At 35.3% G+C, this 132,455-nt stretch overlaps 1 protein-coding gene across 3 annotated transcripts; it reads right to left on the reverse strand.

Annotated features, from left to right (window-relative positions):
- Positions 1 to 38,471: 38,471 nt before the first annotated feature.
- On the reverse strand, positions 38,472 to 114,472 carry Nmnat (nicotinamide mononucleotide adenylyltransferase). Of its 3 annotated transcripts, none has more exons than XR_014127850.1 (9): positions 114,256 to 114,470; positions 112,855 to 112,940; positions 93,257 to 93,342; positions 91,659 to 91,793; positions 90,582 to 90,764; positions 82,548 to 82,649; positions 79,979 to 80,133; positions 63,460 to 63,627; positions 38,472 to 48,117 (listed from the first exon to the last, which is right to left on the reverse strand). XR_014127850.1 is itself a non-coding variant. In XM_081734689.1 (9 exons), exons 2-9 carry the CDS (start codon positions 112,925 to 112,927, stop codon positions 48,091 to 48,093), a joined length of 1,050 nt encoding a protein of 349 aa, XP_081590815.1. In that variant the 5' UTR covers positions 112,928 to 112,940; positions 114,256 to 114,472; the 3' UTR covers positions 38,472 to 48,090. The 3 variants fall into 3 exon arrangements, 2 of the variants coding, with proteins under 2 accessions (XP_081590815.1, XP_081590816.1); XM_081734689.1 differs by lacking the exon at positions 63,460 to 63,627 and adding an exon at positions 75,749 to 76,037 and having other exon boundaries at positions 114,256 to 114,472; XM_081734690.1 differs by lacking the exon at positions 63,460 to 63,627 and having other exon boundaries at positions 114,256 to 114,469.
- Between the last annotated feature and the right edge of the window lie 17,983 nt (positions 114,473 to 132,455).

Consider the following 132,455-nt stretch of genomic DNA (forward strand, 5'->3'; position numbering starts at 1 on the left):
TATCCAAGAATTTTAAAGGGACGCTTTAGCTCAAAAGCCCCTCCCCGTAAATCCGCCTCTAACCACGGGGTATTAATAGCATTAGTAATCAATGCCACGAAATCCACAGGAGAGGTAATTACAGTCTTTCTTATCATTTAGCATCATGGTGTCGTATTTCTTCCACGCTGCACTTACTTGATGTTGTACAGCGCCACAATTACCTCTAGTGGCGAAAATTGGAACTAATTTTATTTTCTACACTAATCGCTTCTGCATGTTCCCAAATGTACTTCTACCAGGTTTCGTTTCACTCTGTCAAGTGGTTACGTCTCTAGGGTTCTCTGAACAGCGATACTTATTTTATTATAACCTTAATTCTCATTGTCAGATGTATGGGAAAATATACCTTCTAGATATTTCATAGTTAAATGATTCATATTTTCAATAATATTATATGGATCAATTTTATAATATTTTCGCCGTGCAGCTTTGTTCTGCACAGTGATAAATTCAATTAGGTGCAAAGGAGTTTTATATATATATATATATATATATATATATATATATATATATATATATATATATATATATATATATATATATATATATATATATATAAAAATCAAATACAACGTGCGATTTGTTTACCTTGATGTTTTCTTAATACTTTCACGTTTGCAGTCAGGATAAATTGTAGGTATACAAAATAATCCTTTTTATTCAAAGAAATAAGCTTAGGTAAATTAGATCGGCTAGTTGATTTATTAATTTCTTTTTTTTTTTTCTCTCTCCTCAAAATTGCTTTATTGCCATTTGGAGGTAGTTTGTATCTCCAAATCCAGTGTTGCCCTTCCCCTATCAAGTTCTTCTATGGAATCCCACCAAATTTACAATTCTCTTCCCCTCTTGAAAGAAAAATTGTAGTATTTTTAGAGGAAACCGTAGTTGTGATCATATCACACGTTTCCAGGCATCAGCGGTCCATGTTGCATGTTCGCGACATCATTGGCGTAGGGCTATGACCACACGTGTTATAGTCCCTTATCAGAGGTTTTGCCCGTACCTCCCTGTATCTCGTAGCGGACTGTGTTTGTCAACACACAATGTGGGAGGTGCTGCTTCAGTTTCTCCTTCACTTGACCATTCTGAGTTACCGTGCGCTTTAGTGTTCGGCGGGACCTGTCACTGAAAGTTTTCTTCCGACCACTCTTCCTCTTCGCCCCAAGTGAGTTGTGCAGGCCGTCATCAGCTTCGACACTGTCCCTCGCGACACACCTGACACACTTGCCATTTTCGTCATTCTTACAGTACATAACCAAACATCAACAATTTGCCCTTTTAGGGAATGAAACAGGTTGAACATTTTACATCGCCACTGTCTGCTCAGTTCATTGCATACTTCTGTGCTACTGCTCTTCAGGTAGTACGGAGTTTCTTCTAATACACCACCACCTACAACCCGGCGCTGCGCCGCCACCTGATCATTGCCAACTCAGAGATCTGACGTGTTTCCAAGTCTATATGTTTGCATTAATAGAAATAGTACGTATTATTGTCATTTATGCTCTTTTAGAACGAGTGACTAAAAGTAACACAAGGTCCTGAGGTCCTGCCTACCTTATTATTTTCAGCATTTTTTTTCATCGCCTTATTTGTATGAATCTAAATTACTGCAGGTGTCGCACGCTATGTTGAGCCAAAATGGGACAAAAGAGAGGAGTTTATTCTAAAATCAGCTGCATCAGATTTTTGAAACAGAAAAGAGTGTTTTTGTACTGTCACTTTGAGAAAAGAAAAGGGGGGAAAACTTTCAGTGGAATCGCGAGAAACTACGCGATGTTTGTACTTGCAGTGTTTGATTCTGTAGTAATAAGAGTAGCAGTGATACGTGTACGCCACGTGGAGAAGTTTGGTTTGTTTGTTTTTATATTAATATTGAAACCGGAAATGGTAGTAGATTTCTTCCACTTCCGGTTTTAATAGAGAGTAAAGGATGGAGATCCAATGTGTTCTTGGTTCGCTTCTCTAATCAATTACAGGAAACCTCTTCTCGAAACTTGTTTCTGCTTGGTCGACGTAAAAACCGGACGTGGTTGATTTCTACCACCTTCGATGGATTATCACCTACATCAATGAAGTTGATTCCTATGTTTTGGCCCTCTACGTCCTGGGTAACTTTGTCTCTGATCAACAAGCAGTTCTTGAAAAATGAAATGAAATCTTTAAGTTTTACGTCACATGGTTATGCCGGTTAGGCTAAAGGAGACGGTGATGATGACAAATGAATGAAATGCTGGAATGAACAAAATGAGAGGAAACGGGAGAACCCCGAGGAAACCCACGCACACGGCGTTTGTCCACCACAAAGTTCACTTGGCGCAAGCTGGAATCGAACCAAGGATCCCAAACACCAGAGATGAAACCGCAGCCCCAAGTAATTCTTGTGATTTTTTGTTTCCTAGATAGACGGACACACATTTTTTTTGTCTGCTGAATGCACGGATAAAGAGGGTAAATGTGTAGTGGAAATGGAAAAGGCTGAAAGTGCCAAAAAATAAAAAATCGATTTTTTTTGCATGGAATGTGTTGTAAACGACATCGCCAATAACCTAGACAAGGTCCAAAGTGCCAGAAAAATTCCTACTAGTTTCTAGAGCACTCGCAAGGAGCAGCACCTTAAAGGATAAAGTACAGTTTTAGGAAGTTTTTATTGAATACTGGAAATTTTACTTTGTGGCACTTTCAGCCTTTTCCATTTCCATTACACAAATGTACCTATAAGAGAATTTTTGTAAACCTAGCTCCATAAAAGTGCTGGAGGGGCAATCCAAATGAAATCGACCGATGATGGTTGCTGACAAAATTTAATTTTTTATTGATTTTTTAAAACCTAAGTTTGTACCACATTCAGGAAGTTGAAAGCGGGCATTCATTTAGTTTTTAGCCGCGCAGGTTTTGTCGTAGCGGCCATTTTGTATAGGAGCCAGTAGTAGGGACCGACGTACATGCAACTGAGTCAGCAAAAATTTTTGTGACGTCATAGGTCAAAGGTCAATGACCTTGGCCCAGGGTCAATGACCTAGGGGTACCTAGGACCACTCCCTCTAAATTTTGACAGGGGTACCATGGCCCACCCCCTAAATTTTGGCAGGGGTACATAGGACCACCCCCCTTAAATTTTGAATATTGGCAAATCTAAAAATTCGGTATGGTAGCCTAGGACCATAGTATGTACCTCCATCAGTATTGGGTGTCTATGTCGTTCCCTTTTATGGGTAAAAAATTGCCAAAAATTCAAATTTCGGGGGTTTTTGACCTAATTTATCCCCTTTGATGAGGTATCATTACCTTATATAGTTATATGGACGTATACAGGGGTTCATTACCTTTCATAAGACATGGGTATATTAATGCACCCCTTGAAAAATTTGGGAGGGGTACCTTGGCCCACCCCTTAAATTTTGGAAATTGACCAATTTAAACATTGGGTATTATAGTACAGGACCCTAATATGTATTATGATAAATTTGGGCGGTCCACCTTGTTTCCTTCTAGGGGTACAAAATTGCCAAAAATATAAACGTAAGCAATACGTTGTACCACGTGTTTGGTTTTCGACCTAATTTATCTCCTTGGATGAGGTCCTATTACCTTATATAGTTATATGGTCATGTATAGTGGTCCATTATCTATCATAAGACATGGGTACATTGGTGCACCCCCGGGAGGGGTACCTTGGCCCACCCCTTAAATTTTGGAAATTACCCATTTAATATATTTGGAATTATAGTATAGGACCCTAATAGAGATTACTATAAATTTGGTTGGTCCACCTCGTTCCCTTCTAGGGGTACAAAATTGCCAAAATATAAACGTAAGCAATACGTTATACCACGTGTTTGGTTTTTGGTTGATTTTATTCTCTTTGATGAGGTGTTATTACCTTATATGTTCACATGAGCGTATACAGGAGTCTATTACCTTTCATAAGACATGGGTATATTGATGCACCCCTTTAAATTTTTGGGAGGGGTACCTTGGACCAACCCTTTAATTTTGGAAATTGCTTAATTTCATCATGTGGTGTCATAGTACTGGATCCTAATATGTATCATGATAAATTTGGGTGGTCCACCTCGTTCCCTTTTAGGGGTACAAAATTGCCAAAATATAAACGTAAGCAATACGTTATACCACGTGTTTGATTTTTGACCTAATTTATCTCCTTGATGAGGTCCTATTACATCATATAGTTATATGGTCATGTATAGGGGTCCATTCCCTATCATAAGACATAGGTACATTTGTGCACCCCGGGAGGGGTACAATGGCCCACCCCTTTAATTTGGAAATTGCTCAATTAAACATTTGGTATTACAGTATAGGACCCTAATATGGATCACTATAAATTTGGGTAGTCCACCTCGTTCCCTTTTAGGGGTACAAAATTGACAAAATATAAACGTAAGCATTACGTTGTACCACGTGTTTGGTTTTGACCTAATTTATTTCTTTGGATGAGGTCCTATTACCTTATATGGTTATATGGTAATGTATAGGTGTTCATTCCCTATCATAAGACATAGGTACATTGATGCACCCCGGGAGGGGATTCGGTATCATAGTACATGACTCAACATGTATCATGATAAATTTGGGTGGTCCACATCGTTCTCTTTTAGGGGTACAAAATTGGTAAAATATAAACATAAGCAATATGTTGTACCATGTGTTTGGTTTTTGGCCCAATTTCTCCCCTTTGATGAGGTTTTATTACCTTATATGGTTATATGGTCATGTATATAGGTTCATTTCCTATCATAAGATATGGGTACGTTGATGCATCCTTTAAAAATTTGGGAGGGGTATTTTGGCTCATCCACTCGGTTTTAGAAATTGTTTAATATAAGCATTTGGTATCATAGTACAGGTCTCCAATATGTACCACTATAAATTTGGATGGTCCACATCGTTCCCTTTTCATAGGTAAAGAACTACCAAAAATCAAATTTCGGAGGTTATTGACCCCTATTTAGCACGTTATATGGTTTATTACCTTTATATGTTTATGTTCCCTTTTAAATTTGGGAATTATCAAATAACAAAATTCGGTAAACGTTTTCTAGGACCCGTTGGTATTCCTCTTATGGCCAAATATTCAAAATTTAAAGGTTATTGACCGGCTTTATTATTGAATAAGTACAGGATTTATTACTTTTTTCATAAGACACAGGTGTATTTGTGTACCAATCTTAAATTTTGGAAGGGGTACATTTCTTATTGTCATATAAATAATTGGTAATTGGATAGTATCTCATTCATTGGGTAAATCATTGTCAAATATGAGTATGACCACGTGATCGTTTATTGACCTATGATGGGATTAGGAGTCCAGGACATTGGTACATTGAAACTTTGTAGGATAATTTGATAATGCGTCATTGGTTTTGATTATTCCCGCCAAATATAAACGTAAGCAAGACGTTGTACCACGTGATTGTCCTTGATGAGGTAGTGTACAGGGATTCATTTCCTTTGTTGTGGTACTTCTTAAGTTTGAGTACACACACACTTCTAGAAAACAGTTGGTTCTACTCAGGTAAACAATTGACGGACATTATTGACCTTATTGAACATATAACGATATGATTAACTCTAAGACTTAGGTATATCAAGAGAAGTATTCTTTAAATTTGGGAATGGTGATAAACAGAATTTTAACATAAGGTGCGAAATTTGAAACAATACATTGAACTTTAGTCACAGCTCATAGTCTAAGATCATTGGTGGTGATTGATTTGAAATCTGATAGCTAACCTTATGACTCATAGACGAAAGGCAATACATGCTACAACAGTTTAAAATTTAATCATAAGGTGATGTAATTTGACACTAGTAAAGTTATTGTTAATGCAATTTGATTGGATGATCACTATCTTTCCAGCAATCTGATTGGTTGATCACTATCTTTCGTGCAATCTGATTGGTTGATGATTTTCAAATCTTTGCTGTATTCAGTTTTAAGTTTTGTTTAACATTTAAAAATCTTGGTTTCGTTCAACATTTTGCACTCACTGATAAATATGATCAAAACCGTTTATTTGTTAATCGAATAGTTAAAAACCGGATAAAGTTTGACGGTTAACCGTGAAACGTAAAATTTTTAGTTTGAAATTTTTTGTCTGAAACTTTTTGTTTGAAAATTCTTGCTTTCAAATTTTTGTTTGAAGTTTTTGTTTCAAAATTTTGTTTGACATTTTTTTGACAACTTTTGTTTCAAAATTTTTTTGCTTAAAAATTTTTCGTTTGAAATTTTTAAAAATTTTTTCGTTTCAAAATTTTGTTTGAAATTTTTTTGTTTGAAAATTTTTGTTCGAAAATTTTGTTTAAAATTTTTTGTTTGAAATTTTTCGTTTCAAAATTTTTTTGTTTGAAATTTTTTGTTTCAAATTATTGTTTCAAAGAATTTTGTTCTAAATTTTTGTTTCAAAGTTTGGTTTGACATTTTTAAAAGTTTGTGCACTCATTAGTAAAGAACCGGAACTGTTTAGAACAAAAACCTTTGACAACATTGTGGTGCAATAGTACACATCAGAACCTGGGGTTGTACTTGAAATGAAAAAAAAAACACAATTCATTGAAATGGATCATTTTATTACACTCCACATACATCCATACCAGATAGTGGTTCTGGATATTGTCGATACAATGTATTTTGAACTTCTTGCACTAGTTTATCTTTAGCGTATAATTTTAATTCCAATTGAAGTCTTTTAAGGTCTATTGCAATATCAATTGGTGGAAACTCAATGTCCATTTGATCACAAATAAACTGTTTATCAATACAGGTATGCACCCACGAACGATGTTGACAACCATCACAATATCTAGATACATGTTGTACAATATGCATAACACATTTTTCAAAATAGTACTTTTTCAGGAATATACTAGTTTTGTTGCACACTTCCACTGCATGTTTCACACACTGAAATACGCTGATGAATTTGTTCCATTCCGTTTGTGTTAGATACACCATATTGCGAGGGACATGGAATGTACTCTTTTTACGTAACAGCACCATCTTCTCTTCGAGGACTGTACGCAGCACCACTTCATGATTTGAGCCTAATGATTTGACTATGGTCACATTTAGCTCATCATGAAAATAATCGTTCATTTGGTCGATTCGTGAACATAATATTTGCCATTCTTCACAGGTCAGTTGTACACCAAATTGTTCTGCTTTGCCCAATCGAATCACAGGTTCAAATGTTCTAGCACTGATACCAATCATCACATGTTTTGTTTGAAATATATTTATTGGATAATAGCTTGCGAAGATGAACTCTTTATCGTTAGAAGTACACATCTTTCCTCCTGAAAAGCACTTGCTCAAATGATTTCGTGGGATGACACTGTATTTGCTGGTTTATAGTTATTGCTGACGTCATTGGTAAGGAATGTGCTGACGTTTGAATTCATGATTTCATCACAGTTGCTGACGTCATGCCGACCAACCAAATTCATACAACTACTGCTGACGTCATTGGAAAGAAATGTGCTGACGTTTGAATTCATGATTTCATCACAATTGCTGACGAATCTGGCTGTGTACTAAATTCAAGTTGATGACTTCGACCCAAGAATCCTTTGTAACATAAAGATACAGATCCAGAATTTAAGAAACGCAGCAGTTATTCTTGTTTTGATGTTTCCATGGGTAAATATCTTGCTGGTAAAATTATATTCTTATCATTTTCAAGCTTCACTACGATTCTTAATCCAAACTTTGTAGGGATCATTTGGCTAGCTAAGATTCTATAAGGTACATTCTGTTGTAAATCAGTAATCTTGGTAAATGATTTCATCACATCACGCGTGTTTAGAAACTGCAGACAAGTAGCCATGATGATGTTATCATGAATACTAACTCGAACGATACTTATATATGATGCAAAACTGATGACGTTGCATTATCATGTTCTGACGTGTACTATTGCACCACAATGTTGTCAAAGGTTTTTGCTCTAAACAGTTCTGGTTCTTTACTAATGGGTGCACAAACTTTTAAAAATGTCAAACCAAACTTTGAAACAAAAATTTAGAACAAAATTCTTTGAAACAAAATTTTGAAACGAAAAAAAATTCAAACAAAAAATTTCAAACGAAAAAAATTCAAACAAAATTTTGAAACGAAAAAAATTTCAAACAAAAAAAATTTCGAAACAAAAAATTTCAAACAAAAAAAAATTCAAACAAAAATTTTAAACAAAATTTTGAAACGAAAAAATTTTTAAAAATTTCAAACGAAAAATGTTTAAACAAAAAAAATTTGAAACAAAAGTTGTCAAAAAAATTTCAAACAAAATTCTGAAACAAAAATTAAAAAAAAATTGAAAGCAAGAATTTTCAATCAAAAAGTTTCAAAAAATTTTACGTTTCACGGTTAACCGTCAAACTTTATCCGGTTTTTAACTATTCGATTAACAAATAAACGGTTTTGATCATATTTATCAGTGAGTGCAAAATGTTGAACGAAACCAAGATTTTTAAATGTTAAACAAAACTTAAAACTGAATGCAGCAAAGATTTGAAAATCATCAACCAATCAGATTGCACGAAAGATAGTGATCAACCAATCAGATTGCAGGAAAGATAGTGATCATCCAATCAAATTGCATTAACAATAACTTTGCTAGTGTTGTAGTATGTATTGCCTTTCGTCTATGAGTCATAAGGTTAGCTATCAGATTTCAAATCAATCACCACCAATGATCTTAGACTATGAGCTGTGACTAAAGTTCAATGTATTGTTTCAAATTTCGCACCTTATGTTAAAATTCTGTTTATCACCATTCCCAAATTTAAAGAATACTTCTCTTGATATACCTAAGTCTTAGAATTAATCATATCATTATATGTTCAATAAGGTCAATAATGTCCGTCAATTGTTTACCTGAGTAGAACCAACTGTTTAATGTACTCAAACTTAAGAAGTATCACAACAAGGGAAATTAATCCCTGTACACTACCTCATCAAGGACAATCACGTGGTACAATGTCTTGCTTACGTTTATATTTGGCGGGAATAATCAAAACCAATGACGTAATTTCATTTGACAATTCTCAAATTATCCTACAAAGTTTCAATGTACCAATGTCCTGGACTCCTAATCCCATCATAGGTCAATAAACGATCACGTGGTCATACTCATATTTGACAATGATTTACCCAATGAATGAGATACTATCCAATTACCAATTATTTATATGACAATAAGAAATGTACCCCTTCCAAAATTTAAGATTGGTACACAAATACACCTGTGTCTTATGAAAAAAGTAATAAATCCTGTACTTATTCAATAATAAAGCCGGTCAATAACCTTTAAATTTTGAATATTTGGCCATAAGAGGAATACCAACGGGTCCTAGAAAACGTTTACCGAATTTTGTTATTTGATAATTCCCAAATTTAAAAGGGAACATAAACATATAAAGGTAATAAACCATATAACGTGCTAAATAGGGGTCAATAACCTCCGAAATTTGATTTTTGGTAGTTCTTTACCTATGAAAAGGGAACGATGTGGACCATCCAAATTTATAGTGGTACATATTGGAGACCTGTACTATGATACCAAATGCTTATATTAAACAATTTCTAAAACCGAGTGGATGAGCCAAAATACCCCTCCCAAATTTTTTAAAGGATGCATCAACGTACCCATATCTTATGATAGGAAATGAACCTATATACATGACCATATAACCATATAAGGTAATAAAACCTCATCAAAGGGGAGAAATTGGGCCAAAAACCAAACACATGGTACAACATATTGCTTATGTTTATATTTTACCAATTTTGTACCCCTAAAAGAGAACGATGTGGACCACCCAAATTTATCATGATACATGTTGAGTCATGTACTATGATACCGAATCCCCTCCCGGGGTGCATCAATGTACCTATGTCTTATGATAGGGAATGAACACCTATACATTACCATATAACCATATAAGGTAATAGGACCTCATCCAAAGAAATAAATTAGGTCAAAACCAAACACGTGGTACAACGTAATGCTTACGTTTATATTTTGTCAATTTTGTACCCCTAAAAGGGAACGAGGTGGACTACCCAAATTTATAGTGATCCATATTAGGGTCCTATACTGTAATACCAAATGTTTAATTGAGCAATTTCCAAATTAAAGGGGTGGGCCATTGTACCCCTCCCGGGGTGCACAAATGTACCTATGTCTTATGATAGGGAATGGACCCCTATACATGACCATATAACTATATGATGTAATAGGACCTCATCAAGGAGATAAATTAGGTCAAAAATCAAACACGTGGTATAACGTATTGCTTACGTTTATATTTTGGCAATTTTGTACCCCTAAAAGGGAACGAGGTGGACCACCCAAATTTATCATGATACATATTAGGATCCAGTACTATGACACCACATGATGAAATTAAGCAATTTCCAAAATTAAAGGGTTGGTCCAAGGTACCCCTCCCAAAAATTTAAAGGGGTGCATCAATATACCCATGTCTTATGAAAGGTAATAGACTCCTGTATACGCTCATGTGAACATATAAGGTAATAACACCTCATCAAAGAGAATAAAATCAACCAAAAACCAAACACGTGGTATAACGTATTGCTTACGTTTATATTTTGGCAATTTTGTACCCCTAGAAGGGAACGAGGTGGACCAACCAAATTTATAGTAATCTCTATTAGGGTCCTATACTATAATTCCAAATATATTAAATGGGTAATTTCCAAAATTTAAGGGGTGGGCCAAGGTACCCCTCCCGGGGGTGCACCAATGTACCCATGTCTTATGATAGATAATGGACCACTATACATGACCATATAACTATATAAGGTAATAGGACCTCATCCAAGGAGATAAATTAGGTCGAAAACCAAACACGTGGTACAACGTATTGCTTACGTTTATATTTTTGGCAATTTTGTACCCCTAGAAGGAAACAAGGTGGACCGCCCAAATTTATCATAATACATATTAGGGTCCTGTACTATAATACCCAATGTTTAAATTGGTCAATTTCCAAAATTTAAGGGGTGGGCCAAGGTACCCCTCCCAAATTTTTCAAGGGGTGCATTAATATACCCATGTCTTATGAAAGGTAATGAACCCCTGTATACGTCCATATAACTATATAAGGTAATGATACCTCATCAAAGGGGATAAATTAGGTCAAAAACCCCCGAAATTTGAATTTTTGGCAATTTTGTACCCCTAGAAGGGAACGAGGTGGACCAACCAAATTTATAGTAATCTCTATTAGGGTCCTATACTATAATTCCAAATATATTAAATGGGTAATTTCCAAAATTTAAGGGGTGGGCCAAGGTACCCCTCCCGGGGGTGCACCAATGTACCCATGTCTTATGATAGATAATGGACCACTATACATGACCATATAACTATATAAGGTAATAGGACCTCATCCAAGGAGATAAATTAGGTCGAAAACCAAACACGTGGTACAACGTATTGCTTACGTTTATATTTTTGGCAATTTTGTACCCCTAGAAGGAAACAAGGTGGACCGCCCAAATTTATCATAATACATATTAGGGTCCTGTACTATAATACCCAATGTTTAAATTGGTCAATTTCCAAAATTTAAGGGGTGGGCCAAGGTACCCCTCCCAAATTTTTCAAGGGGTGCATTAATATACCCATGTCTTATGAAAGGTAATGAACCCCTGTATACGTCCATATAACTATATAAGGTAATGATACCTCATCAAAGGGGATAAATTAGGTCAAAAACCCCCGAAATTTGAATTTTTGGCAATTTTTTACCCATAAAAGGGAACGACATAGACACCCAATACTGATGGAGGTACATACTATGGTCCAAGGCTACCATACCGAATTTTTAGATTTGGCAATATCCAAAATTTAAGGGGGGTGGTCCTATGTACCTCTGCCAAAATTTAGGGGGTGGGCCATGGTACCCCTGTCAAAATTTAGAGGGAGTGGTCCTAGGTACCCCTAGGTCATTGACCCTGGGCCAAGGTCATTGACCTTTGACCTATGACGTCACAAAAATTTTTGCTGACTCAGTTGCATATACGTCGGTCCCTACTACTGAGCCTGAGCGTATTTTGAACTTTTCAGAGGATTTCCTTAAACGCTGTAAATTTTTAGGTTTTAAAGATAATGAGTTCAAACCAAAACCATATGAAAGATAATGGAATGGACAACATTCTGTGCTCTGTGCATATTAAGACTTACTTTAGAACCTCGAAAAAAGAAGCTCTGAACATTGAAGTTGGAAACCTAGAAATGGCCATTTTGGAATGTACATTTTGAAACGAAATAAATTACACTCGCCTTCAATTTTTTGTCTACAAAGAAGCTACTAAATAGCAGACAACGTCCCAAACAAGTTTTGAGAATTTTTAAACATTGCAAATTTTCGAAAATCGTATATTTTCATTATCAAATATCTCAGGAAGGACAGAAGTGAAAAATCTCAAATTTGCACAAAATAGATGATAGTTGTTCAGTAACAAGTCGGTAAAATTGCATCACTGAGACTTGAGTAGTTTCTGACTTATAAGTTCCTTCTTCACTGGGACTAATATCATGAAGCTGCCATAAAGAGTGGATATAAACTTTGTAGCAAAAGTCAAAATAACACGACAGTAATGTTTAATGGGTGAAGTGTGCATAATTTATGAATCATATCTTGTACAAAAAAACGAAACGCCTCCGTTATTTCTTTTCTGCCTATAGCGCTGCTGTTAAGATATCAGGGAGGTAAACAGTTCACTAATTTGTGTACAGAGTTCGGCACTGATATTGAAAGTACGACCTGTAAGAGTTGTGAACTCTGTGGGTGTGAGTTTCCGAAGAACCTTAGTGATTGGCACCCACACTTTGTCATTCGTAGATAGTTTTAAAAAGGTTCTTGGGCCATGGGGATGAAAAAAGTTAATTAAAAAATCGTTATTTTCCTGACTGATGTCTTTAATTCTTCCAATCCACCATTTCTCGTCGTAAATACAGGCTACGGTATCATTAGGTGCAAATGACAATATGCCATGTTCTTCATAACATCTGATTTGTGTTTGCGTCAGAGGTATAAATCTATGATATGATCTGGCAATGATAATTCTTTTACAAGTAGCAAATCTCGAATTTCTTGTTGTTTGACAGCACTTCTTCCGTTGAAACATAGATAAATTGTGTCTGAGACTATCAACACAAAACTTGTACATCTGTTGAGCTGTTAAAATCGCGAATTTCACATTATTGCAACAACTTATAACTCAGAAATCACTCAAGTCTCAGTGATGCAATTTTGAGTCTCAGTGATGCTCAACCATCGTCTATTTTGTGTGAATGTGAGATTTTTCACTTGTGCCCTTCCTGAGATATTTGATGGTGAAAATCTACGATTTTCGAAAATTCGCAATGTTTAAAAATTTCCAGAAAATCAAGTATATGGTTCTCAGATCTGAAACTTGTTTGGGACGTTGTTTACTATCTAGTCTCTATAGACAACGAATTGAAGGTGAGTCTTATTTATTTCGTATCAAAATGTACATTCCAAAATGGCCATTTCTAGGTTTCCAACCTCAATGTTCAGAGCTTCTTTTTTCGAAGTTCTAAAGTACATCTCAATGTGCACAGGACGCAGAGTGTTGTCCATTCCATTATCTTTCATATGGTTTTGGTTTGAACTCATTATCTTTAAAACCTAAAACGTCACAGCGTTTAAGGAAATCCTCTAAAAAGTGCAAAATACACACACGCGCCTACATAAAATGGCCGCTACAAACAAACCTGCACGGCTAAAAAATAAATGAATACCCGCTTTCAACTCCTTGAATGTGGTACAATCTTAGGTAAAAATAAATAAATAAATAAATAAATAAATAAAAATAAATTTTGTCAGTAAGTTTTGACATAGAAATTGATCTATTTCATTTGGATTGCCTCTGGATTGCTTATTTGGTCGGGGTCCTTTTATTCCAGTTTCTTTGGTTTGCTTCACTGTAAATGGAAATGGCATTTTAAGAAATCATCTCAGCTCCCACTCATTTGTCTTCCATCCTATGCACTGGCGGATCCACGTGGGGGGCGGAGGGGGCGACCCCCCCCCAAAGATCTTCTACTACCAGCATGTATCGTTCGGAAATACAAATATTGTTTTTTTCCCGGCCGATCCAATCTGTGTAACAAGCCTAGTAGAGCCTAATCAAAATGTGTGGTACTTAATGGTACTTAATACAAACATATTTGAATTGTGAATACTTCTGTCCCTAGTTCCTTGGGACAGTTACCATAAGCCGCAAACGAGAGAGAATGATTCATGCTTTGAACGAACAGCTGTAGGAAGAAGGAAAGACGGCTCACTCTGTGAACTAAAAATTATATTTTAAAATTGTTCTAGAAAAAAAAAAAAAAAAAAAGGATGTGGGGATGGAATTCAAAACCTGAAACTTCAATTACCTTTACCTTCAATAAAGAGAAATATAGAATATTCAGCGTTCCTTACTGTAAAGCTCTCTGTATCTGAGATGAGACTTTTAGGTTGGTTGATTGATTGATATGTATTTACGTCGTTCGTCAAAAGTGATGCTTTACAGAAAGAGAACTAGAGTTTAAAGTTGGGTCTAAACCACTGTAGTGCGTTCGATGTTCACTCACCGGGTATCAAACCACAGAACCTCATGCATCAAAGATACTACATCAACAAAGAACTGTGACTTTTGAGGTTCATTACGGAAACATTCATTGTGACTTTTAATGGCATTTCATCTTTTCTTGGGAAATAATACAAGCTACAAGCTGTTATTGTAATTATATATAACAGAAGTAGTCCTGATCTTCGCACAGGCCAAACCACTTAAGCTAAAAACTTGAAATTTGGACAGTAGATAGGATTCCCTACGTGGACTTAGTAAGGAGTTTGAATTTCCTAACGTTGACGAATCGACGAAAGATGTTTGATTTACTATTTTTATATAAAGTATTAAATAATAAAATTGATTGTCCAGAGCTACTCACGAAAATATATCTGAGCGTTCCAACAGGCAGAACAAGACCAGGGAATACTTGTATATTTTTCTGTGAAAGGGTACGAACAAATATTCTCAGTAAATCTCCGCTGTGGAGAATGTGTGACTCCTACAATGAATTAAGTCATAAAACTGATGTATTAGATATATTCAGTATGTCAGAATATGTATTTAGAAACAAGATTATTACCGAGTACCTGACACTCGAAGTGCATTGATTAATTGTACGGGTAAAAGTATATATGTATATGTATGTAGTATACGACACTATAATTAGGCATTAAGCCTGTTGTGTTGTTTTCTAAATAAATAAATAAATAAATAAATAAATAAATAATTTGTGATCTAGGATACCACTAAGGAAGGATTTTCAAAGAAAGGAAGGGGGAAAGAGATGGAAAGTATTTTAATAAGATGGTCATCTCTCCAAATCCCTTAAGGTTAGAGACTTGAAATTTGGATTTCGATTTCTCATTTAAAGTAATTTGGCACACGTTTCAACATTTTTTGATACTTTAGTAAAATGGGGAGAAGAGGTAGAAAGAAAAGGGGGCGAGGATTGCAATTATTATAATAAAATATCTAAGAATCTTTGAAGGTTAGAAACATGGAATTTGGTATATGGGCTTCTTACTTAAGACAATTCAATACGTATTTCAGCGTTCTTGTCTTCTTCTTCTTCTTCTTCTTCTTCTTCTTCTTCTTATTATTATTATTATTATTATTATTATTATTATTATTATTATTATTATTATTATTATTATTATTATTATTATTATTATTATTATTATTATTATTATTATTATTATAAGATGCCTATATCTCATAATCACTTACGGCTAGATATATGAAAGTTGCTAGTTTGATTATTCATTTAAAATAATGAAACATGGATTTGAGCATTTTTTGCCACTTAACGTAGAAGGACAAAAACAGAGGTGAGGGTTCACTAAAATGTTTGTGAGGTGTTTGAATTTCGTGACAGCGTTTTAGCTCAATCCAATTCTATATGAAAGACACAGAAGGGAGAACGCGAAATATTGTGCCACAGTACCACGTGGAAGCATTTGCTATATTGTGCGAAGCCGTATTCCGGACAAATTGGGGGTCTGGGAGCGGAATCCCACCTAAACAAAGGCTACTATAATATACTTTTATTGTTGTTGTAAGCATAATTATAATTATACATGTTTCTAAATGCTGCTTTTAAGAAATTACCTAATAGAGCCAATTTCCAACCCCTTGTTCGTAATCTGGTCTAATGCGTTTTTTTCTTTACATACTCAATTATGTCACTGCTAAAGCGGAGTATTCGGAGAAAATACCCTATGCGGTGCTCATGGTCCCGGGTTCGATTCCCGGTGAGGGTACATTTTAACGAAACAGGTGGTTCGAATTCCACTATAATCAGAAAGTGCACGTCTTCCTTAGCCGTCATGTCATTACCGTGGAACGTTAAAATACCCTATGTACAGAGCTCTATACTTTTGTAATAATGTCCTATATTTGTCTTCTTGCTCTCTCCTGTTTAAGTGGAAAATTCCTGGATGTACCAGAAATTGAATTCCTTACACATTCATCTTTAAATACATCAATTGAGTACAGTTGGGAGCTTTTCTTGAGAAATGAACAATTCCATGGGGATCAAAGTTTATCAGTCAGTGACTCCCCAACTCCTCGTGAATCCTGGGTTCTATACCAATCATAGATATGTTTTCTTCACCTTTGATATATCAGAAGAGTTTGGTACGATTTATGTAGCTGCAATCATAACGCGCACTTAAGAAAATGTCAGCAATGTTGACAAACTGAAATCATGGTGAAAAACGAGGTGTCCCGACAAAACGTACCAGCGACAAAACGTACCACTTGAATTTTCGCGACAAAACGTACCACTTTTGACGACCTGTCATAAATGACAACCTGTCATGGATTAATTAAAGCATTTCTGATATTTATTCTACGACAAAACGTACCACTTATATAAATTACAACCTGTCTTGGACTATTTAAAACATTTCGGATATGTAATCCGCGACAAAACGTACCACTTCAAGCTTTTTTTTTTTTTTTTTTTTTTTTTTTCCAGCGTGTTCACAGATTATTCTCCAGATCGAACAAACTTCTCTTAAAGGTTCTATACGTGACAAACGTAACATTAAACACATTTATCAGCGAGTAAGAGAACACGAGTCTTCCAAAATACATTAGACCAATGTGGGTGCTTACATATGTAACAAAAGAGAACATAATGTTAAGAAACTACTTCCTCATGAACAGGTAAAACAACGGCAGTATAAGATTGAGAAGAACAGACAGGTAATGTATCGAGTTGTCAAAGTGCAGAAACTTATTGGTAAAAGAGGGCTCATTTACAGAGGAAGTGTAGCAGCCTATAAACTGAAAGAGACAGCTATAGATCATGGAAACTTTTTGGATATTATTCCTTTCTTAAGCAAATTTGATCTTCCGCTTAAAAGTAATTCAGATAAGGTCACCGAGAAGAGTCATATACGAGGAAGTAAGCAGGATAGTGGTCGCATAACTTTTACTAAACACAGTGAATTTTGTTTTGAATGCTATCAATACACTTATCAGAGAAGATATTTCGAAAGAAGTCTCTCAAGCTTCAATATTTTCTGTCCTATTAGACACTACTCAAGATATAGTAGTTTCAGGCCAGTGCTCTGTTGTTTTATGGTATGTTGTTAAAATGGTTGTTAAACAAAGTATTGCTGTCATTGTAAAATGCATCTACCACAGGCCAGTGTCCTTGCGGTTTACTGCTGGAAATTCTGCAGGAAGTTGAACCTTGATATTAAGAAGTGTATTGGAAATTCAACCGATGGCTCAAGTAACACGCAAGGACAATATTCGGATTTTTTCAATTCACCTATGATCAGTTACACGTGTGATTCAGTTGATTTTGAGTTTAACGGCCATTTTAGCAGCGAGGCTATATGAGACGGGACATACTGATTTACGGGAAATCCGAAGCACATGAGCTCCCGCCAGGAATCGAAACCAGGTCTCCCACGACAAAGGCGCATACGCTAACCGCTTAACTACTAAGAAACTCAATTATATGTGTGGTGTTACGCTCATATACTCAATCATGTCATATGTGATCTGACAAAAAATTGCATTGATTCTGTGGCATTGTTCTGCTGAATGACTGTACGATATTTATGCGTGAGTCTTATCAGCGAATGGACATTTGGAAAATCAAATGTTAACAAAGGCGTCTTACAGTTATTGCGGAAACAAGATGGTAGAAAACACACTGTTTTTCAGAAAAAAAAGTTTGGTCATTTTTCGAACCCAGAAAGTGCTTTGTATATAGAGTTGACCATAATAATTAAGAAAATTGCTTCTACAGAAAATATCAAACCAAAAGCTAGGTGTAAAGCGAAAGGATATATAAAAGATCTTCTCAAGTTCAAAACAACTCGGACAGCACAAATGTTCCTTAAGATATTTCAAGTGACGACCTCTCTGTCAAACTATCTCCAAATAGAGGGTGCTGCTAGTGTAGTCCTATCGGATGGTGCAGACTACTCTGTTCCAAGTGAAAGAGTAGAGAGATGATTTTGAATCCGTTAAGAATGCAGCATTAAGCTTTGCGGAATGGGCCAATAACAAATTTGAAGACTTAGAACGTGACTTCTTTCTTTTTTTTTCTATTGACCTGTCGACAATTCGCCTTCAGAGATGGACAAAGATTTTCCTATGAATATGAATATGAAGCTGCTTCTATCCAATGACCAGGTACTGCATCGAAGCATTCAACACAATATTGGACATGGTAGTTTCGAGTATTTCTTCAAGATTCAAGAAGCAATGTACTTTGTGGATTATTTGGACCCTAGACACCTCAACCAAGTAACAGAACTTCCAGACGTGCCTTTCGATAAACTTACATATTTTCTGAAAAACTTCAGTAATGAAGTTTCCAAGGATAATATAAATGTATTCTCTTGGACTTTTGAAGGACGTGGATATCCTTGAAAGTCAGTCTTGATGACGAGCACAACCGAGAAAAAATGACTGTTCTGATGGTGCAAGTGATCCAGAATTAGGATAAAATACATTTGTTTACAAGGAAAGCGATTGGAAAACGTGTTTCAAAATTGTCCAATGTGCTGCTTTTTAGTTTTGCAGAATTGTAAATTTTGCAGTAATACTTATCCAGGTTTCCAGCATACAAATTTTTATTGACTATGCCCGTAACTCAGGTAACATATAAAAGAAATTTTTCAAAACTTAAATAAACTGAAATACTTTAAAAATAGATTAACGAGTACCATGTCTGAAAAACATTTGAAAACATTTATGTTGATGTCTATTGAAAAAGATTTATAAAAAAATATTTTGAATGCAAAAGTGATAGATACAGTAGTATCAAAAACTAGTACACTAAAACATCTGCTAATTTTGTAATATAGTATACGTTCTCCTTGAGCTTCATATAACATTTTGAACAATTCAGAATAATATACTGATGAAAGAATATCAGATTTTAATTGTCAATTGTTAATACTATTGACTTACTGTAGAAAGAAAACTGCAATTGATTTGTGACATTGAGATTCTGGTGTCTCTTGTGGGAGAAAACGCCCGCGCCCCTCTAATAATGTCTATCCGTCTCTGGTCCAAAGCCTGGATAAAGTGTGATGGAAATCAGCAAATATTCAAATATTGCATATGCAAGATTCTTGCTGGTCTTGGTCTGGCGAGAATCTTGCAGGTATGGTCTTGGTGTTGGGAAAATCTTGCAGGCATGGTCTTGGTCTTGCATCCCTTAGTCTTAGTTTTGGTCTTACATCGGTACTTTTCTCACCACCAATCTGTTCAACTTTAAACCTTATTTTGGCCGATATATATATACTTATCTACCGTCCTATCAAGTGGTACGTTTTGTCGCCTGACATTATTTGATGGCTGATTGGAAGACTCTTTGCAAGTAGCCCTCCAGGCAAGTGGTACGTTTTGTCGCTTGTCATTATTTAAAGTGTTTTAAGAAAACCCTTCATAAGCAGCCCTCAGGGTAAGTGGTACGTTTTGTCGGTGGTACGTTTTGTCGCTAGTACGTTTTGTCGCGTATTCGAAAAACGAAACGTAACGGAAATTCAACATCTTGCCCTCAGGAAATGTTATTCGCATAGCGCCAGAGATAAAAGATAATGCCCCTCTCAGAGAGGCTCTGAAAAAAAAAATGTCATGGATACGGATCGATGACCAGAACATACACTCGCATTCTATTGGATAATGAAATTGATAGATTTATGTCAAGCTTCATGTTTTCTTGCGATCACTTTAGTGAAACAAAGGGAAGCTATATTTATATACACAGAGGAGAAATGAGACAGGCTTCGTGGCAGATAACAGATGACAGGATAAATACCATTGTCAATATAGTACTTTCTTTTGTGTAAGTACTGTCCAATACAGCGCATCTGATAAATCGCGGTGACTAAGTGTGAAGTGAATCATGATACCGCCACGCCTCCGAAACGGAAGTGCGTATTTAATTTAAATCTAGAGAAAGAATATAATTTATTTTTTTTAAAAAAAAAAGCTTACAAATTCGGGTCATAAAATATAATCTGGGAATCAAGTTTACACCCAGCCCCCTCCAGCCCTGGATTCATATGTGTCCCATTTTTGCAAATTGAAATTCTGGACACTTTGAGGCTATGCTCATCTTCCAGGAAGCGAACCGCCCCCTCCAAATGATTCTTCTGGATCCGCTAGTGATCCTAGGTCAAACTTCCAGAAACAGGTTTTCAATTATTTTTAGATAAAAAGTCCAAACGGCAAATTTTATGTTTTTAATTTATGGAGCCAAGAATGGTTTTCGCAGTACTGGTAAAAGTTTAACAATCTAAGGATACGCCTTGAACCTCTAACTCGCTCTATATCTTTATGAGTTTCAAAAAATCAATATTTATATTAGTACTAACACACACCCTTCATCATATACAACGTTACAATTCTTACATTTACAAAATAACAGGAACACAAATTATCACAAAAGACCTGACTAAAACACCAAAGAGAATCATAAAAATTTCAACAAAACGAATAAGAAAGATTTATACATCTCTATAGATAATTACAATAACAGGTAATTAAAACGATATAACACAGTAATATATAATAATAAACTGTCAAAAAATATTTTTAATAAGATCACTCAGCCGATGACACGAATAGTAATTAAAATATAATTGAACATCTGACACAACAAATCGAATTTTAATTGAGATATTTCGGTGAACATATTCCAACAGTCATCAATAATGAACAATACTAAAATGTAATTAATTAACTAAAGTATCAAAACAAAATAACAATTCACTCTTATTAGCATTCCCACAACAAAACCAGACATTATGATAAAGTTATTTTTAAACGTTCTCTATGATTAAGCATCTACAACTAGTTTGCATAACCTAAATGTGGGTTTAATATTTCTATACTCGATTTTAACGCTATTGGACCAACATGTTTTACAATATTTCTTTTCTTCAGGATTTTTTGTATGTGTGTGCGAGTGTGTTAGAGACCCTTAAAGTTAGAGATATCGAATTTGATTTTTGGATCTTCCATTTAAAATAATTAAATACGTTTTTTTTTTTTTTTTATTTGCCTTAGGAGTTAAGAAAATGAAGTAGACAGAAAATAAGAGATGGGAAAATAAAATGTGAATATCTCGGAGTCCCTTAAGCTTATTTTTAGAGACACGAAATTTCCTGTTTTTGGACGTCTTATCTAAAAAGTTTAACCGTGTGTTTCAATGTTTTTAAATATTCCAACTTGAATGAAAGAGGCTCACAGTAGCTCTGTGGCACAGCGCTTACCTCTGGTGCGTGAGGTCCCTGGTTCAATTCCCGGCGAAGTAAGTTTGTGATGGACAACATTGTGTTCGTGGGTTTTCTCGGGATATTTCCGTTTCCTTCCTCATTTTCGCTCCACCAATTATTCCATCATCATTCACTTGCTTTAATTATCCATATCCGTTACCCTAAAGGGCATAATCATGGGACGTTAAACTGAAACATTTTAGAATAGAAAAACAGATGACATCGATTTCGGTATAACGTTGGGGGTGATATTCAGATATGTATGTTTCGTGCAATGATCCAAGTTAATATGTTCAGATCCTGGAGTGTCCAAGCAAATTTTGTAGGTCCCGGACCTCCTAGTCTCTTCCAACCAGAATCGGCCCCAAGAATATTCTATTTCCCTAATATGTTTATACAAAATATTAAAAATTTGTATAAGATTTCAAATTCAGACGAAATCTAAATAAAAGATGGAGAAGAAAGAACGCAAAAGATTGTCCAGAGTAACACGTGCGGGAAGGGTAATTTGTTAGTATTACAAGAATCAATATTTCAGTAACAACTGCATAATATAAGTAACTAGCATCAATTATCTGCTTCGCTGGGTTAAATTAAGAAAAAATAGCGATACGTTTCGCTAGTCAGTCACTTTTTATTATTACTAAAGCGCTCTTTGATATCGGTCATTTTTGATAATTTCTATATATCCCCTTTCCCTCCCCATGTGGCGCGGCACGGCATCGGAAGTGTCACTGTTCATTTCAGCGACCCCGAAAACTATGAATTTGACACTGGTATTGATCATTTCGATCATTCTTATATATAGACCGTATATCCCCCCTCTCCCACCCCAAGTTGTGGGGTTGAATTTGGATTTAAACGGCATCAGAAGTGTCACTGTTAAATCTCAGCGACCCCAAAACCTATAGATTCGACACTAATATCGGTCATTTTTGATCATTTTTAAATCTCTCTCCCCAATCCCTCCCTTAAGTTACACTGTCAAAGTGATATGACAAAGAATAATCTCAGATTCTAACTTCATCTAAGTTGAAAATTTGATCCAGATCGGTCCAGTGGTTCAAAAGTTATTAAGTTTTATTTGTTTTTATGTATCCTAATCCTTTTTTAAGGAAATAAAAATCGGTCTCGGTTAAAAAAAAAACTGTCATATTAGGATGTTTGACATTCTACATCTACAAGAAAGTTAGTTCTGCCTTCGACTTTTACGGTAAAATAACGTAATTGTATCGTTCAGACAAGGGGGATTATGTCCGCTCAAGTGGGAATTATGTCCAGGGGGGTTTTGACCTAGAATCATATATGATATGATTTATGTTGCTCAGAAAGTTTCGGAGAGAGAGAACAGTTTACTAGCATGAGTATGTTCTGTTCCCAAGTTTTTTTCAAAACTGATTTTATTGATTTTTACTATATTTTGTAAATAAATATTTCTTTATTAACCCTAGATATATTGTAATCCATTCTAGATTACAGTAGAAACGCTTTCAAAGTCTTGACTGGAAGACCAATCGGAAAACGACCATTAGGAAGACCTAGGCGCAGATGGGAGGACAATATTAAGATGGATCTCGCAGAGATTGGAATACAAAGTAAAAACTGGATGCAGTTAGCTAAGGATAGAAGTCAGTGGAGAGCTTTTGTGAACGCGGAATTGAACCTCCGGGTTCCATAGGCCATAGAGTTAGTTAGTTAGTTAGTTATATTGTAATCCAGTTCTTCTTGGCAGGGACGTATACAGGGGATGGGTCCTGGGGGTCCACCCCCTGAAATTTCGACTTTTGTGTAAATTTAGCCAATTTTAGGGGTAATTTTAGGAATTTTAATATAAAATACCCTCATATTGAGTTTGGATCCCCCGAAATAAATTTCTGCGTACGTTACTGCTTTATGGGGAAACTAGTGAACGCGAGTGGTTATCATTAAAGGATCTCCTAGTGTTTTTTTTTTTTTTCATATTTCATGTCAAGAAATTGGAACGAGAAATGTTAATGCAATGTCTTTCTGTTGTGTGTGTGTGCATGATTTAATATTACTTGTATTCTACACTCCGTAAAATACTTTACATTGATCTATGTACAGCGTGGTCCGGAAGTGGGAGTATCCTTAATTGGTGTTTTCTGACGGTTTTAGGTTTTACCTACATTCGTTTGGTAACATTTCTTGGCATGGTCTGGCAACATTGCTATCCATGTTCATTTGTTTTCTGCTGTGTTCTGCTTGGTAACAGTTATTTGCAGTGAAGTTTCCTGGCTCCTGGATTGGAAGAGGTTGTGCATCTTCACCAGCTCTCTTTGCTTGGCCTCCAAGAAGTCCCGATCTGACGACACCAGACAATGCTCTCTAGAGTTTCATAAAGCAACAAATAAGAAACACTCAATATCACACAACGCAAGAATTACGAGCAGCTGTGGAACACGTCTTCACCCTCGTGACTCCGGGGTATCTCCGCAAAACATCTGCGAGAATTTGGCACAGAATTCAGCTGTGTTACGACATGGATGGTGACCATACCGATGTTTATAACTCTTAAGACTTCAAGGTAATTATGTGCAGACATTCTACTATAAATAACACTATACATTTTAAACTAAAGGGGGTACGCCCACTTCCGAACCACCCTGTATATATGGAGCGTTCAGAGTACAAGAGAATGAAGTCCTACTGCTAAAGAGACATTATGTAGGGGAAACCGGGGTATTCGCGAACACTGTGGGGTAATGCCTAACACCCAAGTTTACACAGGAAGCTTGTTAGAAAACAGTCGATTGCGCTGCATGCTAGCGGAGAGATCTGGAAAAGTGTACCATAAATTTGGTGACAGTCAGTTAAGTGAATTGCCAGGAAGAAAACTTTTTTTTTTTTTTTTTTTTTTTGTTTCGATTTACTTATAATGTTGATTCAACAATCTGGGCAAGGTTGCATTTTATCTTATCTATATTGTTACAGATAAGGCTATATATTCTCCTATATTGGAACATTAGTTCTTTGTAAATTTACTAACCCGTATGCAGTCAACAATTAGTTTCAACTTTAACAATAAAATGGTGTCTCCAAGGAAAATGCTGGACAAAATGTGTCATTACCAGGAGTGTTCGGGATTGCCCCATGGTGTGAAATAAATTATTCTAAAGTACAAAGGTTCATGTGAAGCACTAATTCGAATTTTATCATTTTACAGTCACATTTATCACATAATTAGGAAGAAGGCAACTGGATCTAAACGGTCGTGCCTATGAAGAAAGTGTCCAGTTGGAAGCCGAAATGAATGAATGAATGAAATAAATTATAAACAATTTTTAAATAGTTTTTTTTTTTTATTCAAAAGTAAGTAATAAGTTAATTAAATTGGTTCCGGAAATAGATCGTGTCTTGGTAATAAGCGTTATTAGCTTTATTAATTAGAATAGTTAGCTTTTAGGCCATTAGTAGCCTACTTCAATATTCTACATTCGGTATCCCTATTTTAGATATCTGATCCTTCACATAGGCTGCATTTTTTCTGTTTTACAAATTTATTTAGCCTAGTGCGTCCATTAGCAGTTAGCCAACTTTGATCAGCCTATTAACAACATTTGAACATTGAACTAATAAAGAATACTGTTCTTGGGAGCAAAACATTAACGTAAATGTCTGTGATTTCTTCAATTCTAAATAATGTTTTCATTTTAATAAATATTTTACTTAATGCACAGAGTACACAGTGCGCTCTCGTTCCACATTTCGATTATCTTTTGTTTATTTGAAGATATCACATAATTACTGTAAAATTAGCGGTATTTTAATTTTGCAGAGATGATGCCTCTTAAATATATGAGAAAAGTTAACACTGTTGTTTACATTATAAGAGTTAGTTACAATATCTGGAAATGGATCTTTTAAACTGAAAGAAGCTTCAAGCAGAGATCTTAACGAAAAAATGTGTCCAAAATAACCAAAAAAAGTTGACTTGATTCCCTTACACGCTGAACGCGCTGTATCCGCCGCGAATTGGTTTTGACAGTGCAGTTTCAAGCACGCGTGCCACCATGACACGCGGACACTTCCTAATTGGCATGAGAGTGCTACTCTGAAAATTCTACACATTTAACGTAGTATCTAATGTAACGTTGATTGGCCAAGATTGCAAGACTTTTTATTTTCTCCGCTCCAACTCTTATTGTTTATATAAGCGTTTTTAATTTTTATATTAATATATTTTATATTACTAATTTTGACTTGCTCTCCCCTTTTTGTGTAGTTACGTTTCGCCATTACTCAGAATTTCTTAAATAGCTACGTGGGAAAATCGCGCTTTTTTATGTCATTATTTGATCCACTTCCCGTTACCACTGAGGTGCGGTTGAATTACTTATAAATGCTCTCGATAGATGGTGCTCTGTACAAGACGGAAATAAAGATTAATTCGAGAATTGCTTAATAGATGGCAATAGCTGCAATATCCGACAAAATTACGAAGTGAAGAGTAAATACATAGCTCTTCCTTGGATTTTCGAAAGGGTTCCATTTCTTCGAAATTCATATCAAAATAGATTAGAATTGCTTAATCACACTACAGTATTTAAAAGTTAATAAAGTTATGCAAAATGCGTCGATAATAATTGTTTTATATAAAGTATAATGTGCATGAAAGTGTACCTAGATATTCGCGACTTTGCGTGTGTTCAGTACCTTCCCCTTAAAAAAAAAATAAAAAAAAAAAAATAAAAAAAAAATAAAAAAAAAAATCAGGCGGTTCTGAGCAGCTTTATCTCAAATTTTCCCAGGGGGAGGCAAGCTTGTTCACCAACATAAAAGTCACGCTTATTACTATAGGCCCATTAGTTTACAATTTATTAAAAAGTATGTGTTTTTCAAACTCAGGAGGATGAGTGCCCTCTCCGAATGATGCCGCTGATACATAAAGTTATGTTTACTCTGTAAAATACATATTTGTCGTTGGAAATTAAACCCAGTCTATAATACGATAAATTCTTTCCATTGGCATTGCAATAAATGTTAAAATTATTTCAATGTACTCTATGTAGCTTCTATAAGAAGGTACTTTTAAATATATAATATGAGCGCTTTAGACGTTTCATCTGTACGCGTACATCGGCAACATTTCCAAGTAGAACAAAAATAGGCTCGCAACCTGGAGACTAGGCCTCCTAAATTTTCGTTGTCTCTCCAGGTCAGAATGTATCATTATGTTCCAAGGATATTATAAAATAGAGGATTAGCCCATATGTATATTCATCCTATTACCTCAATGAAGCCCCCCCCCAAATAAAAACGAGAACCGGCATGTCTGATTGGCTACTCTCGTTTCCGCCATGAATGTTGGCTCAAAATCTTGCGATCTTAGTGGTGGAGCAGAGTGCTGGTGGCGAAAATGTGACGTATGGCTTCACGATTTTGTTGTTTAGGCAGATCCTCTATTTTATAACATGCTTGTTATATGTTATACAAAAAATACAATTTAGATATTTGTAAAAGATGGTTTATTTTAAATTCGTTTACAGCTAGAAACAAATTATAAACAAAAATACACATTATTTCAGCAATTTTTTATACGGATTTTATGGTAATTCATCAGTAATGCCCTAAATAGAACGTAACGAATGAAATGACGATAAATGTATTAAGTGGAATCCAGAAACAGGCATGGATAAATAATACGAAATTTACCATTTTTCTTTTGCTTGTTTATTCATCAGTAAAAGGAGATAATGAAATGCAAGTCACCACAATCATAGATAATGCTATTGTACAACAGAAAATATGAACCTGAAGAATGTTCAGTGTTGCCATCCATAGAAATAACAGTGTTGCCAGAAAAACAATTTCCCTAATATCTAAGTCAAGACAGCGAGTAGAGGAATGAACTCAATTGCATTTGATTACGTATCATGTTGTTTTGGTTTCTTGTGAACTACTTTTTAATTAACATTATTATTTAGTTTTAACAACTGTATATTAAAACTATTTTGTTTATTACAAACTAAATACAACTATTATTTAAAAAGTAGTTCACAGGAAACTAAAACAATACGATACGTAACCAAATGCAGTTGTGTTTGTTCCTCTACTCGCTGCCTTAACTTAGATTTTAGGGAAATTGTTTTCTGGCAACACTGTAATTTCTATGGATGGCAACACTGAACATTCTTCAAGTTCATATTTTCTGTTGTAGAATAGCATTATTTATGATTGTGGTGACTTGCATTTCATTATCTCCTTTCACTGATGAACAAACAAGCAAAAGAAAAATGGTTAATTTAGTATTATTTTTAGTAAGGTAGGCTCTTAAGGGTAAGTTACTGTAATGAATATTCTCAACATATGTAATCGTAATATTAAGTATATACTTTAAACAATTTACATGATGCACAATGATTGCAAGAGGCAATGATATTATCAACATATTACTAAAAGAAAATACCACATTTATACAAATGAAAATGAAAAATCTTCATAAAAGCAAATAATTTTAATGGTATTACAGAAAGAACTTGCAAGGATTTTGTTGTGAACATAAACTACAAAATGACTAACCTTATGTACCAAATAATAGTAATAATCATGACATGTAAACTTTCAATATAAAAAACATTAATTCTTACCTCATTTGCACTTATGAATTTATTTACAATTTTGTTAATATCAATATTTTTAATCATTTCCTTATGAACATGAAAAATTGCCAAATCATCCAATCTTTTCTGGTCATTGTTGACCGCAAAAAAGTTTCAAATCGTCTAACCAGTAAGTGCTGAAAATGACCGCTCAGAGGTACAAGAAGTAGCAGATATAGTAAAATCAACCGCATAAACTTCACAAATTCTGTGAGCATTACACGCATGGGAGCAGTTTTCTCTACTTAATATTTGTAATGTCTGGTAAGTTGGATACTTCTTTCTTCATTCTGCACAGATCTAGAAACATATCCCTACGCAATTACCTTGTCTTTATCTAACGTAAGTCTGTCCCATAGAACTGCAGAATTCGATCAGCACCAGTTTTCATCGATAACAAAAGCTTCAAGTTCTGAAATAAGTTCCACAACCTTTGTTTGAAAGCTACAATTTACCGAATCCACAGCCACATCAATTATCTCAAAAAATAATTTGTCTGTACATTTCCTCGGGCGTTTGATACGTATGAGGATCATTACCTTCGTCGTAACGATTTGGCATCTTCCTTTTTCTAGGTAAAACTGGTTCATCAATATTAAATTTCTCCTCTTTCTGCATGATTTCATTACACAACCAGGGCCGGATTAACAGGGGGCTCAGGAGGGCTATAGTCCCGGGTCTCCAGATAGACAGGGACCACCTCCACTGTGATCAAAATCTCAACTGGTTATCTAAGAAGAATCATGACGATACAATCATCACAATAAAATAAAATATGACCAAGAATATGAAACATATTCCCTTAACTTTCCTACTGTACTTTCACACAAATGTATTAAGTGAAGTCAGCAGGGGCCACATTTTCTCTACCCCCGGGCTTCCAGATGAATTAATCCAGCCCTGTCCACAACAAGAAATCTATCACTTTGTGAATCTAAACTTGCAGACAAAATTTCCACCGAAGTTTTGATTTCGCGTTATGACAATGATTTCTTCTAAAAAGAAGAACAAAGTTGTTCAACCCTGCCGGAAACTGAAATTAACATTTTCAGCAAATGAGAAATCTGAATTGATGTAGGTTTGGAAAATATCCACTAGCCTTTCCACCGACTTCACTATTTTCTTCTGATAGATCTTCCAAAAATTTCAAGAGAACGTCATAATTATTTTCCAACGATTTCAGTGATTTTACCCTCACACAACACCTTGGGGAACAGAATGATCGCAAAGTCAGGCTGGGAATGTTTTTCACAACTTCATCTTCGACTTCATCGTCTTCTTGTAGCGATTGAAACACTGCTAACCTCTTCGATGAATTTATTACAAATTATGTAAATTCACGAATAATCACCAGAAAGTCTCGCACATATTAACTAATACCTTTCATCTCATCTTGCACTATCAAATTCAAATTATACACCGAAAAATGAACAAATATAGCTCTCGGCTCCAGGTGAGTAATCCTACTTTATAATCCTCTTAAATGTCCACTGACGTTATTCGCACCATCCTGACATTGAGCACGACAATATTTCAGGTCGAGAGATAAATTATATGACATCCTGGACGACTTCAAACAATGTCCTAGAATTTGTTGAAGCTACTTCATAGAAGCCCATAAACACTTCTTCAACTTGCAGATTTTTATCGACACATCTGAAATATTGGAAGAACGCTACAGATAAGCATGCTGGTATCAAATATCATGAGGAGAGTAACAATCGTAGAAACAACATGGTGAAGTGGATATGCTATGTGCCAATGAAGAGTCATAGCCCAGAGAGCTCAGTGGTTTCCAAACTGAGTGATGCTAATAAAAGATCAATAGAGGAAAATAGGTATTATATTTCCACTATTGCTGAAATTCTACTTTTGATTGCAAATCAAAATATTCCATTAAGGAGATGTAACGAGAGCGAAAACAGAAGAAACTTGCTAGAATTATTGCAGTTCACTGCTAAACGTGACAAACGGATTCAGAATAAAATGGCGGCATTACCTAAAAATGCGAAATACACTCACCATTCAATTCAAGATGAACTGTTGTCAGTAATGAGTAAAGTGGTGCTACAAACAATAGCAAAAGAGGTTTATTCCTGTATATTCTTTGTTCTTCTATAGCAGGCTGAATTTGGTGATTGTAGCCGTATGTCGTGGGGCTGCGGAAGTTCACATATTCTTTTCCTTGTTGCCACAACTATATGTTTTCATGTCATCTTTTGTTTTTGAAACTGCAGGAGGAAAATAACTTACCACGAATTGAATTGAAGTCCATTTGTAAAACCAGATGGGTGTGCCAAATTGAATCATACCAAGTAATCAAAGCCACATTTCCTGACATACTCTTGACTTTGAATCAAATCATAATGACGGAAAAGTATTCAGAAAAGACAAGTGAAGCAAAGGTATTGGTGATCGTATCGACTTATTTTTTTTAATTTTTATTTTGCCTTTATGTACTTTGTGTTCTGCAAGATCTCAGACGGAGGGGTCCAACCTTTGCAGAAGACCAATACTACGCGCGACTACGTCTATGTAGTATCGAATGGGTATTATTCTTCACCCGAAATATTGGCCACAGTTGCAGTGATACGCTCACGCAATTCAGTCACAGTTGTTGCAAATGGCGGCACACATACGCTGGTGAAACCCCAGCAGAAGAAATAGCATGGGGTGAGGTCTGGGTATTTTGGTGGCCATTTCAAGCACACTGAACGCTTTCTGCTGGCCTGTTGAAGCCATATTGTTCACTTCGACTAAACGGCCTTCTAGTGGACGTCTACGAAACTATGCCTCTGTAATAGAAACAGGAAAAAAACTTTTTTAGATTAAATTCCAGAAAAAAATATATTGGCCAGAAAAGCTCATTATTGTTCAAATAATAAACTACTGAAATCGAGTGCATCATTTTGACTCACCCAGTATTTCGTTAACAACCTTATAATATGGCGTAAGCAGTTTCTTGTAAAGATATCCACAAATGGATAGTTTGATTTGGGATTAGATTTGTCACAACAGCTTTCGTCGGGAATCGAACCCGTCTCGCACGCCAAAGGCATTCGGTTCTTTTTAGGCGTCTTTGATTTGTTAGACCCGGGTTCATTCCCGGTGAGAGCTCATGTGGTTCGGGTCCCACGTTAAGTCGTAGACCTACGTCCTATATACCCTCGCTACTGAAAAGGACGCTAAACTCAAAAATCTACGAGAGGCCACTGTGGCTGTGGTAGAGCGCTTACATCTGCTGCGTGGGATCCCTGATTAGACCTCTAGCCAAGTGTTTGTGGTGGAAAACATCATTCTCGTGGGTTTTCTCGGAGTTCTCCCGCTTCCTCCCACTTACCCATTCCACCAATTATTCCATTATAATTCATTTACTTTCATCATAGTCTCCTTAAGGTTGAGATCGAGGGTTTTCCCCTCTAATGGAGTTAATTGTTCACAAACACTCGTCCACAATTTCGTGTCACACTTGAATCAGTTTCCTTGTGAGAACCACTGAGCTCCTCAAATTACTCATTAACCGCAGACTCCACCTCTTCATTGTTGGCAAATATCTTAACACCGAGCCATATTTTTCAAGATCGAAAAGAGAAGATAATCCAAGGGGCCAAATCTGGCGAATAGGGTGCGTGAGGAAGCAATTCGAATTTAACTTCATTGATTTTGGCAATCGCGATAACGAATGAGTGAAATAGTGCGATGTCTTCATGAAACAACACATTCTTTTTCGCCAAATGCGCCCGGTGTTTCTTGATTTCATCACTCAAATGTTGAAATTAGTTTGCACAACACTCACCGTTGATTGTTTCTCCTTTTTGAAGATAATCAATGAAAATTATTTCATGCGTATAAAAAAACTAATGCCATGACCTTACCAGCAGCAGATGAATTATCTTCGTCTTCAGTAGGGTGGGGTCATTTGCTGCAAGATTTGTAACTAGATTTAGTCTTTTACGAATCTTTTTATGCTGGTAAAAAGAGTACGGCTCCTTTTTCGAGCTCTATTGAATATACCGAAGATTATACATTTTCCAACCCCAATGTAACATAGTAGAGCTTGCAACCAGATTTGGATATTTTTGTTCTTTTACGGCCTCTTTTTCGACCCCTATTGAATATAGCATACAGTACGTATTTTCCAACCTTTTTCCAAAATTATATAACATAGAGCTTCTAACAGATTTAGTTACAACCCTGTTTTAATGCTGATAAGAGTACGACTCCTTCTTCGACTCTCAATGAACATACCATAGATTATATATTTTCCAACCCCTATGTAACATAGTAGAGCTTGTAACCAGATTTATTTTTGTTCTCTTTTACGGTCCTTTCTTCAACTCCCAATGAACATACCATACATTATATATTTTCCAAGCCCTATGTAACATAGTAGAGCATGTAACCAGATTTAGTTATTTTTATTCTCTTTTACGGCCCCTTTTGAATATAGCATACATTACGTATTTTCCCAACCTTTTTCCAAAATTATATAACATAGAGCTTGTAACAAGAGCCTGAATCAATCCAGTAGTATGGGACCTTAATGATGTAAATCTGATATGCGGATGATAGATGAACAATAGAAAGAAATGAAGAGCCCTTATTAAAAGCTTGTAGGAACATGGGTTCACAAGTAAATACAGGGAAAACTAAATACATGTAAATTCGCTGAGATCTTAATACTGCAAATTATGGATGCGTCAAGATATCAAGTAATACTTTCCAAAGTAGACTAAGATCAATATTAAGAGACCAAAATCATACCCACGAAGAAATTAAGTGTCAACTGAAAGCAGGGAATTCATATTCAAAATCTTTTGCCGTCGCGAATTCAGTCAAAGAATTTGAAGCTTGATTATATATACATAAAACTAATCATGCTTGTTGTGCTCTATGGTTGCGAAACATTTTCGCTTACCCTGAGAGAAGAAATCAGACAAAGTATTTGTGAATAAAATCCTAACAAAGTATTTGTGAATATTCGGACCCAAGAGGAATGGGAATGACGGAAACTTTATAACGAGGATCTCCATAATTTATACCGTTTAACAAACATTGTTAGGGGTCGTGAAGTCTAAAAGGCTCGGTCGATAAGTCATGAAGTCAGAATGGAAGTAGGAACGCTTTCAAAGTTTTGATTGGAAACCCAATCGGTAAACATCCATTAGGAAGACCTAGGCACAAATGGGAGAATATTAATATTGATCTTGCAGAGATATGGAAACAAAATAGAAATTGGATTCAGTTGACTAAGAACAGGAGCCAATGGAGAGCTGTTGTGAAACGGCATTGAATCTCCCGGTTCCATAGGCCATAGAGTGAGTGAGTGAGTTAGTTAGTATAGGGCCTTACAACTAAATATTCCAACAAGCCGAACAGTGGTTTCCTAAGCACAGCCCTGCCACCTATACTCGGATCAAAATCAGAAATGAATTGACATCTTAAAGCCACGTGGAAATTTGTGTTTAGAAGGGAGCTACGTCATGGATGTTGTCGCTTTGCAACTGTTGTTCAGAAGTGTTTGTCAACCGAGGTGGAAAGAGTACAGCGATCGCCTCTGCGGAATACTTCCAACGCGACGATAGGCCAACAGGTGCTCTTCCAAATGTCATTTTTCTTTATTCGAGTACAGTTAGTTTTTATGGACACACTTCAAAGGCCATGTCTATTCAGAACACACATCAAGTGATTGAGTAACGCCCTTTTCTTGTGTCTGACTAATAGAAAAAATTAAAAATCAATTCTGTAACATCTCTGACAAGGGTTGTCTTTATCATTACAATCTCTTCTGCATAAATGTGATGCTAAATGCATAACAATAATGTAGAATTGTTGTCTGATAATAGATTATTTATATGTATTGTAACAATTTTAAAACTGAGTGGTTCAGTGATAGATTGCTCATTTACGGTGGATTTTGGTCCTAGGTACTATGAACTAATGGTGAGCAACACCGTACATTAGCAACTAGGTGGATTTTTTTTTCTTTCTTGTTAGATACCAAAACCCTCCAGATTTGGCGGAAAAAAAGAAAAATGGGAATCCTACTTCGCCATGCTTCGTCACTGTTGAAGATAAAAAAAAAAAAAAAAAAAAAAAACTCAGATGAGGAATAGTCTACGAGGCACGTCCACAAAATAAGTGTAGTAGGGCCCTCGTGGGCAGAGGGAATTTGTAATTGCTATGTTGGTCACACTGTCGTGTAGCTTAGTTCCTACCCTTTCCAGCGAGCCCAATCACGCGTCAGTACGTCCAAAACTTGGCCGTAATAACGTCTCGCGTGAAAGATGTCGACAAAATCTACCGCCAAGTGCGAGATTCCTAGCGTTATCCCTTATCTTGTAAACGAAAAATCATCGTTTGAAGTTTTTAACGAGATCAAATGAAGTTTGTAACGAGAGCGAAGGAATTATGAATCATACGAGTGTATTAAAATGGTGTAGTGAAATTAAAAGCGGTCGTAGTGATGTGCACAATGAACAAAGGAGTGGAAAACTGTCGATTTTGACTGATACGCGCATTCTCCTGACCTGCCGCCTTCATTTATTCACCTTCCTGAAGATGCACATGGGTGGGAATTTTTTTTTTTTTCAACTGACGAGGAAGTGAAGGTGGAGATGAAGAATTGGGCAAAAGGGGTGTCGGCAGACTTCTTTGACCAAGGCATGAAAAAATTGTTCCCTGGTCTCACTAAGTCCATCGAAAGGGATGGCGACTTCATGGAAAAATAGTTCACATATGTACTGACGTAACATGTAGAAGCTTTATTTTAAATAAATTATTTGAAATCTACAAAAATCTAGTACACTTATTTTCTGGACGTGCCTCGTACTTTTGATTCAAGCCTCATCCCCGAAGCTTAAGGGGGCAGACTACTAAATATTTTTGAAAAGCTAAGAAATATTCTTTTGCCCGTTTTTCGTAAATGAAAAGACTTGCAGAAGTTATTACAAAATAAATACAAACATTATTTAAAAAGTAGTAAACAAGGAACCAAGACGACAACGATAATTAATCAACTACCGTTGAGTTCATTTTTCTAGTCGCTGCCTTAATCTAGATTTTTGGGTAATTCAAATTTTAAACACACTGTAATTTCTATGGATGGCAACACTGATAATTCTTCAGATTCGTATTTTCGGATGTAGAATAACATTGTGGTGAGTAACATTTCATTATCTCTTTTCATTTACGAAAAACGGGCAAAAGAAACTTTGTTAGCTTCTCAAAAATAGATAGTAGTCTGCCCCCTTAACTAATTCTCAAAAGTGCTATTGAACACAAGCATGGCTTCTTAAGCCAAAGATTACCATCTGAGTACGCTGAAGCAGTAAACCGAAGAAAGATCACAGAAGATACATTAGAAATAAAAAAAAAAGGAAGAATCCAGTAAGTTAAGAACAAGCAACATAAAAACATATATATTTAGACATTATGGATAGAGAACAAGCTTCTTTACATGCAACAACATTTTTAATAATGAATCAACACATATAATAGCCTACTCACAATAGCTGCATATTATTAAGCATTGTAAAGGGGAAAAAGGAGGGGAAAGGCATCGCAAATGATCTACAGCACCTGTAAAAGCCTAGAAAGGTAAGAAACTTTACAGAAAGAAAAAAAGTAATTATACACAAGATAGAAAATAACATGCCTTTACAGTACACAGTGTAAATTTAGGAACTGTGTTGCTCTTGGCATCGTATCTGTATATACATATATATAATTAAAAATATTTCTATCGAATTTTCTTCAATTATTTGGATACTTTAGAAATGCGTTCAGTCTTCTCACTTGGATATAAAATTTACATATTGTTTGATTGCATATCATATTGCATGAAACAATTTTATTAATTTATCAATGACGTATGACTAGAATATGCACGCTTTTTTTTTTTTTTTTTTTTTTTTTTTTACATAAATGAGTGATTGTTCAGCATATGTGTAAACGGCGAAACACAATAAAGCGTATCTAAAGTCACATTATTCCCCATCGAAATTCTTAAGCTCACATTTGATAAAAAATCATTTTGTTTTAAAATTATCTAAAGAATTCTGGTTTCATTTAAACAGATAATTTCCTTCATTTTTTTTCTGGGTACGACCTTAAGTATTACTTATGTAAAATCAGTGTTGTATCGTCATTATCATCTTATTATTATAGTATATAATGTCAATTAACTAATAATTCATTTATTTTGATGCCACACCTAGGTTTGAATAATACACAGGACATTTAAAATAAATGATGAGATTTGACTAATTTATTTTGGCTACTCTGTGTTACACCAAACCACAGTTCTCTCCAATGTATCCACAAGTTATCCGATTGCTATTTGTGTGCCGTGTTATAATCAGTAATTTATTTTTACGCTCTCGCATGACGACTCAGTGGTGCTTACTTCTGGTGCGTAGGGCTCCTGGTTCGACTCCGGCCAAGTAAGTTTGTGACGGACGACATCGTGTCCGTGGGTTTTCTCGGAGTACTCTTGTTTCCTCCCACATCCTCATTTCACCATTTCTTCCATCATTTACTTGCCTTAATCATGCGTCTCCCTTAGCCTAATAAGCATAATCGTGAAATGATAAACTGAAAATTGTATTTTTCGCTTGCCAGGTGATTTTCGCAAAACACCGGCAAAGGGCAATGAAAAAGCATTCTATGTTCGGAATATCACGTAATCAACTCCCGGTGACGACAGTACGAAGTATCAGGACCTAGTAAGTTTCGGGAAATAGTTTTTGTTTGCATTTGTTTGTGGAAAATAGTATCCGACCTTGAATTCCATAATTTCTCGCTCTGGCCTAATCATACTCTCGACGTAACAATTTTGTTTTCCTATTGTTAAACGAAGGGTGTAGTTTTTGTTCATATTGTATTTCAAAGTTATCTAACGGATTGTATGAATCCAAAAACTAGAGGCAATGTAATCTTTAGTGATCTGACTACCGAGTTGATATCTACACGGTCACACGAAACGAGAGTGTGGAACAGGCACACACTCAGAAATTTTTCTGCCTTCGGAGGGTTTCCATAGTCGGAAGATTTTAAAGGGTCCGTAGTGTCTAGAACCTCGTAAGTGCACCCCTGATGCAGACAAAACAAAATATATTATTTTAAAAGAGTTACAAAGTTATTTTGAAGGGGGTTCACGCCCCTGGTATGGAATTTTTGTAACACATTTAAAAATAACTTGTAAATGTAAAGACAAACTAAAAATATATACATATGTGCTATAACAGTAAGCCATCTTTATTTACCACCAATCATTATTTTGAAACGCCCTGTATCTATGATTGTATAACGCTTTGGGAAGGACTGTATTTGTTCTCTCAAGATTATCTCACAATGAAACTTCTCGGTTTTATGCTTATCACGTTAATTCGGTTTTATGCTTATTCACGTTAATTAGGTTCATTGCTCTTGTCAAACAACTAGTACTATAAGAGTGGTGCGCATTTGACTAGGTTTGAACATTATTTACTAGAATTAGCATACATACATTACGAGCTACATGCAGAAATATGGAGGATTAAAATACCTTGTCTATTCAGACATGAAAAACCTGCCTTACAAGATACATTCATGGTGTCCCCTCGGTATCCGTGCAAAATTGATTCAAATGAAAAATTTTCCGCGGCCTAATGTGTATTGTACTAATTTTAACGACCCATATCGGTAATTTGCATATTTATGGGCCTTCATATATCCGGAATTCAATCATAAACTTCTATAACGCTGGGACACAAAATTGCTTTTAGTTTCTTTTGATGTAACTAGACTGAATGTGAGCATATGCAAAAGAATTTGGATCTAGTGCTGCTTCTCTGACACATGTTACACACCTTGGCTACCATCTTAGATCCGCCATATTGGATTAACTTTACTTTAAAAAAAAAAAAAAAAAAATGAGAATAGGTGCAAGTGATACATCAAGTTCATGCACCATTTTCTCAGAAATACACTGGTTTAATGAATTGTATCGTATATTGTACCGTTTGCAAGATATTGCACGTTAAATGTCAGGCACTTCACGAATATTATCCGACACAACACTGATCTTACTAAATAAGACCATTCATTACACATTTTTATTAATATATATTTATATATTCTATTTTTTACTAACTTATTGTAATTTCACATAACAAAAAATATTTTCACTATAATGACATATAACTTACTACTACCAACATTGGATAACATGAACAATTCTATGGCAACAATAGAACGGAATTCATTTGTATATAGTTCAGTGATCAAGAAAACGTTCATGTTTATGTTTGAATATTTTAGGAGCAGATTATATTGATTTGTATTAATCTACTAGAAGTACATTTAAGCTTTTGCGTTATTATATACACATATATATAAATTATAATATGATTAACATAAGAAAATAATCTTCAGTGTCTTTGTTTAATCGGTGCACCAACCATTTAAGGCATTGTTTGCATCGCAGTCAATAAGTTCCTTAAGTAAATATTCTTTGCATTATAATTAATAAGTTCCTCAACTAACATTGTCAGATATATATACATATATGAAAGTAAAATTCGTGAAAATATGGGTATACTTTATATTTTATACAGTTCATAGTAAGGACATTTTTTTTTTCGAAGTACTATGTCTCGCCTTCAATCCTTGTTTAAAAACTTACACAACAGACTTATTTATATTAAAATTAAGAAATGTGCAGATTTTGACAATTACTTTTTCTTTTTCCTATAGTCACAGAAAAGTAAGAATCTATATCACCTATATATTTTTGTCAGTGGCGTCAAAAGAATTCCAGCTTTGGAGGTACCAACTTCGATTAGGGATCACATTTTAATTTTGGTTACTGTAATATCCTAGTATTAATCAGGAATAACTCTTCTTAATATTTCAATCACTTTCTATCTTCGCCTTTCTCGTAGAGCCTTGAACACTTGGTTAAAAATTAAGACGAAAATAATATTTTTTTAAAAAAATATAATAAGAATAACAATGAACTCACTGAATAAAAAGGTGTTTCTGAAGTAGAGTTCTTCCCTTGTTCTCCTGATTTTAACAATCATAATCAAGGCTTCAGGGATGAATCGAAACCTAACTGGTTAAAGGATTTGCAGAAATCAAAATTAAAATTATGATGGTCAACCAATTGACGAAAGTGCCTCTATGCCAACTGAAATTCGACCAACAGTTCTAGATTTATTCCAAGAATAGTCGTGTCTTTCAGGTTGTACATTTAGTTTTCATTTTAAATTAATATTTTAAATAAAACCTACGTTATATTGTGTATGGTTAAATCTGATATCGATTATTATACACAACACTGTTTCGTACAATCCTAAATATTTTTACTTGCACGACATTTTAAGTGAACAGAAAAAGAAAGAAAGCCAAAAGAAGTCATTTTCTACTTTTTTGGTTCGTGAATATCAAAATATTGCAGATCTCTGACCTATACCAATATATAGAGAATGTTACAAAAATTTCACATCAAAATAAGAAAAAGAAGTTCATATGGGCTTGTGGTCGGCAGTGTGTAGTTTTGTAGTTATAAGGTGCCGAAAACATAAAAAAAAAAAAAAAAATAACTTTAAAGGTCCATGATTACTATTTTGGACTGATCGTAATAGGGTCAAGACATTACTGAGAAACTAGTATGTGAACTATCCAAGCATCCATCTTTCAAAACCTCCGGCACTTGTACAATCATTTTTAGAGAGGCTGTTTGGAAGTACTTGATCGCTCTCCACCTAACTCTAAAAATTGATGCGCAAGTATACAACATTTTTCAACATGGATAGTTCACATACAAGTTCCTCAGTGGTCTTAACCCGACTACGATAGGTCCCACAGTAGTGAAGTTATACACTTTCTAAGTTTACTTCTTTCACGTTTCCGCTACCCTATAACTCCGAAACTATCCTCTTTTGAGCACATGTTCGTACGAACTTTTTTTTTTTTTTTTTTTTTGTGAGGAATCTATTCCCAAAATAATGTGGCACATTTTTATAACACCCTGTATATATATACATAACACATTTCGGAACATAGAGAATTGTTAAGCACAACTTCTGTCGCATCACGTTTAATTAAAAAAGATGAGATTATGTACTGTACATTATCTTACGTTTGACTTAGATTTGGATTTGTAAACGAAAGAAAACTGCTTTATTCGCAAGTACAACAGATTACCGATTCACTGCTCGTAATAAGAAGCTCACAGTACAATTAAAAGAGTCAGGAACGCCACTGCTTTGTAGTTCAGACTGATAAACTTTTAATAATTTATTTCAGCTTAGTATATTTCAATTTACTTCGATATCTCTCTAAAACATGACCACAGGATGGAAACATACATCACAACTTGCTTATTAATTTTTTTTTTTTTTTTTTTTTTTTTTGAATGGACGTTGTGAACATTTTCAAAATCTACGCAGTTTTAGCGTGTTCAAACTTCGTTCAGCAGCTTTCCTTAATACCACTCGTTAAAAGAAAACCTCGAAAATAATAAGGTAAAATCCTGTCACCATTTCAGGCAGATTTTTCCTCCCTTTTTCTTAATAGAAAAGAATAATTTTATTGTTAATATTTTAACCTCTTTCAGATGATTTCTAACCTTATAGCTATAAATACCTCTGATGTATAAATTTCATTTTACTACAAAAAATAATTACACTACGAAAATATTATTTCCCTATCTAATACCTTGTCAAATGACTACATTAATTTGAAAAATATTTGTGTACATTTTAATACTCAGTGCTTGTCCGTCCTCCATACAGCCTAATGAATAATTATGGCACAACAGTCTGGATTATTTACTTCAAAACTATGGTTATATAGTATACAGTTGAGGTAAATTTTCTTCCCTTACTTTGCAGCGATAAAATCGTAATGTGACTTTCCTCACGAGCTATTAGTAACCACTGTACATCTTCCTCTTGATTATACGAGGTGCGTTCGGAAAGTAAACTCCGATTGGTTACTGTGCGTGAAGCAGTGGAGGTAGCGCTACCATCTCTGCATAGACGTGCGCGGTAGATCAGTGTGCATCCAGCCGTGATAGAGTGAAGGTTATCTAATCACTAGTTCTAGTTTTGTAGCGTCTCAAAATGTGTGCTGCAATAGAAAACCCCGCCAAGTGCGAGGTGCGAGCTGTTCCATGTTTTCTTACAGCAAAATAATATTCTTTAGCAGATATTCATCGGGAACTTTGTGCCGTGTATGGACCAATAGTGATGAGTGAAGGAGCTGTTCGTGAATGGGTTCGTTCATTTAAAAGTGGACGAACAAACATTCATGACGAAGAGAGGAGTGGCAGGCCATCAGTAGTCACTGGTGAACTCATTCAGGAATTGATGGAAAAGTTCGTGAAGAACGGCGTTTCACAATCTCAGAGCTTTCCGATGAATTTCCACACATTTACAGGACTGTGTTATATGACGTAGTGATGAGGAGCTGAAAAATGCAATTACAGGCTGGCTCAAGGCATAGGAGGGGGATTTTTATGCTGATAGAATTTCTAAGCTAGTGCAAAGATATGATAAGTGCTTAAATGTGTACGGAAGTTATGTTGAAAAATAGAGCAAAGAAGTAGTTTTCATATTAATATAATAAATTCTTCTTATTTATTTTGGTGTTTTTTTAACCAATCGGAGGTTACTTTCTGAACGGCCCTCGTTTAATCGTTTTTAAAACTGGATAAACTCTAAGGTCTAATTTATAAAACGTATTAGTCTTGTAACGCTAGTATAGAACTAGTGAAACCAAAATGTTTACAATGGATGTATTTTACAACTGCAGCTGTACATAACAAAATTACAAATAAAAGCACTAGTATTTATGAACGGGCCTTTATTGTTCTTCTAATGTCCCTGTTTTATAATAATAATACTTGTACGACTTTAATTAAAAAGAACTACTACTCTGTCTCCTGTTTTTTCTTTCTCTCTTTTTTAATTGTATCTTACTGTGACCAATCAATGTACTTAAATTTTGTTATATTACAGTATTATGGATTTCCACGGTTTGTTGAATGAACGGGTCCTGATAAATATTTTTTTTCAGTAACTTCGTAATAACTGATACAATGTTTATAATTAATTAACTGTCTTCCGGTTTGCAAACTATGAAATGTCGTTGACTAAAGAAATCTAATTCGTTAGAATTTATTTCGGGTGTCTGGAAATCGGGAAGTTTCACATGAAATCAGGAATGGTATCCAGACATTCCGGGAACACTTATACAAAGGGATGCCTCTCGAAACATACATAACGATTTTAGAATTGTATACCACAGAACAACAGCAACATTTCTGTGCTGCGCATGCCCTTTTATCAAATTAGTTGTACCTGCTTGAAATCTATGAAATATTCACAGCCATTCTTTGCCCTCTACGTATAGTTGAATTGAGGCACTCAATCGTGGGGAACGGCGAATGGACGGGTCAGTGTGATTCCTAATAACAAACAAAATATTGTTAATTTTTTGCTAATTCATCTCCATTACATATAAAGATATTCTGAGTTTCGTTGTTCAAAAAATTTTAAGCAGAATCTGGCAACTAGAGAAATGGATTATTAGCAATTTCTCAATCTGACGATATTGGTTAGTCTGTACAGAATTTCCTTAAAAGAATGCATATCTATAAATATTCCATAATGTAGGAAATGCAGTAAACTGATTCCAAATTAGATAATGACTCTCTTGGTTGGTCAAACTCGTTTATTTATTTATTTAAAATATGATTCTTTAAATGTAAACCATATATTTTTCATTATGAACCCAAAATATTATGTAACACTAAAGCCTTCAGACTTATTGTATTAATCCCTGCACATATTTGTGACAATCTATATTAAGAAAAGATAAATACCGTCACATATAAGAAAGAAAAAAAAACTCGAAGCAGAAACTAAACGAAACACCAAGCTTTTTTGTATGGTAGAAGCATATGCTTTTGGTGCCGAAGACCTGTGTTCAATTCCAGGTGGAAATTCGTTTTCATGTGATTCAGATCTCACGTTTAGCTCTAAATCCATATCTCATATGGCCTCGATGTTGAACGGCATGCTAAAATCTAACGAATCAGGAAAAGAAACCCTAGTAAAAAATGCAAAATAGCTACAATTATAGCACACAGAGATGAGATGAAATAATATACATTTACGAAGTTAGATTGTAAGAACCAATTTGTAATAATACGACGAGGATTCGCCAACTGATCCAAACTAAAATATTGGAAATAGTGTACAATAGCCCTTTCTCGATTACGTACAATAGTCCTGTCTCGAGTAAGCATTTAAAAAAAAAAAATCTTCAGCGAGTTTCTATAATAAAAGGTACCTCGTAGCTTCATGATTTGTCTCTTGATCAAAGAATAATTAATAATTATTATTAATAATAATAATAATAATAATAATAATAATAATAATAATAATAATAATAATAATAATAATAATAATAATAATAATAATAATAATGACAATATATATGTACATTTATCAGATGAGATAGCTTCAAAAATATTAACACATATCGGGCAGAAGTTCAGTACAACTATTGTACGCAGCATTGTAGTACCATTGCATTCTTCGGACTCCGTTTAGTAACATGTCTGTTTGTTGTTATAACTAATAAGGCGAAACTTCTAGACTCATGGTAATTTAACTTCTAAAATGGGCGATTCAGCAAAACAAATAGATGATGACATTATACGTCTTTTTTTGAAATAATAATAACAACGATAATAATTATTTCGTTGTGCAATATAGATTTTTTACGTACTTTGGCCATCTCTGATTACTGAATAATGTTTAAAAACTTCTAAAAGGCCACGACTTTCGTTTATCAAGTTTAACTTAATATATTTTTTTAAAAATAATAATCTTACTGGGTTTCCCTCTTTAATGTGTGTTTCCTTGTAGGACAATTTTCACTCAACGCTATTTATGTTATTTGATTCAGCTCATGTTTAGAATAACAACGATATAACAACATCCTGAACGGTAATGTTACAGACCCATGGCCATTACCTGTAAGCTCGCGTCAAAATGCTCACAATTAAATTAGAGTAAAGTAATTCGATTATAATCTTAACCTTTATATCGTTTATTTTTTCCCTTTAACCCTTGCTGACGAAATAAGAATTACAAAATTTTAACTCTACTTCAAAGAAGTAAATAAATAAATAAATAAATAAATAAATAAATAAAAATAAAAAAATCAGATAACCGAAGTATGTAGTCAAGAAATAATTACATTCCAATAATTATTTTTTGTAAAAAAAATATAATAATAAATAAATGTTATTTCGATTCAACATATTTTTACAAAATATTCCCTACTTTCTAAAGGTAACTCGCTTTATGTACAAGTAACACAATTAAATTTTAGAATGGCTCGGATTGTCATTCATTTGTATCATAAAATGTAAATATTGATGTAAAAAAAAAAAAAAAAAAAAAAAAATTAACGAATTTACCAACGTATTCTTTCGACTATGATGTAATAAAATCAACTCTTCGTACTGACATTTATATATGTACGTATGATATGACAGAAATAAGGCAGAGGGCATGAAATACAGGAGATTGCAAACTAATGAAGTAACGAAGTATGAATTTGAAATAAGCACAAGTGAACTACATAACCGTAAGAATAAAGCAACTAAGTTTACCTACTTTGTTATCCTATCTGTGCGTGTATTTCGTACTTGACAATCTGGTTCATCATCTATCTCAAGAGGCGAGTTCAGTTATCTACCGTAAATCCGTTTGAAGTGTTCGGAATTACGTGTACTGTATATACGAGGAGCAATCAAAAAATTCCCGGAATTTTATTGTAGCTCCTTATTACCACAACATAACTACATATTTATTTTATCGCCTTCAGAGTTGGCACGTTCGGAACACACACACACACACACACACACACACACGTGCTCCACCGCTCCTGCGATTGGTGGAAACACCAAGAGAAGTCCTCTTTTGGTATCTTCCGAAGTTCAGGTGTCGCATTGGTTTTGATCTCTTCTGCGCTGGCGAAACGGAGAAGACCCATTTGTAACTTTGGGAAGAGTAAAATATCCGATGCTCTTAAACTGTTTTCAAAGCTATCAAAGTCCCTGAAGCAGATTTTCTCCAATTTGCACATGAACTTGAGTTTTACGTGTTGCTCGATCTATGAAATCGCACCAACTGATCACCACACACTCCTTTCTTCAGCTACATTACTCGTACACTGCCTGTTGTGACATGTTAATACTTGTCACATTCTTATTTGGGCAACCTAAGAATTGTACTGTACAAGATTCACTGTGACTGCATCACAAATGCCAACATTAGAACACCACTCCGGGAACATTTTGACAGCCCCTCGTATATTAAAGTGATGTTTTAAAATCTTCACATGCCAATAAAATAAAACTGCAACTCTGTAAATTTATTCTAACAAATGATGATGTTTTACTTGCACTTGCTTCATAACCTAAGCCTACAAGAATAGATAGAAATATGCCTAACACTTTTGTAACTTGAAAAACGCTGTTAGTGCCTTCAAAGTGTGTGTGTGTTTCCTAAGCAATAATGTAGTTGTAATTTGTTTTGATTGTATAATATACGGATTAACTATGATAAAAAAAATAATAGTTTCGACATATTTACGCAAGTTAACGAAAAACTTCAAAAATTAAAACTTATATAATAATAATAATAATACATTCTGAATAACAACAATTTTAAGTATTTGGTTTACAAACGCATAGTAATAGCGTTACCAGGAATTCCGCTTTTAAAGAGATTTCACTTACAAACGTGTCTCGATTAAGCGAATGTCGTCCTTTTTTGGGAATTTATATAATGGAAATAATGATTCAATTTGTATCATAATTATACAAATATTAAACATCCCTCCTATTCAGATGACAAATTTATATCTCCAATTAGTTGTGTTGATTCTGAGAATAATATGTTAAAGAAATGACCGAACAGACAAATTTACACCTTTAAATTTAGAAATGTCTTTTGTATAACAATAATACTTCCACAATATATTACGACATTAATATTTTAAATTGAAATAAATTATATCATTCAGTGAGCACTTCGTAACACTTCTATGAATAAGTACCACATCCTGCTACTGATTGCGATGGCTCTCTCTGATGCCTAAATAGTACGAAGTTGTAGGTAAAAGTAATTACGGATTTTTATTATACATATACAGGGTGTTACAAAAATAGTTCATATGGACCTTGGAAGCACATAGTTTCGTAGTTCCATGAACTTGAAAGGTCCATAGTTCTACTACTAAAGGACCGATCATAGTCAGGTCAAGGCATGACTGAGCAACTATTATGTAAACTATCCAAATATCTATCTTTCAGAACCTTCGGTACTTGTCATTCATTTTTAAAGAGACTGTTTGGGAGTACTTGATCACTCTCCACCTAACTCTCTAAAAAAAATTGGTGTGCAAGTGCTGGAGCATTCTTAAACATGGATATTTGGATAAACCAGTTCCTCAGTGATGACTTGATTCGACTGTAATAAGTCCGATAACAATGGAGCTAACTTTTAAAGTTCATTTGTTTCACGTTTTCGGCACCCTATAACTCCGAAACTATCCACTTTTGAGCACAGGTTCGTGTGAACTTTATTTATTTTGATCTGACGAATCTATTCTTAAAGTATTGTGGCACATTTTTATAACACCCTGTATATACCAATAATTAAGAAAAATAAACAAAACCCGAACAAAGAATACAAGTAAAAATATAAAATACACTAGATTAAGTAGTACTCGTTGCAATGCATCAGGTAACAATATTATTGGCAATAATAGCAATAGTATAATGAAATGATTAAAGAGGAAAATAAGGATGACATGGCATTATTTTTCTGTTTGAACATCATGCGTAAAATCTTCCAAGAAATCATGAAATACTTTCTTCTCTTGAAAGTTCAATTCGATGTGGTCTCTCTCACTCGAAGAGGAGTGTTATCCCATAAGCAGACACAGCTAAAAACGAGGGACTTACCGTTACTTCACTTCGATGTTTTGAGGAAGACCTGGCGACGCCATGGTACGTAACTTCTTGCCGAAAGTACCGGTATTTAACATCTCTAAATCATTTATAATATTATTGTTGATACACCAAGAAATATTTTATTCGTGTGTCTTTTAGTGTCTACTATTCTCAATATAATCACAATACAATATAAATATTTGTACTAAACACCTTGAAAAATGTAACAACACTGCAAGGAACTATTGACTATGATGCATTGGTGAAAAATATTAAATTACTACTATATACTACAAAAGAGTACAAAACAAAACAATTCCTATACAATTCTTCACAAACATTTTTTTTTTCTTTCTTTCACAAAATATCCGGGAAGTTTTGCTTCCGAGCAAATGCTGTGTGACGTTGCTCGGGACGAGGTCTTCAGCATGCAGGTTCAAACAAGAGCAGGCAAAACAGGCTTCGGGGGTCGGTTACACTGACCAATCAGCAGGATGATATCTCTTACAGAAGACATGCAGTTTTCAGTCCCTGGAAAGATACATGCAATACTGGTTACTACTGGTTTAAAACAATCAGCTACTACATAAAAAAGAACCAAAATAAATGTAAAAGGGAAAAAGAATTATTGAAAAGCTCACCTGTATTCAAGCAACCTTGTACTGATCGATTAGGCATGAAGCAAAATGACTGCTGTCTCCAAGTTTCATTATGAGGCTGACTTGTAAGTTCATAACAATTTGTTACATTAAAATGTCATCAAGTAAATACGAGACTAGTATTACTGTTTACAATTTCTCACAATAATAAAAATGCCTTTCTCATTTTCATAAATATTAGACTAGATTTCCTCTTACTTTCAAAATCAATTGCTACTTTTTTGTCACACTAGAACACGAGTGCCAGGTTCAATTCCCGGTAGCCGTTCACGTGGTTCTGATCCTACGTTAAGTTGCATGTCCACATCTCGTATAGGTTGGTGCTAAACTCCTGCCCAACGAACCACCAACCAATTCGTGCAATAATAAGGCATAATATAAGACTATGCACTACATATGCAGAAACACACGTATTAAATTCACGTAATTCTCAGCAAAAAGGTAAGTCACTTTTCCTTTAGTTTACAACAGTGGTGGCCGAACTGGGGCCCGCGAGCTAAGTGCAGTATAATAAAAGGTTCTTATCCAGCCCGCAACATGATTCCTAATCTGACGACTGAAGAAAAGAGAAGGATTACTTCGAAAGAGTTTTATTAGCAACACAGCAACAGATAGGTATCTTAACTTCACTTCTGACAATCGATGCATCCCAATTCGAACAAGATTATGAGAAACTTCATTAGGTCTTTCTCGTATTTCTGAATTTCGTAAAACATACTGTTGTTGTTCGTAATATGTTAGGGTGTCTGGAAAGTAAGTACCGTTTTGAGAAGAATATACTAAAACAACTTTGTTCAAGCCAAATTTATTTTTCCATGAAAGAATACACGTTAAACTATTTTTCGACAGTTTCCAGCAATGTTCAAACATTTATCATAGTGGTCGACCAACTTGTCCAAACCTTCCTCAATGAAACATACTGCCAGTGTCCACCTAGTACGCACCGTTTCCTTTGAACGCCTTTGAGACTGAGAAAACTTCGGCGTGCAATCGAAAACAAAAGGAGACGATTGCTCCGTAAAGGAGTTGTTTTGCTTCATGACAATGCTCGTCCCCATACTGCTGGTGCCACCCAAATGTTAATTCGACAGTTCTGTTGGGAGCAGTCTGACCACTCGCCGTACAACCCTGACTTGGCGCCGTCTAACTACCACTTCTTCCTGTACCTAAAACGCGAGCTCGGCCGTAAGCGCTTTGAATGTGACGAAGACGAAAAAAAAAAAAACGCTGTGGAGTTATGTTGTCTTCACTGGCGAAATGTTTCTTGGAGGAAAGTTTGGAGAAGTTGGTCAACCGCTCTGACAAGTGTTTGAACATTGGAGGAAACTATGTCGAAAAATAGTTTAAGGTGCTCTTTCATGTAAAAATAAATTTGGCTTGAACAAAATCTTTTTTAGTATTTTTCTTTTTTTCAAAACGGTACTTACTTTCCGAACACGCCTCGTAATTTATACAGGCTGGCCTCAAGTTTTCTTCTCTTTCCTTTGTCCTTCTCCTTAAAACGTTTGCTCCCCCGGATCATTAAGTTTTCGAGTTAATTCATAAGAAGTTCACAATTTCATTTAATAATTGAACAAGTGAGTTTTGTTCCATATTGTGAGGCTATGGTATACTTCCCAACTAGAGGAATTTAATATTGAAACCAGATATGGTATATTTAACACTTGTATTTCAATGGAAAGGTAAGGAAGGAGATGAACTCCAGTCCTGGAATATTGAATCTATTCAAATAAACATTTCTCGCTCTCTCTCTCTCTCTCTTATTTTTACTTGATACCTATCAACAGACAGATGGGTGCTTCTATAAAGATTTCCCATAATTATGCATACTGTATCCTGTCTCCCTCACCCTTATGGTGAAGATTTCTGAGCTTTCGGCATCTATGGCCACGTTAGCCTGTCACGTATGAGGGGTGACGTCTCTCGGTAATCACAGTATCCGAGGAAAGGGGAGGAAGGAAGCAGAATGGGACCTGTATGTCAGGTACCGTAGCGGCATTTGTCTGGTGTAAATCAGGAAAACCCAGGAAAAACTCACTTAGGATGGCTAACCCGAAAAAGCTTTTATACTTTTTCGACCGGGTGTTCCTATCGGAAATCGAACTCAGGCCCGCTCGCACCAAAGAGAGTGTTGGCGACTACGCTACAAAGGGCCATTCACGGTGAAAATTGTCAATCTAATATCATACGATCCTTGGGAGACCGAAGTTTGATAAATCATGCCAAGAATCATTTTAATTGGTTCAGTAGTGTGTGACCTCACATTCGCTTTTATGTATACAGATGGAAGATCATTTTTTCATATAAATTTAACTACATGCATTTATATTTAACTTTGATTAAGGCACTACAGAATTTATTAAAAACAGGAATTTCATTTAACGACCTTTCTTTACAAACAAGTATATATATATATATCGGATTCTAAAAATGGCGTCCACGGACTACAGAACACTATTCTACAAGTCAAAATAAAGCGATATATATATATATATATATATATATATATATATATATATATATATATATATATATATATAACTGTGTACCTTTTGTTCCCTTGACAGAAGACGCGAATTGCACAATGTAGCAATATCGCAAATTTTTAAAATAAAAATAGAGTAGATCTACCAGTCTATTCAAATTGTTACATCGATTCTTTCCAGACGGCAGCTAAATGCAATAGACGTTGACACTAGCACCATCTATTAGCATAATAATCGATAATGTAACTGCCTGTCGGATTCGTAGACCAATGCTAATGGTCTCAAGTTAATCTACAATGTTGTCACATAGTGAAAATTTTGATTCCGCGTAGCGGCTGGCGCTTTAATTTGACCTGTAGAATAGCGCTCTGTTATCAGTGGGTGCCAATTTTAGAACACCCGATACATATATAATAATAATAACGGTTGCTTGATGCAAGTGATTTTTTCAATTCTGTATCTAATCCCTCACTTAAAGCTAGAACAGGGTAATGATCAAATAAGGTTTTATTTAAATATTTATCGAAACACATTGCACCATTTTTTTTTTCATGCTAGCCATAACAGGAAAAAAGGAATCTGTCATTTGCATGCATTTTATGAGCTCTTAAACACAGCTGAAAGAAATAACTATATTTATTTTAAATATATATGTTATGTCATGCAATTATAGCATAATACGTAAAACTAGTTGAATAAACTACTCCAAATCTCGAAGTTTACACAAGCTTGTAATGTCTTGCTTACCATTCTTCTTCATTATTACGGTTTATATATATATATATATATATATATATATATATATATATATATATATATATATATATATATATATATATGGTATTTCAAAACAACACCGACAACGTTTGGGAGGTGATTCCTGACACCAAGGTAAGACCAACCTGGTGCAGAAATTCGTTATTTCGGAATTATAGACTGCCGAAAACACGAAAAAAATGAACTTTCAAGGTCCATAGCTCCAATACTATGGGATCTCCTGTAGTTGGGTCAAGACTTTACTTAGGAACTAATGTGTGCGCTAACCAAAAATACATCTTTCAGAATTCTGCGGTACTCACGCAACAATTTTTATAAAGGGAGTTTGTCTATGTGCATATAATTTGAAGTATTCACCAACTACCTCTATAAAAATTGTTGCGGAAGTACCGAAGGATTGTAAAACTTGGATATTTGGATAGAGCACATACTAGTTCCTAAGTGAAATCTTGACCACTACGGTAGGTCCCATAGTATTGGAGCTATGGATCTTTAAAGTTAGTTTTTTATGTTTTCGGCAGTTTCTATACTTTTTGCCTTATCTTGATGTCAGGAATCACCTCACAAACTTGTCGGTTTTGTTTTGAAACACCATATATTACATATATACATCGTTTTAAATCCTAATATATCAATATAATTATTTATTGTAAAATATTTGTATATTTAATTGATAGTCAAGTGTTCAGTTCATCCAGGATACAAATTGACATTCTGCCCAACGTAGATCAGTGGTAATACCACATAATAGACCTTAATATCAAGAAATATGGAATAAACGTAGGGAAAACTTCTAAACACACGATAAAAAGTGCGCAACAAGGTTTTTTAATTAACATCAATTGGGACTACAAACTTTAACAATCACAGTAATAGTAGAAAAGTAGTTTTATCTTGTAAATTTTATCACAAATCGTTTCAGTGTGTATTATTTTTAGTATTTTAACCGTTTTACAGAAGAAGAATATTGTATGTACCGTATTATACATATATAGTATTACCTCTATTGTATTTCTACAAGCTGGTGCAGTATTTTGTTGCTTATGTTGATACTATACAGTAAGAAACGATACTGAAAAGTCTTTCAAAAAAAATTTGTTTGAAAATATGTACATTATCTTTCATATAAATTACATATATCCATATTTAACTACTACATACATTATTTCTACAAACTAAAGCATGTAACTGATTTCAACTACGTTTCTGCAACTTGAACAAAGGCATGAAAAAATACGTTACTCAACATTATTATATAATACAAAAGCAAATATGACTATAACATCTTTCGCTAAAGGGTTCATCAGGTATCGAGAGAAAGAAGAAAATCTGAAGAGCCATGCCACACCTAACTTGACGCCTAATAGTTATTCGCCATTTTTCTTCATTTTTTTTTCCTTTCTATCTGATGAAACATCTCTGGAAAGAATTTTTCTTTTTTGTGTTTCTGGTATTATTTCATATTTTCGGAAAAGTAATTTGTTTCTCAACTATGATTCTCCTACATATTAAAAGTAATGCAGACAGTATACAAGAAACAAAAACAATTAGCTTCTGAATATACAATTTATACAAACTTAGCATTTACACATTAAAAAAAAGAAAGAAAGAAAAAAAGAGACTCTTTGAAAACAGTGAAACCTGTTTAACGGAACTTGCACTCCATAGAAATCTGTAGTTTAAAACTATTATTAAGATTTACGCAGTCAGTATTATTACATTTTATTGCATTACGCAGAGACTTGGAAATAGCAAAAATAAAACATGTTCTATGATTTCGTTCAAGACACGTTTCAGTGTAGTATCACACTTAGGTTAAACGAGTTGGTTACTCAAGCTGCCTATCCTTTCGGAAATCATATACTGTGTAGGGTAAAATTATGGTAAAAATGTGAAGTTATTAAATGTTGACAATTCTTTACATTTGTACCCCGAGAGTAAGTTTTGAGCTGACAAGTAGATGCAAGACTACACTTTTTATATCCCCGGGTTCAATAGAATACTGATTGGTGTGCATTTACAGTACTGTACCATGGAAAATCAGCGTTCCGGGCGAGAGTATACGACGACACCTCCATACATATAAGTAAGGGCCACAAACCAGCCACGAAACGTTCCCATGGTTGGTGCGAAGCGTAAGAAAATTCTCAAAAAATAAACCCAACTTTTCCTTAATTTTCAGCACTTTTTATTACTTTTTTCCTTCCATTTTATATATGTGCACATGCAAATTCAAATATTAGATTGAAAAATACTGCTTTTGATCCAAATACTTTTCCTCTCCCTTTTTTCCTTCTTTCCTTTTCTTTTTCCTCACGAATTTTTCGCCTCCTTACTTTGGCGCCCGCTCACCCCAACGGCACGGCACGGTACACTTTTTACTTTCATTCTTAACAAAACTAAGAAAACACTTCGTTTAAATGAAAAAAATCTCTTGAGCCACGAAAGTTTAGGAAATTCCTTCAACAATGATACTTTCTAGTTTGTAAAGATTGCTCTTTACTACGAATATAATACTAAAAGACAAGAAATTGTGTCCGTAAACGATAGTTCAATAAATAATTTGAAAAAGACTGCGAATAATTAAACCACTTAAATTTCTACGAATATTACATAGTTCGGCGATTTCAAAAGTATTTCAACCAAGAAGTACAGTTAAACCACCTGTATTGAATGCAGTCACATTAAAAAACTAGTTTTTTCTTTTACGTTCCGTACTTATTGAAGAGGAGAAACGAAAGCACGAAGAATTATGTCCCACATCTTATAATTTAGCCTTGTGACTTAACAATCGTACAATTAGGACAGTTTTAGTAGACTGAAAGTGTGTTATGAAACTGCATGTGATCTGTTATGAAGGAAAGGTAAAAATGAGGTACAAGCAGTTGTTCGTTATGGAGACTGATTTTTAATAGGTCTTTCACGAAGGGGATTCACACATCGTAAGCAGGGTATCATCTCTAACTGGAGGTACTGCAGCGCTAGGTAGATATAGAGATCATTTACGACGAATTATGATATATATTTAAAGATTTACGTTGAATTAAAGGTTTACGTTCAAAATCTCTCGTCACGAATTCTGTTGAAGAATTCGAAGCTTAAAATATATAAAACGATAATCATGACTATTGTTCTGTATGGTTGCGAAACAAACATGGTTGCTTACTCTGAGGGAAGAGCGTAGACTCAAAACATTTGAGAATAAAATTCTGAGTCGAAGATTCGGACTCAAAACGAACGGGAACAGGCAATGGCGGAAACTTCATAACGAGGAACTACATAATTTATACGGTTTACCAAAGATTGTTAGGGTCATCAAATCTACGACGCTCAGATGGACAGGTCATGTAAGCCAAGACAGAAGAAAGTAAGAACGCTTTCAAAGTCTTAAGTGAAGACCAATAGGAAAATGACCATTAGGAAGACCTAGGAGAAGATGGGAGGACAATATTAAGATGGATCTCGCAGAAATAGGAATACAAAGAAGAAACTGGATCCAGTTGCCTAAGGATAGAAGTCAGTGGAAAGCTTTTGTAAACGCAGCATTGAATCTTTGGATTTCATAGGAAATAGAGTTAGATAGTTTGTTATCTTACAGGAAATTTGTATATGATATCAATAGTATACGATTTCAATAGTGCAGGAATAATTACAAAAAGTTTATTAGGTTACCGGATGTAACCAAGTAATTGTGAGAGAAAAAGATACGTACATTAGTCTAATGGGGAAATAAAGTATAATCATCCACAGTATACATCCAGTATAAAGATTTATAAGTATATGTGAGTAGTGTTATATCTAACAAATCAGTCTATATTTTAACATTATTCGTTCTATAACCTACTGACAGATACGAAGGAAATAAACTAGTGGAAATTCCATGTTCGCAATGGCACAACCTAGGATCGAACTCGCGACTGTATCATTCCAGAAGACAGCCACACTCTACCATTAAATTATCTTCTCTCCCCTGTTTGTATGTAGTTTAATGCCCAGGAAAATGTGTATCCGAAGTAAAATACATTATCAAGAATACAAGAATCAAAGAATGTAAAATTGTTTGTGTACAGTGTAAATACAATGAAGCATAACCAACATCAGAGATAGTATATCAGTCGAAGTTATTTATGTTTCTAATACTAAGAGAATGGACGTTTAAAGCTGTTTACTGCCAACAGTTTTAAATAACATTGTGTCCTTGTTAGAAAGAGAGGGGACATCTAGGGCAAAATGTCTTTCAATCCTTACTTGTGTTCAAAAATTTCTCTGAAATCTAAATGTCACAGCTTAAGCAACAAACACGTTCATTCATACCACTGATACTATTATTATCAGCTTCAATTATACAACAGAGAACAACACAATAAATGCTTTCTTTTCAAGGTAGTTTCTTTTACTATTACGTTCCTCAAGAAAGGTTGTACGGATGATCATTCTTTTGGAAATGAATTCTTTACAGTAAACCTCCAGCTAAAATTTGACCCTTTGGCATAACGGTCAAGAAGAGACTAACTCGGAAAGAAATAACGACAATTACCATAGGTATATATATATATATATATTATATACAAACATTCTGTTCATTGTCGCGCACACTGTTATTTTCTCTCATTTACACACCGTAGCTTAATCCGATGAAACTGATTCCGTTATTATCCCTATCCTTAATGATATGAAGTGTGAACGTGAAATAAAAGCAAGGATAGCAATGGCGAAAGAAGCCTTTAAGAGGAAGAAAATACTATTTTGTGCGACCCTGAATAAAGAGTTGAGAAAAAGACTCATAAAATGCTTCGTGTGGAGTACTGTTCTATACTCCAGAAACAGACATTACGCAAAAATGCCAATTAAAAAAAAAAAAAAATGACTGGAAGCTTTCGAAATGTGGATGTGGAGAAGAATGGAGAGAATTAACTGAGTCGAGTGGAAAACGAATGAGAGGGTTTTAGATATTGTGGGGGAGAAAAAAAAAACAATTTTAGACATTATTAAGACGAGAAAGAGAAACTGGCTGGGACATTAGATACGAAGGAACTGTATCATGAGGAACGTGTCAGAGGGTATGGTGGCAGGAAAGAGACGGAGAGAGCGAAGGAGACTACAATCAATGAACGATATCAAAACAGAAAAAATCATACGTGAAAACGAAGAGGTTAGAGGAAGATCGTGGAGCATGAAAGCTTCTGAGTTGCGGCAAGTGACCTGCCAATAATGGCAGAATATGTATATGATTTCAGAAGAGAAAATAGAACAGGTAACCAAATATAGGGTTGTCAGATTTCTACGTACAAAAATACGAATATTTTCGATTTTACTGAAAATTGTTGAAATCATTTAATTAAAACAAAACTATCTACTACAATATATCTATATATAGCAAGATTAATAATGAAATTAAAACTCAGCTGTCACGAAATTAGTATTCTGAAAGTTACAACAGCTAGACTAATCTGTTTATGTTATTTAAACACACATGACACTGACTTTTTGTTTCTTTTTTGAAAAATTTAATTCAAATTTGGTTTATTATGTGTTACGTTCTCGAATGTATTAAGCAATGGAACACTTATGGAAAAGAGGTGTCAGGCGTACATCTGTGATTGGGTTTTTAAGGTCAGACTTCTTGCTCAGGAATCGAAACAACGTCTTTCTAGTTTCACTTAAACGATTTTTTTGCTCACAATTCTCTCCACAAGCCTCTGTGGTTCTCTCACTGAAACCACAACTTGTTTCGTGAATTTTCACGTATCTTTAAAATGAAAAAGTACAAACTTCCAATTATTTTTCTTGATGAGCATGTAATCGGTTGGTACACAAATAGTAACTAATTAATCTATTTTCCGAGTTCAAAATAAAAATACAGACATTTGTCACTTTTTAAAGAATACCATAGGACGTGGACACAAGACTTAAAATACAAATTATCCTTTCGAAATGCGGAAGTCTGGCATCCCTACCTAAAAAATGAAGTGAAATCTAAGTTTCATGTCCCGCTATGCCGGCTAGGCTAAAGGAGACGATGATGATAAGAACTGAATGAAATGGTGGAATGAAGGAAGTGGGAGGAAACTGGAGAACCCCGAGAAAACCCACGGACACGGTGTTTGTCCACCACAAAGAACACTTGGCCCTAGTTGGGATCGAAACAAGGACCCCCATACACCAGAGGTGAACGCTCTACTACTGAGCCACTGCTAACCCTACCTAAGTAGCATCATTAATGAAGACTTGAAGCGCGAACAAGAAAAATGAAATGAAATGAAATCTGAGTTTTACGTCCCACAGTTATGCCGGTTAGGCGAAAGGGATGATGAGTAATGAATGAAATGGTGGAATGAAGAAAGTGGGAGGAAACGGGAAAACCCCGAGGAAACCTTCGCTCACGGTGTTTGTCCACAACAAAGTTCACTTGGCGGGAGCTGGGATCGAACCCGGGACCCCAAGCACAAGAGGTGCACGCTCTACCACTGAGCCACCGCGGCCCCCGCGAACAAGAAGTACAAACAAGGATAGAAAAGGTGGAATAATCTTTTAGGAACAAGAAAAACATTCTGTAGATCATTAGAGTTACGGGAAGACTAATCAAATGCTTTGTTCAGAGTATTGTTCTTACACAGCAGAAACGTGGATATTATGGGAAAGCGATAAAAAACGCCTGGAAGGATAAAAAGAGTCAACAATGTCGTCTGAATTTCTTGCACTCTACTTCATTTACCATCCACTATTATTGCTCTTTCTCTTGCCTCGCTAATCCACGTTCATTCTTTTGAAATTAGAACCATATTTTATAAAGACTATTGAGCAATGAAGGAAAAAAAAAATCGTTAACAGATATTCAGACAGGTTTTTAACAGTGAGCAAAGACATATCGACATGTAACACTGATAAGATATTGGTATTTACACAAAGCAAATTGTTTACCTCAACTGTGTTTCATATAGCACTACAGCATCAGTCACTTTTATTAGAATGCTGTTCAATCATATCAAAACTACATTTCCTTTACATTATTAAGATTATCACTGTGGTGTAACTCTTTCACCTGTTATTTATTTCTTCTAGCTTCAGGTGATAAAAAGAAATGAACATTTTATGTCTTAACAGTACAGGAAACAAATTATATCCCAACAAAAGCCTAAAATTGCGTAATAAATAGTGCACAATACATGCGAAGTTTACAAATCCCGCTGTTTACAGTACTATGAACATATGAATTATTGAAATGGGTTTCTTAAATATTAATCAAATATAATGGTAACAGTCATTTAAATAATGCACCTAAAACCTCCAACTTAATGCAAATTCTCTTCTCAAATATTTCGAGGTAAATGAGCAAATCTGAATACAATTAACAAATACTAAAATTCTTTTTGTGTGCTCTGGGAACTTTAACCGGATGACTGCTTCAGGATTTTGCTATTTCTGGCTTATTAAAACACCTAGGCATATCCAAATCAGCTTAAAGTGGGTCAAAATGTCTTCATTAACAAAGAAATACGTTCGCGTCGTATTGCATTAGACCGAAACGTCCAACATTAAATTTGAATGAGAGTAACCTCGCCAAGAATTCGGCTGTAGTTATAAACAGCTTTAATCAGCAAATGCGTATCTCCGGGATTTCAAATTGTATAAAGTAACATCATTTTCAGATTATCCCCAGTGCTACAAGCTGAAACATGTAGCTCTATCCATCATGACTTTGGAATTCACTAAAGGAATAATTAACACTTCTGACCAAAGTACATACACTTATTTATTATAACTAAACTACAGTGTAATGGTTTCGATAACTTAAAGTTATCTTCATCACACACTAACTGAAAGAGATATCTTCAGAGCATAGAAATATATACTAAAAGTGAACGTACTATGATTCATTGTTTGTATGCGAAGCCACCTGAGTCTTACTTCCACGGACCTCATCTGTCGGCCACCTGCCCTGACTTAATTACCTTCCACCTATCTTTTCCAAACATCTGTAATACACCTGTTTTTAATAATTGACAATTGCCTTAGGATAAAATAAAGATAAACACACGTGGAAAGGGTAATTAAGTAAGGCAGGTGGCCGACAGATGATGCCGGAGGAAGTAAGACTCAGGTGGTTTCCCATATAAACAATAAATCTTAATACAGTACTTTCGCTTTTAGTATATATTAGTTAAACTAGTCATATAGTAAACCACGTAAAGCAGTTTAGCTAAATGGCGTGTAATTTCTCAATTACTATTGAAACCAGAAGTGGTAGTAGATTTCTACCATTTCCGGCTTTAGTAAAGAGATTGAAGTGGAGATGGAATATAGTCTTGGTACGCTTGAAACCCGCTTCTCACTATTTCTCATCGCTTTTGTTCTATTTAGATCAATATTGAGATCGAAAGTTGTAGTGGATTCCTATCACTTCCGGTTTTAGTAGAGAGTTAAGGATGAAAATGAGATGTATTCTTAGGACGCTTAATTGATTGCAGAAAATGGCGTCTCGCTATCTATTACTGTTTTGGTCCTATAGTGATCAACGTTAAAACCGGAAATGGCTGTCTTTTCCAATTTCCGGTTTGAACAGAGTTAAAAGAGAAGGCGGTTCTTATTCTTAGAACGCTAAAGCGAGAAGCAGTTTCTCGCTATCACTTATAGATTTTCCTCTCTGTAGATCAATATTGAGACCGGAAGTTGTAGTGGATTCCTATCACTTCCGGTTTTAGTAGGGAGTTAGAGGATGGGAGTGAGATGTATTATTAGGACGTTTAATCGATTGTAGAAAACCGTTTCTCGCTATCTATTATAGTTTGGGTCTGTAATGATCAACGTTAAAACCGGAAATGATTGATTTGTACCACTTTCAGTCTGAATATACATGAAATCGATTCCTAAATTTGTTAGCCTCTACATCCTGGCCAAAATTGATGGTGATGCATTAAGTACTTATTGAGATTTTTTTTGGGGGGAGGGGGGCTTCCGTACGGAAACACGGACAGACAGAGTAAATGTATAAACGAAATTCCTTAAAAGACGATCGTTACTACTAATGTGTTTTTCTTCTTCTTTGAAAAAGACTAGCTGAATCACGTAAAAAATGAAAATATGAAGTGTAAAGTTCTTTAATTAGTGTCTGGCAGTCTATAGCAACAAAAGTGGTTGACGCAACTAACCATTCGATTAGGATTCCCAGAGCGCAAAGAAACAATAATAATTGCAAATCTTAACAAAAATTTGCCCGACTTTATGTGCATAAAATATATTTGAGTACACATTTCAAATTATTGACAACAGAAATTGCTTATAAAATTATCAGCATCTACTTAGATTACTGACTGTACAGTCACAGCTCAAAGAGCACATAGAATATCTCGAGTAGTGTAAGCAGAATTTCATTAACGATTGGACTCAATTATTCAATTTCTCATCCTTTGAGAACAAATATCTTAATACAGTAAATATTTATTTTTCCATAATATATTGCTCAAAAGGGGTTAAAACCCAAACCCTTCCCCTTGAGTACGCCACTGGATGTCTCTTACTCATATATCCAATGAACAATTTCGCAATTATATTGTTTCTCACTCAAAGATTATGTCTCTGAAGTACACAACCAATTGTAACGGCGAGGTATTTTGAGCGGATTACAAAATTATATACGAAGCTATGACCAACATGACTTTCTCTACAATATTGAATAATTACTTCTTTTTTAATGCTGAATTTATGAATATTACTGTTCATGTTTCTTCTGTAAATTTTCTAGAACTTAAATAATGCTACGAAGTAGTTGTCCTCGACGAACTTTTAGTACTGAAAAGAATTCTTGGACACTTTTCTACTCTTTAAATAAGAAAGAAGTCTAAAAATGTCGGTTCTCTTGTGATTACAACTACCTTGCTTAAAAAAAAATAAAAAATAAAAAATAAAATAAAAATCTTGCTCTGTAATTATACAATATAAAAAACAACTATTTCTCATAATTTGGCACTGAGACTCCTTTGGCAACATTGGAATGTTTAATACTGTGCGTTATCTTAGTACTCTTGTAAATTAGGAACTTAGTATTCAGCCCAGCAAGCGTTCAAAACAAAGAAATCTTTAATTATAATAAGCATAGTAATATAAACCCATACAATTATCATCACTCTGCATTTGATGATCTATAAAAGATGTCTTTTTAACAGGCAACTACTCGCTTAATTGATTCCTTATTTTCGCAGAACGGTTCCATTAAACCTCGAGTTTTGCCTAATTTCTACCGCACTATTACTCTACTGAATTTCCAATTTCCAAAGCCAACATCATTATTTCCTCATTCCTGCACTGAAATACCTTGTATTTTACAGTTAATTGTGAAATAATGATATCTGTTCCACTAACAAAGAAACATGGATTTTAATTTATATAAAATTAAGAATAAGTATAATTAAACTTTTCGAAAAGAGTGTTAAGAAAAACTATTTTACCTTACGAAAATTATGTTATTTCGTCTGTACAACGTTTCAATGTCTCGAAGTTTATTTTTAATATGCTAAGGAAGAAATATGTAACGTAAGAACCACTTAAAATGATCGCTCTATTCATTTCAAAATGAATTAATATTTATGGAAATTGTGACAGCTATGAAGTTAAGTAGAGTGCCTCCCCACCCTTAAAAGTAAAAGAAGAAATTAAGTTGTATGACTCCTTTGGTAACAAAATTAATGGCTGACAAAATTTTCCACAAATGTTAACTTATTCTGAAATAATTTTCGGACAATTCATTCACAAATAAAAACATGAGTTACATATTTTAAAAATCTATGTGTATCAGATATCTTAAAAAAAAAAAAAAAAAAAAAAAAAAAAACTAAGATAAATAATAACCATATTTTTACTCAAAATACTTGATAAATCACTTTTTCATGCAAAGAGAAATTTTACAATTGTTTCCTTGTCTAAAGATAACTTGCTTTTCCCAACATTTGCTATTATTTTTAATATTTTTTTTTTTTTTACTTGTCTGCAAATTATATTACTAAAAAGCGTTCTACCATCTTAATAGGTTAAGAACTCTAGAATACAGTAGCGACCTTATCTATCTATTTCAAGAGGAACATACAGAAATCGATTTTGCACTAAAGCTTACAAAATATTCTTATCACTTCGTTTCTTATTTCTAACTTTTTTCTAACATTTCAAGCCTTTTCGAAGTTCTTTTGAAGTGTAAAAGTAAGAACATGTTATGAGGATAAAAATGTAACAAAATATATTTTATCTAACAGCAGCATTTACAACGCTCATTAAGCATTCGATCACTCAATTGTTTCTTTGTTTAATTTTTACCCATAGGTTCATGTCAACTTTGAAAATGGAAGTAGTTAAGAGTTTCGAAAGCATTAGTATCATCAGCTTTGAAAATGGAAGCAGATACAGCTTTGGAAGCGTTAGCATTATCACGTTTGAAAGCTGAAGTAGCTAGACCCTGGGAAACGCTAACATCATTGACTTTGAAAAAGGAAACAATAGGAATTTACACAAACTTAATATTATCAGGTTTGAAAAACAAAACAGCTAGAACTCGGGAAACGTTAGTATTACGAGCTCTGAGAATGAAAACAATTAGGGCTTAGGAAACGTTAATATTATTAGCTTTGAAAATAGAAGCAGTGAGTTTTGGAAACGTTATCATAATCAGCTTTGAAAATGGCAGCAGTTAAAGCTTTGGAAAAGTTAGCACCTAAAACTAAAACGCAGACCAAAAGCCAAAAATACACGAACTTCTATTGCTGTTCACACGTATAACTTTTACACTTTCGAAGAACTCTCTGAACAGCTTAAAATATCAAGAGGAAATTATTAATAAGACACGAAGCAATGAGTGTATTTGTTCTGTAAGAACTACACACAGTTTCTGTCAGAACTTGTTCAAAATCAAAAATACAGTTTACCTACTAGCGTTATTACAATATCCATCTGAAATAAAAGCATACCTCTTGATTACACGAACTTTACACACATATTTTTTTTTAAATGTATGTCATACATCAGGTCGTAAAATAGGTTTCGTACAGAAGAAAAACTCCTGACAACTATGGCGTCTACACCTTCAAAATATAAACACCATGATCTTGAAAACTCCCGATCCTTCTTTACATATACTGGAAATTGCACACATTTGTAAGTTTATTTTATATTGTTTTCTTAATAAATAATAATAATAATAAAATAACTAGTTGTTAGTAACTATTGATTGAAGCTATAAAATACAAATAAGAAACGTGACTTATCTTGTACCTCCATTTTGGAAGTACAATTAAGGGAAGAAAATGGAAGTCACGTTTCTTAGTTGTTGATAAAAACTAATTGTTTTATTTCATCTTTTATATCATACTGTAAACAACAGCTCTCAACACGACTGCGTACACAACAGTTCCTTTACAGCAGATGTCTATCACTTTAATTCCACGTGCATTTAATTAAAGCAAAATTACAATCCACTCAACGTAGTATACTTCTAAAAAACTTCAGGTGAACGAGCTCATTAGTATCTGTTAGGTTAATAACAGAAAAAACGTAATAATAAAAGCAAAACGATATATACGAGGATAAGTCAAAAATCATCCGCAATGTTGCTATAACTTTCCTTACATTATTCATACTGACTTGTCCTCGTTTATTTTATTGTTATGCTTTTGTGGTCATGCTATGAAAGTTTGATCATAATTATACCATTTGTCTTCCTTTTGTTGCAGATAGATCATGGCCGCTCCATTATAAGTTTGCACCAAAGACTTTCGGCACAATACCGGAACAGTGTCTTGCCGCAATGGAGTGTTTACGAATAGATTGAAAAATTCAAAAATGGTCACACAAGTGTTACGCACGAGGAAGGGGCCATAGATGGTCGCCCCGCTTCTTCTTCGTGCGTAAAACTTGTGCGACCATTTTTGAATTCATCTTCGGACCACAAAAACCGGATCACTGCTCGTAGTTCCTCTTTGGTGCAAACTTCTAATGGAGTGGCCATGATCTACCTGCAACAAAAGGAAAATAAATGGAGGAATTAGAATCAAACTTTCACAGCATGACTACAACAGCATAACTACAAAATAAACGAGAACAGTACGAACAATGTAAGAGAAGTTATAGCTACATTGCGGATAATTTTTCACTTACCCTCGTATATCTATCTATCAATATCAATATCTATCTATCTATCTATATAGAAAGAGAGAGAGCTGTTGTTTCGGTACTTCTTGAATCACTTTAGATGCGACTAATAATAAAAAGCATCTCGCAGATCTACAATAATTTTCACTGAAAAATTAAAGTAAAATATACGGACCTGTTACGGCAAGAATGTTTTCAAAAAATACGCTATTACTTATGTTACTAATTAAAATTACGCTATAATAAAAAAAAATCCTAACTTCTATTTAACGATAGCTAAGCATAAGCAAAAATATTGACTATTAATATATTGCTCACTTCGAACTTACTACGTTCAGCGATAAAACTCTTACAGAATACACATTAATATTTGGCAGTTTCAACATCTATTTCATACTTATTTGTTATAAACGCAAATTATTCTTTACGTATAAATGCACATTTTGCATGTAGTAGTTTGTATATCGAACGAGTCATAGTATTTTTTGGAATTCTTATAAAGAAAAAAAATAAATAAATAAAGCTGCGAGGTTGGCAACATTTTTCTTTTCAACTGAGTTATAATTGCTTTTATTATTATTATTATTATTATTATTATTATTTTATAAATTTCATAGATCTTAAAATTCGATAACTAACTGATTCATATTAGTTTTGCTATCTTAAATAATTTGAGCTAGAAAAACACATCACTGAACACAATAACGTGTTCAGTCAACAAACTAAACATATTGGCTTCATGAGACACTGTAAAAACAAGAGAGAGTTGCATCTAAATATAACAGGATCCCGGAAAATGGTTCTGAACATTGATTGGCTGATCAAAACGGATTCAGCCAATCATAACAAAAGTTGACAAAAGTGAAACTAAACACACCACAGATCCATTTCTCTCCCTAGTCCGGTAGAAAACTAAGCTACAAATTACTTAATCTTTCTACCACATCTTTCCTAGTTTTCTACCAGAAAGCTAGGCTACAGATTAAGTTTCTAGTTTTCTACCAGACCAGGCAGGGAAATGGATCTGTGGTGTTTAGTATCACTTCTGTTAACTTTTGTTATGATTGGCTGAATCCGTTTTGATTAGCCAATCAACGTCCAAAACTATTTTCCAGGATTCTGTTGCGTTTAGATGCAACTCTCTCTCGTCTTTACAGTGTCTGATGAAGCCAATATGTTTAGTTAGTTCGCGAAACTGTCACACACTTCTTATTTTAAAATAACGTTGTTCTCTTCAGTATTTGTTTTTCTAGTTCAAGTTACTTAAAATTCGATTATACTCTTTCTTCTTCTTTCTATCCAAATCAAACTTGAACACACATTCCAAAATGTAAATTTTTCCATTCTCAATGTTAAGCAATTAAAAAAAAAAAAATACTGTAACAATCAAGCACTGAATTTTTATCAAGATACAAGAAGTCCAATAAACTATAACGATCAAGGTCGTTAAGTTATTAACGATAAACAACAGGACCGTTAAAGAATCGAACAAAAATTTCGTTGTATCTTTCTTTTTAATTCTTCTTTTTAAGTTCTATATATAAAGAGAAGCTTTCTTTGGAAGTCAGTAATTGGTGTACAGTCATATTAAAAAGTGTATTCTATCTGATAAAAATTTCTTCTGTTAATACTCCCTGAATGCATTAACAAATGATAGGAAACGATCCCTGTCTACAATATTTTGTTTTCTTTAATACAGAAAATCATTTAATTGACGTAACATATTGAATGTTATTGATAAAATATTTACCAGACAGAATAAACATTTTCACATGATGATACTAATTTTATTTTTTAATGTATTTATTCTCTTTAACAGTCATTAGAAGATTATGAACGAATTCCTCACTATAATTTTGAAAAGTGTAGCCAAGGCCGTGAAAAGGAATTTCAGAAGCCTTACAAATACCTGTCTGAAATATACGCCACACACAGTGCAAAGACTACGAAAATATATTTTTTAAATTTTAATTTAATACTCTTTTACAGTACCCAGCCATACGGCGAACTGTTCTGCAAATTTAACAATTAATCCTGGCATCTAAACGACAAATGCCTAACGAAAATTTAACCTGGACCTTCTGCACCAGATGCAAAAAGTTTACTCATAACGAGAAGATTTACGAAATTTTTGTTTGTTAATGGTCAATTTCTCACATTTTCATGTTTTCTTATTAAATGAGACACTAGTATTCTATTACTTAGAGTAATGTTACCTTTCTAAATTATAAAAGAACTTTTCCTTTTGCTGAATTATTATTATTATTATTTTAAAAAAGAAATATTGTATTAACAGTACAGTGCAATTAGAACAGACTGCCTTTCGCAGATAAACTGCGTAAACAAATTCTACATTATCAACGAGAATGTTACTACAATATCACAAATAAATTTAATTTTACACTATGTTTGAAATTACTGAATAAGATTTTAAAAAAAGAAATCATCAGCACCTTCGCTATTAAATATCTCCAAAACATTCAAATACCAAAAGTCACCATTTACTTTATCTACATTACTTGGTCCACTAGTCCTAAACGAGGGAAGACACCACAACACTTCATAAAAATATTCTACGCTTCATCGCTTTCATCAAGCATTCACAAATCTACACGTTCAAAAATCGACTTTTACATATATATTTCAAGGATTTTAACGAAATATACATCTCTAACATATAAAGTGGAGAAAACAATCGATATACAAGACCGAGATATTCTAATTACAGATACAACTAACAAATATCACATTATTTCATCATATGCTTGCAGATTTTCAGTGGAAGGGCTAGCTTCTACCCCGTTTTTCTCACAATCATGTACTTCTTTACAGTTACAAAAATACTGATTCATATTACGGTGTCAGTTACACAATTTTAATGAGTTTCATATTCAGTTAGAATGTTCCTGCCCTGCCTGACATATCAATACTAACTTACTAACCTTCAAGATGCCCTTTCTATCTTTGGTGGCGTGGTTATGAAATCAGCTTTGGAGGGCAAGTAGAGTACAGTGTCGATTTTCGAAATGATAAACAGGTTTAAAAAACATTTACTCTTCCGACAGTCAAAAAGGAGTAAAGGGATGCCAGATTGCTCAATGTAATTCAAGCCGTCCCTTTCTGGTCCGATCAGGAAGTAACAGAAATAAATTCAATTTATAGCTGTCACATCTATGAGAAAGTTTATGACCGCCGTTCGTCAACTACATAACCAATCGTAACAATCTCATTTCTAAACTGTCTACATCATGACCATTATAACTCTGTGAAGTTTTTTTAATGTAGCTCAAACAGTCTCTGGCTAATTTGATCACGAAGGAACAGAAATGTCTTCAACTTTCTAATGTGTACTGATTTTTGACCACTATTCCTCAAGGACATGATCTGTCATAACTACACCGTTTTAAAACCATTTAACCATCTACACTATTATCATCATGCATTTGCTCTTCAGTTCAAACCATTATTCTGGATTATGATCACGAAGAATTGGCAGCTAATAATAATATATGGGATAGTTTTTTAGCTACAATTTCTTCAAAGACATAATTAAAAAAATCTAACATTGTATGTGGCATCCAGTAAATATTGGGATAACCCGAACACGAAAGTTACAGATATGGTAACTACTTCAAACCGAATAAAGTATGGCTGGCACTAGGTGATAAAGTTTTGCTGTTCACTAATTTCAGTACAGAAACAGCGTAATGGTGGTGCAAAATTTCTCATACGAGGAGCTTCTAAACCTACTGAGAAATCATCAGCGACTGTTGCAAACATTTTGTAGTCTGTTCAAGTGTTTGAATGCTGTAATTACTTTCGTAAAAGTTGTGAATTCATCAGAGATAATTCGGCTGAAAAGTGTCGTTACGAGTGAAACCATACAGAGTGTCGAACAGATGATACTGAGCGATCGACGAGTTACGTATGTAAAGTCAAAATTCCTACTGGTAAAAGCAGAAGTTTCGTGGACATTATCATCAGGAATCGACTAAGTTTTCATGAACTTTCACGTCGGTGGATGCAGGAACAACTGAATTTTGTTGTCTTAATTGTTTTTATTTATGTATATTGATTACAACCAAGTTGTGGTTATTGTGTGTAGTGCTCAACAACAGAAAAGTTACTGCTGATTTTAGTGTTTTCTTTACAAAGAGGACTACGTTAAACAACATGTAATAATACTTGCATTTCTGAAGCCGAAGGTTCATTTAATGTCTGATGGTTGCACGCACCAGAATTGCTTGTCAAAATCATCCGATTCATGTACTCAGTGCATACAAAAGGTTAAGAGCCTGATATACTAAAAATAATACAAAATTTACCATTTTAGTTTGGCTTGTTTTTCATAAACGAAGGGAGATAATGAAAGTGAAACTTACCACAATCATAGATAATGTTATTTTGCAACAGAAAATATGAACGAGAAAAAGTTTCAGTGTTGCTATCCATAGAAATTACAGTGTTGCCAGAATAACATTTCCCCCAAAATCTAAGTTAAGGCAGCGACTAGAGGAACGAACTCTACTGCACTTGATTACGTATCATGTTCTTTTGGAATCCTGTGAACTACTTTTTAAATAACATTACTATTTAATTTTAATAGCTGTATGTTAAAACTATTTTGTTGATTACAAACTAAATACAACTGTTATTTAAAAAGTAGGTAACAGGATTCTAAGACAACATGATGCTTAATCAAATTCAGTTGAGTTCGTTCCTCTAGTCGCTGCCTTAACTTGGATTTTGAGGGAAATGTTATTCTGGTAACACTGTAATTTCTATGGATAGCAACACTGAAAATTCTTTAGGTTCATGTTTTCTGCTGTATAATAACATTATCTATGATTGTGGTAAGTTCCATTTCATTATCTCCTTTCACTTATGAAAAAAAGAAGCAAAAGAAAATGGTAAATTTTGTATTATTTTTAGTATGCCAGGCTCTTAATACGAACAAAATGCGCCAGATGCTATCTGTGTTAAAATTTTAAACATGTTTAAGAAAGGGATTGACGAACGCCATTGGTACTTTTATTTCCAAGATCAACTGTAGGTAATTTCTCGATTGTATGACTGCAGTACTGTTAAAAACACCGTAAGCCCATCGTTTTTGTTTGTCCAAAAGACTTTAGTAAAAATGTGATTAATTTTGTTACACAATGAATGCATAGATAAGTTTCTAGCTCACTAAATAAAAAAAGGCATAGGAAGTAGCACCTTCCACTGAAAGGTCGCAACGTTTCAGTTCTAATCAGAACCCCAATTCCATGCCACTAACTGAGACATAAATTATTGTTTTAAGAAATGTAACAATCGAAACATGGAAGTACAATTAGAGAAAAAACATTTATAAAATATCCTTTGCAGATGGAGGCAGGGGTATTCAAGCAAATCACAATAATGCTTGTAAACTTTGGTGTTTTGAAAGCAGTCCGCAATCTTGTTTTCCCTTTAAATAACTTCATGAATGGAAGATTTACTATCATCCTACCTCAAAACAAAGAAACATGTATATAAACAGCATTTGGCACTTCAAATGCAGGTACACTGAGATTAGGAATTATAGTGTTTATAAGTTTTCTCATTAGTTAAACACGAATTATCAGTACTCTTTTGTTTGTTTGTTTGTTTGTTTTAAACATTTCGTGACACCAAGAATAGAGAAAAACCTGAGAGAAATTAGGACAAAAAACAATTTGTCCTTTTAAATCCAATTATTTGATGCAATAGAATTAGACTGAAAGAACTATTAAAGTATTGGTACAGCTAAGACAAAGATATTTACTACATTGAGAAAAGAAATCAGAACAAGAATCATTTACCAACAACGTGAAGTCGAGATGTTGGACACTTTTTCGTTCTGAAATTCATTTTAAAATATTGCAATAGTTGAAAGAGATTTCGAATCAAAACACACTCAACGAGTTCAGCTCTCATAAACACCTCCAGCTTCTACCAGTCATTAACCTAAAATACTGTCCATACATAAAAAGAACGTTTTACCTTAATATATTCCATTGTACAATCCGCGGCAAAAAACCTGCAACATGAGAATGTAAGTTTATTGTGATACTACGCCTAACAGCACAGGAAATCAACATAACGTCTAAGTGGCACGAATCACGCCAGGATAAACCTCGACATCCTCCCGTGAACACTTATTTTGGAGCAAAAGACTTCGTCATTTCACAATAAACTTACATGATTATGTTGCAGGTTTTTTGCCGCTGATTGTACAAGCTTTGATTTTGGTAGACTTAAATCCGATTGAAACTACTCGCTGAGCAAAACAGTACATTTATATTGTAAAAATAATTAACGTATAACAGTTTCGCCAATTATTCACTTGGCTTCATTGCACATTATGAATACACAGATAGTGACAGATCTAATACAGGTGATTTTTTTTTTAACTCATGGATTTCATTTGGGTCTAGAAGTTCTAACTAAAGTCCGATTTCCATGCAGTTCGTGGCAAATGATCAAGGGAGGATGGGATATATATATATATATATATATATATATATATATATATATATATATATATATATATATATATATATATATATATATGGGACTATGGTGGTTTAAATTCATCCCGGGTAATATCGGCTACGCCTCAAGAAAAAAAAGTAAATTTCGCCAGTGTACCTTACAACTGTAATAAGATGTGGAGATGTGGTGCGGTACGGAGGTTTGAGTTTTCTCCGTTAGATGGCGACCTCGCAAAGGTAAACAGGAAACTGGGCCGTTGTATTGAGAATTGTGTCGTACATTTGTGTGTCATTGCGTGACTGTGATCAGGACATAGTGAGAATGGCGTACTCTTTGGAGCAACGTGTGCTTATTGTTAAAGGTTTTTTGAGAACATAATCTGTTGTTACTACACAAAGGGCATTTAAAAACAAATTTGTCTCACATTCTGCCCAGACAGGAACACAATATTGTCGCTAATGAATAAATTGAAAGAAACAGGATCGCTTCTGAGTGAGACAGGGAAGCAGTGGAGTATTGTGGAAGATGTCAGTTATCGACTTCTTAGGTCGCCTAAGAAATCTCTTCGTCCTTTGTCGCAAGAAACCAACTATAGTTATTCAACATGTCAAGAGGTAGCGAAAACTGCAAAACTAAGTACAAAATTGTATTCTGCAATTCCGCTTCGAAAATTCAAAACCTTATTTCAATTGTAAGGTACACTGGCGAATATTTGCTGTTTTTCTTGACACGTGACCGATATTACCTGGGATGAATTTAAATCAGTAAACATAGTCCCACAAATCTCCCATCCTTCCTTAATTAACGTTATTTGCCACAAACCGTATGAAAATCAGACTCAAGTTAGAAATTATAGATCCAAGTGAAAGCTACGAGTCAAAAAATCACCCTGTATAAGAGATAAGGAAAAATCCCTGATTCTTGAAACAGAAGTCATCAAAAGTATGGCGGAAGTGACAGAAGTAATCAAAAGAAGTTTGCTGAAGAAGTCTGAAGGTATTTCTACGTATAGAAAAGAAGCAAGAGGTTACGGGAGGTAATAAGGGAGAAGCGGAGAAAGAGGGAAGAAGAGGAAAAGGGAATGATGGAGAAAGGAGTAATATATAGGATCCAGTGTAGTAAGTGTGATATGTGCTATATTGGGGAAACGGGAGAGAGATTAAAAGAACGAATAAAACAACGTAAGGACAACACTAGGTTGGAGAGAGAGAGAGAGAGAGAAATGCAAAGTACAAGCAAGTTCTGGGCCGAGAGAACAGAAAGTTAGTCAGGAAATGGAAAGAAAATGAAATAAAATCTTTCAGTTTAACGTCCTACGATTGTGCCCTTTACGGAAATAGAAAGAAGCAATATTTATTGAAATAGAAGGCGACAGAGTCATGAACTGGAATTCACGACTTAAAACTAATGAACAATGGAATAAATTATTAAGGAGCCTTAAAGATTAAATAACTCAATTGTACAGGTTTATTTTTGTAAATTTAATATTATTTATTTATTGTTTATATTATTTATTAAGTATTCGTATTTAATAAGTTAATTAGAAAGGTTATTTTGTGAACTAGATTAGGTTTAGTTTTAAGATATGAATGTTTATGGTGTCAACAGGGGAGGAAACGGAATTAGCGATCTTTGTTTCTATTTTGGGTTTGTGAAGGAAATGAAATGAAATGAAATCTTTCAGTTTAACGTCCCACGATTGTGCCAGGTAGGCTAAAGGAGACGACGATGAGAGAAATGAATGAAAATGGTGGGAAGAAGAAAGCGGGAGGAAACTGGAGAACCCCGACAAAACTCATGCACACGGTGTTTGTCCACCACAAAGTTCAGGGTTTGTGAAGGAAGAGGATTGGCTGTGGTAGCCTACAGTAAGCAATCAGGAATCCGAGATTTTCTTTTTTGCTATTTCTTATTTTGAATCTGTCACTACCTGTATATTCATAGTATCTGATAAAGCCAAGTGGATAGCTAAAGAAACTGTTACACGTTAATAATTTTTATTGTTTTGCTCAGCGAGTACTTTAGATCATGTGTTTTACTTGTAATAAAATACATGGAAAAGAAAACAATACCCGAATAGTAGTGTAACAGATACTGCGAATACAGCCTGTAGGCTGAAGAGGGTGATTAATGAAATGAATGATTGGTGGAACAAGAATGTGGAAGGAAAAGTGAGAATCTCGAGGAAACACACTTAAAACTCACACGGCCTGATATCGACCAAGGGATCTCTCGCACCAGAGATGAGAGTTCTACCGTTTTGTCCCTTCATAGATCATAATATCTTAGATTTTTTTTCGCACGATTAACGGTGTATTTCACCAAGATGGTGCGCCCACTCACATCCAACGTAGTGCGCTCACGTATCAACGTTGTGTTTTCGAACAATAAGCTTGTCAGCAAAGACCTAGGCCTTCTCAATTACCGGACACATCATCCTGAGATTTTTATTAATACGGAGCTTTGAAAAGCAAATTTTATGTTAACAGCTCTTGACCCAAGAGAACATTACGAATGCGGTGAAAACATGATCACACTAGGTTAACCTTATTTCCTATGTATCTTACAAATGTATATATACAGGATGTTTCAAAACAACACCGACAACGTTTGAGAGGAAGACGAAAAGTATAGACCAACCTGGGTGCACAAATGCTTCCTTTCAGAGTTAGGCTGCCGAAAACATGAAAAATTGAACTTTATAGATCTCTAGCTCCAAAACTATGGGATCTATCGCAGTCGGGTCAAGACTTTACTTAGGAACTAGTACGTGCCCTATTCAAAAATCCATGTTTCAGAATCCTGCGGTACTTCCGCAATAATTTTTATAGAGGTAGTTGGTAACTACTTCAAATTATATGCCCGTAGCCAAACTCCCTCTATAAAAATTGTTGCGTGAGTACCTTAGTACTCCGAAAGGAAGCTTTTGTGCACGCAGGTTGGTCTATACTTTTCGTCTTACCTTGGTGTCATTAATCACTTCCCAAACGTTGTCGGTGTTGTTTTGAAACACCCTGTATATCGTTCGGTGCTTGTATATTGGTTTTATATTAGACACCCTGTATTCCAACGTTTAATAAATCAATTAAACTTAGCTTCCTTGGAAAATGGAGCAACGACTGGTATGGGACGACACAAGCGTAGACACATTTGCACCTTTTCATTTACCTTCAACATGCAAAGAGGCAGAAAATGCTACCGAGACAGCCTGTAAGCGAAAACAGGCGAAATATTCCAGACTGAAAGAAGATCATATGTTCATCGCCTTTGCTACTGAAACCACGGGGGATCTTCAGCCAGGAAGGTAGGAAATTCCTAAAAAAATATTGCGTCGAAATTATGTCTGAAGACGGGAAATCCGGGAAGTGGACCATTTTTATTTCAGCGTATCAGTTTAGCAATAGAGCGAGGTAATTCGGTTATCATTTTAAATTTTCTCCCTTCTTCTAAAATGAAAGCAATTCTAAACTTGAAATGAATCGAAATTTATGAAAACTCTGAGCTGAAGAACTTAATTCAGATAACTGGGGGCCTTGGACGAAAAGCGGAAACCCTATAATGACTAGGAAAAGACACAAGACATGCACAGAGAAACTCGAGCCAAGTTTCAGTATCAGTTTCAACAAACCCAAAGCAGCATGTCATTTTTCTTTACATACGAAATTATTGTGGGAACACTGTAGTCAATTCGTTAGAACTTTGGACTCATGTCCGCGTGGTCCCGGGTTCGATTCCCAATTTTCGGCGTCCACCCAGCGTCGTGAGGGAAACTAGGGAGCTACGTGAATAAGACATGATGGCCACTAGCTCTAGGAAGCTCCTGATGCGCCTGTCAGGGATAGGGCATCACAGCGCACGTGCTCGCCGCTAGTCTGGACGTAGTTCAGCCGGTCGCTAGTAGATGGCGCTGGAGCAGGCTTAGGCTCACAAATGGGCTGTTACGCAAAGTGGTGATGGTGGTGGTACAAAATTATTGTAATAAAATTTAATTGCTACAAAAACCTAGCTTTTAAACTCGACAGAAAGGTATTAGCAATACAAAAATGAACTGCAAAAAATAAAGTATAATGGGACAATTGTAAAACATATCAAATATAAATGCTATAACTTGACTTTCGGAGAGGGGACAGTTCCGTTAGTCTTCCCCTCTCTTCCATTTCTTTATAAGTTTACTGATGAAAAGCACTGGATCCGAAATATGGTATAATACTGTATAAAACATCCCCTATTTTAATTCTCATCTCAAATATTTGACTACAAGACTGGAGGCAAAAGAGCTGGAGGATTTATCAGAGCGACTCGAAAAATGCCCACAAATAATCGTACTTTCAAAAACACTTTCACTTCAGTAATCATATCGCTCGTGCCCTGAAGGAAAGGCACATATACACATCTCTCACCAATACAGACAATATCACAAAATCCTACTTTGTAAACGGGGCATTATAATTTTAAGACTAAGCAACACAAAGATCACACAGTGGTTTCTTTATCACTTATAACCTTAATTCCATCTTTGGTGATCTGTATTTTGACGCTGGCCACAGGCTCCTCCTGAGAAACCTCTGTCTCATTCGGTGCCTCTGTAGCCGAGCTCTCCTGTTCTGTGCTCACCTCAAGGCTATGCGTGGTCACCTTCCCATCAGCGGTGATTATCTGCATTGCTTGCCCCGGATAGCCCAGAGATTTCTTTTTATTCTCCTCATTCTCCGAGCTCACTATATTGTGCAACTGAATTTTATCTGTATTTTTTACATGCTCAATGCGCATATACGAGGTGCAATTATTCTTTGGGGGAACCAGAAACGATTCATTTTTATCATTAACATACATAGGACTAACTGGTTCCATATGTACATCGTTTGGTGAAGGAGTGAGAACAATGCTTTGCATTTCATACTTACTACTTAATCCACAAAGGAATGAATGCACAAAAGAGAAAGAGAGAGAACACACAACATTAAAAGATTAAATAAACTATCATTTTACATACTTATACTTTAATTATATGCTTTTAGAGAAATGATGTAGTTACAATAAGAAACGTCATAAAGCGTCATGGCTTATTTACATAAGCCATGAAGGTTTATTATTTATTTTTGTTATTTATTTCGGTTATTAACATTAAATCAGGAAAGCTTTACAAAGCAAACATCACATATAACTATATCAAAGTGAAGAAAAAAATATAAGAAACATTTCCGCCCACAATTACCATAATATGCTAATTAATACACATTGCCTTATGAAAGAAAATAATTTACATATTTTCAGTTAAAAGAATTGAGCAGAGCGAGCAAAGTTTTTCACAGAATAATTTCATTTTGTTCACAATACTCCTCCCAGGTCATTCGAACATTTTCCCTCAAATTTGCACCGTGGGGTTTTAAGAGAAAGGTTCTTACATTAAGATTTGAACGATTTGCAATGGAATGGAGACCTAAAAGCTACCCACACCTTAACACTGGAGTATACGTACCGTAATATTTGCCGTCACACGTACCAGATAGTTTGAATATTTTCCTGTAGAGTGCTATCTGTGATTATCTGTTTACATTGCCATGAGACTGAATTACGAATTTCCTATATACGATATTTCTTATTGGAGATTTCCGTACTTATATATATATATATAAAAAAAAAAAAGAAAGAAAGAAAAAAGAAAAACCAACTTCGAACCGTTACGTAAACTTTCGTATTTATATTTGATTTTGGATTATGTAAATACTATTCTCATAATTAGTTAATATGGAGAATTCGAAAACATTGAGAACGGCACACTCGACGGAACGAGCGTGAAAAGTTCCCTTCCTTGAATAGAGAAGGTTGTTTCAAATTTATGGTAACGAATTTGGCACCTTTACCAGCTTAAGAAATACCACGACATTACCAGTAGTTATTCTTAAGAGTGTCTTACGCTCTTGATTTTTCCCTGTATGGTTACAACTGCTGGGAAGTGATCATATAAATGTTAGTTGATTTCGGTCTTTGCAGCTTTGTGCATCTTCGGAGTTTGGAGGTAGATTAATTTCTCGAAATCGTCGGTTTGGCAAGTTGGACTCAGTCGCAAGAAGTAATTTTTTTTTTTTTATCATCTAGAAATTTTGCAAGCCATTTCCATTTTTCTTTTCTTTTCTTTTTTCTTTTTTTAATTTTATTTTATTAAGCGAATTATAGTTTCTGGCGATCATTAACATGGTTTCACCGGGCTCTCCCGAACTGGTCTTCTCGGTCAGAGCTGCTTCTTGTCCCGGTTTAGGTCAGTTGACTCTTAGCGTTAATTTTTTTCTTCATTTTACCGAAAATTCGCTGGACTTCATATTTCAAAAATTGAACCATTTTCTCACACTTAGTCAATTTCGCATACCACTTGTAATTCTCCTCTGGTTTCATGAAATTAATTAGTTTGTCAGATTTTTACACCCAACGTCATTTAGAAAATTCCGATGTCTCCTTCAAGGAATTATTCTCATTTAACGATATTTTTTAAGATAGAAATTTTCTCGTCGCTTCGTTATATCCAGCCGAAAGGCAATGATCTTTCCATTTAAAAAATTTCATTAGTTTTTGATGGACACAAGTGACTGAAATCTGACATACTTGATAGATACTATTAACATCAATGGACAGGGGGAGATAAATATAGTTTAATATTTATTCTCATTATAATTTTTATTATTCACTCTCGCTCTCTTTCCATGCGAGTCCTAACACTTTAATAAGTATCTTAAGCGGTTGGCCCTTTATTACTTTCAGTCCATTGCATTTTTGTACCAAATTGGGTCACTTTGGACTTTGCACGTTAAGCGCTGAGTTTTATTGACTAATGAGTATAATAATATCAATGAGTATCAAATGATAACATGAGAGCCATGCTTTATATAATATTAGTATAAATTCCGAACATGTAGTTCGCGTTATATAACCAGACCTTGTACTACTAAATGTAAATTTCTTTTAGTTTTCTTATCTAACAAATTATTATTGAAGTTTGAGTCTCATATACAATTGAAGTTACGATATCCCTGAATTATAATATAAAAAATTTGAGTTCTGAATTCCGAAACGATACATGAGATAGGGCTGAAGCACCGTGAATAAGATCCTAAAGCTCTGAAGCATCTGGCTACGTATTACATCTGATGGATTTTCGCTCTACCACCTTATACAGGATGGAACACAGTAGAAATTTCGCGTTCGATTACCTCTGACGTGCGTTTCCCTACACTAATGTTAGCAACCGTTTAGCGGCTGATACCTTACGCCTGTTAGAGTAGAATCATGGATTCTGGATAACTCATCTTCATTGGACGACTAGTGAAGCTGTGAGTTACAGAGATATTTCTCATCCGACCGACTTAGACGCAGATCTCTTCCTCTGGTTAGAGGATTAAAGTGAAACGTCGCAAGCAGTTGTCCGGTTGAAAGAGTATCTTATTTATCAAAACTGCTGCGCTCATTTCCACCTACCTTATTAGGTGCAGGTTGTTCACCTCTAACAAATTTGACTATCCCCTGAATCTCAGTTTCCACTGAAGGAGACAGCGTTGAAGTAGTTTGACTAAGTCTGTTCCACTATCGAATATACGCAGCTATCGACGACACAACACTCATTTCAACAACGGGAACCCACAAACATCTATTGGATATGAATCAGGAGATTTCACAGAAATATTTACTTACACAGTATCTGTCCACCACAAAGCCCACTTCACGGGAGCAGGGATTGAGCTAGGGAGCCAACATGCCGGAGGGGAACGCTCTACCACCGATTCAACGGAACCCTTGTACGCTAAAGAGGACGGATGATTATTGAAAGTGAACGACTATGAAAAATTGATAGAATAAGAATGTGGGAGGAAACAAAAGAACCCTCAGAAAACTCATGGTCACGTCAGAAATTCACATGGGCTGGGATTGAATCAGCGAACCCTCGCTAGGGCCAGAGGTGAGCATTCTATCACTAAACCACCATGCTCCCACGTTGATCGCATGCTCGCTCAGTTCAATTTTGCACTTCAAATGCCATTACCTACTATAGCGTAACTTCAATGACTTGATGTCTATGATTATAAAGTAACAAAAGAAACACCGACCAAAGCTTCAACAACACTGTATTTTAAACTAAAATGTGTAACGGTATCGGATATCTAACTATCCTGATTATGGTTATCTGATGAAGGATATGTTAGATATCCGAAACCGTTACACATTATAGTTTAAAATACAGTGTGTGTTGAAGCTTTGGTCAGTGTTTCTTTTGTTACAATATCCAATACAAAGCCATGGATAATGTTGTTATGATAAAGCAATTCGGAATTTACAAGCTAACGCAATATTGCAATAGTAACTTATATCTATTTGCAATAATATATCTAGAATAAATAATCCCTCTCTACTTATGATCTAATCTCGTCCAGCCACAGTCATCGTGGTTAAGCTATATAAACTTTATTTGAATTTTAACAAGGCTATTAATCATTTTAAGAAGTAAACATGTCACGTACAACAATTTGAAACAAGAAAAATCAAATACAATGACTAATTTAACTAATGCACAATATTCTTGATGGTTGCTTGATTTAGAGTTTAGCATACCTTTCAGCATCGAGGCTATATGAGACATCGACCTACAGCTTAACGTTAGATCCGAACCATACGAGCCCCCATAGCAAACCGTACACCGTTCTAGTTAGATTAAAAACACTAGGACACAACACAAGCATAATATCCAATACAACTCACATTATATTAATTAACCATGCCAACATAGAATATACAATTGCATCAATTATTATTTAGCAAATGAAGAAAAAAAAACATTAAATCAAGTCAAGTACTTACTTGTCCTTTGCTTGGTATAGACCATGCTTTTCAATGTAATCGATCACACTATCCGAGATAAGAAATTTTACGCTGAGAGACCTCTTCAATGCTCTTCGAACCTTTGTTGAACTTACTTCATTCGAAATCCACTCAACGACCAAATGGATGTTTCTCTACAACATAAAATATTCCATAATTAAGAAGGTTAAAACCTAAGTTAAAAGAAAAGCAATTCATTTTACTTATCCTATCTTATTCTATATGACATACATTTATCGAGGTGAAATCTCTTGTATTGTCAATAAAATTGCTATAGTGAGTGGTGCAAGAACATCCTTCATACACACACACAGTTTATAACACACATTAATTAAAATAAAGAAATGTCATTCACCAACTGTGTCCTCCAATTTTTCATATGCTAATAACACCACACTTACAAGTTTGTAGAAACCAAGAAGAATTTAATTAGAGCGGACCCACAGTTTCCGAACATCTTGGTTCTCGAAAAAGTTTCGTTACAAACAATTTTTTCTTTGGGTTTTTCAGGATACAAACACGCACACACGACTATCTAGTAGTGTTTGTGCGCGTTGGTCGTAAACCACGGTGACCAGACGTACCGTTTTTAACGGGATTGTCCCCTTTTCAAGAAAGTCGTCTAGTATCCCGAGAAAAATGCAAATGGGACAAAAAATATCCCTTTAAAAAAAAAGGAGTCTCATTTTTTGCTCGTAGTTACGTAGTATTATCAAAAAATGTCATTGTAAACATACAAGGTCCATTAAATAAATAACCGGAAAAGTTGTATAAAAAATACAAAACTTAGACAAAGTTTGTGCTTCTTTGTTATTTTCCGGCGATGTCCTAGAACCATTATCAGATGGAGCTGGCACACCTGCCTCGTGAACAGGATGCTGGGAATCTGTGAAACAAGATGGCGGCACCCTTGTAGATCGGTGGCTCAGTGGTAGAGCGTTCACTTCTGGTGCGTGGGGTCCCTGATTCGATTCCCGCTCATGCCAAGTGAACTTTGTGGTGGACAAACATCGTGTGCGTGGTTTTCTCCGAGTCTTCCCGCTATCTTCATTCCACCATTTCATTCATTTCTCATCATCACCGTCTCCTTTAGCCTAGCCGGCATAATCGTGGGACGTAAAACTTAAAGATTTCATTTCATTTTATTTCACTAACGTGAAGCAACGGAGTGTCATTAGTTTTCTGTCAACTGAAGGGTTGAAACCAATTGATATTTCCCGTCGGATGGCAGTGCAATATGGTGAAAGTTGTTTGAGTAGAACACAAGTGTACACTTTTATCTTTTTTTAGGGAGTCACAATATTCTCACTGTTTAAACTGTTTACTTTCCGGATCAACATTGATGAATCCATGTCTCATTCATTGTCATTAGTCGAGAAAAAAAGCAAACTTGTTTCCTGATTAACGAGGTAACTCTCTCTTGCTGAAATGATTACGACACGAGAAATTGGAGGGTATAATTGGTAACATTTTTGTATTTAATTAATTAATTAATTAATTATGTGAGAAATGGGTTCAGTAACGTATTACAATGTATACTTTATAATAAAGTAGCAAAAAGATGAGAACTTGTTGCTAGTAGAAAAGACATAATGTCTGCAAAGTTTCAACTTTTCGAACACCCCTCGTAATAAAGAATCCCTTTGTAAATCTTCATCCCTATATATTAAAAATAATACAAAATTCATTTTTCTTTTGCTTGTTTATTCATAAATGAAAGGAGATAATGAAATGCAACTTACCACAATTATAGATAATGTTATTCTACAACAGAAAATATCAACTAGAAGAATTTAGCAGTGCTGCCATCCATAGAAATTACAGTGTTGACAGAATATTTCCCCAAAAATCTAAGTTAAGGCAGAGACTAAAGGAACGAACTCAATGCATTTGATTACGTATCATGCTGTCTTAGAATACTGTGAACTACTTTTTAAATAATAGTTGCATTTAGTTTACAATAAACTGGTTTTAACATACAGTTATTAAAATTAAATATTAATGTTATTTAAAAAGGTAGTTCGCACGATACTAAAACAATATGATAACGTAATCAAATGCAGTTGAGTTCGTTCCCCTAGTCATTGCCTTAACTTAGATTTTTAGGGAAATGTTATTCTGGCAACACACTAATTTCTTTGGATGGCAACACTGAAAATTCTTCTGGTTCATATTTTCTGTTGTACAATAACATTATATATGATTGTGATACGCTGCATTTCATTATCTCCTTTTACTTATGAAAAACAAGGAAAAGAAAAGTGGTAAATTTTGTATTATTTTTAGCATGTCAGGCTCTTAACTGGTATATAAGTGATTTTTAATGTCCTGTAATTTGACTGTAGGAAATTACCTAAAAAGGTGTAAAATAAAAGTTTTTTTTTTCAAAATAAGTAAATAAATAATAATAGTTATTATTATTATTATAAAATATGTCCTATTTTAATTTTAACTTTTAAATCTACATACCAATGTCTGCTTACTACAAATCCTTGTCTTTTAAGGACAATTTCATTCCATCTCGTGTACGATTAGTTAAGATAAATACCTGATATTTCCAAAGGAGATCTGATTCATATATGAATTTCTGTGGATCTGCTCCCTCCCTTGAAACCACAACAAGACCATGTTGACCTACAATAGCCTCGATCTAAAAATAAAATAATTGTTTTATTATAGTTATTCGAATCGTGGCTAAACAAAGATAATGAAACATATCAATAATTATTATCAAATGACAGAGATACTCATGTCAAATCTCAAAGATATAGGTTTTTGTTTAATTTATTACGTTAAAGATACGTGTTTACTACAGTACGTCAACTTTTAAATTACAAAACACAATTCAAGATCAAAATTAATATCGTAATGTAGCACGTGGTAGTGTTTGTAAACAATGTCACCTGCTCCTTTTCGTAAACATCAACTGCATGTATACGTTAGAGTACTACTCCTCATGTATGATTACTACAAGAAGAAGAAGACCGACCATCAGCACCACCTATAACTCACACGACATGGAAGCAGCAGCGCCACCCCCCCTCCCCCCGAGCGCCTATATATTAGAAAGCATCCAGCGGACAGGCACCAGTCGTCGAGATTGGTCTCCCTCCTCTTGCTTGCCTGGAGCACTAGAAAAAACCCAACGTCAAAGCCTCTAGTCCGCTGCGAGACTCTTGGCTTCCCTTCTACCTCGCTTAGCCTGCTTCGGGGCTCAGTCGGAATCCCAACCTCAGTTGCTTAGCCTGCTTCCGGGCTCTTAACCCCCTTACTGGTTGCCTAGAGCATTAGAGTTTATGACGTCACTCTACTTAGCTTGCCTGAAGCTCTGTAGAGATGCTGTACCTCTAAATTGTGAACTTCTCATTGCGTTTTGCGCTACTAATAAAGATAATTCGGCCATATAGTTAGGAATTTACTTATCAATTTACTGAGGCCTTGTTGACTGTTAATAAAATTTTATTTTAAGTTACATAGTTTTACTCATTTTATTAATCTTAACCAAGGCTACAAGGCACAGCCGAAAGCTTGATATTTATAAAGTGCTACACAAAGTAGAATCAAGTGTAAGTAAAATAATTAACAAAAACAATACATATAAAAACTACATATAAAAACTGAATCAAAGTTTTTATTTATATTAATTTTTCAGTGCTAACATTGAAAACAATTACGCATTTTATCACTTTTTTCCTTAACTACTACTAAATCTGATTTTAAGCATATAGATAGAGATATGTTAACCGACTTAACGGACAAATGCTTTAATATATCCTTTGGGCAATTTGATTGATTTGATTTTGAGTTTTACGTCCTGTTCAGCAGCGAGGCTATATGAGACGTGGACCTACTGATTAACGTGGAATCCGAACCACATGAACTCCCGCCGGGAATTGAACCCGAGTCTCCCACGCCAAAGGCGCGTACGCTAACCGCTTAGCCACGAAGGAGCTCTATCCTTTGGGCAAATGCCGAAACAGTACATTAGATAATAATTATAGGGACACCGATTTCATTCTCACAATATACACGCCTCAATTGACAAAGTTCGCTTATTTCGAACCAAACTGAGCTGACTGATACTTTTTTTTTTTTTTTTTTTTTTTAATTTCGAAAACTGCCACTGGAATGACTCAAATTTCGGACTTTTATCCATTATTTATTTGTATTCAGATGCAAAACGATGACTATTTAATGCTGAAATTACAATAGATAACAATGAAATAGTGTAACAGGAAATCGTTCACAAATATCACCGAAGATGAAAGGTTTAAGAAAAAAACGTTATTTTTTACCTGGGAAACTTTTAGATTTTAATGAAGAAACAACATTACGCTCTACCTTTCTTTTCTTATTATAACACGAAAAAACATTTAATTACTATATTCTGAAAGAGAAAACACGAAAAATTCCAAAATTAAATATATAGTTCACTCCTTAGAAAATAAAGGAAAAGAAGGTAAATCAGTGGAAGCAGTGGGTTTTCTACTTTCAACGAAGTGTTTGTAGAACTATTAGAGTAACATTCAACAACAAAAATACTTTAATAAAAAAGTTTACAAAAATGTTTTAATAGAAGTTTAATGTTTTCTGTCGAGGAATTTGAAGATTAAAAATATATAAAATGATAATCATGTCTGTTGTACTGTATGGTTGTGAAACGTGGTCCGTACTCTGAGGGAAGAGAGTAGACTGAAAATATATGAGAATAAGATCCTGACACAAATATTCGGACCCAAGAGGAACGGGAATGGGGAATGGAGGAAACTTCATAATAAAGAATTGGCTAATTTATACCGTTTACCAAACACTATTACGGTTATCAAGTCTAGGAGGCTCAGATGGGCAGGTCATGTAGCCAAAATGAAAGAAAACAGAAACGCTTTCAAAGTTTTAACTGGAAATCCAATCGGAAAACGACCATTACGAAGACCTAGGCGCAAATGGAAGGACAATATTAAGATGGATCTCGCAGAAATAAGAATACAAAATAGAAACTGGATCCAGTTGGCTAAGGATAGAAGTCAATGGAGAGCTTCTATAAACGCAGCACTGAACCTCCAGGTTCCATATGCCATAGAATTAGTTAATTAATTTTAATATTTTAATAACGGTTCTGAAAATGTAGTAATTCCGTGGAACAACATTACTGATTACAATTTATGCATAAGCTAGAACTCCACTTAGTAATGGTTTATTAGCTAAACACATATTTTATATAGGAGAATTGCCTTAAAAATATATCTGCCTATATACAGAGGATTTACTGAGGTCATTTGATTTGATTTAAGTTAAGTTTAGCGTTCCTTTCAGCAGTGAGACTATATGAGATGTGGACCTATAGCCTAACGTGGAATCTGAGCCACACGAGCTCTCGCCTGGAATTAAACCCATGTCTCCCGCGCCGAAAGCGTCTAAGCTATCTACATAGCGAAGAGGAAACTCAACTGAGATAACTAAAATTCGAGTGAGGGATGGCTAAAAACGCAATACTGAGGTTTCCTATTTCAAACATACTGACATGATATAACAGTAAGAAAAGAAGTAGTGCTGTGAATAACGAAGTTTTACTACAGAGTCAATCCATTGTAAGTGATCAAGCATGTACCGCTCGATCATCTCCAAAAAATCTAATTCTTTCATGAATGTTTATCCTATATCAGGGTACTTCAAAACCACGATCATTGGATTTTTAAAACATTTCGTAGCTACGCAGCGGCTGCCGCCATTTTTCGTTTTCTCGATTTGAGGCATTTACGGATTATTCAATATCTCCACATGAGTTAGTCCTACCGAAATGAAAAGTGTTGGGCGTGTCCAACTTGTGCAGAGCTAAAACTTTGTTCTTTTAATATTTTTACCTAAAACCACTTGAAAGGGGTGAAATCAGGGCCTATAGTAGCAACATTTTTAGACACTGAAGACATGTTTGGGAAGAGGAAGCAATTGACGTAGAGGTTTGAATTTGTGTGTGCATGTAGTCCAAGGTCACAAGTTTATACACAAAAATTTGCAGACTTGTAGCTGCTTCCAAAGGCCTGAAACAAGATCGTAAATTTGGGGAATTATGTCAATTTAGCATATTTCACTGTCCAATATCTCCAATGGGCATGGATTAAAAAATCTGAAATTTTGGGAATAGTTACTTCTTTAGTATACCATAACACACAACAAAGCACGTTTTGTGTTTTTGAGCAGAAGGGGATCAAAGTATTAAGGAATGACGTTATACTCTAGGAGGCATTTTATTAAGAAATTAGACTGGAAATTCGTTGTTGTGAAGTAAAATAAAGTAGAATGAATGGTTAGTCCAGTCAAGGTTCTCAAGCTCGTTTCTTTCCTCTAGTTGTGACTCACAGTCTTATCACACCCACAGTAGCACTGGTGAAGAATGCCGCTATCAGCAGAAGGCAAGAAATGTTCGTAAGTATTCATTGCTCTTGCTGCTTGTTATATCAATGATATTCAATCATGTTTATTCTTGTTTTAACTATCAACTCATGCACGAGACTGTTGTCCTTTCGTTTGATCTACATTTCCCAGTCAGTGAACACTTACTCGCTGTAAACATTAACTGGGGAATGTAGGTCAAACGAAAGGACAACAGTCTCCTGCATGAGTTGATAGTTAAAACAAGAATAAACATGATTGAATATCATTGATATAGCAATCAGCAAGAGCAATGAGTACTTACGGACTTTTCTGTCAAGTGTACATTTTATCTTTTCTCGCCTTCTGCTGATAGCGACATTCTTCACAAATGCTGCTGTAGGTCTGATACAACTGAGTCGCAATTAGAGGAAAGAAACAAGCTTGAGAACTTTGACTGGACTAACCATTCATCCTACTTTATTTTACTTCACAACAACGAATTTCCAGTCTAATTTCTTAACGAAACACCTCCTAGAGTATGACGTCATTCCTTAATACTTTGATCCCCTTCTGCTCAAAAATACAAAACGTGCTTTGTTGTGTGTTATGGTATATTAAAGGAGTAACTATTCCCAAAATTTCAGATTTTTTTATCCAGGCTCATTGGAGATATTGGACAGTGAAACATATCACATTGGCATAATTCCCCAAATTTACGATTGTTTTGCAGTCATTTGAAAGCAGCTACAGGTCTGCAATTTTTTGTGTATAAACTTGTAACCTTGGACTACATACACACACAAATTCAGACGTCTACGCCAGTTGATTCCTCTTCCCAAACATGTCTTCAATGCCCAAAAATGCTGCTACTGTAGGCCCTGATTTTACCCCTTTCAAGTAGTTTTAGGCAAAAATGTTAAGGTATCAGAGTTTTAGTTTTGCATAAGTTGGGGACGTCCAGCAATTTTCAATTTCGTAGGACAAATACATGCTCAAGATATTCAAAACAACGTAAACGCCTGAAATCGAAAAAACACAAAATGGCGGCAGCCGCTGCGTCGCCATGCGATGTTGTAAAAAATAATTAATTGTGGTTTTGAAGTACTCATATATCGACTCAACATTTCTGAACAAATTAGATTTAAAGAAAAAAAAGTCAAGTGGCAATTTTCCTATTTCCTCGATCACTTTGCATGGATTGACCCTACAGTTAAATTAACATAACCTAAACTGCTCCAATAGCTTTGATTTTACAAAATAAATTTATGTTAGGTTCTAATAGATTTAGGATTTAGATTTCTGGGCTTTCGCCATCTAAGGCCATTTAGCTCGTCACGATTTGAGGGATGACGACCTTCGGCGAGCACACAATCCGGGGAATGGGGAAGGAAGGAAGCGGCTTGGGACCTATAAGTTAGGTACCACCCCTATATTTGCCTGGTGTGAATGAGGAAAACCCAGGAAAACCTCATTCAGGGTGGCTGGCCTGAAAAAGCATATTACACTTTTTCGACCGAGTGATCCCACCGGGAATCGAACCCGGGACCGCTCGCACTAGGTTCTAATAGAATATCTGAACCTCAGAATAGTGCTTCTCAACGAAGAACGAAACGTAAGAAATATTTTACCACAACTAAATTCATTTCGTATCTGTTTCTTGGTTTATGATATTTTTTTACTGTCTGTCAGTTTGACTTTAGGTAAGCCGTAAAATGACGTGAGAAATTTTGTAACTTTCAGGCGCTTGATTGTTAGGCAACCAAAGTATCACTAGTGATATGCTGGGCTGCATAGCTCATACCTGCTGAAAACCGAAGAACTGTCAGTTTGAAAACCAATCAAGAAGCCGGTCACAGACTCATGCCTTACAAGTAAAGAAAGTTGTAAAGGTACTTTTTTAACTGCACAATCTACTACAGGAAAATAAAGGTTGTACTTGAATAAGGAAGTCACAAAAAAGGCCGATTTTGCATTTCTAAATATTATGCATATAACAGTATTTACAACTTATTCTTGCATAATGGGTGGAAGGTGGTAGGCAGTTGAGTGAATCTCTAGTAAGTAGAAATCTGTTGAATTCAGTGGGAAGCCTGTATATGAGCAATATTTGAACTATTATTGTAGTCTCACGATACGGGATTTTGAATTAAAATTGGGTTTGAAGTCTCTACCAGACTCATTCTGAGTTAGCCTCAAATAAAAATACTCACTTACCTTAGCACGTGATAAGACGTTGAACTGAAAAGACATGAATCTTAAGTATCGGGAATTCAATAATAGCTTAATAGCAGTGGAATGACATAATTAGCTTGCAGTTATGAAATAAAACTTTAAGAGTTAATCGTGGCCACTGCTGATTAAACTTTTTGACCATAGGAATTTGGATAAATTAGGTATGTGCGAGAAAAATGGCAAGCAAACTATCTGATCTGGCGACTGGATTCAGAGTTGAAATTTTGTGTCCTGTCCATAATATATAGCCATGTATTGTATAGAAATCATTACATACTGACCTGAAAACTCAGAAATATAGTATTTGAAGCCAGTAACTAACCATGTACAGGGCTGAATCAACACCTTCTAGCACCCAAGGCTACACTTCAGGATACTACTGCCCTTAAAGGAAATGTAGTTCTTGTGTTGTAAATTATAATGACCAAATCATCGACAACAATGGATTCAGCATTCAATTGCGGCTACACAAAATCTTATTGCTGAATACACTACGCCAGGATCAGTCGAAAAGGGAATAATGCAGGGATGCAAATAACCACTCGCCCACTCGTCCGGGGCGAGTGGTTCATCGGCGCGGGCGAGTATTTAATATCATACCAAAGGTGGAAATGATTTCTATTGTAGAATGTGGGCTATAGCTTTTTTCTTGGGCAAGTAAAATTATGTTGCTTATTTGCATCCCTGGAATAATATATTATTATATGTAATGCAGAAACGTCTACAAAACAAATATTTAGTACAACAAATCAATTTATTACATAATATATAAGGCGGGGAAGAAGGAGTTAAGTTTGTGGTCTAGGTTACAACTTATTCAGCCCAGGCGCTAATTCGACCCTGGCCACTATCATTGGTAGTAATGTGCGTCACATGACTGTCAGTTCTCTTTAGTTACACGATACTGACAAACTGGTGAAATTCGCTAACAGAGACATGAAAGAACTAAACTCTCTTTGCTACAGCCCGTGAAGATCTATGGCCTTCACAAGGAGCTCGTTCAAATGGATGATGCGTGATCAGCACATCGACATTATTTCTGGCTTTCTGGACCGGAGTTTGATACCTCTAAATTCAGATAGCACCCCAACTGGGTTATGCTGAATCAACGCCGGATAAATTTTAGTTGCATCGGGAGCAAGGGACCAAATATAGGATCGTTATTCCTTAGACTCTGACCTACTTGCCCACCAAATTTCGTTTAGATTCGGGCAGTAGTTACCGAGGAATAAAGTACCATATGGAAGCAGAGTCAAGCCCTCGACCAACAAATATAGCGATCTTCATCCTTAGCCACTGAGCTATTTGCTCATCAAGTTTCGTTCAGACCAGGCGCGTAGTTACTGAGAAATAAAGCAACACATACAAGCCAAGGTGAGCCTGTTTCCTGGCCGAGCTCGCCATCAAAGTATAGTGATCTCTATTTATTAGACGATGGGCTACTTGCCTACTACATTTGGTTTAGATCCGTCCAGTAGTTAATCGAGAAACATATCATGTAAACAAACAAACAAACACACACACACACACATATTATATATATATATATATATATATATATATATATAGAGAGAGAGAGAGAGAGAGAGAGAGAGAGACAGACAGACAGACAGAGAGTAAAACCATAAGTTCCTCTATGCTTAGAGATACGTAACATCGGGAGCATAAAATGGAACATACTGCAATGTGAACAGAATCCAATTTCAATGTTACTCCAGAAGAAGAAGAGAACTCGAGCCGGTTCAACCTTCCTGGCTACGCCACTGTTATTCAGAGAGAGTACCCTTCGAACAGCCACGTAAACGAGAAGAGACACAACTTCTTAAGGTGTAATATTAATATATGAGGGTAGATTAAAGCGAAGATTAACAGGGCAAGAGGTAGGGATGGTACAGAAACTCCTAAAGAATAGATTGAAGCCCTCATGTTCGGGATATATTTGACTACAGTTGCGAATTTGACTTAGCTAATTACTCACATCTTCATCTTTCCACAATCCAGGTGTACCAAATGATTCCAGGAGATCTGCTCCACACAGAAGCTTGATTTGTACAGGGCCATCAACGCCATACCTCACCTCCTCAGGAAGCCACGCCAAGTCATCTCGCTTTTGCCGTTTGTTTGGCGAATCATTCGCATTCACAACAGAATTTAATTGGTTCTACAAAGAAGAAAACATCTCTTTAAAAATACGAAATAAACTCTTTGATTTAATATTCCACCACTATGCAATATAGGGTAGAAAAAGCAGATGTCACTTTAACGCGCATAATAATGAAAGAAATGGTAAAGTTAAAAAAAAGGAAGAAACAACGGAACCTAAAAAATATCTGTCGTATAGGAGAGTGTTGGTTGGTTGGGAGCTTAGCGTCCCATTCAGCACCGAGGCTATATAAGACTTGTATCTCCTACAGTTTAACATGAGACCAGAACCTACTGAGCTCCCACCGGGAATCGAACCCAAATCTCCCACGTCGAAGGCGTGTACACCGATAGTATAGCAACGAGGGAGTTCATATAGATGAGCATTAGCAATACTGTCCTTACTTTTGGTGCTGCACATTAGGGTTTGATCTCCCGTTGATTCACATTTCATACAAACTCGATGCTGAAAAAGAAGACATTCAACTACAAACGAACAAAACTAAACAAACAAATTTACGAGTATTAACTTGCTAATCTTGGTATATGTCTGTCATTGCCGAAATTTTCAATGGGAACTTCCATCTTCCTTAGTAGCTCTTTAAGCATCAACAACAGAACATCAACAGCAAATTTATCACATCATATCGTATCCATCCTTGAAATACTGAAGTATCAAAACAAAAACGCTTCTTCTAGTAATAAAAATATTTACAAATAACTTGATATTAACACCAACAAAAAGTATCAGTAATTACCATATGACAGACGTATACCAAGATTAGTTCAAGTGAATGATTCGCCAGTTTAGTTTCTTAAGTTGTTACATTGACGAGTATTCAATATATTATCGAAACATTAACAAATAAAAACCTGTAGGAAAGATGAAAACAACTATTCCAGAACCGCTTACCTGATGGTGTAACAGGACTTGTCTTGTTGGTGTCCAGCCTTCTTGTTTCGACTCCCAATCAGAAACTTTAACCCATCCCAAACTCTGGAGAGCCAGCTTTAACATCATGACTCTGTGGGACGCAGGCACCAAATCCTACGAAGAATAAAATCATTCCATTTCTCATATATTTGTATATCAATTATTACGAGACTTTGCGAAACCTTATAGCAGATTCTCAGATGATTGTGTTACAGATCACACACACATTTTTTTTTTAATGTTTCTAAACATTGAACCTGACACCTAAGAATAATAACATATGAACAAATTTACGGAAAATGTTCTGACCGTTGAATTTCTGAAGCATTTACAAAGAGATTTCCATATCTAATAATACAAAGTGCCAGACAAATATTGAAGATTTAGTAATACATATAGATGATTTATTAATTTAAAAAAAAAAAAAAATACATCTTTCAGCTTAACGTTTTCGATTATGTCCTTTCGGCTAAGAAGACGGATGATTAAGGCAAGTGAATAATGATGGAAGAACCGGTGGAATTAGAACGTGGGAGGAAACGAGAATACCCCACGGAAACAATGTTATCCATCACAAACTTACTCTGCCGGGGATCAAAACAGGGACTTTTCAAACCAAAAGTAAGTGCTCTATCATTGAACCACCGTGTTCCCCTTATTAATTTAGAGATTCAAGATCCAATTACAATTAATTAGCATGACAGTGTAGTAAGATATTTATAACAAGTACACAATTCGAGAATCTGATCTCCAAACCGGTGTTATTTGTACACAATTTGGGTTATAATTGAGCGCCTTCTACCACTGACAAAAACAAAAAGCATCAACTGCCTAACAAAGGTATCACAACTAAGTGCTGGATGAGACTGTTTTAGCATCTGTAGTACACAAAAACTAAAACCTCAAATTACTACATCAATGTATTCATACTGACCCACTGATTTATATAAAAGACTGAATATTGTTGCGTGTGTGGTGCATTAAGGGCTATTATTTTCCTACTGTATATTTCACAAACCCCTTCTTGATGCAGTCCTCCGGTTCACTTCTTGAATAAATATTATTAATATATGTAATTTTCAAAAAATTATGGTAATGTGAAAAAAAAAGTAGGAAAAATTTTTTAAAAATGGGATACATATACACATAATGCTATTACGAGCTGGTGATAACAAACCGTAACAATATCATTCATTCACTGTGGTGGACAAACACCGTGCTCGTGGGTTTTCTCGGGGTTCTCCCGTTTCCTCCCACTTTTTTCATTCCACCATTTCACTCATTTCTCATAATCACCGTCTCCTTTAGCCTAACCGGAATAACCGTGGGACGTAAAACTGAAAGATTTCATTTCTTTTTTTTTCATTCATTCTCATCATCACCGTCTTCTATAGCCTACTCGGCATGACTGAGGGATGTATAACTGAATGACTTCATTTCATTTTCATTTAAACGACAATACTTTATTATTATTATTATTATTATTATTATTATTATTATTATTATTATTATTTGGTCAAGTAAACAGTTTGCTAACTCTTTGGAAGTCGCTCCCTTCTAACAACAAGTACACTTACCTTTTTACCATAACTGTCATGAACTGGTGACACTATTCCTCCAATCACAGTATATCCCTGTCGGTTAAGTTCATCTCTTGCTATTTCTGAAATAAATAAATAAAAATCTGTAAATGTTAATTGCTAATACATACACGGTTAATTTAATGTCTGAAACCAATCCGACAATTGAAGAGCATGAAAAAAGTTTGTTTAGTTAAAATGTTCCTTCCGTTAGTAACTGATTATCTAAATGCAAAGTAAGTTCTAGATGTCTGCTACCAATCTCAACCATTCCACTTATATACCGTATTAGATTTAGATTTCTGGGCTTCCAGCATCTATTGCCATGCCATGTATGAGGCATGACGTCCCTCGACGAGCACACTATCCGAGGAAAGGGACGGAAGGAAGCGGCATTGGACCTATATGTTAAATACCATCCCGGCATTTGCCTGGTGTAAATGAGGAAAACCTTATTCAGGATAGCTTTTTCGACCGAGTATCCCCACCGGGAATTGAACTCGAGACAGATCGCACCGCCAAACACAATTTGGAGGAGGAGAATGTTACCACAAGTAGGAAGAAATATGTAACTCTGATGACAATAGGACCTAACATCCAACGCTAAATTTAGATTAGAGCAATCGTAACAATAATTGGAATAAAATTATAAACAACTAGATTAAAAAACCAGTCTCAGTAACTTTATATTGAAGAGGTAACTCAATTTTCTTGTTAAGCCCACAGACTAGAATTCAATCAGTTTGTCCATGGGCGAAACTTGGCACCTGAAATGAAAAAATGAAATATTTGAAGTTGTAAATAATATATGTAAACAGTTTCGTCTTTGTCACCTTCAAGTTTTGAGCTAGTGTGTGTAGTAATGACCAACAGTTAAAACAGCAACTTGGGTATTACTGTTCTATCTGAAAAGGACAACAGTCAATAACATTTAATATTTACTAATGGAGAGTACATATTACATGAGAAATATTGTACTTAGATTTGTACTTATTTCCTTTACCTTTTTTCCAGAAAACTCCGCAGCAAAAATATCAGAAGACTATTGAACCAAAATACACACGAAGTTTAATACTCTTCTGGTATTTTTGCTGCGGAGTTTAAAAAAAAAAAAAAAAATAAGGAAATATTAGTTTAAGTGATGTAAGAAAATAAAATCTTGAATCTTGTAAATAAACTCCAGCACTCTACATACAAGGTTTTGTAAAGGAACTAAGAGCCAAACAAGCAATTAACAGTGACGTAATTAAGTGATTTTCTGGATCCAGTTATGTATTAGTTTTCTTTACACAAGAATACAAAATGTAAACCCAAAGAATGCAATTAACAGCTTAAGAGAGAAAATGATCCCAAAAATGATCTCCGTCTGGATTGAAATATTAGTGTTTATTAATGATTAAGCAAGAAAACACGGAAGTGAGTACAGTACAGTATGCGTCTACCATTGGTGCCTGGCCGATTATGGCCATAGGACTGGTTGCTGAAATAGCCAGGAGAGATATCATTAAAGTAGGAATAAAAACCAATAAAAAATTACTGGTTGTTAATCTTAAAGAAGATATGCCAGACTTTATCTGTGTTATATACTTTACATATCAAGATTAGATTGGAGTGCAAACAAATCATTCCACTGACATTACATACGCTAACTAAAGGAAATAAATGATATCATACACGATTGTCGTAATAGTTATTTATTGTATGTTAAGACGATGGAGTTCAACGTATGATGCTGATAGTAAGGGAAGTTTAACCTATAAGCTACATATATACAGAAATCTATTAAAGAGCTTACATAATGAAGTTTAATTAAGAGAATGGCAGAGTAATCTTTGATTATAATAAATATGGAAAAGTTTGTCTTATGCTTCATTAGGAATAACGTATCGTTTAGTACGTGGGTCGTTCAATATATAAATTTTCCTAAGCTGAAAAAATTCTTTTAAGAGACATTTGTAAACTATACATACATATGTAAGTGTTCTTTCTCACCTCTCCACATATTCTCCATTGAGATTCAGGCATTTGTCCAAACCCTTGAGAAAAAAAAAAAAAAGACTGGCTATTTAGCACTCACTTCACCTTCCGCTTTACTTCATCTGTTTCAAAACGTTCACCTTGCAATGCCGACTTTAACATCGGAAAAAGATGGAAGTAACTCGGCGGTAAATTGAGGCTGTAGGGAGAGGGAGGCAGCCGTCTTTGCTCTAATTCTTCAATTTTGACTTGTTTGTGAGGTAAGTGTGGATGTCCGTTATCAGTGGCACATTTAAGGGGGTAGCTATCGGGATTAAGCCCTCCCCCCCGAAATAAATTTGTTATATGCAAAACTTCATTAAAATTTGCCGTACCCAAAAGGAAAAATATAACTGCTTGTTCATGTGTTGTGCATACTTCCCCCCCCCCCCCTTTAGAAATAAAATCCTAAATACGCTACTGGACGTCATCGTCAAGAAGAAGAGACCAGGTCGCTTATATCGAATTGTGTTCCCCTGAAGAAGAGTTTAGGGTCGACATAAGCGACCTGGTCTCCTGTCAACTGGTGATGAACTGAAGTCGAATGTGGGGAGGGTTCTAAATACCCAGAACCCTGATTTTATGCAAAGGGTTTGGACAAATTGGTGCAAATACCTGAATCTCATGTAGAGATGCAAAAAAGCCGGCTTTTTTGAAAAAAAAAAAAAAAAAAAAACGAGAATTTTGGAAATTTTGGCTTTTTTCATTTTCATGATTTTTCTATCTAAATAGCTTTCTTATAGTATAATATTTGGTCTAGGAATTAATTCGTGCGGTTGGTACGCACACATTGAAGCTGTAGTACAAACACAAAATACATAAATACCTTAAGAAAAATATTGTCCATCGCCAGCCACCACTTTCGCCCATCTGTCAGGCAATGTACGGATTCCGTGGCGAAAGAAGTCCTCATCCTTGGAAGCGATCCAGTCAGAGACCCATGTTTCGATATCTTCTGAAGAAGTAAACCGCTGTCCAATCAAATCGTTGTTCATGCAATCGAACAAGTAGTAGTCCGAAGGAGCAACGTCTGGTGAATACGGCGGGTGGGGTAAAACTTCCCATCCGACATTTTCTAAATAGGTTTTGACCGGTTTTGCGATATGTGGGCGAGCGTTATCATGTTGAACAATAAGTTTATCATGTCTGTTCTCCCATTCTGGTCGTGTTCTGGCCAGAGCTTGCTTCAAACGCATTAATTGTCGTCGATAACGTTCTCCATTCATAGTTTCACCCGGTTGCAGCAGCTCATAGTACACCACACCTTTCATATCCCACCATATGCACAGCATAACCTTTGCACAGTGAATATCTCGTTTTGGTTGTGATGGACCTGGTTCACCTGGTTTCACCCAGGCCTTTTTTCGTTTAGGGTTCTCGTAATGGATCCACTTCTCATCACCCGTAATAATTCGATGCAGAAACCCCTTTCTGCTCTGTCGTTGAAGCAGCAATTCGCAAATGGTTTTTCATCTTTCAACGTCTCTGTCTTTCAATTCATGTGGAACCCAATGTGACATCTTTTGAATCATTCCCATGGCTTTCAAGCGTTTGGAGACTGTTGTTTGATCAACGCCTAATGCTGCTGCAAGTTGTTCCTGCGTTTGACACGAATCCTGCTCGAGCAATGCTGTCAATTCTTCGCCTTGAAATTTTTTTGGCTGTCCAGCTCGCTCTTGGTCTGCCAAGCCGAAATCACCACTTCTAAACCGTGCAAACCACTTCTGACACGTTCGCTCAGCTAGAGCATGGTCACCATACACTTCCACCAAAATACGATGACTTTCAGTCGCACTTTTCTGCATGATAAAGTAATGCAGCAGGACACCCCGCAAAAACACTTTATCAGGCACAAATTGCGCCATGTTCACTTAACTACAAACTGGTGTTGTTGACGCTTTAATCCACTGCCCTATACTACGAACGATACGCGATGACAGGGGTTTGCAACACATGTGTGGATACACGGAACTGTGGGACGCTCCGTTCGTTGCGCCATCTCTTGTCCAACCGCATGAATTAATTCCTAGACCAAATATATAGTTAGATAAGAATTCCATGACCTAAATGTCATATTTCGCTCAGAAACTCACCATCAAGATGGATGGAGCACATATTTTACGAATTAAAGCCAACATAAAGAATGTAGTATTTGAGGGCAATTTTAGAGGCTATTTAACTTTATTTTAACTTTTGAGTTATCGACATTTTTTCCCCTTGGTACTCAAGCTTCTAGCGCAAAAGTTAAACTTATGTTTTTCTATATATCCGTCAAAGAGTACGTTTTTCAATATATCCGTCAAACCGTACTTCCACATTTCTGTTATACTGTAGTTGTGCAACGATTTAGCAATAATTTTCCGAATACAACCTTGAATACTAATTTATACAAATAATCAGTAGCGGATTTAGAAAAGTACTTTGGGAGGGGTTCCTCTGATTGTTTAGTTTTCCTAATTTTGTCCCAATTTTATTTGGGAGGAGCTTGAAGTTTGAGTACAGGCATAATTAATTTTTCGTTTCGTTTATATATTTAGCGATAATCTTCCGGACACAACCTTGAAGATCATTTTATACTGAGAATCAGTGCCGGATTTAGAAAAGTATTTTAAGAGGGGTTTTTCTTACTAATGCTTAGTTTTTCTAAACATTCGTAATTTTTATTTGACGGGAGCTTAAAGTTTATGAGTAAAGGCATAATTAATAGATATGGTTTGTTTTAGACATTTCGTAATTTTGGAGAACAGGCTTCAAAGACCGCCCCTCTAACCTTCGCAAAACCGTCACTGCTGGTAATTAGTAATAATAACGATTTAAAAGCAGTTAGAAAGGAAGTCGGCCAACTCACAGTACACGCACTATTTCTACTTCACAGATGGAATGAAGAATATCTTTGTCAGAATCGTCGAATGCTGGGTTGAATCCCGGACTTCCCGATAGAACCGCAAAAGCCCCACTCAGTCATGTTTGTTGTGCAATTGTATTTATCTTAACTTAAATATATTCCGAATTTTTTTTTGGGGGGGGGATGGTGGGGTGAGGAGAGTTCCGTAATGATATGAAGGGTGTGAGCCAAGAATATGGTAACCAACAAATTTTCAATTGCTGAGTTATGCAGCACCAGATAGACAGCAACGCATACCGCTTCGTTTAATGCTTCATGTATAGTCTTATGTGAAAAAACAGCTTTCCGACTTTCAAAATGGATTGTGCGGCAGAAAATCTCTAATTTCTTAAAATAGTAAAATTGTGGGTTACCATGTTCTTGCCTCACACCCTTCATATGTTGAATCCCTCTTGTTAAAAAATCAGAAAACTTGAGGACTGAGTAAACCGTGAGGTGGTTATATAAAACTAGAATTTCAATTCAAGAATATACAGAACCAAAATCTCTAGATCAGTCTTTTAAGTGTATCATATAAATCTAAGTATTTCTCTTACGTTTTATTTTAATTTTATTTTGTTCCAAAAAGAGGGTATGGAATATTTTGAAGTAAAAATAGTACACAGAATTTTGCTAGTTATTTGTGTATTTTTTTTAAAAGAACTGTTTACTTTTAGGGTTGGCTTTTTAAAATAAACAACTGGTTTAAACCAAAAAATAAAAAGAACGAAAAATGCGAATCGTGTGAACTTCATGGTGACGTTTCCACACATCAAACCATCTGCATTAGTTTTATTTCCTTTTCACCTTTTAATCAAGGTGTCCCATGTTCAATTCTCGGTCAAACCACAACCCTTCTTTCATGCGTAAACAAAGTAGCGGTTCGGATGTAACTTTAAGCGAAAGCCTTTTCCTTGATAACCTTGGTATTACATAAGGATGTTAAGCCTGAACATACGAAACGAAACCAAATTATATATTTCTGCATGCCTGAATGTCTGTTGTTTTATAAAGAAGCCCAGGTTGCTTAAATATATTGATAGAAATCGGCAAAATTTATCGATTGCCTACGTAGCTCCCAACATTAGCTTGGATTGGACTTTCAATGATATGTACGTACTAAATTTGTAAGTTAATACCTCAGTTTTAGCGTACTGATTTATGATACGTTGACCTTTAAATTTTACATGCAAAGCAATAACAGGATTTTTCCGTTATTGTTTTGCATTTAGAGTAAGGACGGGATTTTTCCGATGTCTAGGGCGGGAGTTTCCCAATTTAAGAAATTTACTGACCGGACTTCTTTAAGCTTATGTGACCTCTTCCAGCATAATCCCGTTGTTGCATAATAACATCAAGGCGAAACAAACTTATTTTTGTCAATGTGTAATATAAGTACATAAAGGAAAATATCTAAACCCAAAATACCTGGTTTAAACCAAAAAAACTAGTTTAAGCTCCCCCCAGAAAACAGGTTTTTGGCATTTTCAAAAACAACTATGGTTCTTGCCAACCCTGCTTACTTTTGTATATAGGAGGTTAAAAAAATCTTATTATATACATTGGTTAATCCTTTGGAATTCATAATGTAAATATGTTGAAGTAAAATTGTTTGAAATATCTTTTCGAAATTCATGGTTTATTTTCGAGGTTTTATATTATTATCGGCATCAACCACTAATTAAATGACTTTTTGTGTTATAGAGAAGCGAAACAAAATCTGCTTTATCAATTTAAAGCAGAATATTGAAAAAAGCCCAAAATTTCCCAAGCAAAAAAGCGAAGCAGAAAAAACCGAGTTTTTTTCAAAAAAGCCTGTTTTTTCCAAGCCCTTGCATCTCCAATCTCATGGAAATTACGTGGAGAGGTGAGGAAGGACACATCTACACATGTGTATATAGTTTATAAATATTTCTTTTTTTTTTTTCAGCTTACGGAAATTTATATATTGAACGATCTGCGTAGATGACTAGAAACAGTGATATTCACTTAGATAGTCCCTCATTCACTGGTCGAAGGCTTTACTCCTTTTTTTAATTACTTTCTCCCATCACTTTATGACCTGACCTACATATTTAAATTGACGTATAAATCCAAAAATTGAGCTCAAAGTGTCGAGACTAGATAACCATATATATTTTCCCAATACAATGTCTGAGAAACATATCATGCCATTCCTGCATAATAAATGTCCACTACACTGTATAGGGTGTGTTGCTAGACATTTTGTTAAAAACTTGACAATAATGACGATATTACAATGAAATCTGAACTGGATTTACATAACTGTGTGAGAAATTACAGATCATGGCGTATGTAAGAAATAGCCACCATTAGCCTACAGACACATTTTCGGAAGTTTTCGGACAACGCGCCCCTGAGAATGACCCAAAATTTCTTTAACAACGATCGATTTCAACGCGAAGATTGTCCTAGTTTAGGTGTGCTAAACTCAATCTTTCGGAAACCTTCATAAAATATAACCAAGCGTCAATTCCTGCGATCGTGGAAACCAAAAGTCCTTCCATATAACTCTACTATAGCAACACAATGCAATTTCAGTACTGCTGTCAAGGGAAGTGTGACTAGTGTTAATCAGGGTTTGCCCAAATGGGCCCAGCCCGAAAAAAAAAAACACCGGGTTTTTTCGGGTTGGACCCACCTGAAAAAAAAAACACTTTAAAACCCACCTGGGTTTTTGAGCTTTTTGTTAGTTTAATATCGGTACAACTAAGGTGATCACATTGAAAGTGATTTTTATCATATTTTAGACTTCACTTGGGCGAATTAGATGCTTTCACGTTAAGGTATATAACAGCATTCAACATTAAGACCTTTACAAAGTTCTGAATGCACTGAATGAATTATTAAAAAACATACCTTAGCTTGAGATAGTTATAGAACAAATTAGTATATGGATTATGCTTATAGCCTATTTGAAGTAAAATATGCAATTTTGTACTTTAGAAAATACTTTCCGAGAATAGTGTGCTCGTCGACACGGCGACACCGAAGGACGTTATCCCTCATACATTTGACGGGTTTAAGGCCATAAATGCCGGTACTAATAGTAAATATGTAAATACATTAGTAAAACTATTAGTATTATTTCTTACCTTTGATGTAAAACACAAGTATTCTTCAGTAAAATTTGGTTTTCCAACAACAACAGTTTAGTTCAGTCATTAGTTGCTACTCTTCAAACAAGCATTCTGTAGAATCAACGCCAGCAATAAGCGTAAAAATTCTTGTCAAATTTAAGAAGCTTAATGTTCGGAGTTCCGAAGACTATGTAACGCTTACTATTTCAAGTGCTGAATTCAAATGTCATTACTAATGGAAGTTTCAATGTACAGTAAAGAAACCTGTATTTTCGGAAAAAATTCGCCGTGAAAGAAGTGCTCGGGAAATTCCCGTTATTGAACGCAGAAGCATCAGGAATGAATATTTCAACTATAAAACCATTTATTTAACAATGGAAGATATTTAATTTCATTTAAGACATTTTGAAACAATTACTTTATAAAATATGAATTATATCTTTGTTAATTGTTTTAAATTGATTTTCAGGAAAGGACCGTCTTGCAACAAGTGCTCGGGAAATTTCCGTAATTGAACGCACAAAGTATCGGGAGTGAACTTCAACAATAAAGCCATTTACTTTACACTGGAAGTTTTTTCATTTTATGTAAGACATTTTGAAACATTTATTTCATACAACATGAATTGTATCTTTGTTTTAAATCAATTGACCCCTTTTGATTTTCATATTTGCCGAACGTCTGTCAGGCCTCTGTATGACTTGATCTACATTTGTTCGTTTGTCTGCCGAGCTCCTTCATGGCTAAGCGGTTAGCGTACGAGTCTTGGACGGTTCGATTCCCGGCGGGAGCTTGTTTGAATTCCAAGTTAATCAGTAGGTCCCATCTCATATAGCCTCGCTACTGAAAGGGACGTTAAACACAAAATCAACTCAATTCAACTCGTTTGTCTCCCTCTACCACACACACTATAGGGTACAACTTTCGGTCTTTTAAGTTAAAATTTTCAGAGTACAAGCACGAGACACTCTAAATTTCTTGTATAGATTTTGGCGGCATACCAATGTAAAATTTCAAATGGCAGCCATTTTTTTCAAAATAGCGAGCATCTAGGCTACAAAGCGTCATTTTCAGAGTCTTTTAAGTTGAAATTTTTATGGTGGAAGCACGAGATATACTAAGTTTGTTTTATAGATTTTCTCGGCGATCCAATGTAAAATTTCAAAATGGCGGCCATTTTTTTAAAACAGCAGTGAGTAGAAAATTGTTGCTAGTTGTAACAATGATAATCTTGAAATATAAATCACATTTTGATACTTTTACCCCAAAGACATTAAAATATTTCGAAAAAAAAAAACGATTAAACCCGAAAATACCTGAAAAAACTCATATGGGCCCAGGTGGGTTGGGCTTTTTCAAACCCTGGTCTTAATACCTACTGGGGGAGGGAGGGGGATTATATTTCTGGGGTTTCAGCTTCTATGACCACTTTAGGCCGTCATGTATGAGGAATGTCGTCCCTCAGAGATCACACTATCCGGGGAATTGGGAAAGGAAGGAAAGAAGTGACCTGAGCACCATTTCAGTAACTGCCTGGTCTAAATGAGAAAAAACCTAACACAAGATGGCTGGCCTGAAAATGCCATTTACACCTTTCCAACCGAGCGCTCCCATCGGGGATAGAACCCAGACCGCTCTCTCCAAAAACGAGAACGTTAGCGACTACGCTACGCACGTCCGACCTACTGGGAATATCGAAATATCTAATAAGATACTCATTGTACAATGGATTCTCAAATTAATACAAGACCTCACGCAAATAGCTGTAGAGATAACTGTGTAGCTAAAGCAGGAAACAGAAGTTCCGATACAATAATGCCGCTAAATCCGTCTGAACATGCCCATGCTAGCACCACATCATCATCATCATCATCATCACTTCCGTTTCATCATCATTACTTTTCTAAAATATGCCCAGTTCAAATTTCGTTACTCGCCATTGACTTTGTTTTTAAAAGAAATAAATTCAAATATTACTTTTTTGTAGCCATGAGTCTACTTATTATATTTAAATTTAACAACCTATTGAAATTCAACTTTTACTTTAATATTCATGAATGACAACAATCCGTTTCAGAAATTTATTTTGTGAAAAATTGGCCTCATTTGAACATTTTCCCTTCAACTGACCATCACAACTATCATTACAAAAAAAAAAAAAAAAAAAAAAAATCTTAAGTTTTCTACTTACAAAATAGTAATTATATTAATAAACACGAATTACAAAAATACACCAAAATTCTCTCACAAAAAGGTAAAGATAAAATAAACTATACCCAACTTCTACCTTAAGTTCTGAGTAAGTAAGTCGGTAAGTCGAAGTTTTTAACATGATCCACGCTAACCAATCATGAACTAGATAGGTAACATGTCAGGTTATTTTAAATAATTTCCGTATTTCTCACTAGACTGAGTGCGTTTAAATAATAGGGAACAGGGAAGGTACTATAGCACAATGTGGCATCAACTATCAAGTATTACAGTAACTATTAAGTACCGTGAACGAAAGGAACTTAAATTCGTATTTCTCTCTCATAACACTCCAGTGCCTCCTATGGTTTTTGTCTGTACAAATTTATTTATCTACTTTACTTTTCTCTAGTTTCCAAGCTTCAAAATATTTAGTCAAAATTTGAAGACCAATGGATTTAATTTCGGCAAGTCTTTGACTCGGACAGTGACTTCAATCTAGGGTTGCCATAATTTTTTCATCCAAAATACGGACAAGCCTTAAAATGACGACTCATCAAAGAAACACAAAATAAATATATTGAAATTTCTTACCTAAAAATCACCTTTTTAGGTTATCACAGCTGTTAACTGTAATACTTAAAACACTATTGGAAACTAACATGTTCTATATTTTTTTCATTAACACAAATGTAATAAATTATGCCATTAAATTACGAATATTAAATCTAACCTAAAGAATCCTGAAATGGAAAAATGAGACATTTATTAAAAACATACCTGCTTTATTAATAGTGACTACAATATAAGTTATATGATAAAACCCAATTCTTTTCGCTCGAGATTTTAGTGATTCCCGACTCGGAAATTTTCGGGCAGCTCCAAAAGCAGTCAAAAATACAGACCCTTTTCTATTTCGTGCTTTGTACGATACGAACACGGACACAAAAATACAAACAGTCCGTACAAAATACGGACATATGGCAACTCTAATTCAATCGGTTCTTATAGGTTCAGTCACTTCCTGGAACCTGCGACATCCTTGGTTGTAAGATAGATTGGTGGTAGTTCCCACTAGGTGTCTGTCTATAGTCATATGGTAGATTGCTGCTGTGATGTCACCTGTTCTATTCTATCTACTTGTAGTCGGTGTGTGTCAGCTGTTAGGTTTGTGTGGTTGTATAATACGGGGAAGTGCGTAGTTCAAGATTCCTTTCATGGCTAATGAACAGTTAGCAAATGCGACTGAAAAACCGTTTAATGAAATTGATACAAAGAATTTGAACTTGTCTTTTTTTGAATAATTTTGTATTAGAATCGGATATTGTTATCGCCTTGCAGCATTGTGTAGTTTAATTGAGTTAGATGGTTCTGATCGAAGGCTGAAGCTACTTTTGACGTATGGTAAAAGTGGACGTTTATTGGTTTTTCTTGTTTGTAATAACAAACTGCTCGCTTTAATAAATCGACGTCTGTACGGAAAGGAACATTTTTTCAGTAATGCGAACTTAAGTATTGGGCAAATGTTCTTGTTGTCTCATTTTTTTCGTGTATGGAATCAGTATTTTTTTTTTTTTCCTTATTGTTCTGGTATGGCGAAAACATTAAGTGCTAAAACTGTCTCCAATTGACTAACGTTTTGTCGGGAGGTCTGCTTAGAAACCCTAGTTAAAGAATCAGGTGGTTTAATAGGCGATACTCATTTGCATGTAGAGGTCGACGAGCATGCTGGATCTCTACCATTTGCGGTGGGTGTTCTTTATTTGTTAATTGATACTGTTTTTATTCTTGATTTGTTTTGCATTTGTGCATTTTTTTTTAAAAAAATACCGGTACGAAATGTGTTTTTATAGGGTTTATTTTAGCCAGCTATATTTTAGGGGAGTTTGGGGACGGTAGCCCTCCATGTACTTCCAAATACAAGCTGTCCACTTTTTTTAAAAAAAAATACTTTTTATTTTTATTTTTTGCTGAGAATTAAATATCTTGGTCGAAGATTATGGATAGTTTGAATTAGGTTAGTTTAATTACTGGTTTTCACTTCATTTAATGTATGTTAGTCTTATTTGTGGCTGTTTTTGATCCACATTTTGGAGAACTTGTGAATTACGGTTGTTTACTAACAAGGTGGAAAAAAATCATGATTTTTTTTTAAAAAAATCATTTTTGTTGATTTTTTTATTTAAATAGATTTTTTGATTTAAATCAAATCTTTCCCCTCGTATAATACAAGTCGCGAACTGAAGAAAAAGTATTAGGAATTAGTATTAAATGCTAATTATGCCATTTAAGTGAAAATATTGAGATTGAATTTTGAATTATCCCCAATCCTTAACCTATATCAATCCCAAGCAATATTTCTCAACCCTTTTAAATTATGGCTCTTTTTAAAAGGCAAATTATAGACTTTCAGCCAAGCAGCTACAGCATCATCCCTATTTATCCTAGGATCATGGTACATGCATCTCTCTCTTTAGAATAGAACAGCTTTTGAAGCGGTAACATTCACATTTCCCTATCATGTTCTTGAAGCGGGAAATTTTGAGAGTAATAGTAATTTCTTTTTTTACTATAATTTTTGATCCCCTCTGGATTCCCCTGTGTTAACGCACAGATCTCAAAACCAACTGGGAAATATTAAGGGTGTACTAAATGTGTACAAAATTTCAAGCTTCTATCTTGAGTAGTAAGAGTGAGGAAATTATTTAACAGTGAGCTAAGAACATTCCCACAATGCCCCAGATGACCCGGATGTAATATAAAAATTTCCTCAGACATCCCTATTTATCCTAGGACCATGATTTGTATATTATTCTCTTCAGAATAAAACACATTTTCAAACGGTACCCTTCAAAAGTTTCCATCATGTATCTGGGGCGGGTAAATCACGAAAAAAGGAATTTCCTTTTTTTTTTTTTTTTTAGCTCTGTGTACCCCTTCCCCTGTTTTACGGCAGAGATCTGGAACAAATCTGAAAAATACTGAGGGGTGCACTGAGTAAATGTGCAAAATTTCAAGCTTGTAGGTGCAAAAGTATTCTAAGCCTACGAAAAATAATATTCCCCAAATACCCCAGATTCCCGTATAAAACAGAATCTCAGGTAACAGTTTCCTGAGACATCCCTATTTATCCTAGGAGCATAGTACGTACTCGCATCATTTTCTTCAGAATAGAACAGCCTTTCAAACGGTACCATTCATATGCATCCATCTAAGGCGGGAAAATCACGAAAAAAGCAATTTTTGTTAAAAATATCCTTTTTAAAAACATGTCTGCCCCTCTGGACCCCGCTGTTTCCACGCAGAGATCTGAAAACATCTGAAAATTATTAAGGGATGCACTGAACGAGTGTGCAAAATTTCAGTCTTCTGAATGCAAAATGTAACCTGCCAAATAATAATAATAATAATAAGCATAATAAAAAATATCTTTTTAAATTCATGACGTCATCACACACTATGCCTCAACGCAGAAAGGCGTGGAAGCATATGTAACGTGTTCTAAAATGCCTCTAGTCTTGAAGAAAACGAAGTAAAAATTCTTATTGGTACTTTTTTAATCGAATAATGAAGATCCTATCTTATCACCTAAAAATAGGTGATATCATTTAAAAGGCTAAGCATTAAGGCTGTTGCTACCTCTTTGTCAAGTCGAGTTTTCCCCTATCTAATAACATTGGAACTTTTTTCGAATTTTTCTCAGTAAGCAATGAACAAATCCCTACAAAAATTTGTATGGAGTCAGATCAATAATAAAGGATTCCTTGTATGAGCTTATAATTTTACTAAAAGCCTCCAATTAAGTTATTCATTCCCCCCTTTTTTCATGTGAAGATTTGCAACAGTGCGATCTCTCTTTCTTCCTGTTTGTGTTAGCAGCGTGCGAGAAATTCGGGCTAGCCATTCAAAACAGGTTTTAAAACTCTGTCCATAACGCATCTGCGGTATGAATGTTTCTAGCCCTGTCGCCTTTTTCGAGGACAGATTTATGGCACTCAGGAAGAGTGGGAGCTCTTTATTTTCTTTGCTGAACCTATTGCTTTTAGTATATTCGTCCAGACTTACTGGAAGTTTTTGTGGTTACTTTCAAACCTAGCAAGGTGCCTCTTGCATCTCGTGTATTTCAAAGTCTTAGATTTAGTGACTGGTTATAGAAATATAAATTAACAGACGGCTGTGATACCAGATCAATCTCCGGTGTGAAATATTATTATTATTATTATTATTATTATTATTATTATTATTATTATTATTATTATTATAGGGAATCCGTGGAACAACAGCCTGTAAGGAGCAGGGAATCTCGGTGCGGCTTTGACACTAGTAACCTAGTTAAAATGTGAGGTCACCACATCGGTTCTCCCTTGCCGGTAATGCTCGTTTCCCTGCTGCCTTTAGCGTGAGAGATCCTTATTCGATTCCCGGCGGGAGCTCATGTGGTTCGGAATCCACGTTAATCAGTAGTCTCGTTTCATATAGCCTCGCTGCTGAAAGGGACGTTAAAATCAAATCATTGTTTTCGTGCCGACACCAGCTGGGCTTTCACATTGAATACACTAGCGCTCTTTCACTTTTGTAACCTCACGGAAACAGGTAAACCAGTTAAGGTAGCATTTTGGACTAATAATTATAATTATAATATGTATCGCTTTAACAGCTTTGAATACTATTATAGAATTTTTATGCTAAATAGTAATCATTTTTTTACCACACGCGAAGAAAATTTAGAAATAAACCTTCCTTTGTTACACAAATTTGTTCTTAGCGTGAATGCTGTCGAATTCTATTCCTGGTGATGATAAATTTTTCGGTATTGATTCAGTATCGCGAATCAATTGGGAAATTGAGGAACTGACCACACATTACCCTTCTTACAGAGCGCATTTGTAGGAGAAAGTGAACTGTAGTATCAGGGATTCTTTTATTACACAAGAAAGACATCTATACATAATGAAATAGGTAATTTTAATATAGATACAAATATCATTTTCTATTATTATAACTTTTCGAAATATGAATAGGGATTTATTTCTTGGTTACAGGATATAGTGTAACCTGATAATAATAACCTTGAAACTTACGCATTCTACACATGAAATATTTATTTCCAAACGGTGGAAGTGAAATTTTATATATGGCTACAACGCATACAGTATTATACAAATAGTACAACATATATTATTAACAGAATAATTTTAATTTTATACATTATCTTTTGATGCTTCATTTTAAAATACAGGCCTTACTTTTTATTGAAGTACACCCGTTTGGCAATGTCATACTTATTCAACTAAAACATTTTCGCATAAGTATAAAAATATGTGATAGAATACTGTTTCATCAAGCTACCACATTAATGAAATTCGAGTCGAGACAAAAAATATACAAGTTAAAATATATACACACATCAGCGAGAATATTATGACTATCTACTTAATTGTCAGTATGTCCACCTTTGGCACGGATAACAACGGAGACACGTCTTGATATGGACGCAATGATCTTTGGTAGATCGCTGGAGAGAGTTGGTACCACATATGCACAGAGGTCACCTGATTCCCGTAAATTCCGGGGAAGGAGCGATGCGCTCTGACATCACGTTCAATCACATCCCAGATGTGTTCGATTGGGTTCAGATCCGGCGAGTTGGGCGGCTAGCACATCACTTGGAACCTCGCCCCTGTGATCTTCGAACAACTCTATCCCACTCCCGGCCTTGTGGCATGGTGCATTATCTTGTCGAAAAATGCCACTACCGTTGGGAAACATGGTCATCATGAAGGGGTGTACGTAGTCTGCAAACTGTGTGACGCTTGGGTCGCTGTGATGCCTTGCTCGAGCTCCACTAGACACATGGATGCTCCCAGAAATTGGTTTCAAAACTGCCTGAGTGAATACTTTCTTCAAAATAATATTACAAATTATAGAAAGATTTTCGAGACATTAGAGTCGAGTCGAGATTTTTACGAGCAGTCTCGACTCGACTAGTGTCTCGAATCGAAAATTCGAGTCGAGAAATAAGTTTGTCTCGACTCGTCTCGAATTTTACAAAGTGTATCTCGACTCGAATTCGAGACATGTCACGACCTGTGCGCATCCCTAGCTAGTGCTGTTTATAGCTTGTTTCGAGTGTTATTTATGAATACAGTTAGGGTAAACTTTCTGCTTAAGTACAAGGAAGCCCGTTGGGGATGATTTGAACGTGGCAAGTATATAACATGCTATTACCCAGAAATCACATCTATGGTACATCCTTTTTTCAGAGTTTCATTTCTTCCGCGTATAACGCTACATGCAAATAAGATCTCTGGTTCAAGGAAAATTCGAAACACCATCTAAGTAGCAAGGTACGTAAAGCAGCGATCCCTACTGTGAAACATTTAAACTTCTGATAGATAACCAACAAGGAGCTATGCTGTTAATTTTTTTATTTCGTTTTGCAATATGAACTGGCCCTTATTTGTTATAAATTTCCTGAGTTTTCCAGACGGAATTGTCCTCCAATAAGAAAATAATAGGTTATCTAAAGCTCAATAAATCCATTTCAACTGGAATACAAAATTATTTGCAATGTCGATATAATATTGGTAACGTTATGTTCAAAAATCACTTCCAGTTAACATAGAAACCAAGGAACACTACTAGCGTCTCTCGTATTTTTGGGAGAATTAGTTTTAATGAGCAGCTTTTCCCTCTTTCTACCTTTGATTTATTGACCTTTGAAAACAACAGTAATAGATGTTCTTCTCGTACAAGGTTTTTAAGAGATGAAGAAAATATTATACCGTGTGCCCAATATAAACGTAAATAGGAGCCCAAAGGTAAGGAACACCCGAAAATGAGACGGCTTCAATGCGGCCGAATTCCAAGATAGATAGATAATCAATTTACACGGTAGCATGTAATGCATGTCTTGATCAATGAGAAAATGAAACTTCTACAAAACTAAGGTCAAGTGGGGCAAATGGCCAATTTTAGGGTTACCATATTCTGAAATGTCAAAATGTGAGCATACTTCTACGTGTACTCCCCTCCTTACCTGGGTAATATGCGGAAAGCTTATACTAAACACAATAGTAAGAAGTAGAGTCCCGGTGTGACTAGAGTTAGCCATGTTCAAGACAACGAAACAATTTGGTTAGGAAATGTATGTGGATGGAAATTTTAACTCTCAAAATGCGGACATGTCTGTAAAAATGCTAATGTATGGTAACCTTACCCAACGTACTTAGAGATGTGGGCAAATTAACAGTTTTATTTCTGTAATATGAAATCTGTGGTAGTTTCCATTAAGTTTCTTGGAGTTTAAATAGTATAAAAGTGCGGAACATTTTTTTTTTCTTTTAAAATAGTATACGAAGTTGTGACTATACCTGCAAAGGCAGTTATTTATACATATGTAGTAATTTATATTATGCATGAAATATGATGATAATGCATTTGAAATTTGTTTCAGGTGGAAAGAAAAGACAAAGAACAGTTACCGGATACAGATATAGTGGTTATACATAAAAATCTGCTCCTAGAAACGCTTTAGTAAATAACGTTGTTCAATATAGATTTTTGGACAATTTTAGAGTGCTAAACACGAAAATAGCACTGAAAAAGCGAGATTAGTTTTTGTTTTGAATTGTCGCTGAGAAAAGGGTGAATCTAAAAATTACACTATTCTCCAAACTTTAGTAGGTATTGTGTAACGGAGACATAAGCAGACATTATTGGATAAGGGTGCTGAAAATGGCAAAAGGGTTTCTTGTTTTGATGTTACAGAGAAAAGGGAGGAAACGGAAATAATGGAAGGTTTATGTATTTTTCCGACTTTCATGTGGGAACTTCACAAATTCTGCACATTTTTCAAAGCCACGCATATTATGGCCTTTGTATTATTTTTATATGTTTTGTATACCACTTTATTCAAAAAAGTTATAATAATAATAATAAAGTGATATTCGCTTTCGTATACACTAAAAGTATCTTTATTCAATAGAGACAGTTCGCTTCTAATTGCTTACAACTGTCTATCCATGAACGGGGGAAAAGCTAATGTAAAAATAGAATGGATTTGTTCTCATTGATTTTATTTCTTTTTTTCTGCTTTCAGCAAAGAAAACGTACTCCAACGCCTCCTCACTGAAATGCCATAAATATGTCATTCTTGAAAAGGGTCCCCTCGCAGCTGTGGACAATGTTCAACCTCAAAGTAACCCTCCGCAACCTGCTAGAAGTCCGCAACCGAGTGTCGTCAATGCGTTGTTGCAAATCTTCACATGATAAAAAGGGGGGAATGAATAACTTATTTGGAGGCTTTTAGTAAAATTATAAGCTCATATAAGGAATCCTTTATTATTGACCCGACTTCATGCAAATTTTGTAGGGATTTGTTCATTGCTTACTGAGAAAAAATCGAAAAAAGTTCCAATGTTATTAGATAGGGGAAAACTCGACTTGACAAAGAGGTAGCAACAGCCTTAAGGAAAAAGTATAGCAACGTTTATCAAAATGACACTTTTTTTTCACAAAAGTTTCTGATATTTGGCAGGGGCCTATTTTTAAAAACTCAGAACTAGCTTGCGGCATGAAATACATAAATTTCTCCTAAAATTATAAAATTAACAAAAAAAAAAAAAAAAAAAAAAAAAAAAAAAATGGAGGGGATAGGACCCCTTTAAATACGTCCTATTATCTGGGAACAAACAAACAGATACGCTCAAAAAAGAATTTTCGTCTTAAATGTCGATGGCGATTTCCCCGTTAAAATAGTTAACGATTTTAAAACCCAAACCCAATGTTACGAAAAGAAGAAAGCAGGATTGCTCTCTTACCTGTTCAAAACGGGATTTTCCCTAATCATCCTCTGCATGACACTTGTTTTCATACTACACTGTACATTTGAGAGTCTCATTGTATTATGATTGTTAACTTCCATAATCGAAATAACAGAACAGAAACGGGATTTTACTTATTTTCACTTTAAATTAATTTATTTCGGAATTTGATTTAAATCAACGATTTTTATTTTAAAAAATCAAGTGATTTAAATCAATCCACCCTGTTTACGAATCGATTTATTTGAACAGGTTTCTAGAGTAATTTGGGGAGCAGTTCCCAAAGTTGTCTATATTCTCCGGAGTAGTCTAGGGGTGACTTCTTGGGGAGTAACAGGTTGTCTGTTCCGAGGAACTGATTCCTAGACTGCTCTGATGAACTGAATCGTTCTTGGGAATTGATTCCTAAACCCTTCGGGAACCGGCTCAGATGAATCGGTTGCAGTCACTGTCCGAGTCAAAGTAAAGACTTGCTTTAATTTCTAATTTTATTGCTATAGTTGATATACACATTGCAAATTTTACTTCAAACTTTCTTCCTCAGTTCCTAAATAAATCACAACTTTACTCAACACTTACCGAACATCCGTAGATGCATGAAGGTAGGTGGATTAAATGATCCACACGCTAACAGGATCACTTTAGGAGCCATAGTAAAAGACGACCTGGAAAAAGAAAATATGCGATGTTAGGATATTTGAAAGCTTTGTTTGTTTGTTTATCGTCCCTTTTTAGCAAAGCAAGGTTATACGAGACGTGGACCTACACTGTGTTCAAATTTCCCCGGGTTCCGTGCACCTACTGTGCTAATGTTACCCACTAGTCCAGCGAGGAGGGCTATTCGAGAGTTTTATTTATTTATGTTATGTAAAATACAGGATCTAGTGCGCCATTCAGGCTTTCGCATCAATGATAATATATTTGAAATTTACGACATGAATAGGAATTGGTGTTTGTATCCAGATGACGCACATTACCGAAACTAAATTTAACTACGCTAACCTCTAGCATACTGGACCTACTAAAACAAGTAACAAACACGTAACTGATACTCCAATGTCAATCTGCCTTCAACTTGAGCATGATGGAAACATTTAAAATATACGAATATGTTCATCTGTAGTTATTCTTAGGACAAAGGAGATAAGTTAAAAATTATCTCAAACTAAAGACCGTACTAGACATTCGTCAATAAGCCGACCTAAGGAAAGAACTCGAAGAAACTAAATATAGAAGACTTTTGATGCAACAATATCCATCCAAAAATTTATTTTCATACGTAGATAAAAAAAGGGGGAGGGCAAATCATATTTTCTCAGAATATTTCAATATATTATTGTGGCATACAGATGATTAACACAGTCCATATTAACTGTAACAGTCAACCAGTTTCACAATCATAGGGAATCCCCTTGCCTTGACCCTTTCGCAAAAGGTCATCTATGAATGTAAATAATAAAACACTTTACATTTACAAAATGGCAGAAATAAAAGCTTTCTAAGAGTTAAGTTAAATAATACAGTCATGATTTACCCGTTCTATTCCTCACAACATTGAAAGACCAAGAAAGTACCATAGGCTATGCGCAATAGCACAAGATACACAAATAGTAAACAAGAAATAAATTATAAAATCTTCCCAATACAACTGCCCTACCTTGATATTACAGTAAAGACTTTCATTAGAGCTTCAAATATTTTTGCTTTCATCAGAAAAGAAAAGAACGTAAAATATGTCCTGCTCAAGATACGAGATATTTACTTGATCCTAACATATTACGTAACTACAGAGAACAATTGCTAGTGTCGTTTCAATTATATTCCACATATATATGTTCTTAACAACTGTATATACCGGTATATCGTGCATATGTTGTTTCCGCTAATGCACAAATTTCCGCTTTCAAAGTGTCAACACATCATGATTAATTACATTTCTCGGGCTTTTAAAATTTCAATGTTAAGTATACATAAACTTACCTAATGATTATCACTTGAAAATAAATGCTTAAATATAAATTTACATTGTTCTAGTAATTCTGTATTCAACACATTCTAAATAATAGTCACGTCGAAATTCCCCAAGAACATTCACACATCTGTCCAAACAAAATAAAAATTGAACAACAGACGCTAATACACTCCCACGAGTACAAATTTCAACTGCGTGTCGTCTGCAGACGAAATTGTTTATCGATTTGGGGCTATCGATTCGTCATATTGCAACACTACGCAATGTTGCCAGAGACATATAGTAACATACTTGGTAATGTGTTTCTTAACTAGAAAATTGTATTTCTTCTTCTGTTCTTCAACTAAAGGCATTAATGTATTCAAACAATAAATAGGAAAACCCAAGAAATGCTAAATCCCATAATTGAGGTCACAGCTATCATTACACTCGCACAAATTCTAAAATGTGTTTCATTCTGATTGATTTAGCTATGTTGCATTTAACGTTGATTAGATATTGAGGGCATTCCGTACCAATTCTTATGAAATTCTGCGTATAGCAACTCAACGCTTTAAAATATGCATAAAGTGATTATAACTGATAAGCCGATTATCGCAAAACTAAATCGCAAATTTTGCAAATCGTTAAGAAATGTGGGGGATTATCAAACTTCTTCCGTCATATGTTGAGTAAATATAACATCAATTGACATTTCTCAATACAACTTGAAAGATCAGATTAATGGTGGGACTATCTAGATGAAATTCGGAAGACGTTAGGGCTGTCTAAATGGACGTCCATTTAGACAGCTCCCCACCTCTTTTGAATTTCTTTAGAATACTTTCAAATGTTTGTTCACAAAGTAATTTTAAGGTATTCAAAAACTAATTTGGGGAGCTGTTTAAACGGCACCTCCCCATCTCCGCCGATTGGTGTCAAAATGGCCTTAATCGTTAATGCAACGTGTGTGCATAACATGAAGTGAGATATCGATGCATCTAGTTTAGGCGTTAGCCCTCACACCAACACTAATTAGCACAAGAATTGTCTCAATCGATAATGCATCTTTTGTACACACAAGTTTCGTTTGTACACAACATGAATTGTGAGATATTGGTGCGTCTAGTTTGGACGCCAGCCCCCATTAACGCCAATTGGTGCAAAAATGTATCAGCTATTAGTGTATCGTTTGTGCATGTTTGTCCTCAAATATTCTCGTTTGTGTGCGAAATGGAGTGTGAGATTTCTTTTCGTATTTCTATTTGGGCACCAGCTTCTCCAAATCTACCGATTTGCGCAAATATGGTTTCGGTTAAGTTTTCGAATTTTCGATTTAGCCTAAAAGGATTGGAACAATTGAAGCCAAAACGATGAAAAACCGTATCTTCATTTAAAATCATCTAATCTTCCACTTGAATTTCTCGGTTTCAGTAAAAATGTCGCTGGAGTGAATGTGTTCCCAATAGTTTATGCAATCCGTGTAAGTCGATCTGCCCCGGTAGCATATATACAGTATGTCGTTTTCAGAATCGGTTGTTCGCGCTTTCAGTAGTCATTACTCGTTTTCAAGCTACACATGTGTCATTCTAATTAAGGCTTGCACACAAAGAAATGTGTCATTGGTGCTGGATTACGATGCATTCCTGCATTTTTAAACAATGAGTATTACTTATCAGGAAATCAGACACCATTCTACAGATGTATATTATCTGGAGTAAACTTAAACCTTTGACCTTCGAGCTGGTAAAGTTTGTCTGGCTAGTCCTGGTATAAATATACCAAAAGATGATTTGTTTTTCACCCTTCAGTTGTTTTACTTCATACAGTCATCTGACGAAATGTCACAAACGTCCACTAAGAAGAAATTTGAAAAATGAAAAACGCAAGTAGCAAGCGCAGAAAGTAAATTTCAAGCATATTTCGAAGTTGTTCCGGGAAGTGAGGAGCATCTCTATGGGTTATGCAAATTATGCAAAAATCGAAGAATAAACTGGCAATAAAAATTAAAATCAGAAACACATCAGGACTGAAAAACATTTTCTATCAGTGCATAAGAACGAAGCGCAAGAACTATTTCTATTAAAGCAGCAGCAAACTCGAAATATTGTAGATTTCTTTATTGTAGATTTGATTATAATCATTACATCATTACTATTTGAATTGTTTTCTCTCTTTTGTGGCCAATATTGCTAAACATAACATCATAATAGCTATTCTGCCATTATTGGCAGGTCACTTGCTGCAACTGAGAAGCTTCGATGTACGGTGGTCCTCAGCTATTCTCTTCGTCTTTATATAACAATTTTTTGTTTAAATACCTTCCTTCAACTATACTCTCCTTCACCTCTCCCTGTCTTTCCTTCTACTATACCATCTAGCACGTCCCTCATAATAGAGTTCCTCCTCAGCCAATGTCCCAACCAGTTCCGATTCCTCCTCTTAATTGCATCTAAAAAAAAAAAAAATCTTTTATTTCCTACTACTACTATTTCTAATACCTTGTTATTCGTTTTCCGTTCAGGACAGCTAATTCTTTCCTTTTTTTCATGCCCACGTTTCGATTTTTTCGTCGCTTTTGCGTAATGTCCAGATTTCTACCCCATAGAGTACGTAGGATATTGGAATCACTAAAACAAAATCTCAATATTTAATTGGAAGTTTGTTCAATATAAAGATTAGCTAATCGAGGTTTACACCTTTAGAGCGTAAAAGTAATTTTGCAATTCATGGTACTTTAGTAATATGTGTGATTTTCTTTCATTTGTCTCAGGGGTAGCCTCCCCAGTTTGGGAACCAATGGAGTATTGGATTTGTTAAATAAATATAAAAAGATTACAAAACGTGATTTATCTTATAAGTGATGAAGCATGAGCACCCATTGAAAAAAATATAAAGGTCATCACCTATGTTGTACACATACATGAAGATAAACTATATTACATTTAGAAACATACATTGTATTTCCGTTACTATTGGCGCATTGTAGAATTTATTATCCCTTATATCCAAAATAAAATTTACGTATGAAAAGCATAAGATTTCTTAAAAGCAAGACTTGCAAGACTCTTGCAAGCAAGACCAAGACCAGACCAAGACTGGGTGTGCAAGATCAAGACCAAGGGTTCCAGTGCAAGATCAAGACCAAGACCACCCGGGTCTTGGTCTTGGTCTTGCATTTGTTCATCACTAGTTATATCTAATTTTCTAACACTGAAAGTTGTATCTTGATGTTCAAAATGTCCGTCATAAGAAATGGTCACAATAACTTTTTTTATGTTACCTACAACAATGTGACCCACGGAAGGTGTCGTGCTTTATCGATAGAAATCGCCGTTTTCTCTCGTGCCCAGTAGTAACAAGTGTAATGACCAGAACCTTCCCCCAGATAGAATACTGTATCGTCAGATCACTTAACACCAGAGTACAGTAAGATTAGCTGCACTCGTTTAACGTCCCGTTCAGCAGAGAGGCTATAGGAGACGTGGGTCACTGATTAACGTAGAATCTGAAACACATGAGCTCCCACTGGGAGTCGAACCCGGGTCTCCCACGCCAAAGGCGTGTGCGCTGATCGCTCATCCACAAAGGAACTCTCACTCGCTCAAGAAGTGTTAAAGATTGCGCAGTTTTCAGTCATATTCTACCTCTAGAGAGACAAATGCATCATAGTTATATTTCTAACATTTTAAGAGTTAAATACAACTTGTTTTATGAACACCCATTTATATTTACAAAAGTTATAAACAATTTTGAATAAATACCCACTTTCAGCCCACCCGGATTTTGCAGACATGCTTGAAATTCTTTGACTTTTTAGTTTCTCTTTTTGCTATACTGTACAAATACTGTATACTATTTTATGTCAATAAAGACTTTTTTCATACAATGATAATTAGTACGAAAGTAAGATATTTAACGTGAGTTGAAAGAAACAAGCCTCTTATTTGGGATCCCAGTCAACATTCAGGATATAAGTATGTCAACATTTTTATTTCGTCATACATAGTACTATGATCAAGAGTACTATTATAACAGCCCCTACTATTATTCAATCGTTGACTCATTAAAACATAAAGATCTTAAAAACGAGTGTAGTTAAATTTACATTGAAGTTGCAGCACACGGTCGTGACGTAATGTCACTCGGTATTAGTCCACTTTGAAAAGACAACTTTATTGATAAAAATAGTGATTTACTTACGCTACGAAACATAGCTGAGCGAGTGTCAGCGAGCGAACGGGGTTAGAAGTCGAGCAGTGCTCGTTTTATTCCAGCTATACCCCTTGTTAATACCACGTGACATTACGTGACGCTCGGGTGGTGTAACTTCAGTGTAAATCTAACCTCACGCTTTTAAAACGTCATAAACGCCATCCGCTTTATGCAGAGTCGTTTCGAAGTATGATTAGCGTCATACTAAACTACTGACTACTGCAGGAGACTTATGTTAGTCGAACTCTTTAGTATGGCACTAATCATACTTCAAAACGACTCTGCATAAGGCCCCATGTTTTATATTTCCGTAATTAATTTGTAGATGAATATTTTATACTTTCTCCGTCATCATCATCATCATATTTTTCTTCATCTCAATGTTTTAATTTATAATAATAATAATAATAATAATAATAATAATAATAATAATAATAATAATAATAATAATAATAATAATAATAATAATTATTATTATTATTATTATTATTATTATTATTATTATTATTATTATTATTATTATTATTATTATTATTATTATTATTAAGAATTCATATTATCTCGTAGATTGATTGATTTCGAGTTTACGTTCCGTTCAGCAGCAAGGCTATATGAGACGTGGATAGTGATGTGAGGTGGAAAATTTTCCGCGGAAAATTTTCCATTTCGGAAAATTTTCCGCTATATTTTTCCGGAAAATTTTCCGTTCTAAAAAAAATATCAGTAATCAAGTAACAATTCCTCAGCAATCATACAATTGGTTGAATTCGTGTACAGAAATGTAAAAATGTGATAGATCGTTTAAAGAATCTGAAAATTTTCATGGCTCACACAATTTTCACTACTATGTAGGAACAAGTTAAACCATTTTTCATGAATCGAAATATTTTGTGTCTTATATGGAAAAATTGAAGAACTTTTTATGAGTCGGAAAATTTTCATTTTGAAGCAAAAAGTAAAACAACTTTTTGTGCACCGGAAAGTTTTATTGCTCTGTAGAAACAAGTGAAAGGAATTTACATAGATCGGAAAATTTTCATCATGATGTAGAAACAAGTGGAAAAAACTTTACATAAGCCGGAAAATTTTGGATATTATGCATAGTGATATTAGGTGGAAAATTTTCCACTATATTTAACTGCACATTCAGCCACAAATTTGAATTTCTGTAGAGGAAAGTTAGTCAACAACAAATTATAATTTTCCTATTAGCTTTCGGGAACCGGAAAATTTTCTAATATTTCAAGTTGGGAAGTAAATTTTACACAGTGTTTCTCTCTCTCTCTTCATCTCCGAGCTCCTTCGTTGCTAAGCAGTTAGCATACGCGCCTTTGGCATGGAAGACCTGGCTTCGATTCCCAGCGGGAGCTAATGTAGTGCGGATTTCACGTTAATCAGTTGGTCCCGTCTTATATAGTCTCGCTCCTGAAACGGACGTTAAACTCAAAATCAACTAAATTCAACTCCTCTCTCTCTCTCTCTCTCTCTCTCTCTCTCTCTCTCTCTCTCTCTCTATATATATATATATATATATATATATATATATATATATATATATATATATATATATATATGTGTGTGTGTGTGTGTGTGTGTGTGTGTATGCAAAGTGCAGAGAACATGAGTTCGTAGAGTACAAATATCCCATTCTATTATTTAAAATTTCAGTTTATCAAAATTCATGAATGTTTTTCGATTCATAAAAACATACTCCACTTATTCCTATATCGTTGTTTAGTCGTAAAATTTATTGGTAATAAATATTATCTTAAAAAGTTTCATGAAGTGAAATCTAACAATTCTTCATTTGAAGAATGTTTCAAAAACTTCAATGGTTCTTCCCTCAGAATCCACCTTTGATCTTACAATATTAGATTTCGTCAGTTTAATACGCCTAAGACGGTTTTCTCATAGCTTTACTACTTCTATAGATTTACATTCTGCAACATTTATAAATAAGTAGATATAATAGAGAGAGAGAAAAAAAACACTATGTAAAATTTTACTTCCCAACTTGAAATATTAGAAAACTTTCTGGTTCCCGAAATCTAATTGGAAAATTATAATTTGTTGCTGTCTAATTTTCCTCTACCGGAATTACATATCTCAATGTGCAGTTAAATATAGTGGAAAATTTTCCACGTAATATCACTATATATAATATCCAAAACCGTCCGGATTATGAAAAGCGTTTTCACTTGTCTCTACATCGTGATGAAAATTTTCCGATTCATGAAAATTCCTTACATTTGTTTTTACAGAGCAATAAAACTTTCCGACTCACAAGAATTGTTTTACTTTTTGCTTCAAAATGATGAAAATTTTCTGACTCATAAAAAATTCTTCAATTTTTCCATACAAGACACAAAATATTTCGATTTATCAAAACATTGTTTCACTTGTTCCTACATAGTACTGAAAATTGTGAGCCATGAAAAATGTCAGATTCTTTAAACGATCTTTCACTTTTTTACATTTTTATACATGATTTCAATCAATTTTATGAATACTGAGGAATTGTTACTTGATCACTGATATTTGTTAAGAACGGAAAATTTTCCGGAAAAATATAGAAGAAAATTTTCCACCTCCCATCACGGCTAAACAATGATGTAGGAATACGTGGAGTATGTTTATATGAAACGGAAAATTATCCGTATGAAAATTTTCCGGAAAATTTTCATCACTGTACAGGACAGACAATTCGATTAATAAAAAATTGTTCCACTTGTTCCTACATAGTACTGAAAATTGTCTGAGCCATGAAAATTTTCAGATTCTTTAAACGATCTTTCACTTTTTAACATTTCCACACATGATTTCAATCAATTTTATGAATACTGAGGAATTGTTACTTGATCACTGATATTTATCAAGAACGGAAAATTTTCCGGAAAAATATAGAAGAAAATTTTTCACCTCACATCACGGCTAAACAATGATGTAGGAATAAGTGGAGTATGTTTTTATGAATCAGAAAATTTTCTGTTTCATAATTTTCCGGAAAATTTTCATCATGCACAGGACAGACAATTCTTCGATTCATGAAAAAGTGTTCACTTGTTCCTACATAGTACTGAAAATTGTCTGACCCATGAAAATTTTCAGATTCTTTAAACAATCTTTCAATTTTTAACATTTCTATACATGAATTTATTCAATTTATGAATACTGAGGAATTGTTACTTGATCACTGATATTTGTTAACGGAAAATTTTCCCGAAAATATAGAAAAAAATTTTCCACCTCACATCACGGCTACAAAACGATGTAGGAATAAGTGGAGTATGTTTTTATGAATCGGAAAATTTTCCGGAAAATTTTCCGGAAAATTTTCATCACTAGACGTGGACCTACTGAATAACCTGGAATCCGAACACATGAGCTCCCGCCGGGAGTCGAACCCGGGCCTCCCACGCAAAACGCGCGTACGCTAACCGCTTAGCCACGAAGGAGCTCTACAAGTCAATTAAGTCTGATACTTTATCTCAATAACGAATTCGACCCAACGGCCTTGAGTTGATTTTGAGTTTAACGTCCTTTTCAACAGCGAGGCTATATGAGACGGGACCTACTGATTAACGTGGAATCCGAACCACATGAGCTCCCGCAGGGAATCGAACCCGGGCCTCCAACGCAAAACGCGCGTACGCTAACCGTTTAGCCGCGAAGGAGCTCTACGTGTGTTCGATTACTATTATTACGATATACTGAAATTCTAAGAATTATTGATTGTTGCACATTCTATTGCAATCAGCTGTTTATCCATTCAAAAGTAAGCATGTTAGTATGCCAGAGTCCTCGATTTCTCTAGGTCAAGTTGAATTGATCATTGATTTAATTCCTTACTCTCCCGACGTTGATTCATACAAACTGACCGCATTTCGTGTTTCAGGGAAATTCATCTGTACTTGACCTACATTTTGTTTTTAGTATTTTCATTGCCTTTTTTCATATGAAGAGAAACGTTGAAGCAAATAAATCAGAGGGGGGGGGGAATTGAATCCAAAAAGTGCACTTTTTAGGAGAAACAAAAATAATGATTATGAAATGGAATATTTTAGTTTTTAGTTCCCCGTAGGTCAAAGAAGAGCGATGATTAAGGCCAGTAAAAGTGAATGACCATGAAAGGATTTAACGGATTAATAATGTGAAAGGAAACAGGAGAAACCCGAGAAAATCCATGGACACGCTGGTTTTCGATCCGGGATCGAACCAAAGACCCCTCGCACAAGAGGTGAGAGCTGTACTATTGACCTACAGTCTCCACATCACTGAACTATGTTTGTGCTGATAGTGTCTACAATATTTCTTGGGAGATGACAGGTAATAGAGGAACACAACTCAATAGAACCGGTGCAAATCTATCTACTCTACACAGGTCCCGGGTTTGTTTCACTGTTCATCATCATAGGTATTCTGCCTTTATTGGCAGTTCACTTGCTGCAACTGAGAAGTTTCCATGCTCCACGGTCTTCCACTAACCTCTTCGCCCTCACGTACGATTTCTCTGTTTTGATATCATCCATTAATTGTAGTCTCTTTCTACCCCTCCCTCTCTTTCCTGCCACCATATCCTCTAGCACGTCAGTTCCTTCTTAGCCAATGCCCTAATCAGTTTCTCTTCCTCTTCACAATAATATCTAAAATAATTCTTTTCTCCTTCAACATTTCTAACCCCTCTCATTCGTTTTCCACTCGACCTAACTAATTTTCTCAATTCTTCTCCACACTCATATTTTGAAAACTTCCAGTAATTTTTAATCATTTTTACGTGCTGTTCATGTTTCTGCTCCATACAGTACATTACTCCACACGAAGCACTTTATGAGTCTTTTTCGCAATTCTTTATTCAAGGTCCCACGTTCACGTTTCATATTATTACAAAATATAATACTACCCAGGTATCGAAAACCAGTACTATTTCTCTCCTCCTACTATATGACACCGACCCCTTCGTTCCAATCTCCATGACTTTTGTCTTTCAAACGTTTATTTTTATCCCCTAATTCTTCATAGCCCTTCTTCAAGTTTTCTAATATCTTATTGTTTTTAAAGAACATGAATTTTAAGCACTTTATGGTCATTTGCATTCCACCTTAAACTGAAGGACTACGTCTCATGCAGGTTCGGTGCTGAAAAGCGATGCTAAACTCAGTGGCGTAACTAAAGGCTTGGGGGCCCTCCCGCAGATAGCGTGGAGCGGGGCCCCTTCTCTACGTCCCACTTCACGATTTAGGGGCCCCCTGATGGTTTGAGGCTACCCGCAATACGGGGTGTGCGGGGCCCTTATTTACGCCCCTGACTAAACTTCAACTAACTGTAACAACAAATCAAACTAATTAACTAACTCTGTGGCCTATGGAACCCGAAGATTCAATGCCATTTTCACAAAAGCTCTCCATTGACTTCTGTCCTTAGCCAACTGTGTCCAATTAGTACTTTGTATTCCAATTCCTGCGAGATCCATTTTAATATTGTCTTCCCATCTGCGCCCAGGTATTTCTAATGGTCCTTTGCCTATTGGAAATCCAGTTAAAATTTTGAAAGCGTTCCTACTTTATTTCATTCTGGCTACATGTCCTGCCCACTTGTATGCACAGGGTCCTTAGCTCACGCCAAGTGAGCTTTGTGGTGAAAAAACACCGTGTGCGTGGGTTTTCTCCCGTTCCTTCCACCACTTCACTCATTTTCATTATCACCGTCTTCTTTAGCCTAGCCGACATAACCGTGGGACGTTAAACTTTAAAATTTCGTTTCATTTCATTTACCTGCCCACCTGAGCGTCCTAGACTTGATGACCCTAACATGTTTTTTAAACAGTATAAATTATGTAGTTCCTCGTTATGAAGTTTCAGCCATTCCCCGTTCCCGTTCTTCTTGGGTCCGAATATTCATCTCAGAATTTTATTCTCAAATACTTTCAATCTGCGTTCTTCCTTTAGAGAAGGGCCCATGTTTCGCAACCATACAGCACAACAGGTATGATTATCGTTTTATATATTTTAAACTTCGAATTCCTCGGCAGAAAATATTATTTTTTTTATTAAAACATTATTGTAAACTTTTTACAAGGGTTTTTTTTCTGTATTCTCCCTACCTTAAATTTTCTGATTTTTTCCCGACATTGTCTATTTATAATTGCATCACAAGGAAACGCCGTTTTGATAAATTTAGAACATAGTTAGAAACAACCTCAAAATGACATTCCAGCGACGCAGCTATGCTAGTTGTCGCCCGGGGCAACAACTCACCTTAGCACCCCCTGACCAACCAAACCAAAACGCTCCCCCAAATATTTGACCAATTTTGGGCCCTCCGAATCCGGCGCCCGGGGCACAAGCCCCATTTTCCCCCTAGTTATGTCACTATAGGATTTTATCATGGTGCTTTGATTAAAGGGCGTATCTTAAGGAGATAAGAGTACAAAATTACTGCGGAAATAGAGTATCTAATAGACTTTTATCATGACTCTTTCATTGAATATCCTAAGGATTGTTCAAATATTTTTCTTAAACTTATTCCCCCTGTACGAACAGCAGGAATTTCAGCTAGTGTTTATACGTATATATTCAAATAGATGCGTTCGTGTGTATTTAAGCATGATTCTGGAACGTCTGGAGCAATTTCAACCAGTCTGAAGTCTTACAGTCAGGAAGAAAGTACTGTCGTGGTAAACACCCCTGGCACACCTGGCGGGAGTGAGAAACATATAAAAATGACCGGAAACGACCGATATTAATGTCGAATCCCTCGTTTTCGAGATCCATGAGGTGATTGGTGACAGTTCCGATTCGTTTTAACCCTTATCCGGGCAACTGGGGCCTCCCAGGCCCAGTAGCTTCATACTTTTCTTCGAATTTCTTAATGACCATAAATATTTCGATGCCATAAAATTCTGAATTCTTCTATCTTTAGTCGAAGTTAAAGTTATGAACATATCGAGTTGGTAAGGCTAATAGAGTTGGTAAGGCCCCAGTTGCAGTCTACATTGCAAAAATAGCTTGCCCGGATAAGGGTTAAATCCAAGTTCAGAACCAAGTTAGGTTAAGACCCGCAGGACACCTAAGGGAGGTAGAAGAAGTGAAATATAAAATGATCGTTAAAGGCCGAAATTGTGTCGAATCAGTAATTTTTTTGAATCTCTGAGATGAAATGTGACATCCTCATACCGTTTAAATCCTAATTCAGGCCTCATTAGTAATTCCGAAGGGCGAATGGTTCATGTAAAAATAATAATATAAAAAGCCAGTAGTGGTGTCGAATCTGTAGGTTTCGGGATCCCGATGTTGATTGGTGACAGTTTCAATATCATTTAAGTCGGAGCTCAGCCTCCAGTAGCGGTAAGACCCTCTACCACTCCTTGGGAGAATAGGAGGGACTAACAGAAAATGATCGGAAACGACCAATATTAGTTTAGAGTTCATAGTTTTCTGGGTCTCTGGGATGAATACTGACTCTCCCGTTTAAATTTAAGTTCAGCCGCATTTGTACCGCTGAGGGGGAGGTTGCTGACATGAAAAAATAATCAAAATCAACCGATATTAATTTAGAATCGATAGTTTTTGGGGTCCCTAAGTTGATTGGTAACACTTCAAATACCATCTAAGTCTACATTTAACCCCTATTAGCACTGCTAGGGCGGTGGAATGTGATTGACATGTAAAAATAATCGAAAACGACCGATATTAATGTCGTAAAGTGCTCACTGTCGCTGAGATTATTTCAAGCTCCTTTCTAATCTAAAAGTATTCTGTTGGGGTAGGGTGTTTCAATATTTATGTCACAAGCATGGATTTATTTGTAGCCAGGGAAGCGTGGGAAATTCCCCTCTTCTAAGTTTTGACTTCCTAGTCTCTTAGTTCAGTCTTCACAGGAAATACCCCTTTCATAGGCTATATAATCTGTTACAATAATTGAACTTCACGTTTTAGTAGCAACCCTTTATAAAAACTCCCCCCTTCTACAAAATCCACAAATAAATCACTGGTCACAAGTACAGTATCTTCTATATTTGTATCATTGCACTTTCATGAAAATAAATATCCTAAAGGGGAAGGGGAAGGGGATTCGTATATTTCCCATAAACCTAGTCTCCCCGAGGGAAGAACGGGTATTTCATCCAATAATAAAATTGTTTCAACTCGTTAGGATAAATTTCAGAACATAAAAGAAGAAAAGGCACAGTGACTTAGTTGTAGGAGGGTCACCTCTGATAGGAGGATCCCTGGTTTGACCTCAGTCCAAGTAAATTTGTGGTGGACAACATCATGACGGTTGTTTTCCCGAGATTCTCCCATTTCCTTCCACATACTCATTTCGTCAGTTATTTCATAATCATGCACTTCCGTTAATCTTTCGTTTCCTTTAGCCTACAGGGCGTAAACACGGTACGTAAAACAAGAAATTTTGTTTAAAAAGAAAAGAAAATAATATATATATATATATATATATATATATATATATATATATATATTTAGCTACTCGTAAGTATTGGAACCTTATAGAACGGCTATATTAGTCCGACTGAATGATAAAAGATATCAAAGCATAAAACAGTGAGAGAGCGAGAAATGATTTCCTGATATAGATTCAGTGTCCCAAGAATTTTTTTTTTGATATGGATTCAGCGTCCCAAGAAATGGTTTTTTGATATGTATTCAGCGTCCCAAGAAAAGGTTTTCTGATATGGATTCAGCGTCCCAAGAAATTGTTTTCTGATATGGATTCAGCGTGCCAAGAAAAGGTTTTCTGATATGGATTCAGCGTCCCAAGAAATTGTTTCATGATATGAATTCCGCGTCCCAAGAAATTGTTTTCTGATATGGATTCAGCGTCCCAAGAAATTGTTTTCTGATATGGATTCAGCGTCTCAAGAAATTGTTTTCTGATATGGATTCAGCGTCCCAAGAAAAGGTTTTCTAATATGGATTCAGCGTCCCAAGAAATTGTTTTCTGATATGGATTCAGCGTCCCAAGAAAAGGTTTTCTGATATGGATTCAGCGTCCCAAGAAATTGTTTTCTGATATGGATTCAGCGTGCCAAGAAATTGTTTTCTGATATGGATTCAGCGTCCCAAGAAATTGTTTTCTGATATGGATTCAACGTCCCAAGAAATTGTTTTCTGATATGGATTCAGCGTCCCAAGAAATTGTTTTTTGATATGGATTCTGCGTCCCAAGAAATTGTTTTCTGATATGGATTCAGCGTCCCAAGAAATTGTTTTCTGATATGAATTCAGCGTCCCAAGAAAAGGTTTTCTGATATGGATTCAGCGTCCCAAGAAATTGTTTTCTGATATGGATTCAGCGTCCCAAGAAATTGTTTTCCGATATGGATTCAGCGTCCCAAGAAATTGTTTTCCGATATGGATTCAGCGTCCCAAGAAATTGTTTTCTGATATGGATTCAGCGTCCCAAGAAATTGTTTTCCGATATGGATTCAGCGTCCCAAGAAATTGTTTTCTGATATGAATTCAGCGTCCCAAGAAATTGTTTTCTGATATGGATTCCGCGTCCCAAGAAAAGGTTTTCTGATATGGATTCAGCGTCCCAAGAAATTGTTTTCTGAAATGGATTCAGCGTCCCAAGAAATTGTTTTCTGATATGGATTCAGCGTCCCAAGAAATTGTTTTTTGATATGTATTCAGCGTCCCAAGAAAAGGTTTTCTGATATGGATTCAGCGTCCCAAGAAATTGTTTTCTGATATGGATTCAGCGTCCCAAGAAATTGTTTTCTGATATGGATTCAGCGTCCCAAGAAATTGTTTTCTGATATGGATTCAGCGTTCCAAGAAATTGTTTTCTGATATGGATTCAGCGTGCCAAGAAATTGTTTTCTGATATGGATTCAGCGTCCCAAGAAATTGTTTTCTGATATGGATTCAGCGTCCCAAGAAATTGTTTTCTGATATGGATTCCGCGTCCCAAGAAAAGGTTTTCTGATATGGATTCAGCGTGCCAAGAAATTGTTTTCTGATATGGATTCAGCGTCCCAAGAAATTGTTTTCTGATATGGATTTAGCGTCCCAAGAAATTGTTTTCTGATATGGATTTAGCGTCCCAAGAAATTGTTTTCTGATATGGATTCAGCATCCCAAGAAATTGTTTTCTGATATGGATTCTGCGTCCCAAGAAATTGTTTTCTGATATGGATTCAGCGTGCCAAGAAATTGTTTTCTGATATGGATTCTGCGTCCCAAGAAAAGGTTTTCTGATATGGATTCAGCGTCCCAAGAAATGGTTTTTTGATATGGATTCAGCGTCCCAAGAAATTGTTTTCTGATATGGATTCAGCGTCCCAAGAAATTGTTTTCTGATATGGATTCAGCGTCCCAAGAAAAGGTTTTCTAATATGGATTCAGCGTCCCAAGAAATTGTTTTCTGATATGGATTCAGCGTGCCAGGAAATTTTTTTCTGATATGGATTCAGCGTCCCAAGAAATTGTGTTCTGATATGGATTCCGCGTCCCAAGAAAAGGTTTTCTGATATGGATTCAGCGTCCCAAGAAATTGTTTTCTGATATGGATTCAGCGTCCCAAGAAATTGTTTTCTGATATGGATTCAGCGTCCCAAGAATAGATTACGTCTCCGTTCTTATCCCTCTGATCTAACCAAAAGAAGTAGATATGTATGTGACTCTGTCTTAACCAAACCATGTACGTAACTGGATGTGATATTACCTAAATATTTTGTTTGAAATAAAGTCCTTTGAAAAAAGTCAAATTTTCAATTCGTTGTAACTTTGTTTCTACTTGTTTCGAAACACGTCATATTATGATCATAGTATTCGACATCAAGGTACTTTCGATGTGCATTATCCTGTCCGTATTATTGGTGTAGAACCCTCCCAAATTTAGTTGTTTTTCGATATTTCTGATACTGTGGTTAGTTTGCAACATTTCGTAACAAATGTAATATTATAAGTTTTCCTTTCATGTGTAGATTCGAAATACAGTAGAAGCCCTCTAATCCGTCCTTTGGGACTGGGGGTATGGTTGGAATACAAAAAAGGTCGGATTATCAGAAAATACAGGAAAATACAGAAAAAGCAGTTCAAGTTTAGGCTTTTTCAATGTTCTGCGATTCTTAAGAGCGTTTTCACAATCTATCGTCACTGTTTAGGATTCAATGTCTTTCCGAATTTTTCTCCAATCTTTTATTGTCGTAACGACTACATTAAGTTCCTTGGCAATTTTTTGGAGTGATTCCTTTTTGTCTAGTCTTTATAGCATTGCTAATTTTTCATTTAATGGATGAGGAACATGTTTACGTTTCACTCCTGTTTTCTTCAACACTGTACTGTAACGAACACAGAACACTGTCGTAAAACCAACTAACAGTATGCACTAAAAACTGCACAGTACAGTACAGAAGATACGCACATCGAAAGAAACGATACAAGAGATGACGGAACACCAGTGATACCAACCTAGGACCTAATAAAACTCTATCTCCAACGGCAGAAATGTCCATTTTGGTCTTAAATTTCCCACGCGCTATACAAATTACATTTTTTTTTTCAAAATTTATAAAATATGAAAATTGAAACTAATGCACATATCTTACTTTCTTCAATATTTCAGTGAATTATTCGTAAATTCCGATCTTCTTAACTCCTAATAAGTATTTTCCTTAATTAAAAGAAACTATTGAAATTGTTTATGAAAACAACTACATTTTGTTACTAGAATTTGGTATTTCCATCATGCTTTTGTGCCATAATCTTCTACTAAATGTAGTAAAACTAGGCAAACTTTATTCCCGAGTTATTTCATGTAGGACCTTTCGGAAACTGGCTGTTTATCGTTCGGTAATTCACTTTCTTCCATTCGTATTTTATATATACATAAAAACTCCAGAGTACAATTAACGTTCGTTGGTGCTTGTTTTTTGAGATTCACAAGTTCCTGCATCAATAACTTTCAAATTTATATGCATTTTCCAAGAACACAATTTGACAATTAGCACTGATTTCATGTTTATTCAAGTGTTATTAGTTATATCCCGCTCAAAGAGAATGTTGTTGGCGTTGATGAAATAAATATATGAAAAATCTCATATATGCTGCTAATTTAGACAAAAATTCCCTTTATCCCTTTTCGAAAAATTAATGTAAAAAATCCCACAAAATGGGATTTTCCCACGGGTTGGCATCACTGCGGAGCACTAAAGCGGACAAGCGGTAACAGCAAGTAAACAACAATGCCGCAACGGCAGTAACGACAATGGGCCTCGTGAGTTACCGACGAGTCGGGAAAACTTCGGCTCGAGCACGATCGAACCATGTCAACCGGAGTGGCGGATCAGCCGAGAGAGGATGAGTGAGCTTCTACTGCGTGTAATAATCTGACGTAGTGCCACTTAAAAAAAAAATACAACTTTATGTTTGGTTGGCAATATTGTTAATCTTGTAGTAGCACAGTATATGATAGACAATGTTTCTTTTCCGGTATGTGCATGGCAGGAGTGGATTCAGGATCGACTTCTGGGGGGGGCGGCGGTGGTTTGCAATACTGCTATTTAGAGCTACTTTTATGAGCTCCAAACTCTGGGATGGGTTTTATTTATATATAAAAAAGAAAGTTCCTCTTCTGGGGGGAGATCGCCCCGATCAGCCCCCCTGGTGCATAGTATAAGAATTTAGCGTTAGCTTACCATTAGCTTAAAAGTTACAAGGAAAAGATAAACGATCCACCCTGTATATATTAAGAGAAGAAAGCTTAGCTATACAGTTGCTCAGACTGTAGGAACGTTCCTTTTCTTAGCTTGTAGCGAAATAGCGATAGAATTTAAATTTTTACCGACATGACTTCCTTGAAAAAAATAACTGATATTTTTCTTGGGATATGTTCTCTTTTTGTTGTCAGGAAATTAGGGGGGGGGGAAAGAGTGGTGGTTTCCTGTTGTCTTCCACCCTGGAATATCTCAGCCGTTAAAGTCACTCTGACCACACCTGGGACTAATGTAAAACTTACCATACCAATCAGTATGATTTTCATCAACTTGGCTACTGGAGAACTGTTTCCTTCCCCCAGAACACTCATCGTCTGGCTACTCCATTCAGACCAATTCAGTAAGGGTGGCCCTTCTGGTAGTGACATAGCTCTAAATTTCACTGTAGCACGCAACCCTCCCCATCCGACACATAAGTGTCTTCGTAATGGTAGGCCATGGTGATTGAAATGAGGAGGTCGATGTTGAATGTAGAAATAGGAGGGGAGAAAAGAACAGGTGACTAGTTTTCGATACCTGGATAGTATTATTGGTGCTGATATGAAGTGCGAACGTGAAATAAAAGCAAGGATAAGAATGGCTAAAGAAGTCTTTGGAAAAAGAAAAGTGTTTTGTGTGTAAAAAAATGACCGGAACGACTTACTGTACTATAACTTCCGTTCCACAATTTAAACCTCTGTAATTCAGTTTGTCGTCGCTGACTTTAATATATATAATTCTGACCAGTGTGGAAAGTTTTATGTTTATTTTGGTGCTGGGTATGTCGGGACACATCATCACAAAAACGGACCTTAAAAAAAGTTTTAGCAATATTTTCGAGAATAAAGAGCTTCGACCTTGGCAGGTTTGTATCTCCTCATTACTGAACAAAAGGATGGCAGGTTCATAGAGTATCCAAAATATTACTTGGTGTAGGTCTTGGGCATATAGATAGTTTACGCTAACTGGTTGAGAGCATATTATTGGTCAAAAATACTGATAGAAAAAGTACTTTTGTCGTCTCGTCTTGTGACATTTTCATAAACAAACAAACAAACAAAAGTTATATTTTTCTTTGAGTGGGGAAGCGCGAATTCTTCTGGAGTCACTGCTAGGCCACTGTGGGTTTACATCCCTTTATTCTTATGCAAAGGATGGAAGGTTTGGAGGGGGCGCAAAATACTACCTGCTGTGACACTTGAATATATTAATTAGTTTGTACTAATAATAGATTGAGAATAGATTGTTGATATAATGTATACACAAAAAATACTTTTGTGATGTCCGTTGAAATAAGAA

The sequence above is a fragment of the Thermobia domestica genome, chromosome 12 (genome assembly GCF_964235325.1).
Source record: "Thermobia domestica chromosome 12, izTheDome1.hap1.1, whole genome shotgun sequence".
Taxonomy (NCBI): domain Eukaryota; kingdom Metazoa; phylum Arthropoda; class Insecta; order Zygentoma; family Lepismatidae; genus Thermobia; species Thermobia domestica.

What these genes read in the sequence shown, in the direction of transcription:
- Nmnat (XM_081734689.1), bottom strand. Translation starts at nt 112,927, where the DNA reads ATGGCTCCTAAAGTGATCCTGTTAGCGTGTGGATCATTTAATCCACCT. An exon ending in ATGACAGTTATGGTAAAAAG is followed by an intron (nt 91,794 to 93,256) that starts GTAAGTGTACTT and finishes TATTCTTCGTAG; the next exon opens with GATTTGGTGCCTGCGTCCCA. An exon ending in GATTGTGGAAAGATGAAGAT is followed by an intron (nt 82,650 to 90,581) that starts GTGAGTAATTAG and finishes TTTTATTTTTAG; the next exon opens with ATCGAGGCTATTGTAGGTCA.